General features: G+C 30.5%; 5 protein-coding genes and 2 long non-coding RNA genes across 41 annotated transcripts; 5 read left to right on the top strand and 2 right to left on the bottom strand.

The window, feature by feature from the left end:
* The first annotated feature begins 6,577 nt into the window (after window positions 1–6,577).
* Window positions 6,578–105,931, top strand: LOC123205163. Of its 27 annotated transcripts, XM_044622060.1 has the most exons (27): window positions 6,587–7,765; window positions 7,851–8,175; window positions 10,046–11,379; window positions 11,734–12,189; window positions 12,992–13,186; window positions 14,066–14,530; window positions 15,364–15,558; window positions 16,320–16,952; window positions 17,774–17,968; window positions 18,727–19,197; window positions 20,033–20,584; window positions 20,950–21,739; window positions 22,082–22,150; window positions 22,420–22,464; window positions 22,560–22,703; window positions 22,897–23,211; window positions 23,518–24,155; window positions 24,297–24,370; window positions 71,822–71,972; window positions 72,077–72,242; window positions 72,405–72,475; window positions 73,029–73,181; window positions 74,796–74,964; window positions 75,121–75,204; window positions 75,814–75,897; window positions 76,378–76,696; window positions 76,927–77,446. In XM_044622060.1, exons 1-15 carry the CDS (start codon window positions 6,968–6,970, stop codon window positions 22,637–22,639), a joined length of 6,603 nt encoding a protein of 2,200 aa, XP_044477995.1. In that variant the 5' UTR covers window positions 6,587–6,967; the 3' UTR covers window positions 22,640–22,703; window positions 22,897–23,211; window positions 23,518–24,155; window positions 24,297–24,370; window positions 71,822–71,972; window positions 72,077–72,242; window positions 72,405–72,475; window positions 73,029–73,181; window positions 74,796–74,964; window positions 75,121–75,204; window positions 75,814–75,897; window positions 76,378–76,696; window positions 76,927–77,446. The 27 variants fall into 27 exon arrangements, with proteins under 27 accessions (XP_044478000.1, XP_044478001.1, XP_044477995.1 ...); XM_044622053.1 differs by lacking the exons at window positions 71,822–71,972; window positions 72,077–72,242; window positions 72,405–72,475; ... (4 more) ...; window positions 76,378–76,696; window positions 76,927–77,446 and adding exons at window positions 24,502–24,679; window positions 24,940–25,091; window positions 25,196–25,338; window positions 25,629–25,765; window positions 25,854–26,248 and having other exon boundaries at window positions 23,518–23,618; window positions 23,718–23,826; window positions 24,069–24,155; XM_044622054.1 differs by lacking the exons at window positions 71,822–71,972; window positions 72,077–72,242; window positions 72,405–72,475; ... (4 more) ...; window positions 76,378–76,696; window positions 76,927–77,446 and adding exons at window positions 24,502–24,679; window positions 24,940–25,091; window positions 25,196–25,338; window positions 25,629–25,765; window positions 25,854–26,248 and having other exon boundaries at window positions 23,518–23,618; window positions 23,718–23,826; window positions 24,024–24,155.
* Window positions 26,546–28,381, bottom strand: LOC123205169. The gene is made up of 2 exons (XR_006499807.1): window positions 28,150–28,381; window positions 26,546–26,844 (listed from the first exon to the last, which is right to left on the bottom strand). It is a non-coding gene; the product is annotated as an uncharacterized LOC123205169 (long non-coding RNA).
* Window positions 36,044–47,546, top strand: LOC123205165. Of its 8 annotated transcripts, none has more exons than XM_044622070.1 (12): window positions 36,044–37,138; window positions 37,739–38,063; window positions 38,452–39,806; window positions 40,060–40,521; window positions 40,952–41,677; window positions 41,818–42,282; window positions 42,762–43,445; window positions 43,697–44,483; window positions 44,918–44,979; window positions 45,162–45,630; window positions 46,605–47,388; window positions 47,471–47,546. In XM_044622070.1, the coding sequence occupies exons 1-9, from the start codon at window positions 36,488–36,490 to the stop codon at window positions 44,947–44,949; spliced, it is 5,487 nt and encodes a 1,828-aa protein (XP_044478005.1). In that variant the 5' UTR covers window positions 36,044–36,487; the 3' UTR covers window positions 44,950–44,979; window positions 45,162–45,630; window positions 46,605–47,388; window positions 47,471–47,546. The 8 variants fall into 8 exon arrangements, with proteins under 8 accessions (XP_044478005.1, XP_044478004.1, XP_044478007.1 ...); XM_044622069.1 differs by having other exon boundaries at window positions 45,162–45,216; window positions 45,522–45,630; window positions 46,605–47,528; XM_044622072.1 differs by having other exon boundaries at window positions 46,605–46,728; window positions 46,882–47,528.
* Window positions 61,478–79,575, top strand: LOC123205241. Its single transcript, XM_044622161.1, has 19 exons — window positions 61,478–62,423; window positions 62,503–62,827; window positions 64,233–65,587; window positions 65,973–66,437; window positions 66,858–67,499; window positions 67,833–68,622; window positions 68,914–68,997; window positions 69,707–69,792; window positions 69,900–70,037; window positions 70,477–70,516; window positions 70,607–70,713; window positions 71,665–71,759; window positions 71,822–71,972; window positions 72,077–72,242; window positions 72,405–72,475; window positions 73,044–73,181; window positions 75,814–75,897; window positions 78,974–79,045; window positions 79,372–79,575. The coding sequence occupies exons 1-19, from the start codon at window positions 61,773–61,775 to the stop codon at window positions 79,573–79,575; spliced, it is 5,664 nt and encodes a 1,887-aa protein (XP_044478096.1). The 5' UTR covers window positions 61,478–61,772.
* LOC123205167 (probable disease resistance protein At4g27220) lies at window positions 81,522–97,429 on the top strand. Of its 2 annotated transcripts, XM_044622076.1 has the most exons (3): window positions 81,522–82,933; window positions 83,035–83,359; window positions 96,406–97,429. In XM_044622076.1, the coding sequence occupies exons 2-3, from the start codon at window positions 83,116–83,118 to the stop codon at window positions 97,341–97,343; spliced, it is 1,182 nt and encodes a 393-aa protein (XP_044478011.1). In that variant the 5' UTR covers window positions 81,522–82,933; window positions 83,035–83,115; the 3' UTR covers window positions 97,344–97,429. The 2 variants fall into 2 exon arrangements, with proteins under 2 accessions (XP_044478011.1, XP_044478012.1); XM_044622077.1 differs by lacking the exon at window positions 96,406–97,429 and having other exon boundaries at window positions 81,746–82,933; window positions 83,035–83,176.
* Window positions 98,479–100,263, top strand: LOC123205168. The gene is made up of 2 exons (XM_044622078.1): window positions 98,479–98,620; window positions 99,448–100,263. The coding sequence occupies exons 1-2, from the start codon at window positions 98,498–98,500 to the stop codon at window positions 100,099–100,101; spliced, it is 777 nt and encodes a 258-aa protein (XP_044478013.1). The 5' UTR covers window positions 98,479–98,497; the 3' UTR covers window positions 100,102–100,263.
* Window positions 105,932–109,714: 3,783 nt separating the features above from the next.
* LOC123205216 lies at window positions 109,715–111,758 on the bottom strand. The gene is made up of 3 exons (XR_006499827.1): window positions 111,604–111,758; window positions 109,878–110,351; window positions 109,715–109,770 (listed from the first exon to the last, which is right to left on the bottom strand). It is a non-coding gene; the product is annotated as an uncharacterized LOC123205216 (long non-coding RNA).
* Between the last annotated feature and the right edge of the window lie 13,305 nt (window positions 111,759–125,063).

Genomic DNA, 125,063 nt, shown 5'->3' with positions numbered 1-125,063 from the left:
TTTTACACGATGAATATATAAAATACATATTTTATACGATTTAAATTCTTCGAAATGATTGAATATATTTAAAACAGTTAAATATATTTAATACATAAATTTATTGATTAAGGGCGGTTCGATTTTAGTTTTTTATGCATATATTCATAATTTATTTTTTATTTTTTTATTTAATTTATCAATAATAAAAAATTACAGTAATTTTTTATTATCAATATTGATGTGATAGATAATATAGATGATAATCTGATTATCACATTTACTTTAAATATTTAAATATTACCAAGATAATATTGATTTTATTATAATTATATTATTATTTATTAATTTTTTGAATCAAAAATAAATTTATTTTTAATTAATATGATAAATAATATAAAAAAATTTAAAAATAATTATATTCAATAGCATTTAAGTAAAATAATTTACTAGTAAACTTTAATTATCTTTAACTAAATATAATAATTATTTATATTTATCAAATTTTATCAAACATAGTAATAATTTATATCCGATAATCTTTTAAGTACTCTATCTTCAAAGTAATCTATCTATTTTGATAATAAAATATTAACCAAATCAAATACCCTTTAAAAATTATACAAAGGATACTCTCACTAAAAAATTAACAAATTAATTTTGATTTTATTATTATTATACTTTTATTTATAAGTTTTTAAAAATAAAAATATTTATATTTTTAATTAATATATTAAATATCATAAAAATATTTTTAAATAATTGTGACAAGATAGTAGCGTGGACCACTTTTCTCTTGGCTGCACATTTTTCTAAAGTGAGAGTAATAATTGAGTTTCTATAATTGTTTAAAAGGGTAATTAATTGTCAAAAAGTTTGCCAGCCCAGTGCTTTGGCAAGAGCACTTAATAAAGTTTAGCTAATGTTGACTTTATCTACTTCATATCTCATTTTCCACCACAATAAATGAGGCCTTACCATACAACCCTCTCATTCTTATTTTGAAATAATTATTAGAATAAATAATAATATCAATAAAATAAATAATATTAATAATTTATAAATAATATTATTCATAAAATTAATAAATTATTATATAAAAATTTAAATTAAACTCAAATTAAGTTATATTAAATAAAAAATTCATTTTAAATCAATTTAATATTTAGTTAATTTGAACTAGTTTAAGTTTATAATTCGAATATAAGATTTTTTATATTGTTTTAAGTAATAATATAGAAAATGATGTTTATTTAACAATTATTTGAAATAATTTTCTAACTAGGTCGTGTTATATTCCAAGTTTGTGAGCTAGATTGATTTGATTTTTCTTTAATTTAAATTATAAGTATAATTTTATATATAAATAATGATATATAACTATATAATTAAATAATTTTAAATTAAATATAAAATAATATTTAATTATATAATAAAATATCATTATTTATATATAAAATTATATTTATTATTTAAGTTGATAGTTCGTTACTCTAATTTGAAAAGTAAAATCACTATAATGTAGCGGCTTTTTGAAAGATGCAGGTGAGTTTAAGAAATATGAAATAAGTAAAAATAGAAAGGGAGATTATAGTGAGGGAGAAGGACTATTTCCCACCTAACTTTTGATGCGTTTTTAAAATGTCACCCACGACGGATAAAAATTCATTTTTCCCACTCATGACCAAACTGTCGTCTAATTTTCCGGTTAGAGATAGGGGCAAAATCGTTATTTACTATTTAAAACCTTAAAATTTTAAAATTTTACCGTTTCCCCCCTTCAAGTTTTAAAAACTAATAACTAACTCATCTTCAAAGTTTGAAAAATTTAGATTTCACCCCTAGGGTTTGTTTTCTTCTCCGATCACCACCGACGACCGACATAATCAATCGATCTTTCATCTCCGATTATAAAGGACGATGAAAGAACACCCTTCGTCGCCCAAATTTGAAAGAGCGATGAAGGACGGTGAAGAGTAGTCCTTCGTCGTCTGGGTGGAGTGCCGAAGAGATCTTTGTCTCTTTGTCGCATCGTGCGACGAAGAGATCTTCGTCTTTTCGTCACACCGTAAGACGAGGAGATGAAGATCTCTTCATCGCACCACCGTTGTCGCACCAGGAGAAGGAAGAGGCCGGTGATGACGTTGGGAGATGAAGTTGAAAAATGGGGGTGAAACTGCTAGTTTTGAAAGTTATGAGGGGCGGCTGTATTTTGAACTTCAGCACCTTGGTCCTAGATGGATTCGTCATCTTTGGCTTCTACCCTTGGTCTAGACACAACGTCATCATCTAGATGAAGGATTTCATCTGAATTCTTCAAATCTTGACGAAATCTAGCCGGAGAGAGAACCATCACTGGGAGGGAGAGAACGACCGTCGTTTGCCAGGAAATTTGAAAGAGGGAAAAATGTCACTTTTGAAAACTTAATCTTAGGGGAGAAATGTTAGTTTTTCAAACTAAGAGAGAAAAATGTTATAAATTTTCAAGGTTTTAGGGTTTAGAAGAAAAATAACTATTTTATCCTTCTCTCTAACATAAAATTTTAATAAAATTAATCTATAGGTAGGTGTTTGGGTTTTTTAACTATTATGGGTGTGTGTTTGAAATTAGATTAAAACTTAGGTGGGAAATTTTGTTTGGCCAAGAAGAAAATATGGACATTGAAACGGTTGTTGAAATGTAAAGAGTGCTATTAATTTTAACAATACAGTCATTGTCATATGCAAATAACTTTATGAAGTATGAAATAAGAAAAAACAGAGAAGAGACATAATAATATATTTTATTCAAAGTGATATCATTTTATATATTATGAAATGATATTATTTTATTTTTAATAAAAAATAAAAAATAATAATATATAATATATGTTTAGTACAATAAATATATAAAATACACATTTTTATACAATTTAAGCTCCAAAAAAAAAAGATTGAATATATTAAAAACAGTTGAATATGATAAACATGTTTAATACGCAAATTTATTAATTATTATATTCAACTTAGATATTAAAATATTAATAAATTAATTTTAATTTTGTGATCAATATATTCTTATTTATAAATTTTGTTAAATAAAAATATTTTTATTTTTAATTAATATATTAAATATAAAAAATATTTTAAAATAATTGTAACAAGATACTCTGCATAGACCACTTTTCTCTTGACCGCATATTTGTCTACAGCAATAATTCTTGTAATATAGTGAGAGTAACGATTGAGTTTCTATAATTGTTAAAAAGAGAAATTAATTGTTAAAAAATTTACCAGCCCAGGTGCTTTTGCAAAAGCACTTAATAAAGTTTAGTTAATGTTAGCTTTTTTTTAATGGTGCATAATTTAAATTTATTTTTTATTTTTATTCTTTATATATTTATTTACATCGGTTTTACTGGAAGGGGACCCCAAAATGCCTGACCTAGATTGGCCAGCCATTCAATTTGAAGAAAGTGAATGGGTCGACGGCAGGACAGTGGCATAGGCCAGTTTTCATTTGATTGGACATTTTTGTCTGCAGCAATAATTCTTGTAATACAGTAGGAGTAATAATTGATCTCTTTTATAGTGGAAACCAGCTCATACAGGGCTGACCTAGATTGGTCACAGTCATACTGATCTCTTTTATGATAATTGCGTGTACATCAGCAGTAGGCCTGAAAACCAGCTCAGTTGCTTTTGTAAGAGCACTTTATTTTCATTTTCCACCACAACAAATGAAGTCAGCCGTCAATTCTACTATATGATTCTCTTTTTCTTTACTTTAATAAATAATTATTACTCCATTCACGTAAGGTTGGGAATCCAACTTTGATAAATTATTCCCCAATAAATTCATTCTTGTTTACTGTAACCTACAGTTTTCTCATTAGGGATATCGATATTGAAAGATAAAAAATCGTAATTCACCATTATTTGGATTGAAAATAATCGTAATTTATCATTACTGTAATTATGAAATTGTAATTTAGTGTAGATGAGATATAAAAGTAAAAAAAAACAAGAAAAAAATGAATTAATCTGATGGTAATTTGAAGAGTAGAGTCAGTGTAATGCAAATGAGCTGATGAGACATGAAATCAGAAAAAGTAGAAAAAAAATTATACTAAAAGCCCACCATGTAAAGATGAAATGAAGATCAAAATGGGTGAGATTCAAAATTTCTCTCCAAAATTTAATTTAATTTAAAATTTTTAAACCTATAAGATATATTGAATTAAATTTTGTTAATATAAATATAATTTCCCTCAAATAATTCTAATAATTGATAACTTTTCTGACAATAATTCTATTCACTGAATTACTACTCATTACAACAATTTGACAATAAATTATTAATAGTAATGGAAACCAGCTCATTACACAATAGTTGTCCTCTAATCAGAAACTGACTCTGTTATCTTAATTTTATATCGGTTGGTTAATGTGTATTTAATGACTTTCAACTGTTGAAAGACACTGTTTTACCCGTCTAAATTTTAATTGAAGTTAATCTATAGACAAGTGTTTAAGTTTTTTAACTGTTATGAGTATGTTTTTGAAATTAGATTAAAACTTAGGTGGGAAATTTTGTTTGGCCAAGAAGAAAATATGGACATTGAAATGGTTGTTGAAATGTAAATAGTGCTATTAATTTTAAAAATACAGCCGTTGTCATATGCAAATGACTTTATGAAGTATGAAATAAGAAAAAGCAAAGAAGAGACATTGTTGTTAGACCCATAACGTGAAGAAGATGAATGAGAGTAGAATTTGCTCTCATCTGAATGAAAAAAAATGCAAAATTCTTCTACATGATGAAATTTCCTACTTGACTTGAGATATTTGAAGAGTTGAGTCTTTGTCATGTGACTACTTCCTGGAAGATGCCTTTATTTTTGTCAGGTTAATTATCTACCTACTGCTTCTTGACTCTTCATTTTCCATGGCAAATTAATGAGGTGAGTGGTAATTTTCAATGTCATATCAATTGAATTATACATATTTTAGAATATATTAAAATTTGATATGATACAATACATGTATCATATGATGTGATATATATTGATTTGGAATAATAAAATTAGCAATATAAACTAATACATTTTTTAAACTAAATTAGATCTGTAATTATGAGTAGATCTAAACCGAATCGAGTTCAAATATCCTTTGACTTAAGTTTAACTCAAATATAACATAATTTGACTCGATTTCAATTAATAATTTAAATTCAATTTGAATTAATGGTTTGAATAAATAATTCAAATTTGATTCATTTTGAATTAATGATTCAAACTTGATCTATTAATTTGATACGATATAATAATTATAGTGTGATAGAAATGAGTTAATGAGATATGAAATCAGATAAAATAGAGAGAAAGATTACAGTGAAGACCCACTATGTAAAGAGGAAGATGGGTGAGACTCAAAATTTCTCTCCAAAATTTAATTTAATTTATATTTTGTTAATATAAATATAATTTTGATAGTGATTTCTCACCAATGGTCTTAATAGTTGATAACTTTATCGACAATAGAATAATTTCATTAACTAAACTACTACTCATTACAACAATTTGATAATAAATTATTAATGATAATTTATAAAATAATTTTTCAACCGATTGAATTATAAAATAATTAATTAATGAAGTCGGTGGTCTTCTTCAAATGATGAGTTTCCACAATCAATTAATCAATTTGGTGAAATTTTCTTTCATTATTCATATTAAAGTTATAAGCAATTAATTATTTTCTATTGTAATCTCTTTTTAACATCTTCAATTTTCTTCTCTCTCTATCATTCAGAAATACTTTCACTTACAATTAAACTTTTATATATATGTTTTATATTTTTTTCGTATACAAATTTTAGAGACATTTTTTTAAAAAAAGTATTTTTATTATTTATCGTATTATATTTATATAATTTACAAATTTTTTTTTTCGTTTTTGTATTTATCAACTAGACTCTTGATTGAACATATGTCGTATGAAAAGAGGCATCTCTCAAGTGGGATCAAAATTTTCTGGAATTTTTTAAACTGCTTAAGTCTTTCTTTATTCAATAATGTTTTAGTACATATAATGTCTTGTAAGTGTTATTGAAATAAAAAGTTATCGAGAGAAGGACCATCTCCCTCGTTGGCGGGGTTCTGTGCAATTCACAGATCTCTTTGTGCATGGATTCATTCAATATTTTTTAATTATTATTATATTGTATTTGTTAATAAAATATTCAAAAACACATCTCCATGTCCTTTTTGTATGATGGCCAACAGACAGACTGAAATAAAGTCAAAATTTTTGCTTGCTCGATGCACCTCATGGCCTCCATATATTATTATGAATGCCAATAGCCTTAATTAATTTGATAATAGCATTTAGTGTGATTTGATTGAGATATTATTATATAATTATATATTATATTTAATTTAAAATTATTTAATTAAATAATAATATATTATTTAAATAAATAATTAAATACTTAACTGATATAAATAATTATATTTTTTAAGTTGCAGGAGATAGTGTTTAGACTTGAGCATGTGCCATGTGAAAAAGAAGCATCGAAGTGGGATTAAAATTTTCTCGTATTTTTTATTGAAAAATATTTGAGTTTATAATATATAAACTCTTCCATCCTAACTATGCAAAGTCATATGACAGTGTTGTTGTTGTTGATTCTCTCCAGCCCTCTCCTCTCTGCCTTCACTTGAGCCTCTCCCAGATCACTTTATTTTTCACTCCTTTCCCACTTCCTGATTCCTCTCTAAAGAAAAGAAAAAAATTCCCCTCTTTTTCCTTATTTCAGACAAAAGAAAAAAAAAATCTGGTTCTTTTCTTTTTTTGAAAAACAAAAAAATCTGTTTCAATATTTCTTATTTGTTGTTAAAACAATTGTTAATTTCGGCAATTATTTTGTGATTATCTCTGTTTGAATTATTTCCAATTGCTTTTCTTCTCTTCTGTGTTTTTCAAACTTTAAAAAGAGTTTAAAAAAATGGCTTGTTGTTGTTGCCTTCAAATTGCCGCGAATGTTGGGAGTGTTTTGAGTCCTGTCCTTGAAGTTGCCAAGTTGTTGGCTGTTCCGATTAGGGATGAGTTTAAGTACTTGCTCAACTACAAGACCAACTTTGTTAATCTCCAAGAACAAGTTGATAAGCTGAAGAGTACAAGGGACCAAGTTCAGCGTAAGGTTACTGCAGCTGAAAAAAATGTGGAAGAGATCAAACAAAATGTTAAGGATTGGCAGAAGAAGGTGAATGAGACCATTACTGAAGCAGATCAGTTGATTCAAGAGATGTCCGAGGGATGTGCAAGACACCATAACCGTACGGTCACTGAAGCTGAAAGAAATGTGCAAGAGAACGAACAAGAACTTAGGGATTTGCATTTGGATCAGACCGAAACTGAAGGACAGCCGTTGATTCCAGAGAGAGCAAACAACCGGAGATGTTTCAAGGGATTTTGCCCCAACTTCATCTTTCACTACAAGCAAAGCAAGAAAGCTGTCAAATTAACGCAGGATGCTATTGATCTCCAGGAAGAAAAGGAGTTGGATCCAGTTTCCAAACCTAGTAATCCACCACGGGAGATCTGGCTTAGAACTAGTGAAGATTACTTGACTTTTGAATCAAGAAACTCCACTATGAAGAATGTATGGGATGCTTTAAAAGATGAGGGTGTCTTCATGATTGGTGTTTACGGGATGGGTGGTCTTGGTAAGACCACTCTTGTGCAAGAAATTGGTAGGAAAGCCGAGAAGGAAAATCTCTTTAAGGAGATTGTTTTTGTGGAGGTAAAAAGCATTCTATACAATATTGTTGATCTGTATATAAAGATCCGGTTTGCTTTATTTATTTATTTATTTATTGGTCTTGTAGGTTTCAGAATCTCCTGATATAAAGAAGATTCAAACAACAATTGCAGCCAAATTGAAGCTGAATTTCGAAAATGAAAGTGAAATGGCAAATAAGTTATATTCAAGAATGATGGGCAAGAATATTCTTCTAATTCTAGATAATATTTGGGAGGATCTAAATTTGAAAACAACTTTTGGAATTCCTGATGGAGCTGATCGTGGAAGAAATAAACTTCTGTTTACAACAAGAAATGTAGATGTGTTGAAGAGCATGGGGTCTACAAAAAAATTTGAGATGGACTTTCTAAATGAGGATGAAGCTTGGATCTTATTCGCCAAAATGGCAGGTAACTTTGTTATAAAATTTTCACTTGTATGTTTTTAAGGTCAACACATTTTATTTATTTTTAATTATTTATTGTGCAGTGATGTGAATATTAAAAAATTAAAATAATTCTTACATGAAAAAAATTGATTTCAAATTTTAATTTCACTTGTGTGCCTGATAGAAAAGTTTACAATTTTAGTTCAAGGGTAAGATTTGTGTCTAAGATCACATTTTATTATATTCATGTTTCAGAGTAACTCAACTTAAAGTTAGTTTGTTTATTTAGTTGATGATACTGTTTATTTAACTAATAACACTATCAACCACTCTAGCAATATTATTCACATCGTTAGTGACTCTTCAATGACATTGTTTATCAGTTCGAATGTGATTGAACTTGAACTTGAGTCTAGACTTATGCCTTCAAACCAAGCTCGAGTCAACCTCAGATTTGGCTCAGATTGAATCCACCCCAACTCTAGATATCAAATTTTTATATTTGATTTTATTGTATTTGTTTTCGTAAGAGTAAATAACATTTTCCCACCCAAGGTTTTGTTTAAAAATACTTTTCCACACATTGCATAAGGGTATAATAGTAATTTTATAATCAATATACCGAAAATTTGTATATGACTCAAATGTTTTGAACATGACAATTTTACCTTTAAAAGGTTTAAAATATCACAAATTATTCTTTATAATCTTTTCAAACCCTCATATAATTTAGAACTATTGTATAGTCCCAATGTTTGTGACATAACATTTATACAGATAATTTGTTGTATTCTATTTAATTTTATGGGGATGTAACTATCATTTTTAGAACTATAACTGGGCAAACTAATATTTCAAAATTTTTCAAAAAGACCCCTAAACTTTTTTGAATTTCTAATGACCCCTATAAATTTCAAAAAGATTCTCAATATTTTCAAAATTATGTTTACCCCTCATATATGATTACACGACAAAGATACTCTTATATATAGGAAAAGAGAAAAAAGGGTAAAAATGAAATGAAAGGAAAATAAAAGGCTTATATAATTTGAATATTTAAAAGTTATTTTTAATTTTTGTTAAATTAGGGTTATGTGCTAATTTTGATAAATGAAATAGTAAGAATAAAATGGTAATTTTATTTGCTAATACGTTGTTTCATCAACATTATTAAATTTTGGATGGGAAAATGTTATTTATGCTTTATTTTGGGTGGAAAAGTGGTATTTATACTAAGGGATGAAAAATGTTTTAAGGCCAAACCTTGGGTGGGAGCATGTAATTCACCATTTTTCTAAAAGTAAATACTTTTATATTTTTATTAACATAGTTTGATTTTGGGTGGAAAATGTTAATTATACCAATTAGGGGTAGAAAAGTGTTCTAAGATCAAACATTGGGTGGGAAATGATTTACTCTATGCAATATGTTGATTTGCATATAAAAGTTTAATCATACTTGTTATAATGTGAAGGCATTAAACTTTTTCAAAGTTTGACTTTGAGATCGTGTACAGTATGATAGATTTAAAACATGAATAAATATAAAATTTCCACCAGATCTGGGTACTAATAAATAATTTTAAGAAGCTTTTTTTTAAAAGTTTTTTAAATAAAACTATTTTGCATTTAAAATGTTTACTGTATCTTTTTCTAACATTTAGAGAGAGAGATTATATTGCGCTTATTAAGTTACCAGTTTTCAATTATTTTTTTGCAATTAAAATTTCAAGAGGACTAATATTTGATATTATAAAGTGGAATTCATTCAGACAAAAAGTTTGATGAATTTACTTGGAAAAGATTGAAAGTCAACATTTAGAGTGTTTTTTAAATCCAAAGTATGCATGTAAATAAAAAATGTAATTTGTATAATTCTATATTTCTTTGCAGGTAATGTTATTCAAACACCTGGATTGAATGATTTACCAAATGATATATGCAAAGAATGTGGAGGTTTGCCGATTGTCATTTGTACAATAGCAAAAGCATTAAGGGATATGGGAGAAAAATATCAATGGGTAGAAGCCTTGGAAGTACTACGGGCGCCTTCCATTGCAGAGTTCAATGAACGCGTGACAAAGGAATATACAAAGATTAAGTTGAGTTATGATTATTTAAAAAAGAAAGAGCTCAAGATAACTTTTATAATTTGTAGTTTAATGGAAAATGATGCTTCCATTTTAGACTTATTGAAAAATATCATGAGCATGAGGATACTTCCAGCTAAGGTAACCATAGACAAAGCACTAGATATACTAGCGGCTTGGGTGGATAATTTGAAACACCGTTGTTTACTACTCGATGGGCGAAGTAAAGGAAGATTTTCTATGCATGATGTTATTCGTGTCATTGCTCTAACATGTGCATATATAGATTACCATGTTTATACAGAGAGAAATGATGTGGAAAAGGATAAAGATAAGCTTGGACAATGCACAATAATCTCATCAGTTGGTACTGATATTATTACTCAACTTTGGTCTGAAGAATTAAATTGTTCAAAACTTAAATTTTTTCAAGCAAGTCAGATGAGTTCTTCCTTAGAAATCCCTGAGGGCTTTTTCATCAAGATGCCCGAGCTCAGAGCATTAAATTTATTTGAAATGCAACAGTCATTGTTGTCATTGTCAATTGATCGTTTGATTAATCTTCAAACATTGCGTTTAGATGGTAGCAAAATTGAAGATGTTACTGTTATCGGAACACTTAAAAAGTTAAAGGTCCTTAGCTTGCAAAATACTTTGATTAAGGAGTTTCATACAAATATGGGTCAATTGACAAATTTAGAGTTATTAGATTTGAGCTATTGTCGAAAGTTGAAAGTTATTGCTTCAAATGTGATATCTCAGTTATCCAAATTGGAAGCATTTTATATAAAGTCATGTTCTATTGAGTGGAACTGTGGATTACTTGAGGAAGTGAAGTTCTTGTCCAAGCTCACCATTTTAGAATTGGATGTCGAAGATATCAATGTTCTCCCTGAAGGCTTTTTTTCCAAAGAGCTTAAAAGGTACAACATGTCAATTGGCCAACTGTTCTCGCTTCATTTTGGAAATTATCAACTTGATTGTTGGAGGATATTACAATTTGAATTTAATTCTACCATATGCTTAGAAAAATTACATGGAATCAAGAATGTTCAAGTTTTGCAGTTGGAGGAATCTTCAGTTGAAGAGAATGATATTTTGCAATCCAATAAAACGAGACCACTTTTTAACAAAAAGGTTTGATTGACTATAACTTATTGTATTTCTTTATTTTTATATTCTCGTTTTCTTATATGTGTATTCTCATTTGTTAACATATATTTGTGATGTTGTATAATTTATTCTATTTTGAGTATATCATTTCATTAAGTACTTCTCTTCAATTCCTATGTTATATAATCTTTATCAAATTGATTTTATCATTTCATGCTTGATTTTGTAGTTGATACTATTAGAGATTAAAAAAATAAAACACATTGTTAATATTTATGGCATGTCATCTATAAATCCATGAAAAGTAAGTATTATTTTCTATTTAATTTTTTCTCATGAGTTTGTAAATATTGAAACAACAATTAACTTTGACTGCAGGTTATTCTCACTGATCTGATGACTTTGGAATTGCTTAAAATTAGTTTTGAAATGATTTGGGAGAGACAACTTTCAACTTCTTCATGTGAAAATTTGACACAGTTGTTTTTGCACAGATGCAATAAAATAAAATATGTGTTTCCATTTTCTGTGGCCAAAAGTCTCAAGCAACTTCGATTCCTCACGATAAAGGATTGTACAATTTTGGAGAAGATTATTAAAGAAGAAGGAGCAGAAGTTGTTGATTCTATCTTTCCACAATTAACTAAGTTGAGGTTTAGAGATTTACCAAAACTTAGAGTTTTCTATCAAGGAGTACATGCTTTGGAATTGCCTATATTGAAAAGGTTGAAAGTACGAAATTGTCCAAACTTCACCGGAAGATATCAATACTTTCAAAAAAATAATGAGGAAGAAGTAGTTTTAGAGTCAAAATCCATTTGCTTGGAGCATAAGGTATTAATCTTACGTTTATTTTTTTTTTGAAAAGAGTAAAAAGAACACACACACACTTAAGTATATTATTTTTAATGTTTCTTGTTACTTGAACCAAAATTTAGAAAAAATAAAATAAAATGATGGTCAATTTAATTTGGATAGATTGTTACAGGAATCTTGTCAAGTAAATATACTACAGTACAGGGTTTAAAAATTCTAATGTTGCTTTAGTTTTGAATTAAAAAAATTGTGAAGTAATAATAAATTTAAAATTTTGTATTGTTGAGAACTCGAGTTAACATTGATATTTGTGAGTTCTAGGAAATTAATAAATTAAAATAATGAAAAGATTGTGTTTTTAAGATCATGTGGTGGATCATCATACATTTGTGGGCTGATATTATCTTTTGGGCATAGTTTAGACTAGTTTATATCTCAAATTGAGTCACCCTAAAGGGGTGTAAATTTTGGTTTAACGCATATTTAATAAGAAATCAGGACATGATGGCCTATTAAGCCCAAATTTATAAGTAAAATCTTCGTGCATTTTCTTGTGAATAATTTCTTACTCGATGGTTAATAATTTCATATTTAAACTACTTATTTTCTTATTTAAATTTACCTTATTTCATACATATCTGATCGTATATTTGACAATTCTATCTTTGACACTCTCCACAATTAAAAAGTATTGATTAATTATTAATTAACTGTATTACCATATTTCATGAATTTAATTATGTGCAAAAAATGACAACAATTAAAGTTTTGTTTTAAGTTTATGATAAACTAATTGGATTTTCTTTGGATGTAATTGCAGATCAATTCTGATTTGGAGGTCATGAATTTGAGGAATGATTTGAAAGATGACTATAAATGGATTAAATGGTGTGGTAAAGATAAAACTCTTAATATCTACGATGCAAATATTTCAGTTGAACTTCTTCAAGGATTTTCCAATGTTAAAGATCTAGATGTAGTCCTTTCGTCACTTGAGCCCAATTGGATGAGTAAAGTAAAGCCCTCCTACATTTTTTATGATTAATTCTTTACTCTATAGTTAATAATTTCATATTTAAATTATTCACATTCCTATTTTGAATTTAGAATATCCACTATTATATTTAATTACAAATTTAATTTATTTTCATAGTTTCATGTTACAAATTTGATTGACTCAATAGTTAATAAGTTCATACTTATTGAACTTCTTTATTTTATATTCTTAATTTCTTTTATGTTTATTTTCATTTGTTAATATATAGTTGTGGTATTTTTATTTGTGTGCACATATATATATTTCCCGTTTTTTTTTCAATTGCATTTTCAAGTGCTTCTCTTTAATCTCTGCATCATATACAGTTGTGGAATTAAGAATGTTGAAGTTTTGTAGTTGGTCGAACTTTCAGTTGAAGAGAATGATACCGAGGCTTCAAAAGTTATTTTGCAATCCACTGAAACCAGAACACTTTTTAACAAAAATGTTTGATTGACTATAATTTATTGTACTACTTTATTTTTATATTCTTATTTTCTTTTTGTGTTTATTCTTATTTTCTTTTTGTGTTTATTCTTATTTGCTAACATATAATTGAGGTGTTGTATAATTCATTCTATTTTGGGTTTTCCTTTTTTGCTGGTGATTTAAATTTTCATTTCAATTTCACTATTAAGTACTTATCTTCAATCTCTGTGTTACATAATCTCTATCAAATTGATTTCATCATTTCATGCTTGATTCTATAGTCGATACTATTAGAGACAAAAAATCAAACCACATTGTTAATATTTATAGCATGTCATCTATAAATCCATGAACGGTAAGTATTGTTTTCTTTTTAAACTTTTCTCATGAGTTTTTAAATATTAAAAGAATAATTAACTTTGACTGCAGGTTACTCTCACTGATCTGAAGACTTTGGATTTGTTCAATATTAGTTCTGAAATGATTTGGGGGAGTCAACTTTCAACTCCTTCTTCTGAAAATTTGACAAAGTTTATTTTGGCCGGATGCGATAACATGAAATATGTGTTTCCATTTTTTGTGGCCAAAAGCCTCAATCAACTCCAATTCCTTGAGATTAGGATTTGTGATGTTTTGGAGCAGATTATTAAAGAAGAAGAAGGAGCAGAAGTTGTTTATTCTATCTTTCCACAATTAACTCGGTTGAAGTTATACGGTTTAGCAAAACTTAGAGTTTTCTATCAAGGAGTACATGCTTTGAAATTGCCTAAATTGAAAAGGTTGGAAGTACAAAATTGTCCAAACTTCACCAGAAGATATCAATACTTTCAAGACAATAATGAGGATGGTGAAGTTGAAGTTTTAGAGTCAAAATCCTTTTGCTTGGAGCATAAGGTATTAATCTTACGTTTATTTTTTTATTGAAAAGGGTAAAATGAAAAGCCCTTAGATTTGCGTGCACACACACAGAGACAAACTTAAGTATATGATTTTTAATGTTTCTTGTTACTTGAACCAAAGTTTTGAAAAAATAAAATAAAATGGCAATGAATTGAATTTGGATAGATTGTTATAAGAATCTTATCAAGTAAATATATTATAGTACAGGATTTAAAAATTTCAATGTTTAGTTTTGAATTAAAAAAAACTGTGAAGAATAATAAATTTAAAATTTTGTATTTTTAAAAACTTGAGTTAACATTAATATTTGTGAATTCTAGGAAATTAATAAATTAAAATAATGAAAGTATTGTTTTTTAAGATCATGTGGTGGATCATCTTACTTTTGTGGGCTGATATTATCTTTTAGGGTTAATCTAGACTAGTTTATATCTCAAATTGAGTTACCCTAAAGGGGTATGAGCTTTGGTTCAACGCACATATTTAATAAGAAAGCAGGGCATGATGGCTTATTAAGCTCAAAATTACAAGTAAAACCCTCTTGCATTTTCTTGTGATTAATTCCTTACCCGGTGGTTAATAATTTCATATTTAAACTACGTATATTCTTATTTTCTTATTTAAATTTACCTTATTTCTTATATATCTGATCATATATTTGACAATTCTTTCTTTGACACTCTCCACAATTAAAAAGTATTGATTAATTATTAATTAATTGCATTATCATATTTCATGAATTTAATTATGCGCAAAAAATTGTAATATTTAAAGTTTTGTTTTAAGATTATAATGAACTAACTGGATTTTGTTGGATGTAATTGCAGATCAATTCTGATTTGGAGGTCATTACAATGTGGGATGATTGGAAAGGGGAAATGGGAAGGATTGATTGGTCGGGTGAAGATAAAACTCTTGCTATCTCCCATGCAAATATTTCAGTTGGACTTCTTAAAGGATTTTGCAATCTTAAAGTTCTACGTGTAACCAATTCGTCACTTGAGCCCAAATTGATGAGTAAAGTAAAGCCCTCCTACATTTTTTATGATTAATTCCTTACTTTGTAGTTAATAATTTTATATTTAAATTTTTCACATTCCTATTTTGAATTTAGAATATCCACTATTATATTTATATTATAAATTTGATTTATTTTCATATTTTCATATTACAAATTTGATTGACTCAGTAGGTAATAATTTTAAACTTATTGAACTTCTTTATTTTTATATTCTTATTTTCTTTTATGTTTATTTTCATTTGTTAATATATAGTTGTGGTATTTTGTGTGTGTGTGTTTGTGTATATGTATATGTTTGCCCTTTTTTTTTTTCAATTGCATTTTTAAGTACTTCTCTTTAATCCACTGAAACTAGATTACTTTTTAACAAAAATGTCTGATTGACTATAATTTGTTGTACTTCTTTATTTTTGTATTCTTATTTTCTTTTTATGTTTATTCTCATTTGCTAACATATAATTGTGGTGTTGTATCACTCATTCTATTTTGGTTTTTCTTTTTTTGCTGGTGATTTAAATTTTCAATTCAATTTCACTATTATGTACTTCTCTTCAATCTCTGTGTTACGTAATCTCTATCAAATTGATCTCATCATTTCATGCTTGATTCTATAGTCGATATTATTAGAGACAAAAAACCAAAACACATTGTTAATATTTATGGCATGTCATCTAAAAATCAATGAAAGGTAAGCGTTATTTTCTTTTTAAAATTTTCTCATGAGTTTGTAAATATTGAAACAATAATTATCTTTGACTGCAGGTGGTTCTCAGAGATCTGATGACTTTGGAATTGGACAACGTTAGTTTTGAAATGATTTGGGAGAGCCAACTTTCAACTTCTTTTTATGAAAATTTGACAAAGTTGATTTTTGACAAATGCAATAACATAAAATATGTGTTTTCATTTTTTGTGGCCAAAAGTCTCAAGCAACTCCGATTCCTCGAGATAAAGTATTGTAAGGTTTTGGAGAATATTATTAAAGAAGAAGGAGCAGAAGTTGGTTATTCTATCTTTCCACAATTAACTAACTTGATTTTGGACGGATGCGATAACATGAAATATGTGTTTCCATTTTTTGTGGCCAAAAGTCTCAAGCAACTCCAATTCCTCGAGATAGAGGATTGTAAAATTTTGGAGAAGATTATTAAAGAAGAAGAAGGAGCAGAAGTTGTTTATTCTATCTTTCCACAATTAACTAAGTTGAAGTTAAGAGGTTTACTAGAACTTAGAGTTTTCTATCAAGGAGTACATGCTTTGAAATTGCCTATATTGAAAAGGTTGGAAGTACAAAATTGTCCAAACTTTGCCAGAAGATATCAATACTTTCAAGACAATAATGAGGATGGTGAAGTTGAAGTTTTAGAGTCAAAATCCTTTTGCTTGGAGCATAAGGTATTAATCTTACGTTTATTTTTTTTATTGAAAAGAGTAAAAAGAAAAGCCCTTAGATGCACACACGCACACACGCACACACGCACACTTAAGTATATGATTTTTAATGGTTCTTGTTACTTGAACCAAAATTTGGAAAAAATAAAATAAAATGACAGTGAATTGAATTTGGATAGATTGTTATAAGAATCTTGTCAAGTAAATATATTATAGTACAGGGTTTAAAAATTCCAATGTTTAGTTTTGAATTAAAAAAAACTGTGAAGTAAAAATAAATTTAAAATTTTGTATTTTTAAAAACTCGAGTTAACATTAATATTTGTGAATTCTAGGAAATTAATAAATTAAAATAATGAAAATATTGTTTTTTAAGATTATGTGGTGGATCATCTTACTTTTGTGGGCTGATATTATCTTTTAGGCTTAGTCTAGACTAGTTTATATCTTAAATTGAGTCACCCTAAAGGGGTATGAGCTTTGGTTCAACACACATATTTAATAAGCAAGTAGGGCATGATGGCTTATTAAGCCCAAATTTATAAGTAAAACCCTCTTGCATTTTCTTGTGAATAATTCCTTACTCGGTGGTTAATAATTTCATATTTAAACTAATATTCTTATTTTCTTATTTAAATTTACCTTATTTCTTACATATTTGATCATATATTTGACACTCTCCATAATTAAAAAGTATTGATTAATTATTAATTAACTGCATTACCATATTTCATGAATTTAATTATGTGTAAGAAATTGCAATAATTAAAGTTCTGTTTTAAGATTACAATGAATTAACTGGATTTTGTTGGGTGTAATTGTAGATCAATTCTGATTTGGAGGTCATTACATTGGAGGATGATTGGGAAGGGGAAACAAGAGGGATTGATTGGTCGGGTGAAGATAAAACTCTTGCTATCTCCCATGCAAATATTTCAGTTGGACTTCTTAAAGGATTTTACAATCTTAAAGTTCTACGTGTAACCAATTCGTCACTTGAGCCCAAATTGATGAGTAAAGTAAAGCCCTCCTACATTTTTTATGATTAATTCCTTACTTTGTAGTTAATAATTTTATATTTAAATTATTCACATTCCTATTTTGAATTTAGGATATCCACTATTATATTTATATTACAAATTTGATTTATTTTCATATTTTCATATTACAAATTTGATTGACTCAGTAGTTAATAATTTTAAACTTATTGAACTTCTTTATTTTTATATTCTTATTTTCTTTTATGTTTATTTTCATTTGTTAATATATAGTTGTGGTATTTTTTGTGTGTGTATGTGTATATGTATATGTTTGCCCTTTTTTTTTTCAATTGCATTTTTAAGTACTTCTCTTTAATCCACTGAAACTAGATTACTTTTTAACAAAAATGTTTGATTGACTATAATTTGTTGTACTTCTTTATTTTTGCATTCTTATTTTCTTTTTATGTTTATTCTCATTTGCTAACATATAATTGTGGTGTTGTATAACTCATTCTATTTTGGGTTTTCCTTTTTTGCTGGTGATTTAAATTTTCAATTCAATTTCACTATTAAGTACTTCTCTTCAATCTCTGTGTTACATAATCTCTATCAAATTGATTTCATCATTTCATGCTTGATTCTATAGTCGATACTATTAGAGACAAAAAAACAAAACACATTGTTAATATTTATGGCATGTCATCTAAAAATCCATGAAAGGTAAGCGTTATTTTCTTTTTAAATTTTTCTCATGGGTTTGTAAATATTGAAACAATAATTATCTTTGACTGCAGGTGGTTCTCAGAGATCTGATGACTTTGGAATTGGACAACATTAGTTTTGAAATGATTTGGGAGAGCCAACTTTCAACTTCTTTTTATGAAAATTTGACAAAGTTGATTTTGCACCGACACAATAAAATAAAGTATGCGTTACCATTTTTTGTGGCAAAAAGTCTCAAGCAACTCCAATGCCTTCAGATAAGGGATTGTAAGGCTTTGGAGAAGATTGTTGAAAAAGAAGAAGAAGAAAGAATAGAAGTTGTTAATTCTATATTTCCACGTACAACTGAACTGGTGCTTCAAGATTTACCCAAACTTACTGTTTTCTATCAAGGAGCACATGCTTTGGATTTACCATTGCTAAAAGAGTTGAAGATAGAAAATTGTCCAAACTTCACTTCAAGATGTGAAGGCTTCCAAGATAATAATGAGAAGGGTGAAGTTCAAGTTTCGAAGTCAAAATCTATTTGTTTGGAACATAAGGTATTATTCTCATGTTTATTTCTTTATTAAAAGTGTAAAAAGAAAAATCCTTAGATACACATGTACACACTCACTTGAGGACATGATTTTTAAAGTTTTTTGTTACTTGAACCAAAATTTAGAAAAAATTTAAAATAAAATGACTGATCAATTGGATTTGGATAGATTATTAAAAAATCTTGTCAATTAAATATATTATAATGCAAAGTTTAAAAATTCCAATGTTGTTTTAGTTTTGACTTAGGAAAAAAAAATTGAGAGGTAATCGTAAATTTAAGATTTTGTATTGTTTACAACTCGAGTTAGCATTAGTATTAGTGAATTCTAGGGAATTAATAAATTAAAATAATTAAAAGATTGTTTTTTAAGGTCATGTGGTGGATCATCTTACTTTTGTGAGCCGATATTATCTCTTGGGCTTGCTCTAGACTAGTTTATATCTCAAATTGGGTCTCCCTAAAGGGGTATGAATTTTGGTTCAACACACATATTTGATAAGAAAGCTAAACATGATGGCCTATTAAGCCCAAATTTATAAGTTAAACCCTCATGCATTTTTTTGTGAATAATTCCTTACTTAGTGGTTAATAATTTCATATTTAAACCACTTATATTCTTATTTTCTTATTTAAATTTACCTTATTTCTTATATATCTGATCATATATTTGACAATTCTTTCTTTGACACTCTCCACAATTAAAAAGTATTGATTAATTATTAATTAACTGCATTACCATATTTCATGAATTTAATTATGTGCAAAAAATTGCAATATTTAAAGTTTTGTTTTAAGATTATAATGAACTAACTGGATTTTGTTGGATGTAATTGCAGATCAATTCTAATTTGGAGGTCATTACATTGAGGGATGATTGGAAAGGGGAAATGAGAAGGATTGATTGGTGCGGTGAAGTTGAAACTCTTGATATCTCCCATGTAAATATTTCAGTTGGACTTCTTCAAAGATTTCACAATCTTAAAGTTCTGAAAATAATTAATTGCTTGGGATTAATAAGGAGATTAATAACACCTTCAATGGCTAAAAGTTTGGTGCAGCTGAGAGAAATGACAATAGAAGGTTGTAAACTGCTTACTGAAATAGTAGAAAATGAGGGAGATGAAACGACAACCGAAATTGTTTTTAACAATTTGAAGAAGTTGTCACTTTTACATTTGGATTATCTCACATGCTTTTATTCTGGGAATTACTCTTTCAATTTTCCTTCTTTGAAAAAGTTAATTATAGAAGATTGTCCAAGTATGAAAACTTTCTCTGTAGGAAGCTTAAGCGCACCAAAGTTACGCAATGTCTTTTATGAGAAGTGGCTGGTAACAATTGAGGAGAATGATTTGAATACAATTATACAAAAAGCAAGCCAAAAAAGGGTACGTATTTAATTAATTAGTTTAATAATATTTCTAATGTTTTAAGAATATATATTTTCTACTCTAATTATAATAAATTGTATTTTAAACCATATTGACCTTGATACTGCATTAAAATGAATTAGTTTTTGTATATGCTAAACACTATTGTTGAACTAGTGGCCACTACACAAGTATTTTTATAAGCACTGTTTTACATTTCTAATAATTATCATTTCATCATTTTTTTCTCCTTATATATATGTGTATATGTTTATATATGTATATGTATATATATATATATGTATATTTATATGTATATGTATATTATTATCTATTTTCAAGAGCAATTTTAATTTTAATTTGATTGACATTTTTTTCTTTAGGTTAACTCTGATTTGAAGAAATTGACATTAAGTGGAAGAGATATCATGTCAATTTGGCAAGGAAAGTTTGAAAAGAACTTTGACAAAGTAGGAACTCTTGAATTGATTAAGGATGAACATACATATATTCCAATTCATATCTTCACAAAATTTATTAGTCTTGAACAACTGGAATTGACAATGAGTTCATATGAAGAGATATTTTCATGTGAAGAAAGTGAAGAACATGTTGGAGCACTTGCACAATTAAATGTTTTACAATTGTGTGGGCTTTTTAATTTAAAGTGCATTTGGAAACAAGACTCTCAATTCAAATCTATTCTTCAAAATCTCCATGAATTAAGTGTGATGTTTTGTCATAATTTGATGACTCTACTGTCGTGTTCATCATCATTCAAAAATCTAACTACTTTGAAGGTGTTTTACTGCAACGGATTGCAAAACTTAAGTGCATCCTCAACAGTCAAAAGTCTAGTATGTTTAGAAAACTTGCAAATAGAGGACTGTGAAATGATGAAAGAAGTACTAGCAAATGATGGAGATATAGAGGAAGATGAAATTGTTTGTGAGAAACTTAAGGAGTTGACCTTGGTAAAATTAAAAAGTCTCAAATGCTTCTATTCTGGGAATTGTGCCTTAAATTTCCCATTCTTGGAATCATTAAATGTCTCTAAATGCTTCAAGATGAAAACTTTCTCTGGAGAAGGCTTAAACATGCCAATGTTATGGAAGGTGAATAAAAAGTTTTGTATGGATGACCTCAATTCAATCATACAACAATTACAAAATGGTATGTATTCATTTATTTAACAATTTTTTTTTTTTTAGATTTTTTTCCTCACTCATTGAATTAATAATAATCAATCCTCAATGATCTTTATTATCAATTTTTTCATTAATTAAAATCTTCTAAGTACATACACCGAAGCTACTATATTACATTGTACGTATCATTAAAGTTAAAATAAATTGAGTATGTGTGCTTTTTAAGAATTGTGGTGATTGTTGAGGAAATTCTTTATCTTTTTGTCTTATTGATATATTATACTGATTTTAGACATTGAAAGAAACCTTAATTCTCTATAGTTTTTGTTTTACAAATAAATTAATGTGTTATTTTTTGTGATTACAGATTGTTCAGGGTTCTGTGATAAAATGACAAAAGAATATCAATTAGAAAAAGAACGGAGAAGAATCCATGGTTTGTCATATTTCTTCTTAAACTCATTTCAAAAGTATATATACATCGCATTCATAAATTCAACTGATTTGGAAAGTAAGAATAACTATTTCCCGCCAAAACTTTGCTGAATTGACAATTTTCCTTCTATATAAGTTTGAAAATTTAATTTTCCCCCTTGTATGCCATTTTTTATAGAAAATTAATAATTAAAAACAATTTCTCAAATGGATAGCGCTTCCTTCAATTGCAACAACTCCTGAAGCTTTCTTTTGATTCCACCAACACAGGTTCCCCCCACTTTGGTCTCTCCCATTCTCGAACTCACTATTATGGTAATTTCCTTTCGTTTACTAATTTCACATTTGTTTAATTTCTACATTGTTTCCACACTAACAGATGTTTAATGTCACTGTTGAGGATTCTTCAGACTGGGAATCATCATCAGAAGAAGAGGACTGGAGCCAGACGGCGAGGATGGAAGATGAAGAAAAAAGCAGCAATGTTTGAAGGGTTTTCAAACGATCAATTGATGACGGCAACAACAGTCGAAGTTTGTCAAAGAAAGTTTCAGGCAAAACCATACATTAAATCCCGTCATAACTTCACTCTTTCTCCGTTTTTTCTTTCCATATTTAACTCATAACACCATCTCTTTAAATAAATGTTCTAATTTCCGAATTTACTCATTTTTGCTTCTGTTATCTTCACCTATTTTACGTCTCTATTTGCGTGCTATCTAAGTGTTGCCTCTGTTTTCTTCACAGGTAACAAAGAAAAAGTTTCCTACAATGGTTACCGGTTGGATGAGTTTGTTCCACAGAAAAGGTCAACTTATGTAAGCCAAGAAGATCTGCATATTTCTAAGATGGCTTAAGGAAACACTTGAATTTGCTGCTCAATGTCTTGGTGCCGAAAACCGAGGAAGTAGGCTTCCTTAAATTTACTTAAATGAAGTTTAATCTTAGCCGCCTTATCAATTCTCTTGAGCAGTTGATAGGCTCAGAGCTATGATGATAGAAGTCAGTAAAAGAGAAGAGGCACGAATTGTTCCGGATCCAGATGTAGATACTTGTATGAAGGTATCTTCAGCATATTTTTCTTGTTTGTATCGAATGTTTTGTTCTATATGCTGTTGCTACATGTATGAAATATTCATGAAAATGGTTGTTATAATAAGCAATTTCTGCCAAAGGACAATAAAACAACCCTTCAAACAGATCATGTTTTAAAGCTGTTTCTCTTTGTTGAAGCTGTAACCACATTTTTTCGTAGTTGATTTTTATCGAGTAAATGTTTTAAGTTATAATCTTAACTTTGTTAGGTCCCAAGTATTAGATGCCTTCTATTATAAACCTTAAAGGATTAATTTACATTGAAATATGCAGGAGAGGTGGTTGCTCCCACAAAAGCCTTATTTCTGGATGAAATATCAAATGGTTTAGACAGTTCAACTGCATATCAGATTGTTGTTTGGCCATAGCAGCAGGTGCATATCACTGATGCTACTGTATTGATTTTTACTTCTTCACCCAGTTCCAGAAACCTTTGAACTCTTTGATGACTTCATTTTGATGCGGAAGGAAAGGTTGTGTATCAAGGACAATGCAATAAAGTTGTAGAATTTTTCAAGGACTGTGAATTCAGGTGAATTCAGGTGTCCTCAAAGACAAGGTGTAACTGACTTTCTTCAGAAGGTCAGTGAATTACAACTTACAATCATTTGTTTTTCCATGCTTAAATGTTAGTACTTCAGGTTTTATTTTTAATTCATTTATTCGGCTGGCGATATCTCAAAAAGATCAAGTGCAATACTGCCACTGCACTGATTCTAATTGGCACTAAGAGAAGTTGTTCCTTCAATGTGTATTTCTTCAATTTTCTGCTATGGCAGCTGTTTGAGTTCAATGCTACTGAAGTTTGTTCAATGTTCACCCAGTTGAATTCAAATGCTGCCTCCTGATCATCTTGTGCGATGATTTTGCAAGAAAAGCCGGCCAATAGTCAAGTCAAGATTCCAATGATGGTAAACTTGATTCTCCTTCGAATGGTGAATTTGATTTCTTGCAGTTCAGATTTTAATCCATTTTTGTTCCAGTTGCATTTGTTTCACTTTAATGTTTTACATTATTATGATTTTTTTTTTCTGTCTTATCTTATTTGACAGGAGGGATGGTCCTACCTTTTAAACCCTAATCAGTAGCAATTCAGAATATGAACTATTATGTTGACTTCCCTACGGTACTCCTTATTAGCCATTCTGCATTCACAATCGGTTATTTTCATTGCATGATATTTAAAGGCATCAAATCTAATACCTTCATTTTTACATGTTTAGTCATTAATTTACCTTCTACTTCCCTTGGTTTTAGGAGAAGAGGAAACTCCTAACTGCTCTCTGATATATCTATTGGATTAAGGCCTACTGTGCTTATGACATCGATGGGTGTTAGTGAAGCTGGAAAGTCCACTCTTCTAGGCCTTGGCGAAACGATGTTGTGTCAATGACAAAACTCATGGTTCTTGCTTTAATCACTTATGAATCAATGAGTAAGAGTTTGTTAGTACTAAAAGCTCTAGGTTCATTCCCTTGGAAAACTGAACTGAGGTCATCCAATTGTCATGAATTGACTAATCTATGTTCGTTTCTCAGTTAAGCATTCAATTAATTGATGCTTCTTTATCTGTTGTGCTAGCATGTCCTTCTCGTAATCTCTTTCTGGAAAATGTTTTCATCATTGTCTTCTGGTACTAGCTGTAGGACTGTCGTAAGTTGTAACTTGGTTTCTTTATCTGTTCTTGTAATTTAGGTTGCTTAAAGGTTGCAGTATTCCCAGGTAAAATATTATTGACCAGAAGGGCAGTTCCTAAAGAGGACCCAAGCATACATTCCCCAAGTTTTGGACGTAGCTTTTCTTAGAATGATGCTTGGACAAGTAATAACATGCATGATTCCATAGAGGTATTATCAATGATAGTATTCATTCTTTTCAATTTCATAATTTTGAGTCTCATTTGAAGTTTAAATATTAAAGGATTTGATTTGCTGTTTTACTTATTATGCAGGTGGAAGATCAAGATACAACCGAGCCAAACAATGGAAGTGCTTAGTCCACCATGGATGCTAGAGCTACAGATTCTGCAAGGGTTATGAAATTTACCAAGGAGCTCTCTGCTTCCATGGTCATATTGGGAATCATATTGAGTAGGTATGCCTTTTAGTTTAATGAGGGTCGAGGTATCAACTACAGACTATAGTTCTGCAGTTGTTTCCTTATGTTTCATTATGTTCTGTTTGCCTTTTTGAGTTTGTAGTAGTCAATTCTTGTTGTTCAAAAGTTGAAATGAACCATTTTAGGAGCATGCATTCGAGTGATTCTCCATTTGAGTTCTGGGATTTGAGTTCTGGGATTTACATAATCTGGCCTCTTAAGTACAATATACTTATTATTGAATATATTTTTTTCCCTGATGAAGTTTATGTATGAACTGATAACAGGGATATGCACTACCTAATTCAGATGCAAGGGAGGGAGTCCTAAAAAGGAAGCGTAGTGAGTATCTTGACTGTCTCTCAGTTTAAAGGTATTCCAGATACTGAATGTTCAGATGACGAAAATTAACATGCTTTGCCAGGTATTTTGACTGAAACAAATGAAAACTCTGAACATATCATAGCACAAGTAAAATTAAGTAATACATTAATGAAATGGTAATGCGCTAGGCCTCCAATACAAAAGGAAAAGCGAAGGAATTAAACATAGGAAGCTGAAACCAGGGCAGATAATGGAGCTGAAATCAAGGCTTGCCCTGATCAGCAGCTCGATTCAAGGCCAAAGAACAAGAGCAAGATCGATAGAACAAAGCCAAAACAGACTATAAAAAGAGAAGATAGGATGAAGAAGAGGCAAGCAAGAATTCAATAATTCTTTAGGGGGGATTTGCAGCCAAATGAGGGAGGGGGCTGGCATCTCTACTTTCAGCATATTTCTTATAGTTCTTGTTACTATTTTCTGTAAGAGAATTAACACTTGTAGTGTGAAGTTCATAGATAAAATTCTTTGTGCTTATGTATTTACACTCTATAGTTCTCTATTTGATTACAAATTCTGTTCTCTATTTGATTACAAATTCTGTAATTTTCTATCAAAGCGATATCGGAGCCACACTGAGAGTTGGGTTATGGGGAACACCCAAATGAATCTAAGCTAGATCAAGCGGAAAAAGATTTGTTAACATATGAAATTCATTTGTTAAAAGAGTGATTTAGTGACATGAAAGACCACCGGTCTATCAAATTGCTCTTAGCGTTGTTGCCCGAAGAGCAATTTTTGTAGAGCCCAACAATCGAGCCCAACAATCTTTGTAGAAGTTGTAGAAGAGAAACTAAAGAGTGAAAAGAAATGGACAGATGTATGCAGCGGGCCCAATAATCTTTTTGAATAAAACCTACTTTTTTCCCTCAAATCTTGATACTGTAACCCAAAAATAACCCAAATATATTGCCTATAGGCTTGAAAAACACTAAAACAAGACAAAACAATGTGAACATGACAAAAATAAATTCAAATTATGCAAGCTTAAACTAACAGCACCTTACATAATACACTCATTCTCGGTAGGCAACATTGTTATACAATAAAGACGAAGGTTAAAATTTCTCTTTGCACCAATAGTGCTACACTCTAGGGATCTAGAAAATATACCATTGTGATCTGGTGAAAATTATTTGCAACTCAATGTCAGACAAAAAAGGAACATTCCATTCAAATTATGTAACGTGAAAAACACAATGTGAACTGAAAAAATTGTTAATAACAAAATAGCATATGACAATATGAATTGCAAAACAAATTAATGATTATCCAAACAGAAAACGTTGAAACAATGTGAACACAACAAAAAATCCATTCATGTCATGTTATGCAAGCTTAAGGCAGAAAGAAATAGTGCAGATACAAAGATTTAAAATGAAATAAAAGAATCAGTCTTTTAACAAAACATGAACAATAGCTGCAACAGCAACAAAAAAGATATATGATAAGCCCTAATACAAACCAGAGATATGATAAGCCCTACGAAAAGCATAAAAAATCAGACGTGCATATGCATAAATAGAGGTTAGCCCTGTATTCCTCCAAGATCTATCTCTAGCCAATTTGTAATCAAAAAGGTCAGTTTCCTTATCATTGTCTAAACTGGAATGATTCTGACTTTGTGATAATCACTGGTTCAGGCCCATATCTTTATACTTTGAAGCACAAATTGGATGTGAGCCCAAGCCAGGTTCATCACTTGACTCTGCTGTATTGTTGTTATTCTGGAGCTTCTAAAATTTAGTCTTCTAAATTTTATTCCTTTTGATTATATATAAAAATCTTCGGAACTTCAGGAAAAAATATTCAATTATAATTGTACAGTTTATTTCTGAACCTAAATTTACAAATTCAAATAAAGACACCATTATAAATAAAAACAATTTATATATACGAATTAATGATTATCCAAAAAAAACACCACAAATGACAAAACATGTGACCAAGACAAACAATTATGGTCCAAATATCAAGATAAGAATTTCAACTTTGGCGCAGAATTTGGTAACATATGATGTAGTAATATTTCACGAAAGGCAAGACTTCAATTTTAAAAGTGAGAACACAGAACATGAACAAAACAATACTTTTGTATAATGCAAGCTTAAGGCAGAAACAGTTAGGGCATAAAAAAATTTAAATAGAAGAATCAATCTTTGATCGAAACATGAATAAAACATCCATCAACAACCAAAAAAACAAATGATAAGCCCTAAAACAGACCAGAGATATAGGACAGGACAATACGAACTGATACAGAAACCGAACACTTTACAATATTATAAAAACGAATTAATGATTATCCAAACACAAATCAAACATTTTACATCATTATAAAAACGAATTAATGATTATCCAAACAGAAGACAGTATGTTAGAAAGACAGTGCAGAGAAAGTAGTGAAGAAAGCTAAAAGATTCTTACCGATTTTTGAGAGATTACCAGACCGATGGTTGAAAGCATTATGATTTTTGAGTCAGTCTCAGTGACAACCTGTATGTGCGAATGAAATTGAAGTTTCCACCGAATACCTACAAAAGAGGAAGAGAACTTGTGGATGGATGACCGTTTTTGCAGAAGAGAAACTAAAGGGTGAAAAGAGAATTGACAGAATTTGGGAGGATAAAGAAATGAACAGATGTATGCATCAGGCCCAATGAATTTTTCCCTCTCAAACTTGTAATCATGGCCCAACAATAGCCCAAATATAGTCCATCTGCACAACAAATACAAAATCATATGGTAAGTGTGGCATTATATGAGGTTACATTTCTTCTTAAACATATTTGAATATATATATATATATATATAAAAGTTGCCTTTAGAATTTCAGTTTATTAATAAATTATAAGGTTATATATTATATTAATCAAAATTTAAATGATATAATCATATGAATGACTTTAGTGATATTATCCAATCTTAAAAATTTATTGTAGAGTTAGGTGTCATTGATGGCAAATTGCATTGACTCTGTTCTTACAGATGAATCCACTTTAGTATCTGGTTTTGTGTTTTAGTTTACAATCATTTCAAACAACCCATAATGACCACGTCATCCCCTCCCTTTTACTATTTGTAACCATTTCAGAATTGACAATAATCTCGTTTGCTTAATTACCATAAATTCAAATCATTTTTGTCATCTCAAATATATAGGATTAAAACTAATCGAACGTGCATGTTAATATTTGTTAATGTTTTTTACTTCACAAATGAGATTGCCAAGTTGTTCTTGTATCTATTTGACATGGCAGCAAAGTTGGTAACAAATGACTTTCAATACACTGGGAGCAAATCAAAAGTTGAAATTCATATCGTTTTTGTGATTTCAGAAACTTTCATTAAGGATTTATGTAATGACGTTATAGTTTTAAAACATGATATACTTCAAATATTGTTTGAAAATATGATTTTCGTGTTTTATTGGTAGATTGTTGCAAGATTGTGAGAAAGGTTGTATTCAATTTAGGAAAGGTCTATCAAGGATCATAAAGTACAAATATATTGAATTGAATGGCTCCTGAATATATTTTTCTGGTTATAAATTTGGTACGAATGATATTGTACTTCAAATTGAGCAATTATATTTTGATAGTGTATTGGCATGGAAATAAGATGTCAATTGGCCCCCAAATTGCAGGAAGACCACACTTTTAAAGGCTCTCTCAGAAACTCCTGACAAATCTCAAAAATGTTTCAGAATTTCTTTTTAACTCACCATCATTTTGAATACATTTGGAATGTTACCAACTTGAGTATCAGTCATATAAATGAATCTATAACTAAATATCTAACTTGCATAAACAAGATAGAATCATAAAAGAAAAGCTCAAAGCATCATAAGTACACATCTTTGATAGGTTTCCTAATTTTGTAGTATTTGATTATACCTCTCCTATTACTGTTCTGTTGTATTCAGCTGTACAAACCAAAGGTTTCTCTCCTCTAAATTACAGAGAGAATTTAGTTTAATTTTTTAGATTACCTTGCAACTTTCCAGAAGGATCAAGTCTATTTGTCGTCATATGTTTATTTGCTTTTAGCTTGATGCAAGATATAACATTTTATGTTAGTTTTATTTCCTAATTTACTCTGTTTTGCTTCTGTTTTCTTCAGCTAACTTGCTTCTCTATGGTGTGCTATCATAGTCTAATTACATAACGTACTCAGTTTTGCTTTTGTTTTCTTCAAAGGTAACAGGGGAAAAGTTTTCTTCAATGGTTACCGGTTGGATGAGTTTGTTCATAGAAAACGTCATCTTATATATGCCAAGAAGATCTGCATTTTTTGTTTTTGCCTGTGAAGATATGATGAGATGTAGTCGTAGATACTTACATGAAGGTATCTTCAGCATATTTGATGTCTTACATGTGAAATATCCATGGCAATTTCTACCTTCAAATAGATCATGTTTTAAAGGTATTTCTCTTGTAAAAGCATGAGAGCTGCGATTTGAGATTGATCTTAATCCATTGAGGGTACTCAATGGCTGCATACTACGAGCTGTTTCTTTGGTGAAACTTTCAAATATAGTTGAATTACCATGTAAATATAGTTTTCTTGTATGTTTCCTTCTCAACAATAGGTGTTGATAAGTACCCAAACATAAGTTGTTCTTGTTTGAATAGGTTAGTTCAACAATCAAATTGTTTTGAGAGAGCCTCTAATGCAAAGATCTTTCAATGAAAATGTTCTTTTTGAATTATTCTTTCAAATAAATCTGGTTATCTTGGTTAGTATCATAGATTAAATGCCAGTATTGTGCTCTTACCTATTAGCTAGAGTTTTTGATATGACTTCTAGATCACAATGCTATTGAACACAATATTGTGCCAAGTGATCCAAGCGTTTTGAGTTTAAATCCCTTTTCTGTAGTGTTAAATCATAATAAGTTGTGAGGGAGGAAAAGAAGCATAAGATATATCGGTTTTACAAGTGAAAGCAGGAAAGGTAAGTATTCCATATCCAGGAAAGCTAGTCACTTACCTCACTGAAAAGAATAGTCAGTCATACAAATGAAGAATGACTCTAATTTACAAGTTTCAAAGTGGCTTCCCCCAGTTACTTCTAAATGCTATCGAATTTCAGTCAAAGTCCCAAAAATTAAGTTGAAGCTTTCTCTTTATTGCTATCTCTGGGTTTTTGAGTTCCTTAACATGATAAGATTATTTATTTATATTCAGTTAATTTGATGCAACTATGTTTGTGGAGCATTGATAAATGGGAGAAGCTGAAATCAAGATTCATACAAGCACCAGCTGTCTATCAATCCCCTTTGATCAGAGACACATCTATTGGCAATTCATGATAGCCAAATTTCTATTTATCGCAACAAGCTTGAATGTTCAAATTCAGTAAGTTTTACTTCCATCTCATCTAGTTGTAATGTGTCATCAGTTCACTCACTCTCTTTTAGTAAACTTACCATATGATAATTAATTTGTCCATGATCTCAATTTGATTAAAGTGTGTGTAAACGTAGCATCACAATAATGTAGGCTAATGAGAACCCGAATTACATGTTCTTGTTTGCATAAAAGATTAAGTTATGTAGCTTATTATCATCATTGTACTTATTCCACCGTGACCAACTAGAGTAAAACTTACTAGAATGCATTTCTATGGATAGTATGCTAGAAACCTTGTCCTAGTCCATGGCTTATTGCACTTTGATGGAAGTTTTATTGCTGGTACTGCAACATGTCTGGCAAATTTTACTGTGCTCTTATGCTACGATTTTATAACTTGTGGTGGCCTTCAAAAGATAACACTCCCTGCTCCCATTTCAAGTGTAATATATTCATATGATGGTTTACTGGTGTATGCTGGTTTTTGTGAAGGTGCTGTTGGAGTTTTTGATGCGGACATTTTAAGGCTCCGATGTAGAATAGCACCTTCTGCCTACATACCTTCCTTCACTGGGTAAGTGCATTATTCTATGTAAAAACCAGTTCAAAGGTTTCAAAAAATTTTCATTAATTTCCTCCTATCAAAATCTTGAAGCAGTAGAATTCGTCCAGACAATATATATTCTGCAGTAATAAAACCATATATATACACTTTTAGTATTTAAATGAATACATACATGAATATGTTATTATATGATTAGGTGATTTTGAATCAATGATAAAGTAACACCTAATTATATGATAACACATCTATGGGTACTTATTTGTGTACTAAAAGTGTGTATGCATAGCATTGCTCTTTCTGCAGCAGCAACAGCAGCAACACTACCACCTATCCTTTTGTTATAGCGGCTCATCCATCTGAGACTAATCAAATTGCTCTTGGCATGAGTGATGGAGCAGTCCATGTAGTTGAGCCTTCTGATACCGATTTGAAGTGGGGTGGCACACCCTCACTGGATCCCTCCCCTCTAATTTGTCAAATCCCTCTTCGACTGGTCAACTGTCAGAGCTCCCTCCCAGGTAACTGCCGCAGCATACAAGATGAGAAAGGTTCGACCACAAGGAGTATGGACACATTGAGCTGCACATTTTTTTGTTTTTGGGCTCTTAGCGTTGAACATCACTCTTTTCACTCTTTAACTTCCTCCAAATCACGGCCTGCTATATCTGTTGTAAATCGTTTTTCTCGTTGATTGTTTTGCTACACAAAATTCTAGGGAGAAATATTTTTTCAGAAACTGAGAACACAGCTCCAACAAGCTGATTGGTGACACTCTAGAAGGTTTTCCTTGTATGATGAAGTATACATTAATGGTTTTTGGAATGAAATTGGTCATTGTTGCCATGCCCGTGTGTTTATGTACTCAAAGCACCCTTTTCTTCTATTTCTTTTGGGCTGTTCCAGTATAAAGATGCTTACTTGCATTTCTCTTCCCAATAGGCTTCATGACTTTGTACAGTAGAAATTATATTCAAGACTGTTCATATTTTTCTATGGAGCATGAATTTTAATTTAGTTCTTATTCCTCAGAAAAATAGTTTTATTTGATTTATTTTACTCCATGGTTAGTTAAATTCTGGATGCATAAAATGGCTTTTTCTTGGAAATAGAACTGATAATCCTTCGTGATAAAAAGTGAAAATCTTGTTCATTTTCTAGTGGAAGCTTCAATGATGAATGATAGCAGCTTCGAGCCTTGACAAGTGTTCATTATGTAAAATTGCACTTCTCTTTCCAGCAGGCTGTTAGAGCTAAGGTTTATGTACGAAAGAGAAACAAAGCCGAGGCAACCAATTCAGCAACGGTAGGAATTACAAGTGTCAGGGGTCCAAGAGTAACAGCCGTAAAGCCACAAAAGGAGGAGCAAGCAACAGTGAACCACCTTCCAACTGTAGAAGCAGTAGGTCTCCAACTTTCAGAGGAATGGAGAAGGCACTGTGAGAAGAGAGTTGATATATCAGCCATAGGAAAGAAGGAAAAAGGTAAGCAGATATTGGCAGCATAGGAAGGAAGGGAGAGAACCAGCCTCTCTGATTGCTGGAGGAAGAATTGAATTGTGGAAGCTGATGTAATCGCCAAACTGCTGTATTTTTGTTAATTGTGTTGTTGTGATTGAATGTAGAAGTATCAGAAAGTTGCTGAGACATTTTGTAACCGTTTCATACATGAAATCAATACAAAGACTACTGTTCATTACACACAATTTGATTCAGTTATTTGCTTACAAACAAATTCCAAATACAACTACATCACTGCCATTGCCTCTGTATTCTGATCTGGGCTCTGTAGTCTGGGAGAGGATCTCCAGAAGGAAAGCTGCTGCTGCTGGCTCCAGGTGAGGCAACTTCAGGTTCCTATCATAGGCTTCTTGTTTTTGCAGGGTAGAATTTCTATTCTAGTCCCTTAGATTAATTTGATTTAGACAAAGGGTTAACTTAATCATATGTAGCAATGAATTTGATCCAAATCAAGCTCAAATAAGGGTTTGCTTGAGATAATGAGTTGAATTTTAATTCAAACTTGGTTTGATTTGTAAAATCGAGACTTCAACTCAGTTTGAACTTGGTATTAAACTGAATCCATATCAAATATCCCCAACCCCTAGGTCCTAGTTCCAGAATTAAAGATAGTTTGAATTCGGTTCGAATAAATTTGATTCAATTAAATTTATATCTTAATTTGTCACTTATTGATAAAATGATGTCGTTTTGAATTTTGTTTGATTTGTTGTTCCAAATTTTATATCTATGATTATGTTATTCAAATCTTATTATTAAGATTTTAGCAATATAGTACAAGAAAACATGTGTCTAATCTCTGAAGACTAATTGAGGTCTTTTATCTCTGCCGAATCCTTTATATTTGTAAAATTAAGTAACAAGGTTTCAACTATGTATACAATTGAGATACAAACAGTTTGTAGAGATTTACTTTTATTATAAGTCTTTAATAGGGTAAGATAATTATATTAAAGAGATAATCTCATTTTGATAGAAATGATTATTTTTTGATATAGCCATGAGATGTAAAAAGAAAGTACCTTCACATATTTAGCTATTATGTCATGCTTTTGCCATTGGTTCTAAACGACGTGACTCTTTTCGAAGACTTTGAGATGATCTGTGATAAATGACATGTTTAGTTATTGTTGACTTGATGATGTGTAGCGGACAGTCTTCTTTTGTCTAAGTTTTGTTAAGAAATTTTCCATGTAATATTTATAAATATTTACTAAATTCAAAATGGATAAATCTAAATATTTTCCCTTTAGAGAATGACTACAATCCTACCAATTGTGAAATAAAAAAAAATTTCTAATTGCAATAAACAACAATTTATATCAATAAATGTTGCATTATTAATATATAGAGATGTATTTTTGTTGCTTTAGAAATCTCATAGGGCTTTTATCATTCATTGAATTTGGCACTATGACAAGCACTTTTTATTGCTTTTCTTTATAATAGAGGGGACAATGGGCCGAGCTGTGCCGGATAAAAAATGATGAGGCTCAATGTGTCACAAGTTGTATTGTGCTATGCTAAAACCTAAACACCCACAACTTAGCCACGTCACAACAGGTTGTGCCTTTGTGGCGTTTTTGTGGGTAGATCTACAAAAAAATAAATTTTAGAACTTTTGTATATTGCATCGTGTTGACTCATAGGTCTTCTCATGAGACCACAACATGGTTTGTAAATTTGCGGATTGTGCCTAAAATTTGTAGGTCTTGCTACTTTTCAAAAGTAATTAAAATTAGATTTGATTCGAACCAAAATTGAACATGGGTTGATTCAAGTTTGATGCAAATCTATAATGGTCAACTTGAAAATGAATTCGTTTGAGTTAATGAAATATATCATTATAGATTAAAAGCTAGATAAATAAAATTATCAACGAGATAAATAAATTTGACAAATAGATGAATAATAATACTAATATGATGAGCAATATTAGATAAAGATTTCAATTAAACTCAAACTAAACACCTAATAAAATTTAGTTAGCTTGATCTAAATCTAACCATAAAAGCTATACAAAGCTTTGAGTTAAGATAAAACTTTTTGGTTTATGATATTTTTGTGATGTATCATTTTATATCGATCTGCTTTAGTAACAATCGATGGAATAGACTTAAAAAAGATTGTCAAAAAGCATAAAACTAAACTAATAATAATTTGAAAAACAAAGGGACAAAATTATAATATTTGAAATAGTTGGACTAACATGTAATAATCTGAAACCACAAGGAAGAAAAATTATATCTTAGTCTTTCTCCCGTTGAAAGTCCTTGAGGAGTGTCTTGTTAAAGTCTATTGTGGTTGAAAACGTATATCATCATAACTTACTTTTTAGTTGGAAGCCACACTTGATGCCCGAATATCTCTTTTAGAATTTAAATTTATCTCATCGATTTTCATGTAAATTAGAAGTGGAATTATTTAATATATAATATCATATCATTTTAATAATTATTTAAAATAACGTTAAACTAAGTGAAATTGTCCACAGTCCTGAGTCCACTCTTCAAATGACAAAGACCTTAATATCAACCCTATTCATGTTGTGAGTTTCCAGTGCAATGTCTCTTCATCTTCTTACAAAAGTAGGGAAGAGAGATGAAGATAAATGGGAATAAAATTTACTCTCCAAAATTAAAAAAAAAAGGTTAAAGAATTAATTCAAAATCCTTCTACACGACAAAATTTGTTATTTTACTTGAGATATTTTCATATTTTCAGTGGAGATATTTGAAGAGTAAAGTCTCTATTGTGGCTGGTTCCTAGAAGGTGCCTTTGTCTTTGTCAGATTAATTATCTATCTACTTCTCTTTTTCCACCACAAATTAATTAATGAGGTCAGCGATAATTTCCAGCATCAAATCAATTGAATTTGATAGAGCTTTCATTTCATGTTATTAAAGAATTGAGATGATAATCCATCATTTACAGTAACCTTAAAAGCAACTGATTCTTGTTCACTGCAATCTCTCTTTATCATCTTCAGAATTCTTCTCTTTCAATCATTCTGAAATACTTTCACTCACAAACCTCTCTGAAACAGCATCCATTGATTTCTTCTGTTTGCACCTTACTTGCCTTGTTACTTTCTCTCTTTCACTTTCTTTATTTCAGCTTTTTTTCCCCCTAATTTCTGTTTTCTTTTTTCTTGAAAAATTTTTCTGATTTCTTCCAAAAAAAAAACTTTTCGCGTTCGGTTATTTCTCAATTACCAGAAAAAAAAAATCCGTTTCTCTTGTTTATTTTTAATTTCGGCAGTTGTGCTTTAATTATTTTTATTTTCTTTACTTCTCTTCTGCTTTTGAAACCTGAAAAAAGTTTTAAAAATGGTTGATGTTGCTGGGAGTATTGGGAGGGTGGTGAGTCCTGTCCTCGAAGTTGGCAAACGGTTGGCTGCTCCGATTTGGCATCAATTTAAGTACTTGTACAACTACACTACCAATTTCAAAATTCTGGAAAAGGAAGTTGATAAGTTGAAGAACACAAGAGACGAAATTCAACGTAAGGTTACTGCAGCTGAAAGAAATGTGGAAGAGATCAAACATGATGTTAATGTGTGGCAGAAAGATGTGGAGAAGACGATTACTGTAGCAGGGCAGTTGATTCAAGAAAAAGCAAACAATCCACGATGTTTCAAAGGATTGTGCCCCAACTTCATCATTCACTACAAACAAAGCAAGAAAGCATTCAAATTAAAGTGGGATGATATCGATCCACTCTTCCAACAAGAAAAGGAATTCGATCGTGTTTCCTTTCCTGTTAATCCACCGGAGATATGGCTTACATCTAATGATGATTATTTGGCTTTTGAATCAAGAAACTCCATTGTGAAGAGTGTATGGGAAGCTCTAAATGATGAGAATGTGTACATGGTTGGCGTTTATGGGATGGGTGGTACTGGGAAGACCACTCTTGTGCAGGAAATCGGTAGGAAAGCTGAGAAGGATAAGCTCTTTGAAGAGATTGTTTTTGTAGAGGTAATTATTATATATGATTAATTTATTTGATGATATTAATTAGATGATAAATAAAATAAAATATTATTTTATTTAAATACAAATAATGGTATGTCATTATATAATTAGATAATTTTAAATTATAATTAAAAATTAAAAAAATATTCAATCAGATAGTAAATAATACATCATTATTTATATTTAAATTTATATAATTATTTATGTATATAATACTATTGGTAATTTATTATCTTATAAATTAAATAATATAAATTATTAAAATAATATTTAATTATTCCAACGCAAGCGCTTTGTACCAATTATAATTTGAAAGAAAAATGTATACATTTTTTCGTCTAGCACTAAAAAATGTGATTAGTCAATCATACATACATTTAAAAAAAAAGAAGACACGTGTATACAACAAAGACCATTGAAACTTGGATAATTTAGATAAATTTTTGGTTAGTAAATTATCAAAATTCAGAAAAGAGTAAGTCTTATTTACTCTCAATTTATTTGATGATATTAAGGAGGCATTCAATACAATATCGTTTATCTGTTAAGGTTTGCTTTTCTTTCTGGTTCTTATTGGGCGTATATTTCTTTTCTGTCCTGCAGGTAACAGAATCTCCTGATACAAAAAAGATTCAAATAGTGATTGCAGACAACTTGGGTCTAAAATTCGAAAACGAAAGTGAAATGACAAAGAAGATATATTTAAGAATGAAGGACAAGAATATTCTTCTAATTCTAGATAATATTTGGGAACCTTTAGAATTTGGCAAGACTATAGGAATTCCTTTCATAGCTGATCGTGGAAAAAATAAACTTCTGTTCACAACAAGAAACTTAGATGTGTTGGAGAAAATGGATTGCTCAAAAAATTTCAAGATGGGCATTTTAAATGAAGAAGAATCTTGGACCCTATTCACCAAAACAGCAGGTAATAAAGTTATAGAATTTCCACTTTTCCTTACATTGTTATAACTCATTAAAAACATAAAACTTGTATTATGGTTTGATGTGAATAAATAAAAAGTTCAAATAGTAACGGCAAAATCTGTATAATCATTCACGTAGAAAATACAGAGTAATTTAACAATCTGATAAATAGTATAATACACATGTTTTATTCTTTTCATTCAAAGAAACACTTCTTACAGTGCTTTGATGGTGCTACGGTAAATGCCGTTATTTTCAGTTTGGTTTCCAATTTCCCTGTTTTCTATGATAAGATAATAGCTTGCTAGGGTGAAAATAACAACAATTAGAACTGTCATGTTTTTGAATCAAAAGCATGTAAATACAAAATGCAATTAGTATAATTCTAGCTTCTTGTGCAGGTAATGCTTTTCAAAGATGTGAATTGAGTTCTTTACCAAATGATATTTGCAAGGAATGTGGTGGATTGCCTATTGTAATTTGTACAGTCGCAAAAGCATTAAAAAATAGGAGTCATCCATCTGATTGGAAAGTTGCCTTACAAGAATTGAGAGAGCCACCAAAAAAGTTCATAGGATTGCTAGAAAAGGAACACATGAAGATCGCGTTAAGTTATTATTATTTAAGAGATGATGAACTTAAGAAGACTTTTTTAATTTGTAGTCTAATGGAAAACAATGCTTCCATTTTAGACTTATTCAAACATGTTGTGTGTTTGGATATACTTGAAGGTGTTAACTTAACAATGGAAGATGCAAGGAATAGACTAGATAAATTGATTCGCGATCTCAAAGACACATCTTTGTTACTAGACGGGTTCAAAAGTGGACATTTTGCTATGCATGAGGTTGTTCGTGTTGTTGCTATAAAAATCGCATATGTGGATCACCATGTATTTACAATGGGAAATGATGTTGAACGAGAATGGAAGGATAGGGAAAAACTCAAGAAATGCACAAAAATCTCTTTACTTGGTAGAAGTAATATTATTAGTCAGCTTTGGCCAAACGATTTGGATTGTCCAAATCTTGAATATTTCTATATGTCAAACTCTTCTTTCGAAATCCCAGAAAACTTCTTCACTACGATGCAAAAGCTCAGAGTGTTGAATTTAGTCAAACTACAACAATCGTCACTGCCGTCATCAATTGATCTTTTGATAAATCTTCAAACATTGTGTTTAGACCATAGCAAAGTTGAAGATATTTCTGTTATTGGAAAGCTAAAGAAACTAAAAGTCCTTAGCTTGAATCATTCATGTATTATGGAGTTTCCTATAGAATTGGGTCAATTAACTCAACTAAGGTTTTTAGATTTAAGCAATTGCTGGAAATTGAAAATAATTGCTCCAAATGTGATATCACAATTCTCCCAATTGGAAGAATTTTATGTAAAGAGATGCCTTATTAAGTGGAACAATGAAGAACTAAAGGAGTTGATGCTCTTATCTAATCTCACCAGTTTGGAATTGGATATTAACGATAACAAGATGTTGCCTAAAGACTTCTTTTCTAGGGAGCTTAAAAGGTTCAACATATCAACAGGTGGTGGGTTTTTCCAATATCCAAAAATGGTCAACAAAGAGGAGCAGTGGTTGAGGATATTTAAATGGTTTTTCAATTCTACTGTCAAGTTAGAAGAATTATATGTGATCAAGAATGTTGAACTCTTAGGCTTAGCCGAATCTTCAGATTATGAGAATTATATTCATGAAATGCCAACAATGCCATTATTTAACAAGAAGGTATTGACTACAACCTCCAGTACTTCTCTAACATATATTCTTGTCTTTTTCTTATGCTTACATATTTTTTGTCAAATTGATACCATTTATTTATGTTTGATTCCATAGTTGATATTATTAGAGATAAAAGACAAAATACATTGTTAATATTAATTGCATGTCATTGATAAATCGATAAGAATCAATTATTTATATTTTGAATTACTTTATATGAGTTCATAAATATTGAAACAACAATTAACTTTTATTGCAGGTTATTTTCACCAATTTGATGGCTTTGGTATTGAACAATGTTAGTTTTGGAACGATTTGGGATAATCAACTTTCAACTTCTTCTTATCAAAATTTGACACAGATGATGTTAGAGGGGTGCAATAAGATAACATATGTGTTTCCATTTTCCATAACCAAAGGTCTCCAACAACTCCAATACCTTCAGATAAAATCTTGTGAGGTTTTAGAGAAGATCATTGGAGAAGAAGGAGAAAAAGTTGTTAATTCCATCTTTCCACAGTTAACTCAATTGAAGCTTATAAATTTACCAAAACTTATAGTTTTCTATCTTGGAATTCATGCTTTGGAATTGCCAACGTTAAAAAATCTCTGCATATACAATTGTCAAAAATTCACTTCGAGATATCCAGGCTTCCAAGATTATAATGAGGAGGGTGAAGTTCATATTTCAGACTTGAGATTCCTTTGCTTGGAGCATAAGGTATCAATCTCTTATCTTATTTATGGCCAAATGACTATTTCCCACTCAAAGTTTGATGAATCGACATATTTTCACCTTTTAAGTTTGACTACTTATATTTCTATCTTGGTAATTGGAATTTTAGAATATCTTTTTAATAGTATGATTTCCACTGTTATATACTTATATTACAAATTTGAGTTATTTTCTTATTATTTGTCTTCAATTTTGAATATTGTAATTTGAGTGAGACTCAAATTTCATCTTTCCTACATGGTCTACATTCCGTTAACTCCACTTTTTTTAACGTAATTTTCATAAATGGCTTTTAAGGTTATTTTAATATTGATTTTAAATTAAAAATAAATCAATAAAGGTAGCCATTAACTAAAATTTTGTGCTAAGAATATAATTAAAAAACTAATTGGATTTTGTTTTGATGGAATTGTAGATCAATCCCAATTTGGAGGTATTGGAATTAAGGAATGGTTTGAGCAATATATCTTGGAAGAGTCAATCTAAAGATCTTGAAATCTCTAAAGATAAGTTAGCAAGTATTCCAGTTGGACTACTTCAAATATTTAAAAGTATAAAAAAGCTCAAACTAGATTCCTGTGCATACAGAAAAATTAAGAGCCTATCTTATGTTCCAAATCTTGAAGTTCTACATGTAGAGTTTTGCCATGAATTGTTGAGTCTACTGCCATCCTCAACTTCTTTTCAGAATCTTAAAGTTCTCACAGTAAGTAATTGCAATGGATTAGTTAACTTAACAACACTTTCAACAATTAAAAGCTTAGTGCAGTTGAGAGAATTGAGCATATCAGACTGTCGAATGTTGATTGAAATAGTAGAAAAAGAGGGAGATGCAACATCAAGTAGTGAAATTGTTTTTAACAATTTGAAGAAGTTGTCATTTAAACGGTTAGAAAGTCTCACATGCTTCTCCTCAGGGAATTACTTTTTCAGTTTCTCATTATTTGAAGAGTTTATCATAGAAGAATGTCCCAACATGAAAACTTTCTCTCAAGGAAGCTTATGCACACCAAAGTTACTCAAAATCAATTATGGTCGAAGGTGGAATCATACTAATAATCAGTGGGAGAAAATGGAAGTAGAGATTGAGGGGAATGATCTTAATAAAGCCATACAAAGATCATACAAAAAGCAAAACCAGGTATTCATTCAATTAATTTAGTCTGCACGTTTTGTTAGTTAAGAAGAAAGACAAATAACTATTATTTGTTACATTTTTCTAGTCCATTAGAAGCAAATGATTATTCTTTATATTATAATAATAATTAACTTTTATTGCAGGACATCTCCCTTGATCTGAAGTTGTTGACATTGAAAGATGATAATTCTATGGAGATTTGCTACAACCAACATCCAACTTCCTTCTATCAAAATTTTACACACTTGATCTTTTGGAAATGTGAGAGCATAAAATATGCGTTTCCATCTTCCATTGCCAAAAGCCTCCACCAACTCCAACAACTCAAGATACAAAACTGTAAGGTTTTAGAGGAGATTGTTGCAAAAGAAGAAGCAAATGCAATTGTCAAGTTTATCTTTCCTAATGTAACCTTATTGAAGCTTGAAGATCTACCAGAACTTGCTGCTTTCTATCCTGAAGTGCATACTTCAGAATGGCCAAAGTTGAAAGAGTTGGTAGTGAGAAATTGTGACAAATTCACTTCAAAATATCTAAGCTTCAGAGAGAATAATGAGGAGAGCGAACTTAATATTTTGGATCCGAAATCTATTTTCTTGGAGTATGAGGTATGGACTTTTTATTTCATTTCATCTTGAAAAAGAAAAATAAGTTTCTACATATTTATTACATTTATTCAAATTTTAATTATTGAAGGTTACAGTGTGTATTTATAGCTGATGCATGATATATGAATTAAGGAAATTGTTATTAAATAATTATAATGTCATATGATATATGATTATGATTTCAGATTTACTCATGGAATTACATATTTGATAACATTTTCTTTCTAAATTTATTTTGATTTTAGTTGTGAACATGTATATCCAGTTGTTGAATTCTACTAAGTTTTGCTTGTTACACTACCAAAAGAATCCCAGCTGCCCAAAAAAGGAACCATCCACCATGGAACAACAAAGTTTATACCAACAAAAATTTAATCACTTGCACAAATGATTTTAAGTATTGATTTATTCGGTATTTATTTGGTATTTGCACAAATGGTTAAGATTTTCATAAATTAACAGTTTGGATGTATTTGTAGATCAATTCTAATTTGGAGGTATTTGAATTGGAGGATGGTGTGAGAAAGATTAGCTGGCAGAGTCAAACTAAAACTCTTAATATCTACTATGATGACTCAACAAATATTCCACTTGGACTCCTCCAAAGATTTTACAATTTGAAAGAGCTCCAACTATCTGATAGTCAATACAAAGAAATTATTAGCATTTCTGATCTTCCAAACCTTGAAGCTCTACATGTAAGTTTCTGTAATAGATTGATGAGTCTATTGTCATCCTCGGCTTCTTTCCAGAATCTTAAAGTTCTCATACTATTTAAGTGTCGAGGGCTGATAATGAAGTTAATAACACCTGCAATGGCAAGGAGCTTGGTGCAGTTGAGAGAAATGGTCATAAAATCTTGTGGAATGCTAACTGAAATAGTAGAAAACGAGGGAGATGCAACAACTGAAATTGTTTTTAACAATTTGAACAAGTTGTTACTTAAACAGTTAGAAAATCTTACATGCTTTTGTTCTGGGAAATACTCTTTCAATTTTCCATCATTGGAAGAGTTAATTATAAAAGGATGCCCCAATATGAAGATTTTCTCTAAAGGGATCTTAAGCACACCGAAGTTACACAAAATTCTTTATGAGATAGAGGAGGTAGAGATTGGGAGGACTGACTTGAATGCAAGTATACAACAAGCACATAAAGAAAAGGTTTGTTTTCAAAATGATTAGTTTAAATATGTAATCCAATTTTTAAGAATATTTTATTTTCAGCATTAATTATAATAAATTGTGTTATAAACAATACTGACCTTGATATCGTATAAAAAAGAATTAGCTTGTGCATATGCTGAGCATTATTGTTGAACTAGTAGCCACCAAACACTTTCACACCTATATTTATAAAATTATTATATGTTAATATAATAATTTTAATTTGATTTGTATTATTTTTTCTTCAGGTTGACTCCTTTTCGAAGGAATTGACGTTATGTGGCAAAGATATCATGTCAATTTCACAAGGAGAGTTACAAGAGAACTTTGGCAAAGTATTAACTCTTCAATTAATTAAGGATGAATATGCATATATTCCAATTCATATTCTTACAAAGTTTACCAGCCTTGAAGAACTCATATTGAAAGTGAATTCATATGAAGAGATATTTTCATGTGGAGAAGGTGAGGAATATGTTGGAGCATTAGCAAAATTAAAAGTTCTAAAATTGCAAGGACTTTTTAATTTGAAATGCATTTGGAAACAAGAATTTCATTTCAAATCAATTCTTCATAATCTTCAATGTTTATGGGTACAATATTGTCACAATTTGATGACTTTACTACCATCATCATCTTTTGAAAATCTAAAGTCTCTAATGGTATGGCACTGCAATGGTATGCAAAACTTAATGACATCCTCAACAGTCAAAAGTCTAGTGTGTTTGGAAAGCTTGTCAATAGAAGAATGTGGAATGATGGTAGAAGTATTAGCAAATAAGGAAGATATGGAGAAAGGTGAAATTGTTTTTGAGAAATTGAAGGAGTTGTCCTTGTTTAATTTAGAAAGTCTCACGTGCTTCTTTTCTGGGAATTACACCTTAAAATTCCAATTCTTGGAATCATTACATGTCAGGAAATGCTCCAAGATGAAAACTTTCTCTAGAGAAGGCTTAAACATGCCAAGGTTAGAGTGGGTGAATTGGGAAAATTGTTCTACTGACCTTAATTTGGTCACACAACAATTACAAGATGGTATGTTTTCATTTATTTATTAATATACATTTTTATATACCTTTTGTTGTCCTTTATTGAATTAATACCAGTCAATCCTCAATGCTTATTATTTATTTCATCTTTAATTAAAATCCTGTAAGTATGTGCAGAGAAGCAATCGTTAAAGTTAAAACTGATTGAGTAAATGTGTTTTTCAAGTATTGAGGTGATTTTTGGGGAAATTCCTCATCTTCTTGTTGAACTAATATATTTTGATCATTTTAAAGACTAAAAGTAGCAATCATTCTCTACAGTTATTTTTTTTTTAAATTATTGAGGTGATTGTTGAGGAAATTCCTCGTCTTCTTGTCGAACTAATATATTTTGATCATTTTAGGGACTAAAAGTAGCATTCATTCTCTACAGTTTTTTTTTTTTCAATTAAGTTTATGTATTGTTCTCTATCATTACAGATTGCTCAAAGTTATGGGAAAGATTCCCATAGTTCCCATGGTAGCAACTGCAAAATCACATGGTAAGTGTGTGGGATTAGTATAAATTTCCTCTTACATTTCCTCAAAATTCAATTGATTAAGAATTAAACATGATGTTAATTAAATCTTAGGGACAATATTTACTTTGTCAGGATAAAATTAAAATGATATAATTATATGAAGAACTATAGTGATATTATCCAATCTTATGAATTTATTGCAGAGTTAGGTGTCTCCAATGGCTAACAGCCATGATTCTGTCCTTAGCACTGACTCCTGTAAGTTTTCTCTAGTATTCAGCTTCCTGGGTCAATTCACAGTCAATTTTGAACTAACCATATACACCATGCGCATTCTGTGGCCTATGTTCTCTGTAATCTTATCAAAATCATTGATGGTCTGTCCACTGGGCTGCCAGAAATCCAGGTCATTATTGTCATTGGCAAAGATTCAATTTCTCTTATAAGTTGATGGAGATCAATTTAAATGTCTAGTAATTTTATGTCCAGTTGGATCTGAGTTTCTGTAGTGCTTCTGTTTTCTTCAACGGTTGAATCTGCTGTGCTTCTGTTTTCATCAACAGTTGACAGGGGAAGTTTTGATTTCATTGCTTAGAATGTACTCTTCTGATTTCTTCATGAGCTACACATCCAATGGGACACAGGAAAAGCTGAAGCTTTACATATTCTCAAGTAAGCTATGTAATAACTCTACCAAGAGAATTTGTGTGCCGGATTTATCAATCATGGAGTTCATTATTTTCTATATCTTTGGACACCTTCTTTCCATTTTTCTCCTTTCTGTTGTTCAACTAATTCATAATATTATTTGTTAAACACAATCTTATTCATAATTTCATATTAACGTATATGAGTTTCTTTCATACAGTCTGTTTTTTTTTTTTTTTTATAAATTTTAGCACTGTTATTTTGTTTTACAAGTACTTTTCAGATATCAAAACAATGCTCATTCTCTACAGATTCTGCTTTTACTTTCATTGTGTTATTCTCTTTGATTACAAATTGGATTCTGTGAAAAATTCCAGTTGGGCTAAGTACACAACCTTCAAAATGAAGCCTCTTTACAGTTTGTCTTTGTTAATGCTCTTGCTGAAAGATTAGTTTTTTATGGTGGTCTATGAAAAGAATGTGCTTAATTGTAGTACTGTTGTTATAGTTGTTCTGGGTTCCAAGCAAGCTTGTAAATTTACTGATTTTGCTTACTGAAAGCTCAGTTCCTTTTTTCATATTGTGATCTCATGAAGTTTGTGCTCACCGTTGAACAAATGTACTTCACTTTTGGAACAAATCTACCTGATTAAATTATTCATAAGCCAATTGAAGTACTTATGTTGTAATTATTTTGGCTTGCAAGAAAGTTTGTAACTTTAATAATATTCTTACCGGAACCTCAGTCTTTGATACATCGAGTCATTGGTTTGCCTTTTGATGTTTAAACTCAGCATTTAGTTGAGCAAATGTACTTTACTTTAATTAGTCTGATTAATTGAAGTACTTATAAGTTAGTATCAATTTTCTTTTTCTTTTTAGTTTTTCTTTAGTTTTCATTGCTAATAAGCAAGATCGATAATGTCATATGTTTTCTGTTTCTAAGTGTGAATAGATTGTTTGCCTCGTGTTTAACTGTTAAAGGTTTATCTTTGTAGAGTTGGTGTGGAATTGCCTACTGTAGAGATAAGATGTAAGAATTTGAGACTGGAAGTTGATTGTGACATTGCTCACAGAATGCCCTTCCCAACTCTATGGTTCATTTTCTGTTAAGCCTGGAAGGTAATATGAAAGATTTATGTTATGATTGTTTGATTCCCTAATTTACTCAGTTTTGCTCCGGTTTTCTTCGGCTAATTTACTTCTCTATGGTGTGCTATCATAGTTTGATTTCCTAATATACTCAGTTTTGCTTCTGTTTTCTTAAGGTAACAGGGGAAAAGTTTTCTTCAATGGTTACCAGTTGGATGAGTTTGTTCCCAGAAAACATCAGCTTATATATGCCAAAAAGATCTGCATTTTGCAGAAATGAATGAGGGAAACATGTGATTTTTCTACCTGATATCTTGGTGTTGGAAACCAAGGAAGTAGGCTTCTTTAAATTTAATTCAATGAAGTTTTAGTCATAGCCACCTTATTAATTCCCGTGAATATTTGATATGTACAGAGCTTTTTTTTTCTGCCTGTGTGGATATGATGATGGAAGTCAGTAAAAGAGAATAGCCAGGGATTGTTCCGGATGTAGACATAGATACTTTTGATTCTGTTTTCTTCAACAGATGATGGGAAGTTTTTCAAATACGCCTACAAGCTAGACGAATTTGCACCCCAGATAAAAATCATCACCTTAAACAAGCCAAGACGTTCTGCATATAGCGGAAAAGGCTACTGAGGGAACACTAGATTTTTCTGCCCGATGTCTTGGTGATGGAGAATGAGGAGGTAGGGAAGTTTTAGTTGTAGCTACTATATCAATTTTCACAAAGTAATTAAGAATTATCTCTGTTTCGATTTTATGATGGAGGTCAGTAAAAGAGAGAAGGCAGGAATTGTTCTGAATCCAGACGTAGATGCTTATCTTTAACATGTTTTCTAGTTTCAATCTGATTTCTTTTTGATGAAGCTGTAACCATACTTTCTTTGGCTGATTTTTATCTGTGCAAATGTTTTAAGTTTACATATCTCAGTTCTGTTTTTGGCTTCCCATGTCCTTGCAGTTGATATCTGCACTGAAACAATGGTGAGAGATGACATAAGAAGAGGCCATCTCTGGTTGTCAACCAAGGAGACGACTACAGTTATTTTTTGGCTCAAGGGTTTAAAGTTTTACCGAAATATGAAATATGCAAGGGCCTGGAATATTTGAAACATGTTAAGCAATTTCTTGTTACAAATTGTTATCGTTGCAACGATCACAATGAAGCAAACTCAGATTGTATACTGATGTTCTTCAGGCAACTTACTCCCTGGGTGCTCTGTTCTTTGGATGGATGAAGCAATTAATTATGTTTTGTGCTAGAGCTGACAATTTTCTACACGTCTCATTAATCTGAAATAACAAAAATATAATCCAATGACACAAACTGTCATGTCTATTTTGTGCCAACACATTGCTTTCTATTATTTGAATAAGGAGTCTACATTCAGTTACAGTCTGCTTGTGTAAAAAACTATAAATTTTTGGAGATGTTAGGAGCCTCAAGGCTAAGCTCCGAGATCCTTTGAGATTCATTAATGTTGAGGGACCACCTTGTCCTTCGAATTAACTAATCAGATTCGTTACCTGTTTCTCTATTGCTTCTGCTTTTACTCTGAATAATCTGTTGTCTTTTATGCTACAGATTGTTCAGAGTCCTGTTCTAGTTTTCAGGGCGCACTTGATCGTGAGAATGTTAAAGGGGACTAATGGCATGCTTCAATATGCTTGAGTTGTGGTTGCCACAAACTATTTTAAGCTTCTTGAATTCTGTTAGTCAGACTTGAATTTTAACTCCTTAGTTGTAATAAGTATTATCCTTTTACTTAAATCTTCTCAATAATTAACACACAAACTAAAATTCAATTCTTTAGTAACTCTATCATATTATCCCACACTAAAATGTTGTATTGCATTTGCATCCATCAATTATCGTTTTATATTTAAATTTTTGTTCTCTGAGAAGAGATGACAACTTGACTCTAAAAATAATCTCCAACTTGTCCCATATGAGGAGAATATTATCCGACATAGACAAGGGATGAGGATAAAAACAATCGTAAAGGGGAGTGGTGTGATAAATATATTTCTTGACCCGCCATGTGTCTAACCTGAAGCTGTTTATAAAGTATAATTTATGAAATATTCATTACAATTTTAATTATTTAAACTAATATCATTACTATGATAGTAGTTAAGCAGAGGGAACTAGAAGGGACTGGGGTGGAGGAAGAATTATTTCCTTTGAATAAGGGATGAGGATTCCCCATAGGAGGGATGAGAATGTGTCCCACCCCATGGGAATGAAGAGCGCCATCCCCACCCCTCCCCTTAGCATTGTCATCTCTAACTCTATCTCATAATGTATCAATAGAAATGAAAATTTTTCAATGTTGTTAAAGTTTGGAATGGGATATATTAGCTAGAAAATATTTTGATTCACCGTCACTATTTATAGCAATATATTTTTCTTATTTATCAAATTGAAGATTTATAACCGAGATCTGTATGTGTATAAGTACAATTATAATTAGTAGGCCAAATGACCAAATACCCACTCTCAGTGTCTTTTGTTCACTTTTTTAACTAAATTATTAATTTACCCTCATAAATTAATATACGTTTAAATTAAAAATCTATACTTTGTTTAATTGACTATACAAAATTTCTTCTCATATTAAAATTGAAATTTAATCAATGTAATTAAGATTAAATTACCAATTTATCAACATAATTAAGTTAATTATGAGGAGCAATTATATCTCCATCAAGTATGCATCTATACACCATCACCTTCATCTTCCTATGAACATATCCTCTATCTAGTATTTATGCGCTTGATTAAATTCATCTACAAGACTTTCGTTAATCCAACAGTTTATATCCCATTCATGGTTTGCTGAAATGTTAGATATTTCTTTCCACTGGAACCATAGAAGAAGCGAAGGAAGCCTCATGCAACAGGGGTCCTATTCCCTCCACATGAGCTACTTTGTGGCTTCACTTCTTCAATCATCCACAAATAAGTGTAGGCTATGCATTTGCCCAGTTTCTGATTGAGTTAGAAGGGAGAGTTTCATAACCTTTGTATTAAAGTTTTCTGTTTTTTTTCAATCTTGATCCGCCCATGTTTGTTGGAGGGTAAACCGGGACCTACAAACACCGCATGACAGAGTTTTGAACCTACATCTTTACTTTGGAAATTTTAATGTCCTAACAATTTTGTTAACCTTAAAGTTCTTTCTGCTTTAGGCCAAAACATTTATTTCTCAGCTACCTGGTCGGTATCAAAAATCAGATTTATTGCCCAGCTACCTTTTTCAGAAAACATTTTTTTTTAATTATAAAATAGTTTAAAAGAGAAAAGGCCTATCCACATGACTATAGTTGCGATCTCTAAGCGGGATTTTCCTTCATAGTACTGTGTTTCTCCTTCATCTTTTTGCAAAAAGCCGCTCTTTGACTAGGTTCGGGTCGCCTGCCTGGGTTGAAGTGCTTCATCCCAAACAAAACCCAAAAAAAAAATAATAATAAATTAAGAAAAAGGAGGCTCAATCCTTAAGCGAAGAGAAGCCTTTGACACAAAGCTCATCATTGGCGGCGACTATATCAAGGATTTGCGGTAGAGCACGGGACCATTCTCGTGCTCAGGTAACACCGTGAGTATTTCGGAACTTTGCATGAGGGATTGGAAACGATTGTGAGTGTTGACGGTGGAGAAGGCGGTCGTTGGTGTAGCAGCGACTGTGTTGGTGCTGGTGGCTTGGAAACGATTATGATCTAAAAAATATCAAGGATTTGCGGTAGAGCACGGGACCATTCTCGTGCTCAGGTAACACCGTGAGTATTTCGGAACTTTGCATGAGGGATTGGAAACGATTGTGAGTGTTGACGGTGGAGAAGGCGGTCGTTGGTGTAGCAGCGACTGTGTTGGTGCTGGTGGCTTGGAAACGATTATGATCTAAAAAATATTGTCTTCTTTTAGCTCATCATCAATGTCCTCAGATACGACTGAGGTAGAGGAGCAGATGCCAAGGAATTGATCGGAGGAGGGAGATCAGTGGTTGTATAGTAATTAAATATACAGATGACATATTATCATATAATTGAATGTTATTTTATCTTTAATTAAAAATCATTCAATCACATTGCAATATTCATTTGTGTACCTAAATTGTATAGTAATAGTGTATATGCATAATTTTATTGATTAATTAATTAAAATGTTATTTTATTATATTTGAAAAGGGTAAATTAGTCATTTATTTTGAAATTTAACATAAGGCACTAACAAAAATAGATGATAGGTGAATATTTGAATTTTTGAAACTTTTGGATGAACATTTGCCAATGCATCAAAACCCTAGGTGGAAAATAGTCTTTTCGCCTATTAATTTTAATCTAACAATTACATTCAAAATTATTTCAACATGATTTGGTTGTAAACAAGAGCAAAAAATAAATATAATTTTGAAACAAATTATCTATAGCCTCAGTCTAATATAATATTATTCATATATATCCATTGTATTCATCTAGTACAACTAGAATTGTTGAAAGTAAAAGTTAATTGAATGATAATAGAAGTATTAGTAAATGAGGAAGACATAGAAAAAGGTAAAATTGCTTTTGAGAAATTGGTGAACTTGTCGTTAAATGATTTAGAAAGTCTCATACTTTTACTTTAGGAAATACACCTTAAAATTCCCACTCTTGGAAAGATTATATGTGAGACATTGCTTGAAGATAAAAATCTCTAGAGGAGGCTTAAGCATGCCAAGGTTAAGAAGGATGAATTGGAAAGATTATTCAAGTGACCTTAATTCTATCACACAATAATTACAAAATGGTATGTATTTATTTTATAATATTTTATATATATATATATATATATATATATATATATATATATATAGAGAGAGAGAGAGAGAGAGAGTGTAGACTTCTTGGTTCTCTTTAATTGAATTACTATCAATCAATCCTCAGTGGTCTTTTGTATTGAATTAAAATCCTCTAAGTGAGTCAATTTTAAACTCTCAAGTATACATATGGAAGCTATAATACTAGGATTTATTTCTCCTTAAAGTTAACCTAAATTGAGTAAATGTTTTTTCAAATTGTGTGGTTAGGAAATTCTTCATCTTCTAGTTTATTTCTGTACAATTTTTGTTATTACTATTAATGTATTGTTCTCTATGGTTACAGATTGTTCAAAGTTATGGAAACAGTACCCATAATAGCAAACTGCAAAGTCATACAGTAAGCGTGTGATATTAGATGAGTTTATGTTCCTTTTTAAACATAATTCATCAGAAATTCAATTGATTAAATAAATTTTGCGTATATTTTTTAAGAAATTAGAAGATTATATATAATACTGATTGATAATTGAAGGACTAATTTGTATTTTGTCAGGACCATATTGAAATGATATAATCATATAAGGGACTATAGTGATATTATCCAATCATTTATACACACATACATATATATATTCATTCATTTGGTGATCTCAGGAATTTTCAGTCAGTATGCATATGAAGCTATGGTTTTAAAATGTGATTTGCTGAAGATGTTGTTTGAAAATGTGATTTTAGTGTCAGGATTATGAGAAAGGTAATATTCAGTTTAGGAGAATTCCAGCAAGGATTATAAGTTCCAAATACATTGAGTCTTGAAAAATGTTCAAATTGTCTAAGTAGAAGTAATGCTCAAATTGTGCGTTAAGGTTACATGATTGGAACTCCAGAGCTGGTGAGACTATTCATTTGATGATTGAATGATTTGGAAGGACTTTGTTTTAAGACTATTCAAATATTTGTGTATATGAAGACTTGCTGACATAATGATAAATACCCTAACTTACAAAAGTATTGTTTTATTTGGTTTTTAGTCAATTATGAGCCAAGCAGAGGAGACATTCAGGCTCGGACTCCATCTATGGTCAAAGCCTGTCCTTATCTTGGAGTCATATTCCTTTTTAAAGCCTTTTTCTTTTCTAGTTGGTCTTCATTCTGGTCAATGCTGCTTTGTAGTACAGAAAGCTAGAAATGACAATGCATGTTAGAGTGTGATCTTATGTATACTTGTACAATGTACAACTGTTTAAAGTTCTTTTCTTGGTTTGGGTTCTTCTTTGTTTGGTGCTTTGGACTGTAGAGGTAGTTAAACCCATTAACCCTTGAATAAAAGTATGTGTATAACTTTATGTATGAATAATAATATATTACTATATAATTAGATATTATTTTATTTCTAATTTAAAACTATCTAATCACATGATGATATATCATTGTTTGTGCACATAGTATTATTCTTAACCCTTAGATGACATTTGGTTGATGTAATGTTTTATTATCAAATATGAAAGATTTCTACAAATATAAATTACTTTGAAGATTACTAAATATAAACTATTATTATATTTGATAAAACTATATAAATAAAAATAATTATTATGTTTGGTTAGAATAAAATTGTAACAAAATCAATATTATCATTATAATTAGATAGATTATCAAGATAATATTCTTTTACCAAAAACAACACGCCCCTTATGGGTATATATCATTAAATTTTAAGGATCTTCGCTAAATTTGGAATTCTCTACTGTATGAATTTATGACTAGGTGAATTTGACCATGACTAGCAAAGCAGAGTTCTTGGTTATTAGAAAACTGCTAGTTTGTGAATTAACTACTGAGTGTGGTGGGGTCGAACATGTTTAAGGGTGGAAATGACATCGTTAGGATTTTGGATTATAGCCGGCAAGATAAAGCCAAGGGTAGTGGCAGAAGCCACTAACTAAACTTCATGAATCATGAAGTTTGCACATTTGCTGGGCTTTGTTTAATTACAAATGAAAAAACTAATGGTGCTTGCTGAGTTTGTGATTAATGTGGGTTTGGTAAATTGATTATGGGAGATATATTTTTAGATTTCAAGGAGACAAAAATAAGCAAACTGGGAATCAATAAAATTGTGGGAAATGATTGGCAAAATAAACTTTCTTGTGAAAGTTTGCAGGAAAAATTTTGGAAATCGAAACTTCAGCGTTTAACATCTGCATCTTTTTTGTCTTTTCTCTCTATCTTCTTTCTCTTCTTTTCTTTTCTTTTTGCTTCAAATTGTTTGATTCAAGCTTTTCTAGAGAAGTCAGCCTCACCACAAGTACCATTCCAACCTTTTGTATTGTGCTAGACTGTAAAAAATTATATATCCTAAATGAGTTGGTACTCCAATTGTTGTGACATGTCTATTCGGTGTCAACATTATCATCATGTCATGTTAGTACAAATTAATTGTGATATCAAATGTGATGTGATGTACAAAATTATTGTTTAGGTTAGCTTACAAGATCTACATGCTTTTAGTTTGATGATAATCGAATAGTATTCTCACAGTCGTTTCAAATTTTTATATATATGCATGTGTTAGCTTATTTTGCCAAAAACATACTACCTTTAAAATTGGCGACCGCTTCATCTATATATAAGGCCTTAACTGACACAAATGGGATTTTAAACCATGAAAAGTTGTTTTAGGATTTTTCTTAGAAATATGAATTTTACTAAGGTTCTTTTAAGAATAAGAGTCCTAATAAGGGTTGTTTTAGAGAAAAAAATATTAGTATATAAACATATTACTCTTTTGTATGAGTGATATGACGATTTATTAACAAATATATTCATTGTAATGAGAGAAGATAAAATATTGAAATAGTATTGACTTTATTAAATGTAATCCTATTTTGGGTGAACTAGGATTGGGCAATCTTTCTCTTCACTGTTTGTGTGTTAGTTTGCTTCACATACTCTAATTCATTCACCACTAGCATAGAATTTACTAAGTTTTAAGTTCTGTAATTTCTTTCTTTAGCCTAGTGCATGTGTTAATTGATGTTAACTCGTGTTTTTGCCTTTTCTCAATTTTTCACCATTTGTTCGTAAATTCATTTTCTCATCTGGACTTACCATACCAATGACGTTTGTTGATCACTTATGCTTGTTTGTCAGGGGACTTCCATTTATCATTGTAGGTGAGTAACTCTCCCGACCGTGTCCTTGGAGAACTATCTTTCAACTTGGCAATTCAATTCCATCTTTGCGGAAGGTATTTTAGAGAAGATCTCCATTTTTTCTTACATTTGTATTATTTCTAGGTTGAGTTCATAAGCAAAGTTTTATTTTATGATGTGTTTGAGTTGGAAATTCGTTGAGCAAGATTTGATGCCCAAATCTTATCAAGATCATGAGTCTCGAACAATCACAAACTACTCATAATATATAAGTAACCCTAGTTGTGTTTCCAATAATGATACTGGAGCAAACGATAGGTTTGAGTATTGTGCATCGTTTGTGAATAAGTTGAGTTTTCAATTTTATGAAGACATGAGAATAGATTTTTAAAGTAAATTTAAAATTTTCTTGATTTAAATAGTGACTCCTATTAACAGCTTCTAAGGATAAGATCACAAGACTAAAACTATAAAAATTTGGAAAAAAAAAAAAGATTTAAAATATAATATTTGAAACAATCAAACTAACATATAATGATCTGAAACTATAAGGATGAAAAAGAAATTATCTCAAGTCTTTCTCTCGTTCCAAGTCTCTTCTTCTTTTGGTCATTAAAATGCAATAATGTGAATGTCTTGTTAAAGTATCTTTTAGTTGAAAAAGGACACCACTCACAGCTCTCTCTAGTTGAAAACACTTAGACAAACTAAAGGAAGTTACACGATCTTCACATGGTAGGTCTCCATTGACATCTTCAATTATTCACACTATAGTTAATAAAATTTTATTATAATCTCTCTTCATCCTCTTTAGTTTTCTTCGCTCGCAATAATTCAAAAACCACCCAAAATTACTTTTTATAAATATTTATCAAATTTGAAATGGGTAAAATCCAAGAATTTTAACTTTAAAAAGTAATTACAATCCTACCTTTAATTGTGATAAACAACAATTTATATAGATAAATATTGGATTACTAATGTATAGAAATATATTTTTGTCATTTTAGAAATCTTAGAAGACTTTTCATTGACACATACCACATAACGTTTTTATTGTTTCTTATAGTGAATGGGGTAATGGGTGGCTGTTTGAGCTACTTTTAAAAAATAATTTGAATTAGATTTGAATTAACTTAAATCTATAATGATGAGCTCAAAATTGAACTCATTCAAATTAATAAAAAATATCATAAAAATTAAAAATAGAATAAATAATATCACAAAGAGAGTAGATAATTTTTGACAAAAGATAGAATAGATTAATAGTATCATTGATACTATGAAAATTATTATCAGATGAAGATTTGAATTAAACTTAAATGAAACTATCAAATTGAAGTTTTATTTTGAATTCAATTCGAATCAAATTAAACATCAAACTTGAATTTAATTAGCTTTGTTTAAATCCAATTGTTAAAGCAATACGAAACTCTAAGTTGAGATGGGACTCTTCGGCCTCTCAGTGATGTACCATTTCATATCATCCATTTTGCTAACAATGGATGGAATCGACTTAAAATAATATAAAAAAAAGAACAAGACTAAAATAATTTGAAAAAATAAAGGTACAAAATTAGGATATTTGAGGTAATTGGACTAAATGGTAATAATCTAAAAGCAGAAAAAGATTATCTCTAAGTCTGTCTCCCGTTATAAGTCTCTAAGCATTTTAGCTGAAATTTGCACTATGACAACACACTTTTAAGTTGGAAACCACACACCCAAACTTTAAGTTGCATTTCAATTTTTCTCATCGATTTTCTCATAAATTTGGAGTGGAATGAAAAGCAATTCGGTGAGTTTATCCTACCAAAATTAAAAATAATTTAAATTTGATTTGAGCAAAGATGAGATAGTTTAAATTTGGTTCAAATTTATAATTTGAATTTGTGTATTAAATTTGTTATTATTAAATTTATAATTTATTGAAGAAAGATCATTATTTTATATGATAATAAACAAAACTAAATTGTTGTAATAATTAGTTATAATTATTCAAATCGGATTAGAAACCATATTTAAACTAGAACAAACCATCAACTTAAGCTATCCAGCTTTCGAACTAGGTTGAACCAAACTTTATAGGTTTAGATGAATTAATTAGATATGAAACAGTGAAACCAAGAAAAACCAGGGAAAATAGATTGTAATAAAAACCCATCATGTGAAGATGGAGATGGATTGAGAGTAAATTTTAATCTCTAAAATGTAAAAAGAAAAAAAGGTTAAAGTATTCATTTATAATCGTTCAATACGAAATTTCTTATTTTATTATTTTTTTCATATTTTCAAATGAGATTCTTGGAGAGTTCAATCTCTATAGTAATAGTAGGAGTGCTCATAGACTATAAAAACGATTAAGATTAAATCCAAATTGAATTAAGTTCAAATATTGATTGACTCAAATTTAGTATGACAACATCTTTCTCTCGCTTTTCGACCTGCTCTCTGGACTGGACTTGTCTACCTATTTCTTGGTAACCCTCATTCTAGAGAATTCTTCTAACCAAAACTGTTGGTCCCCGGAAACGGCGCCGTTTCTCAAGCAGACCTAGTGGGCTTTACATTTTCTGAAATTGGGCTATAAAATTTTTCATTGTGTTCATAGCTAGCCCTTCCTTTGCTCTAATTTCCGAAAAATAAAAAGCTAAATCTAAACGACTAAACCAACCAGAAATAATTATAATTTTCCATCAAAATTATAAATATCATTGCTTTTTATTACAATTATGTCTTTTTTTCTGATAATTAATTATTTATGAAAAAAAATTAAAGATGTTTATCTTTATGCATTTCAAAATAAGCAAACAGATAAAATATTATGTGTCCAATTTTAACTAATAATTTTTTAATTTTAAATTAAAAATAAAATATGTATCATTTACCTATTTATTTCAATATTAAAAAACTGAATGTATAAAACATTGTCTTAGATTAATATCATCATATAGTTTATGTTCTTGAAGCATAAAATTGTATAATAAAATTAAATTTGAATTTAAACTCATATTAAATCAGAGGAATTAACAATCTACAAGAATTTGCAAGACAAAATCATATATGATTAACCTTTAAAAGATAATTTAAATAACAAAAAATGAGATTTTATATATAAAAAAATAAATTTAATTTTTTTAATAATATATTAAAATTAAAATTTTTATTTATCTAATTTAATAATTATTAAATTATAATTCCATCTGATGTGATCAGTTCTTTGATAATATATATAGCTATTGTAAAAACCTAAGAGAGGATAAAGTTTTTCAAATTTTAGATTAAAAAAACTTTGTTAAAAATATAATACATTTTTAATTTTTAAAATATTTTTGTTAAATAATAATTTTATGCTTGATAATAATAATAAAATTTAACAAAAATATAAGTATTTAGATTTTCAATAATTAATAAATAAAAAGTTGAGATTGTGCTAAACTTTGGACAAAAAATAATCATTTAACTTATAATATAAAATGATGGCCAAATGATTTATTTTATAATATAAAGTAGGAAGAAAGATTATAGTGAAAACTTGTTGTGTGAAGATAAAGATATGTATTGCTAATCAAATCAAATTATATTTTGTTAGTATAAATATATTTTTGATAGTGACTTCTCTCCAATAATTCTGATAACTGATAACTTTCCCAACAATAAAATAATTCCATTGCCTGAACTACTGATTACAACAATTTGATAATAAATTATTAATGGTAATGGAAGCCAGCTCAGGTTTGGACAAGTATTATTGTATAAAGCAGGAATTATTGATTAATTAATAATAAAATTTTAGCTTTTGCTAGAGCCCTTAATAAAGCTAATGCTACTTGGGCTATTAAAATAATTAATTAATGAGGCCTCTCTTTTGTTATTTTGATAAAGTATTAATCTGTTAACATGGTGAGTTTTCACAATCAATCAATTAAAGTTAAATGAATTGAATTTGGTGAAACTTTCTTTCATAGAAGAATGAATTGAGTTTACATTGAATCATTCACACTAAAGTTATAAACAATTGATTCTTGTTCACTGTTTGTATTTGATTGTTGTTTATATTTTATGAAGAAAGTAATTGGTAATTTTTTTATAACTGGAGACCTCGTCCATATTTGTTGAATAGGTAAACTGGGGATATAATAATCAGACCCACAATCACTGTATCAGGTAAGTCACGATTTTACAATGTGACAGAGACTTGAACCCAAGTTTTCACTTTAAAAGTTTTAATGTTTTGTTAGTTTTGTTAACCCTTGGGGTCTAAATAGTTGGCATTTTGCTGTCAAAGTTTGTGTTTTTCGTTGGATTCTCTACCTATAGTTGTTGAGATTATGTTAAATATTCAATTACAATGATGAATAACTAATGCACAAAACGAGAATAATTTAATGTGTCTTTGTCGAGTTATAGGGATAGAAACATAAATAATCCCAAACCTTAAGAATTAAACCATTGTTACTATCTGTTTAAATTGAAAGTCATGTTGTCTTCATCTTCATTGCACAGTATATAGTATTCAATATAGCTTAAAATAGAATTATAATCTCATAAAATAGAAAAAATAATTTACAATAAATCATACTCATATTAAATCAAAATTAAATTTAATTTGAATTGGATCAAATAGAAATAGATATACTTTATTTAATACAACTAACAAATAAACAAAACATACTACATTTTATTTATTATAGTTATATTTAATGGATAAATCGAACAATTCGAACAATTAGCATTAAAGCTGCCCACAATTCTAAGGTTATCCAAATTTCATTCTTTTTCTTTTCTTTTTTTTGATTACCCTTTTTTATAATAAAATCTAATCTATCCGTTAAGTACAAGTGTCTTCTTATCCTAACAGTATCACAGATGCTATCGTATTGATTTCATTTCTTCAGGTAGCATGAAAAATCTTTGAACTCTTAGACAACATCATTTGGATGTGGAAGAAAAGGTTGTGTATTAAGGATTACAAGATCTAAATTGTAGAATTTTTCGATGACTGTGGATTCAAAGAAATGGTTTAGTGTGCATAAATTAATCATCCCATTGTTATGATGATTGTTTGTAGAAGACATCTCTTACTGATGAAACTGAGGACACATGATTTGCAGATGACATAATGATACTAATGGAAACCAGCTCAGGTTTGCATTTGTATGTTATAATTAATAATAAAGTTTAGCACTTAAAAAAGCTAATACTAACTTTACCTACTTTAATCTTCATTTTCCACCACAATGAATAATAAAATAATTATTAATGAAGTTAATGGTCTACTCTTACTTTAATCATATTAATTAATTTGGTCACTGCATGAGTTGCCATTATCAATTACTTGAAGTTAATGGTTTTATATCATCAAACTCAAGTTTAATTTGGAGGTGTTTGTTTAATCAAGTTTACAAGCTGAAAAAAATTTGATTTAAATTAATTAAAATAATGTTATTTTAATTAATAATATCAAAACAATATTATTTTAATTAATTTTGGCTCAACTGTAACACAAAACAAAGCTCAATGAGTTCAGTTTAACATTGTAACAAAAAACAACTTTGAAGGAAACTTGTTGAGACAAATTCGAGCCTATATAAAATGGGGTCAATTAGAAACCAACTCAAGTTTGGTTGTGAAGAGCATTTAAATCAAATATATATATATATATATATATATATAGCCTAAGTCTTTCTTTGGTTTTACATTAGATTTATATGTGTATCTTTTGTAAAAGGTCTTGGTGTCTTAATATTATTGGGTGTTGATATATGTGTTAATGGCTATTCATATAAAACAAAAATCATTGAATAGTCGAGCTTAAGACAAGTTTGACTAGCCTGAGTTTAATTAAAAAAGTTTATTTTACTTTCTAATTTTTAAATTATTCTTTTCACTTTATAATTTATGTATTTATCAATTAACCATATATTTAAAATATATATGAAAGTTTAGGGGTGTAAGTTATATTTAAAACTTTTTTGGGTTTATTGATATTTTATTTGAGCTAAACTATGAGTTTATGAGCTCACCAAGTTGGTCATCCTCAAGCTCGAATTTGAATTTGACTCAAAAACTAAACTCAAGTAGCACAATCTTGAGTTTGGTTCAACTTGGCTTACACCTTTGATTCTTGTATATATACATTAGTTTGTATAATATATTTTGTATAAATTCTTTGTAAATAGGGATTGATTTAAGTTAAATTGAGCTTGAGGTTGGGTCAACATGAGCTCAACAACTTAAAAGAGTTGAGCTCGCCTAAAATCAATTTAAAATTAACTTGGCTTGAGGAAGCCGAGCTTGAGTTTAGCTCAAATTCAACAACAATAGTAATTTGAGCTCGCGTTTAGCTCAAAATTGATCAAAATAATATCATTTAAATCAATTTAAATTGAATTTTTTTATTATCACAAGCTTGCAAAGTCGTGAGGTGAACACCATCTAAGCTTAAAGTTAAGCTCGAGTTTGACTATACAAAATCATAAGACTTGAGTTCAAACATTGACTGTTTACCCAACAAAGTGAAAACTCATGTTTTACCTATTAAAAGTCGTTATTCAAAAACTTATTAGTACAACTTAGTTAAAGTGAAAGCTCAAGTTTGCACAATTATTATTATTTTAAAGCATGAATTATTAATTAATAATAAAGTCTAGCTTTTGCAAGTGCACTTAATAAAGCTAATGCTACTTTAATCTTCATTTTCCATCCAATTGAATTATAAAATAATTAATTAATGAGGGTCTTCTACAATCCTCTGTTCACATGGCAAGTTTCCACAATCAATCAATTGAATTTGGTGGAAATTTCTTTCATAGATGAATCATTCACGCTAGTTCCCCTGATTTCTTCAGTTTGCACCTTGGTTGTCCTGTTACTTTCTCTCTTTTACTTTCTTTATTTCAGAATCTTTTGGCCCTATTTCCAGTTCTTTATTCTTTTTTCTGTTTCAGTATTTCTAATTCCTACAACAACAAAAAAAAACCTGTTTGCTTTCGTTTATTTCTCGATTACTAGAAAGAATTATCATTTCTTGTATTTGTTGTTAATTTCGGTGTCTTTTAATTATTTTCATTTGCTTTACTTCTCTTCTGAGTTTTTCAAACTTCAAAAAAAATGGTTGATGTTGCTGGGAGTGTCGGGGGTGTGATGAGTCCTGTCCTTCAAGTTGGTCAGTGGTTGGCTGCTCCGATTTGGCGTCAATTTAAGTACTTGTTCAACTACAGGAGCAACTTTAACAGTCTCCAAGAACAAGTTGATAAGCTGAAGAATACAAGAGACGAAGTTCAACATAAGGTCACTGCAGCTGAAAGAAATGTGGAAGAAATCAAACAAAATGTTAAGAACTGGCAGGAGGTTGTGGAGAAGACGATTACTAAAGCAGAGCAGTTGATTCAACAGAATGCAAACAACCCTCGATGTTTCAAGGGATTGTGTCCCAACTTCATCATTTACTACAAACAAAGTAAGAAAGCATTCAAATTAAAACGGGATGATATTGATCCACTTCTTCAGCAAGAAAGGGAATTGGGACCAGTTTCCAATCCCAGTAATCCACGGGAGATCTGGCTTAGAACTAGTGAAGATTACTTGACTTTTGAATCAAGAAACTCCACTATGAAGAATGTATGGGCTGCTTTAAATGATGAGAGTGTCTTCATGATTGGTGTTTACGGGATGGGTGGTCTTGGTAAGACCACTCTTGTGCAAGAAATTGGTAGGAAAGCCGAGAAGGAAAAGCTCTTTGAGGAGATTGTTTTTGTAGAGGTTAAAAAGCATTCTATACAATATTGTTGATCTGTTAAGGTTTGTGCTTTATTTATTTATTTATTTATTGGTCTTGTAGGTTTCAGAATCTCCTGATATAAAGAAGCTTCAAACAACAATTGCAGACAAATTGAAGCTGAAATTCGAAAATGAAAGTGAAATGGCAAATAAGCTATATTCAAGAATGGAGAAGAAGAATATCCTTTTAATTCTAGATAATATTTGGAAACCTGTAGAACTTGATAAGATGGTAGGAATTCCTTGTGGAGCTGATCGTGGAAGAAATAAGCTTCTGTTCACAACAAGAAATGTAGATGTGTTGGAGAAAATGGGGTCCACAAAAAATTTTGGAATGGGCTTTCTAAAGGATGATGAAGCTTGGACCTTATTTACCGAAATGGCAGGTAACTGTGATAATGTGAATATTAAAAAATTAAAACAATTATTACATGAAAAAAATTTGAATTTCAAAATTTAGTTTCACTTGTGTACTTAATAGAAAACATTACAAATCCGGTTTAATGGTAAGGTTTGCATCTAGGATCACATTCTTAATTATAAATTTAATTTAATCATATTCATGCTCTAGATTAGGGGTGGATCTGATTTAAACTAGTTTAAATTGAATTTGTGATTCGGATCAAATTAATTGATTTTGATATGGAGCTACAGATAACTAGCTCAATTCAAGATCAATATGTTTATCCATTCAACGAATCTGATGACAATATTCACCACTTTGATGACACTGTTTATCAACTCAAATGAGATTGAACTTGAATTTAAGTTGAACCCAAGTTAACCTCAGCTTCGACTTAGACAAATCCACCCCTACTCTAGCCATCAAATTTTTTTATTTGATTTATTGTGTTAATTGTTCTCCTGAAAGTCATTGTTTTTGCATTTTTATTAGCAAGTTTGATTTTGAGTGGAAAAGTTTTATTTATATCAACTAGGGGTAGAAAAGTATTTTAAGTATTGTTTTGAAAACTCGACTGTTCAACCAGGTTAACGAAGAATTGATCTATAATTCAATCTAATTCTCATAAATGGAGGAATTTTTATAAAACTAAATCAAAACCGATGGACCGTTACAAAACCAGTTGAACCTGGTTCGGCTAACTTTTCCTTATTTTTAGCTTTTCCAAGTGACAACTTTTACTTCATCTTCACGTGATTACCCAAATCCAGTCATCTCTCTCTTTCTTGAATCTTGCACTTGTTTTTTAATATTTCCACAATTTTGTTCTTTTGTCAATTTTGTTTTATATATATTAATATATTTATCACTTTTAGCTTTTAACTCATAAATAAGATTATGTGTACAAATTCATATATTAATGATAATTTATTATTACAAGATTAAATAATTTTATAATAAAAAAAATAACACTTAATTATATAATAATATATCATCATTTGTACATAAATTTATGCTAATTGTTTATGCATATAAAGAGTGGTTGGACTTTCTATTAAAATCTCAATTAAATTAATAATTAATTTTATAATTAATTTTTTCTTTATCTATGTAGTCAAGGATAAATCAGTTTATTAACAAACTTGAAATTATTATTTTTTAGTTTTTTTAATTGAAATTTATGTTTCAAAGAAATAAACATACTTGATTGTACTTGATAATTATACAAAGTTGCTTATAATGAACTTAATATGGGTTATGTTTAAAAAATATATTAAATGATTGATATTATTTAAGAAATTTATAATAATTTGAGAATATGTTGAATCCAAATTAAGTATAAATATCGATAGAAAATGTAATTGGTATAATCTTTGATGTTTTTGCAGGTGATGTTATCCAAACACGCGAATTGCATTCTCTAGCAAATAAGGTATGCAAGGAATGCGGAGGATTGCCTATTGTTATTTGTACAATAGCAAAAGCATTAAAAAATAAGAGTCATCCATCTGATTGGAAGGTTGCATTACAAGAACTGAGAGCTCCTACACCAACAAAGTTCACAGGATTCCTAGAAGAGGAATACACGAAGATCGCCTTAAGTTACAAGTATTTAAGAGATGAACTTAAGAAAACTTTTTTAATTTCTAGTCTATTGAAAAATAATACTTCCATTTCAGACATGTTTAGACATGTTGTGTGCCTAGATATACTTGAAGGAGCTAACTTGACAATGGAAGAAGCACGAGATAGACTTGATAAATTGGTTCGTGATCTCAAAGATGCTTGTTTGTTACTTGGCGAGTTAAGAAGCGAACAATTTGCTATGCACGATGTTGTTCGTGCTGTTGCCATAACAATTGCATATGTGGATCACCATGTGTTTACAGTGAGGAATGATTTTGAACGAGAATGGAAGGATAGAGATAAACTCAAGAAATGCACAAAAATCTCCTTGCCTGGCAATAGTCTTATTATTAGTCAGCTTTGGCCTAATTATTTTGATTGTCCAAATCTTGAATATTTCTATATGACTAATATGTGGAAGTCTTCTTTCAAATTCCCAGAGGACATCTTCATAGTGATGCCAAAGCTCAGAGTAATGAATTTAGATGGATTACAACAATCGTCATTGTTGTCATCAATTGATCTTCTAACAAACCTTCAATCTTTGTGTTTAGATAATAGCGAAGTTAAAGATTTTGCTATTATTGGAAAGCTAACGACACTAAAAGTTCTTAGCTTGCAAAACTCAATTATTGAGGAGTTTCCTATAGAATTGGGTCAATTGATTCAATTAAGGTTGTTAGATTTAAGCAAATGTTGGAAATTGAAAGTTGTTGCTCCAAATGTGATATCACAATTATCCCAATTGGAAGAGTTTTATATAAAGGGATGCCCTATTAAGTGGAAGCATGAAGTACTCGAGGAAATGAAAGTCTTGTCTAATCTCACTAGTTTATCATTGGATATTGATTTTAACAATGTGTTGCCTAAAGACTTTTTTTCCAAAGAGCTTAAAAGGTACAAAATATCAATTGGCCAATGGGAGTTTCATTGCCAACTGGAGTGTTTGAGGATATTACAATTTAAATTTAATTCTACCATCTGCTTAGAAAAATTACACGGAATCAAGAATGTTGAAGTTTTGCAGTTGGATGAATCTTCAGATGAAGAGAATGATACTAAGGCTTCAAAAGTTATTTTGCAATCTAATGAAACTAGACCACTTTTTAACAAAAAGGTTTGATTGACTATAACTTATTGTACTTCTTTATTTTTATATTTTTATCTTCTTTTATGTGTATTCTCATTTGCTAACATATAGTTTTGGTATTGTATAATTCATTCTATTTTGGTTTTTTTTTAACTAGTGATTTAAATTTTCAATTCAATTTCACTATTAAGTACTTCTCTTCAATCTCTATATTCTATAATTTTTATCAAATTGACATCATCATTTCATGGTTAATTTTGTTATTGATACTATTAGAGGCTAAAAAACAAGACACATTGTTAATATTTATCGCATGTCATCTATAAATCCATGAAAAACTAATTATTATTTTCTTTTTTAATTTTTCTCATGAGTTTGTAAATATTGAAACAACAATTAACTTTGACTGCAGGTTATTTTCACCGATTTGATGAGTTTGGAATTGATCAATATTAGTTTTGGAAAGATTTGGGAGAGCCAACTTTCAACTTCTTCTTATGAAAATTTGGCACAGTTGTTTTTGAACCGATGCAATAAAATAAAGTATGTGTTTTCGTTTTCCATAGCCAAAAACCTCCAGCAACTCCGATACCTTAAGATAGAGAATTGTAAGGCTTTGGAGAAGATTGTTGAAGGAGAAGAAGGAACAAAAATTGTTAATTCTATATTTCCACAAATAACTCAATTGGTGCTTCAAAATTTACCCAAACTTACTGTTTTCTATCAAGGAACGCATGCTTTGGAATTGTCAATGCTAAAAACATTGCAGATAGACAATTGTCGAAACTTCACTTCAATATGTCAAGACTTTCAAGATAATAATAAGGAGGGTGAAGTTCAAGTTTTAGAGTCAAAATCCATTTGCTTAGAGCATAAGGTATCAATCTCGTGTTTCTTTCTTTGCTAAAAAGAGTAAAAAGAAAAACCATATAGATATTTGATAAGAAAGGTCAACATCATGGCCTATTAAGCCCAAATTTATAAGTAAAGCCCTCCAACATATTTACACTACTTATATTCCTATTTTGAATTTAGAATATCTTATTAGTAGTATAATTTCCACTATTATATTATATTACAAATTTGATTTATTTTCTTATCTAAATTTACGTTATTTTTACACATTTGATCATTTGTTTCACAATTCTTTCTTTGACAATTAAAAAGTATTAATTAATTATTAATTAACTGCATTATGATATTTTATGAATTTAATTATGTGCAAGAAATTGCAACAATTAAATTTTGTTTTAAGATTATAATGAACTAACTAGATTTCGTTTGTATATATTTGCAGATTAATTCTGATTTGGAGGAAATTACATTGGAAGATTATTGGGAAGGGGATGTGAGAGAGATCAATTGGTTGAGTGAATCTAAAACTCTTTGTATCTCCAATGCAAATATTTCAGTTGGACTCCTTCAAAGATTTTATAATCTTGAAGTTCTATTTGTAGATTCCAATGATAGATCGATGAGTCTACTATCATTCTCAGCCTATTTCCAAAATCTTAAAGTTTTGGAAATAAGACATTGCTCCGGATTGATAAAAAGGTTAATAACACCTTCAATGATTAAAAGCTTGGTGCAACTGAGAGAAATGAGTATAGACAATTGTGGATTGCTTACTGAAATAGTAGAAAATGAGGGAGATGAAACAACAACTGAAATTGTTTTTAACAATTTGAACAAGTTATCACTTCAATACTTAAATTGTCTTACATGCTTTTCTTCTGGAAATTATTCTTTCAATTTTCCATCTTTGGAAGAGTTAATTATAGAAGATTGTCCCAATATGAAGACTTTTTCTTCAAGAAGCTTAAGCACACCAAAGTTGTGCAATGTCCATTTTAGGATGTTTTGTGAAGATGAGATGAAGCTATTTGAGATTGGGGAGAATGACTTGAATACAATTATACAAGAAGCAAGCAATAAAAAGGTATGTATTTAATTAATTAGTTTACTAATATTTCTAATGTTTTAAGAATATATATTTTCTTCTCTAACTATAACAAATTATGTTTTAAACGATATTGACCTTGCTATTTGCGACCGCATTAAAAAGAATTAGTTTTTTCATATGCTAAACATTATTGTTGAATTGGTGGCTACCACACACTTATTTCTATAACCACTGTTTTATATTTGTAATAATCATCATTTCATCATTTCTTTCTCCTCGTTCCTTATATATATATATATATATATATATATATTATTTGTTTTCATGAGAAATTTTAATTTTAATTTGATTGACATGTTTTTTCTTTAGGTTAACACTGATCTGAGGAAATTGACATTAAATGGAAGAGATATTATGTCAATTTGGAAAGGAGAGTTTGAAGAGAATTTTGTTAAAGTAGAAACTCTTGAATTGGTTAAGGATGAATATGCATATATTCCAATTCAAATCCTTCTTAAATTTGTCAGTCTTGAAATACTTATATTAGAAGTGAGTTCATATGAAGAGATATTCTCATGTGGAGAAGGTGAAGAATATGTTCGAGCACTTGCAAAATTAAAAGTTTTACTATTGTGTGGACTTTTTAATTTAAAATGCATTTGGAAACGAGACTTTCAGTTCAAATCTATTCTTCAAAATCTTCATTCATTATTGGTAGTATATTGTCACAATTTGATGACTGTGTTGCCACCTTCATCATCTTTTGAAAATCTAACGACTTTGGAGGTATGGTTTTGTAATGGAGTGCAAAACTTAATTGCACCTTCAACAGCCAAAAGTCTAGTATGCTTAGAAAAGTTGAAAATAAGAGAATGTGAAATGATGATAGAAGTATTAGCAAATGAAGAAGATATAAAGGAAGATGAAATTGTTTTTCAGAAACTTAAGAAGTTGACCTTGTTTAAATTAGAAAGTCTCACATGTTTCTATTCTGGGAATTACTCCCTAAATTTCCCATTTTTGGAATCATTAAATGTGTCTAAATGCTTCAAGATGAAGACTTTCTCCAGAGAAAGTTTAAAAATGCCACGGCTACAAAAAGTGAATGGGAAAGTTTATATAAATGACCTTAATTCAGTCATACAACAATTACAAAATGGTACGTATTTATTTATGTATCAATTTTTTTTTTATAGTTTTTTTTCTCTATTGAATTAATAACAGTCAATCCTCAATGATCTTTTTTATTGATTTTTGCTTTAATTAAAATCCTTTAAGTACATACACCAAAGCTACAATATACGGTTTAAGTATCATTAAAGTTAAAATAAATTGAGTATGCGTGCTTTTCAAGAATTGAGGTGGTTGAGGAAATTCTTCATCTTCTTGCTTAATTCTCTATAGCTTTTGTTTTTCAAATAAATTAATGTGTTATTTTTTGTGATTACAGATTGTTCAAAGTTCTGTGATAGAATAACAAAAGAATTAGAAGAAGAACTAGAAGCAGGACTAGAAGAAAAATGGAAGTCATGTGGTAAGTCATATTTCAAAAGTACATATGTTGCCTTCATAAATTCAATTGATTTGGAAAGTAAGAATAACTATTTCCCACTAAAACTTTGCTGAGTTGACATTTCCGTTCTTTTGAAAATTTAATTTTCCCTCCCGTACGTCATTTTTTTATAAAAAATTAACGATTAGAAACAATTTCTCCAATGGATACCTCTTCCTTCAAATGCAACAACTCCTGAAGCTTTCTTTTGATTCCACCAACACAGGCCCCCTCTACAGTCTCTCCCATGCTCTATTTCTCAAACATGGTAATTTCCTTTCATTTACTAATTTCGCATTTGTTTAATTTACAATGTTTCCACACTAACGAAAGTTTAATGTCACTGTAGAGGCGAAGAATAGGAAGTTGACGGCGAGCATGGAAGATGAAGAAGAAAGCAGCAATGTTTAAAGGGTTGCCAAATGATCAATTGATGACGGCAACAACAGTTGAAGTTTGTCAATGAAAGTTTCAGGTAAAACCATACATTAAACCCCGTCATAACTTCACCCTTTCTCTCTTTTTTCTTCATTTCTTTAACTCATAACACCATCTCTTTACAATAAATGTGCTAATTTCCTAATTTACTCAGTTTTGCTTCTGTTATTTTCAGCTATTTTAGGTCTCTATTTGTGTGCTATCTTAGTTTGATTTCCTAGTGTACTCAGTTTTGCCTCTGTTTTCTTCTCAGGTAACAAGGAAAAAGTTTCCTACTGGTTAGATGAGTTTGTTCCCCAGAAAACGTCAACTTATATAAGCCAAGAAGATCTGCATATAGTAGAAATGACTGAGGGAAACATTTGAACTTTGTGCCCAATGTCTTGGTGTTGGAAACCAAGTAAGTAGTCTTACTTAAATTTACTTAAATGAAGTTTTAATCTTAGCCTGATTATCAATTCCCTCGAATGGTTGATAGGTACAGAGCTTTTTTTTCCCCTGTCTGTGTAGATCTGATGATGGAAGTCAGTAAAAGAGAGGAGGCAGGAATTGTTCCGGATCCAGATGTAGCTACTTACATGAAGGTCTCTTCAGCATATTTTTTTTGTTTATATCTGATGTTTTGTTCTATACGCTGTTGCTTCATGTATGAAATATTCATGAAAATGGTTGCTGTAACAAGCAATTTCTGCCAAAGGGCAATAAAACAACCCTTCAAGCAGACCATGTTTTAAAGGTGTTTCTCTTTGTTGAAGCTGTAACCACATTTTTTCCTAGTTGATTTGTATCAAGCAAATGCTTTAAGTTAAAATCTTAACTGTCTTGTGACTTCCCAGGTCCTTGATAATTTTCCATAAATGCATCTGCTCCACTTGGTAGTAATGTTTATGGAATAGACGATTCCAAGTATTAGGTGCCTGCTATTATAAACTTTAGAGGATTAATTTACATTAAATATGCAGGAGAGGTGGTTGGTCCCACAAAAGCCTTATTTATGGATGAAATATCAAATGGTTTAAACAGTTCAACTGCATATCAGATTGTTGTTTGGCCATAGCAGCAGGTGCATATCACAGATGCTACTGTATTGATTTTATTTCTTCACCCAGTTCCAGAAACCTTTGAACTCTTTGATGAATTCATTTTGATGCAGAAGGAAAAGTTGTGTATGAAGAACAACGCAATAAATTTGTAGAATTTTTCGGGGACTGTGGATTCAAGTGTCCTCAAAGAAAATCTGTAATTGACTTTCTTCAGGAGGTAAGTGAATTACAACTTACAATCATTTGTTTTTCCACGCTTAAATGTTAGCACTTCAGCTCTTATTTTTAATTGATTTTTTCGGCTGGTGATATCTAGTAAAGATCGAGCACAATACTGGTACCGCACTGATTCTATGTGGCATTGAGAAAAGTCATTCCTTCAATGTTATGCTATGACAGCTGTTCGAATTCAATGCTACTCAAGTTTGTTCAATGTTCACCCAGTCGAATTCAAATGCTGCCCCCTGATAATCTTGTGTGATGATTTTGCAAGAAAAGTTGGACAATATTCAAGGAAGTCAAGATTCCAATGACGGTAAACTTGTGAAGGAGAAGTCTAAGAATTCACCTTCCAAAGGTAAATTTGATTTCTTGCAATTCAAATTTTTATCAATTTTTATTCCAGTTGTATTTGTTTCACTCTAATGTTTGACATTATTTTCTTTCGTGCCTTATTTGATAGGCGGGATGGTCTTACCTTTTAAACTCTAATCAGTAATAATTCAGGATATGAACTATTATGTTGACTTCCCTGCGGTACTCATTATTAGCCATTATACATTCACAATCGGTTATTTTCATTGCATGATATTTAAAGGCATCAGATCTCATACCTTCATTTTGGCATGTTTTGTCTTTAATTTGCCTTCTACTTCCCTTTGGTTTTAGGAGAAGAAGAAAATCCCAACTGCTCTCTGATATATCTGTTGGATTAATGCTTGGTGTGCTAATGGCATTGACGGGTGTTAGTGAAGCTGGAAAATCCACTCTTCTAGGTTTTGGCCAAACGATGTTGTGTCAATGACAAACTCGTGGTTCTTGCTTTAATCTCTTATGTATTAATAAATAAGGGTTTGCCAGTACTGAAAGCTCTGAGCTCATTCTCCTTGAAAACTGAACTGAGGTCATCCAATTGTCATGAATTGACTAATCTGTGTTTGTTTTTCAGTTGAGCATTCAGTTAATTGATGCTTCTTTATCGGTAGTGTCAGCATGTCCTTCTCTTTGTCTTTTTCTGGAAAATGATTTCATCATTGTCTTCTGGTACTAACTGTAGGACTGTCGTAAGTTTTAATTTGATTTCTTTATCTGTTCTTGTAATTTAGGTTGCTTAAAGGTTGCAGTATTCCAGGTAAAACATTATTGACCAGAAGGGCAGATCCTATTGAGGACCCAAGCTTACATTCCTCAAGTTTTGGACGCAGCCTTTCTCAGAATGATGCTGGGACAAGTGATAATATGCATGATTCCGTAGAGGTGTTATTTATGATAAGTATTCATTCTTTTCAATTTCATAATTTAAGTATCATTTGAAGTATATATATTAAAGGATTTGATTTGCTGTTTTACTTATTATGCAGGTAGAAGATCAAGATACAACCAAGCCAAATAATGGAAGTTCTTATAAGTTAACAATTTCAAATATTGAAACTATGTTAAAAAAATCTCATAGGTCCACCATGGGTGCTAGAGCTACAGATTCTACATATGAAACCAAGGAGCTATCTGGTTCCATGGTCATATTAGGTATCATGCTATATAGCTTGTTGCTTATTTATGTGTATGGAAATTTCCAAACTGAGTTGGTTTTAAATTGAGATTAGGATTCTTTTTTTTTTTTTCCCTCTCTCTTTCTCTCTCTCTTTTATAGCTTCTTTATACTATATTCTTTTTTGCTTAATCATGCAGAGAGAGTACGAGAGTTAGCTTGGAGTGGTGTACCACCATACATGTGCCCTACCATATGGAGGCTTCTTTTGGTAAACTTTTTACTCTATTAGTTGCCATCAATTTTGGAAGTACATTGGCCAGAGATTTTTATATGATCATTCCTTTGAAAATTTTCCAACTGGGAATATTTTTAAGTGATGTTTTTAAGAAAATTTTGGGCTAATAAACTCTTTGATTAATAGATACTTGCACAAGTAGAGAACTATTGTTTGGATTTCTTGTTAATCTATATGCAAAAATCGGTCGCTTTGTACTAACACTGGTGAGGGAGATCAATTCAATGATGTGGAAGCTGGTTCATGATCATTCTATGTACTGTGCATATTCTGAGTAGGTATGCCTTTTAGTTTATTGAGGCTCGAGGTATTGGCTGTAGACTATAGTTCTGCAGTTGTTTCCTTACATTTCATTATGTTTTGTTTGTCTTATTGAGTTTGTAGTTGTCAATTCTTATTGTTCAAAAGTTGAAATAAACCGTTTTAGGAGCATACTTTCCAGTGATAGTGGGATTTACATAATCTGGCCTCTTAAGTACAATATACATATTATTGAATATATTTTTTTCCTTGTTGAAATTTATAGATGAACTGATAACAGCCATATGCACCACCAAATTCAGATGGAAGCAAGGGAGTCCTAAGAAGGAAGCATAGTGACCATCTTGACTGTGTTGCTCAGTTTTATGACATTCCAGATACTAAACATTCAGATGATGAAATTAACATGCTTCGCCAGGTATTTTGACTGAAACTGCCTATCAATCTTTATTTTTTTGTTTAATTTTCTACATGACCAACCTGGACACTCAGAGAATGTATATAAACAAATGAAAACTCTGAACATATCATTACACAAGTAAAATTGAGTCATACATTAATGAGATGGTAATGTGTTACGCCTCCAATAATGCACTTATACAAAAGGAAGGGCAAAGGAAGCTGAAATCAAGGCTTGCCCTAACCAGCAGCTGGATTCAACGGCAAAGAACAAGACCGAGATCGAAACAGACTGTAAAAAGAGAAGATCAGATGAAGACGAGGCAAGCAAGAATTCAATAATTCGTTAAGGGGGATTTACAGCCAAAAGAGGGAGGGGGCTGGCACCTCTACTTTCAATATGTTTTTTATAGTTCTTATTACCATTTTTTTTTTAAGAGAATAAACACTTGTAGTGTGAAGTATCATAGATAAAAATCTTTGTGCTTGTCTATTTACACACTATAGTTCTCTGTCTGATTACAAATTCTATAATTTTCTATTAAAGTGGTGTTAGGGCCACTCTGGGAGCTAGATTATGGTGAACACGCAAATGGATTCTAGGCTAGATCAAGTGGCAAAAGATTTGTCAAGAAGGGGGCATGGTTTGGATGTTGAAATTCATTTGTTAAGAGAGTGATTTAGTGAGATGAAAGACCACCAGTCTATCAAATTACTCTCGGCACTTCTGCCATGCTTGTCTATTTATGTACTAAAACCAGCCTTTTATTTATTTTGAGCTGTTCCACTGTAAAGATGTTTAATTTATACTTGCACTTCTCTTCCCAATAGGCTTCATGTTTTTGTACTATAGAAATTCCATTCAAGTTCATTTATTTTTATGGTGCATGAATTTATATTTATTTCTTATTCCACAGAAAATGAGTTTCTTTTGATTTATTTTACTCTATGGTTAGTCAAATTCTAGATGTATGAAATATTTTTCTTTATTTGAAATTGAGATGATAATTAAATTGAATAAAATGTTAATGGTTTGTGATGAAGAATGAATCTTGTCCCTTTTATCATTCTCATTTAAACAAAACATTTGATTTGTAACGAAAACTCAGTTTGATTAGTAAAATCAAGTTTTGAACTTAGTTTGAAAGCATTTCATTTTTGAACTCCATCAGAAGGAAGTTTAAATTAGAATGTTAGAATTGATTCAACCTTGATTTATTTATGAAACTAAGTCCAATCTTTGGCTCGAGTTTAGATCAAGTTTGATCTATTTATAAGCTAATTGAAGTACCTGTGTTGTAATTATTTTGGTTTGCAAGAAAGTTTGTAATTATTTTGGTTTGCAAGAAAGTTTGTAATTTTATTAATGCTCAGTTTTTGATATATTGAGTCATTGGTCTGCCTTTTGATATTTAAACTCAACATTTAGTCGAGCAAATGTACTTCAATTTAACAAGTCTAATTAATTGAAATACTTATGAGTTAGTATCAATTTGTCTTTTCACATTAGTTTTAATTTATTTTTCAATGTTAAGATGGTTAATGTCATATGTTTTCTGTTTTTAAGTGTAAATAGAGTTGTATGCAGTTGTTGTCTGCCATGTGTTTAACAGTTAATGGTCTATCTTTGTAGAGTTGGTGTGGAGTTGCCTTGTGTTTAACTGTAGAGGTGAGATATAAGAATTTAAGATTGGAAGCTGATTGTGAGATTGTTCACAGAAAGCCCCTCCCATCTCTATGGAATCCTCTTATACATTCGCTTTCGCTCTGTTTCTGCTGAGCCATAAATTGAATCAATATAGGTACTTTTTTTGCTATAAATAATGTTTAAAATTTTACTACAGAGAGCTTTAAGTTTAGCCCTTAGATTTTTACTCTTGAAAGTTCTTTAAGATGCAGCTTACTTGCAGTTTTGAATTATTTTATTGATTAGTTGAAATTGAAACCTCCTTTTATAGGTCCTCTCTGAGCTTATAGGTTCAAAGTCAAATCAAGTTCAGATAACCTTCCAATGATAGCAATGGCATCGTTGAGCCCAGAAGGTAATATGAAAGATTTATTGTTAGTTAAATTAACTCAATTTATGAATTGACATAATTAATTTTCGGTCAATTATACTGATTTTCCATTATTGTAATTGTAGAATTCCAGTGGTTTGTCGTAAATTGTTGTTATCTTTGACTTATAAAGGTTGCACTGACCTCTCTAATTTTATCCTATGCTTCTTAATTTCTGAAGACCTTTTGACAGTGAACTCTTTTGTAAGGATATAATTTATTTTTTAATGAATAATTCATATATTTAAACATGGGTAATCTTCAATTTGTTCTTCTCTTGTCAGAATTAGTATGTTTGGATCACACTGTCATGTGTTTTATCTCTTCTTGGTGGAATCTATATTTAATTTAATGGAAATACCTTACACTTCAGTATCTTAGCAAAAATTTTACATGTGAAATCAGGTATGTGGAGGATTCTCCTCAGCCAATTTGCATGCGATAATTTAACAATTTGTTGTTTTGCTTTGAAATACTCTATTAGAGATTAGACTGAATTCCAATTGGGTTTGGAAAATGATGTGGAAAGCCTCTTTTCTGCTAGAATTTTTCTAAGCGAAAATGAGATACTTAAGTGTGCTTGAATTATTGCAGGATGATTGTTCTGCTTGGCCTCAAAGTTGCAGGAAGATCACACTTCTAAAGGCTCTCTCAGAAACTCCTGACAAATCTCAAAAGGTTTCAGAATTTCTTTGTTAACTCACCATCATTTTGAATACATTTGGAATGTTACTGTCTTGAGTATCATTCATATACATGAATCTATATGATAGAATCACAAAAGAAAAGCTTGAGGCATCACAAGTACACATCTTTGATAGGTTTCACAATTTTGTAGTATTTGATTATACCTCGTCTTTTACCGTTCTGTTGTATTCTGCTGCACAAACAGAGGTTTCTCTCCTTTATATTACAGAGAGAATTTAGTTTTATTTTTTAGATTACCCTGCAACTTTTTCCAGAAGTATCAAGTCTATTTGTAGCCAAGTTTATTTACTTTTAGCTTGATGCAAGATATAACATTTTATGTTATCTTAGTTTTATTTCTTAATTTTCTCAGTTTTGCTTCTGTTTTCTTCAGCTAATTTACTTCTCTATGGTGTGCTATCATAGTTTGATTTCCTACTGTACTCAGTTTTGCTACTGCTTTTTTCGAAGGCAACGAAGGAAAAGTTTTCTTTAGCGGTTGCTGGTTGGATGAGTTTGTTCCCAGAAAACATCAGCTTATATATGCCAAGAAGATCTGTTTTTTGCAGAAATGACCTAGGGAAATACTTGATTTTTCTACTTGATATCTCGGTGTTGGAAACCGAGGAAGTAGGCTTCTTTAAATTTTAATTCAATGAAGTTTTAGTCATAGCCGTCTTATCAATTCCCAAGAGTAGCTGATAGGTACAGAGCATTTTTTTTTTCTGCCTGTGGAGATGATATGATGGAAGTCAGTAAAAGTGATGTGAACATAGATACTTACATGAAGGTATCTTCAACATATTTGACCTTTTTTTTATCTGAAGTTTTGTTCTGTGTGCTGTTGCTACATGTGAAATATCCATGGCATTGGTTGTTATAACAGGCAATTTCTACCTTCAAACAGATCATGTTTTAAAAGTATTTCTCTTTATTGAAGCTGTAGCCACATTCTTTTCTGGTTATTTGTATCATGCAAATGCTTTAAGTCAAAATCTTAACTGTCTTGTGACTTCCCAGGCCCTTGTACTCAATATCTGTGCTGACACAATGGTGGGAGACGAGATGAGATGAGGCAGCTATGGAGGTTAAAAAAGGAGATTGAGTACAAGGAAATTTTCATAAATGCATCTGCTCCATCTCCACTTTGTAGAAAAGTTTATGGAATAGATGACTCAAAAGGATTAGATGCCTCCCCCATCACAAGCCTTAAATGTTTAATTTTTCATTAAAATTTGGAGGAGAGATGATTGTTGCTCGTCTGCAACAGCTGGTGCATATCAGAGATGCTACCTTATTGATTTCACCTCTACCTCCAGCTTCATAAACCTTTGAACTCTTTGATGACATCATTTTGATGTGGAAGGAGTGGTTGTGTATCAAGGACCACACATCAAGTGGTAGAATTTTTCTGCGCCTTGTATTTGTGAGGCTCTAGAATCCCTTTGCGCCTTATCTGTGTTTAATAACTATGGTTCTTTATCACAGTTCCTTATAGACTGATGCATGTTTCTTTTCAATATTACTTCTATTTTAATGGTATATAATCTATCTACCAGTATTCTTTCTTGACTTTTGTTTTAGGAGCAATGTAATTAAGAGTTTGTAAGCATGCCTATAGTTTGTGTAATTTTATCATAGTGGACAATATGATTCAGGTGTTTGAAAAGACAAGATTCGATAACCTGTTAAAACTGCACAATATGATAAAACATTGTGCACTGGTTATCAAGGCATTGGTTGTCTGTTACAATGTAGAAACATCTTGTTTCAGAATAAATGAAAATGCAATGACTCCTTCATTTCAGTTTATTATAGGGAAAGTCCTATTTTTACAATCTTGTTTTAAGGTATTGATGGTTAGTATAATTCCATAAGAACTACTGAAATCACTTCTCTATTGCTATCATCTTTTGAAATGAAAGGTATCATCTTCCCAAACAAGCATATATGCAACAAAAATACAAAAAAGCATACATGAGTCCACTACAATATAAATAACCCTGCTCAAAAACTGTCCAAGCTCAAGTGTAGCTATCAAAATATCTAGTCCATAGTTTTCTTGATTATCTAAAGCTTATTACATGGCATATAACGTTGAACCATAATTAATGCTGAATGTTGTTGGCAGGTCAAAACCAAACTCATGGGTGCCAAAATTGAATTACAAGGCTTGTGTTTTCCTAAACATTAAATGCATTGGTGTTTTTGGGGGCTGATGCATAGGTTAGAGCCCAACTAATATAAATTTCAATATTTTAGTATTTATAGCTATGAGTTGTTCTTTTGTTTATTTGGGATGATATTAGTATTTGTTGAGAGTAAGAAAACTAGCACATTCTAACCATTAAGGGCTTGCTTTATGGACAGTATGCACATTAAAAGTTGTTTCTTAGTTAAAATTTTCAAATATAGTTGAATTACTATGTAAATATGACCTTCTTGTGTGTTTCCTTCTCAACGATAGGTGTCGAGAAGTGCGCAAATATAAGTTGTGGTTGTTTGAATAGGTTAGTTGAATGATCAAATTGTTTTGGGGGAACCTCTAATGCAAAGATCTTTCAATGAAAATGTTTTTTTTTATTTTTTCTTTTACATAAACCTAGTTAACCTGGTTTGTGTCATAGATTAAATTTCAGTATTCTTACCTAACAGTTGGAGTTTTTGATATGACTTCTAGATTATAATGTTATTTAACATAATATTGTACCAAGTGAGCCGAGTGTTTTGAGTTCAAGTCCCTTAGCTATGATGTTGAATTAAAATAAGTTGTGAGGGAGGAAATATGTTAAGTTATATACAGTGAAACCAAGAAAGGAAAATATTCTACCGCAAGCAAAGCTAATCACTTACTACACTAAAAAGAATAGTCAATCATGCAAATGAAGAAAGACTTTAATTTACTACAAGTTTCAGAAGTGGCTTACCCCAGTCACTTCTAAATGCTATTGAATCTCAGTCAAAAGCCCAAAAATTAAGTTGAAGCTTTCTCTTTATTGCGATCTCTGGGATTTTTACTTCTGTAACATAATAAATGATTTATTTATATTCAATTAATTTGATGCAGCTATGTACTTGGAGCATTGGTCACTACCATTTTGCCGTGCAGAAAGCTGGAAATGGCAATGCAAGTCAGATGGTGATCTTATATATTCATGTATAATGAACATAACAGGTTTATGACATTGCCCAATATAGCCGAAAAATGCCTCAGAGATACTTGGCTTAGGGCATCACAAGTGCACATTTCTATTAGGTTGCTTAATTTTGTAGTATATGCCACACTTCTATTCAGTTGTATTCTACTGCACAGACCAAAGGTTCCTTTCCTTGACAGAAGCTAGCCGAGTCTTTTCAGACCTAATTCATTTTCCTACCCATACATTAATTTGCATTTTGCTTGATGCAAAATGAAAATAGTGAACAACGTTTTCATTTTTGTTTTTTCTTCATTGCATTATCTAGTTAGATGTCCTACTTTTGATTCTGTTTTCTTCGATGGATGATGATGGGAAGTTTTCTATAAATGGTTACAGACTAGATGAATCTGCTTCCCAGAAAAAAAAAAAATCAACAGCTTATACAAGCCAAGATGATCTGCATATAGCAGAAATGACTACTGAGGGACCACTTGATTTTTCTGCCCGATGTCCTGGTAAGGGAGACTGAGGAGGCAGGGGAGTTTTAGTTGCAGCTACTGTATCAATTCTCACTAGTAATTAAGAATTCTCTCTATTTGGATATGAGGATGGAGGTTAGTAAAAGACAGGAGGCAGGAATTGTTCTGAATCCAGACATAGTTTATGAGAAAGTATCTTTAACAAGTTTTTCTAGTTTAATATGATGTTTTGCTCCTTGTGATGTTTTAAAGGTCAAATGCATGCTGTGTTCTTGACAATGGTCGTCCTGTCATGAAGCAATTACCTATGTTTTTTAGTTGAAGTTGACAACATTCAACATGTCCTGTTAATTTGACACAACATAACCACAATATGACAGCTTCAATTACTGACAGTTTGTGTAGAAAACTATAAATTTGAATTAAAGATACGAACTGTCATATCTATTTTGTGATAACACACTGCTATTTATTATTTGAATTGAAGAGTGCTACCTTCAATTACTGACAGCTTGTGTAGAAAGCTATAATCGCTCACTATTTCGATTAATTCTTCGAATGATGTGTGTTCTGGAATTTTAATCAATTTCCTACTACCTCCAACATATTTTATAACATTGTCACCATTTTCTATCTAATTTCTCCCATATCTAATTGAAGCATATCCAACCATTTAGATTAATCTTACAATAAAATATATAATCAACATAAATAATACGACTGAAAATACTATTTACATATATTTATTACATAATTATACCTATTCCATAATTCAATTATATATTGTGACTATTTAAATATATCATGGTTTGGTATTACCCTTTAAAAAATAATAATTTAATTTAAAATGGTAGTTTTGGTATTTAAAGGGGATATTTTGGGCATTTTTGTTTAAATACTTTACTATAAGGGTATTTTTACTTAAATCTCAAATAAAATATATAATCAACATAAATAATACGACTGAAAATACTATTTATAGATGTCTATTACATAATGATACCTATTCCATAATTCAATTTGACAGAATAATATTATTAAACATAGCCTACTAATTTTTATTATTTTACTTATTACACACAACTATAATTTATTATATAAAATATCACATATAATTATATTATTAATAAAATAATAACGATTAAAGTAATATCATGTTATCTTATACTACTATAATATTTAAAATATAACCTATCTAATTTTTATTATTTTACATATTACACACAACTATAATTTATTATATAAAATATCACATATAATTGTATTATTAATAAAATAATAATGATTATAGTAATAACAAGGATAAATACCTCGAAATGATGAACTTTTCTCTTTATGCCCGAAATCTTGAACACGAACTTATTTTCTCTCTTCAGAAATCTCTCTCAGATATGTTAAAAATGAAGGAAGATATGTGATTTATATAGAAATACAGGAAGGGTAGTTTTGATATTATTTTGAGATATTTTTGTTTAAATGTTTTAGATTAGGGGTAGTTTTGTTTAAACCCCAATATTAGGGGTAAATTTGTTTATTACCCTTAAATAAAATAGTAATTTATATTAGAATGGTAGTTTTGGTATTTAAGCGGATATTTTAGGTATTTTCGTTTAAATACTTTAATTTAAAAGTATTTTTGCTTTAACCCTAAAATTTAGGATAAATTTTTTATTATCCCAATAAAAATTATATTTATTTTAATTTTTCTTTTTTATGTAAATACGAGATATAATAAGGCGATAATAATAAGTGATAATAACAAAAATAATAATAAGAATTTGAAAAAAGAAGGTACAAAATTTAATATTTGTAAATAGAAATAATTGCACTGACATATGATAGTTAGACATCATAAGGACTAAAAAGAATTTTGAGTAAGTCTTTCCCACTGAGTCTATCTCTGTGTAATGTCTTGTCAAATCAATTTTGGACTGAAAGCGTACGCTGTTCACCGAAAGGCTTCACAACTAGAATTTCCGTTATCGATCTGGTCAACTTGTTCTTTTCTCTCTCTCTCTCTCTGAAACTAAGAAAAAGCAAAGAAGAAAAAGCAAAAATACGACGAAATTTCCTACTTGACTTGAGATTTTAAGAGTTTTCTTTTGTCAGACCACAGCAAATTAATGAGGTCAATGGTAATCTTCAGTGTCAACTTTCATTTCGTGTATAAATGAAATTTGTGTTTATTTTAATGTAAAATTGCAACTGTTTCTGATGTCAAATCAATTGAATTCGGTGGAATTTTGATTTCAAAAGCAATTGATACGTTTTCACTGTAATCTCTCTTTATCATCTTCACATTTCTTCTCTTTCAATCATTCTGAAATACTTTCTCTCACAAACCTCTCTGAAACCACATCCCTTTTCATTTCCTCTGTTTTCTCCTTAATTGCCCTGTTTCTCTTCCTCTCTTACTTTCTTAGAGCCTCTTCTGGTTCACCATCTTCTTCAGTTTACCTCATTTTTACTCGCAAACCAGATCACTTGATTTTTCACTCCTTTCCCACTTCCTGACTACTCTCTAAAGAAAAGAAAAGAAAAAAAAAATTCCCCTCCTTTTCGCTTACTTCAGACCCAAAAAAAATTCTGTTTCCATATTTCTGATTTCTTTAAAAATTAAAAAAAAAATTTCATTTCTCTTATTTGTTGTTAAAAAAATTGTTAATTTCGGCAATTGTCCTGTGATTATCTCTGTTTGAATTATTTCCAATCGCTTTACTTCTCTTCTGTGTTTTTCAAACTTTAAAGAAAAAAAAAAATGGTTGATGTTGCTGGGAGTATCGGGGGTGTGGTGAGTCCACTCCTTCAAATTGGCGAGTGGTTGGCTGCTCCGATTTGGCGTAAATTTAAGTACTTATTCAACTACAGGAGCAACTTTAACAGTCTCCAAGAACAAGTTGATAAGCTGAAGAATACAAGAGACGAAGTTCAACATAAGGTCACTGCAGCTGAAAGAAATGTGGAAAAGATCAAACAAAATGTTAAGAACTGGCAGGAGGTTGTGGAGAACACGATTACTAAAGCAGAGCAGTTGATTCAGCAGAATGCGAACAACCCTCGATGTTTCAAGGGATTGTGTCCCAACTTCATCATTTACTACAAACAAAGTAAGAAAGGATTCAAATTAAAACGGGATGATATTGATCCACTCCTCCAGCAAGAAAGGGAATTGGGTCCAGTTTCCAATCCTAGTAATCCACGGGAGATCTGGCTTAGACCTAGTGAAGATTACTTGACTTTTGAATCAAGAAACTCTACTATGAAGAATGTATGGGATGCTTTAAATGATGAGAATGTCTTCATGATTGGTGTTTACGGGATGGGTGGTCTTGGTAAGACCACTCTTGTGCAAGAAATTGGTAGGAAAGCCGAGAAGAAAAAGCTCTTTGAGGAGTTGTCTTTGTAGAGGTTAAAAAGCATTCTATACAATATTGTTGATCTGTTAAGGTTTGCTTTATTTTCTGGTCATGAATGAACAAATATATATATATATTTTTTTTGTCTTGCAGGTTTCAGAATCTCCTGATATAAAGAAGATTCAAACAACAATCGCTGACAAATTGAAGCTGAAATTCGAAAATGAAAGTGAAATGGCAAATAAGATATATTCAAGAATGGAGAACAAGAATATCCTTTTAATTTTAGATAATATTTGGAAACCTGTAGAACTTGATAAGATGGTAGGAATTCCTTGTGGAGCTGATCGTGGAAGAAAAAAACTTCTGTTCACAACAAGAAATGTAGATGTGTTGGAGAGAATGGGTTCTACAAATAATTTTAGGATGGGCTTTCTAAATGATGATGAAGCTTGGACCTTATTCACCAAAATGACAGGTAACTATGTTACAGAATCACATTCTTAATTATAAATTTAATTTTATCATATTCATGCTCTAGGTTAGGGGTGGATCTGATTTGAACTAGTTTAGATTGAATTTGTAGCTCGGATCGAATTAATCGATTTTGAGATGGAGTTAGCTCAACACAAGATCAATATGTTTATCCATTCAATGAATCTGATGGCAATGTTCACCACTTTAATGAGACTGTTCACACCATCGGTGGCTCTTTGGTGACATTGTTCATCAATTTAAATGAGATCGAACTCGAATTTAAGTTGAGCTTAGGTTAACCTCAAGTTCTGACTTGGACAAATCCACCCCTCCTGTAGCCATCAAATATTTTTATTTGATTTATTGTGTTAATTGTTCTTTTGAAAGTCAATGTTTTTGCATTTTCATTAACAAGTTTTATTGTGAGTGGGAAAGTTTTATTTATGCCAACTAGGGGTAGAAAAATGTTTTAAGCACTCTTTTGAAATCCCAACTTAACTGGTAAACCAGGAACTGGTCTATAGGTTGGCCCAATTCTCATAAATGAAGGAGTTGCTATGAAACTTAATCAAAACCGATGAACTATACCAAACTGGTTGAACAAATTGACCATAAATTTTTAGTGGGGTAATGAACAAATTGACCATAAATTTTGGCATTAAAGCATAAATACCCTTAAATTAAAGCATTTAAACGAAAATGTCTCAAATATCCCCTTAAATATCAAAACTATCCTTCTAATTTAAATTACTATTTTATTTAAGGGTAATAAACAAATTTACCCTTAATATGGGGTTTAAAAAAAATACCCTTACTCTAAAGCATTTAAACAAAAATGCCCTAAAATAATACCCAAAATACCCTTCATCTATTTCTATATAAATCATATATCTTCCTTTATTTTTAATATATCTGAGAGAGATTTCTGAAGAGAGAAAATAAGTTCGTGTTCAAGATTTCGGGCGTGAAGAGAAAAATTCGTCATTACGAGGTATTTATCTTTGTCATTACTTTAATCGTTATTATTTTATTAATAATGCAATTATATGTGATATTTTATATAATAAATTATAGTTGTATGTAATATATAAAATAATAAAAATTAGATAGGTTATGTTTTAAATATTATAGTAATATAAGATAACATGATATTACTTTAATCGTTATTATTTTATTAATAATGTAATTATATGTGATATTTTATATAATAAATTATAGTTGTGTATAATAAGTAAAATAATAAAAATTAGTAGGCTATGTTTAATAATATTATTTTGTCAAATTGAAGTATGGAATAGGTATAATTATGTAATAGACATCTGTAAATACTATTTTTAGTTGTATTATTTATGTTGATTATATATTTGATTTGGGTAATATACAATTTACCCCCAAATTTTAGGAGTTAAGTAAAAATACCCTTATATTAAAGTATTTAAACGAAAATGCCCAAAATATCCTCTTAAATACCAAAACTACCATTTTAAATTAAATTATTATTTTTTAAAGGGTAATACCAAAACATGATATATTTAAGTAGTCACAATATATAATTAAATTATAGAATAGGTATAATTATGTAATAGACATCTGTAAATATTTTCTTCATTATATTTGTCGCTTACGGTAACTATATAAAATGTAAATGCATATAAATGAATCAATATATGGATAAATATATATACAAATGAATAAATAAACATATATATAAATACAAATAACATATACAATAACCGTCAATCAATATCCTGAAAATATAGTTGTGTGCCTAAACGAGTGCGCAAGAGTAACGAGTCCTCCCCCTCAAAGCATAACTAGCGATGAAGTGCTAAACACTCGATGTATCGTAACATGAACACCCCACAATCACCTGATACGGGTGTCTGCTACGGTATATCCACCACCCTATGCAATGTAAATGGATCGTCCCGTGGACTCCGATGCGAAACGGCCCAAAATGATGTTGCAGTTAGCAAATGTGGTATCATCGACATATAACCCAACATCTTTCGCCTAAATAGCTCCGAGTCAACTGTGGAACTCTGTAAGGAGTCGTAAACCGTAATCTTCCACTCCTTCAAATCCAACACCCCTGCTATCCAATGAGCATTTTTAAAGTTTATTGGGATAAAAACCTGCACACATTGATATAATTGTAGTGAGATCTTAATCGATTATTTTTCAAAATGTATTTGAGATTCGATTACTAACCTCATCGATCATACCCTAAGGTTGCAAATGCAACTCAGGTGGGTAATCTGCATCCACCATACGTGTAAAGAGAGGAGGGAACTGGTAGCTATCCGGATCTCTCGTCCAGGCCGCATACTTATGAGGGATGTATCCAACAAAACAACTCAAAATCGTCGCCTAATTCTACCGAACATTCGTAGTATCATCATGTTGGCGACGACGTAATAACCCCAAAAACGAATCAACATGCTGAAAAAATAGAAGATATAACGTCATCAGGCCATACAAGGATTATCTAACCAAAATACGAAATTCATTTGTTAAAGTGAACTCACCTTGTCAGACAACCATCCGGAGATGTTCATAAGTGTATCCCAAAATGCTACTTTGGTCCTCTCACCTATGTCATACACATGACGTTTCTCGAACAAGTTCGGCTCTGCATACCACTTCTTGAATACCTCCTCTTGTTCGGTTCTCGATAACTGCATAGACGGTCTCGTTTGTTGGTCTCGTGGTTTCAGAGGATTCGCGTATGGACTACGAATCAGGGGTCCCTTCTTGAAAATCCTACCACAAACTGTGCGAAAATACTACACCAAAACAAATGATATGTTAGGTCAAATGAATAATAAATAAATAAATTTATTAAAAATCTAAACTTTTTAATACCTTCTGCATCGCTGGAGTCATAGTTGGAAAATCCGTAAGTGAAGCTATATCGAATATATTTTCTTTCGAGACCGGCTGTATTCAAATACATGAATTGACTAAATGGGAGGATAAATTATTTCAATTGTAGTTATTAAATTTTTTAAATATTCAATTACCTGCTTCTGGCCCTCGTGTATAGGGATCTCAACAACATCATCAGTGACCTCATCATCCTGGGAAACAATCTCGATCACCTGTTTTCCTTTGCTTGGAGTGTTGAGATAGACCAAACGGAGATCCTATTGTAACAGGATAGGAAAGTTAAACGACTGTTGAAATTAACAATTAATAGATGAAAATTTTGGCACTTCACCTCAACCTCCTCCCAAAGGGATACTGGAGCATCCGCATGTGGTGATCGATTTACATTGGTAATATCATATTATAATATTAACATTTAATATTAGTAAATCATACTATTCAACAAAAAAATAATAAAATATTCGTTATACAATGTACGTACCTCTAATGTCAAAACAGATGTCATAATGGGATCCGTAATCGGTGCAGCCGTAGAAACGTCAGGCCGCTAGCACAAAGAACAATAAAACAAGTTTAGAGAAAATCAAACTACAAATGTGTAAATGAGATATAATATTGTATATCTATGTTATACTAACCGGAATAATCACAGAAGGTGTCGACGAAGAAGGGCTCATGTGAAGTGATTCATCATCGCCAACATCCTGTATCAATATTAGTAATTAATAATAATTAATCGAAGAGTTATACTTAACGGGATTAATAGATGTACAATCAAAGAATTTAGATATAACATTTATTTCAAAAAGACGTTCTGATTACCTGAACCATCGTGAAGGTGCCATCGAGAAGACCTCATGCGATGATATATAATCGCCAATATTAACAGTCAATATCATATTTTCTCGGGATGGTCTCTCATCAAACAACTGATGCTGTAATAATTTTAACATATTAAAATTTATTTCAGAAATAACATTCTTAAAATACTCGAAGCAGTTAGCACTCACATCGACAATAGGTGGAGACGGGAACATGAAAGCACCTGTCGAGTGTCTGTCACCATCATCCTAAGAAGGCTGTAAGATAATGAACAATTATTATAAAGTTACAAACAATTACGTATATAAATAGATAAAATATCTTGTAAAGTATTAACGTTTTTACCTGTCTGACAGTATCTGGATGGTGATGAGAGTGTCCGGCCTCCATACGAGTCGTCGTATCCTCTATACGACTCAATCTATCCTCCATAAGAGTCATCCTACCATCAATGTGACTAAACCTATCTTCTATCCTAGCCTCTAACCTAGTAAGTCGAGCTAAGATAAGATTTCTTCATTGAGCCAATGCAGCATCGAAGTGATGAATGGAGAAATCTGGTTAGTGGCAGGAGGATCATCTGATATCTGCTCAGTGGTAGGGGGCATAGGCACGGGATCCGATGATATATGCTTGGTGGTAGGGGGCTTAGGCCCTAGACCCAGTGATATAAGCTATTCGATAAAGTCGCTAATCGGGCACATGAGAGGGGGCTAAACACAAGCATCAACAAGAGAAGGAGTAACGATCGGAGAACTAACGTCACGAGGACTCGATGATGCATCTCCTGACACTGAAGAAGATCGACTATCCGACATCCCTGTATATCGGACGATATCCTCATACCACTCTGTATCTCTCTCAACTGAAAATAAATCTAATGGAAAATTAACATCATCCTACAAGACATTTATTTTCAGTATTAATTATTGTTATGTCCAGAGTATATGTTAATAATTAATAAATTAGAACTTACTGGATCTTCAGTGAAGATAGCTGAGAAAGAATCCCATCCCGGAATGTCCTTCGTGTGCCATCTTAACATCCGAGAGGCTCTCACATACAGCGACATATCTACCCATTGAAATAACGAGTCTAACGTCTCATAAATCTAAAACTGCAACATCAATATAAATCAGTTATTGTATATATTTACAATTATATTAAAATCATTTTATTTTAAACATTAAATTTTTGTTTGAATTAATAAATACCAGAATTACCTGAAACGCTAACGGAAATCCTATGATGTCATACCGTTTAAGCTGGTTTTCCTTTTTCTTTTTTGGGTCGGAATCCATAAAAATACGGGAGATGTTATCGCATATAGAGCGATATGTCATCTGCCACACTCGTACACCCCACGGGTATGTATTAAACTCATCTAGATGATTAGCTAATTGTAATATCTTATGGGGAATTGTTTTCTTCAAGTCACTCCCTAACAACCCCATGTGAAGATAAAACAACAATGCTAACTTCACTGCATCAGTGTTATCCTCCTCCCACAGTCTCTGTTGGAAAACACGACTCAGATCAATATATGTAACTGATTTACACCCATAAAAATATATATAGAGGATCCGATCTGTGACCTTCGATGGAATGTAGAGGTTAATATCTACCAGATGATTGAATCGAAGGTCTGTCGTAATAGCAAACTCATATGCACTGAATCTGATATCCACGTCATTAACCCGAAACCATAACGTCTCTCCTGAGGTCACCTTATTTACTGCTCGAAAGATGAAGGAATGTATTAGGACCCCACTAAATCGGCTATCCTTCAAGTCTAGGAAGTGTACGAAACAGGTACGTCGAAACATTTGTAATTGCGTCTCTGTTAATAATTTTTTGATCACGACTCCCACATCTCTATATCCACGTGTAGTAACTTGAGCCTTGAAGTGTTTTTCGAGAGAAAATCGCAGTTCATCTCTGCTTTCATCTCTTTTTCTCTTTTGTACAGCTCCCTGTATGAAAATTAAATTACAATTATATTAAATTTATATAAATTTTAGGGAATAAATTATTCAATTCTATATATAGAGATATTATTCGAAAAAACAGATATCAAATTCGAATTCTACACATCAAAAAACTTTAAGATAGGTAAATTTTAACTTGATCTCATATGAAAAATATCAAAAAAACCCTAAAATTTAATATAATTACATTCTGCCCCCCAGATTCCAACCAGAGGAAATGCATGCTGGATAACTCTGGAAAACCGCAACTAGCCCCACCACGCGAATTCACGTGTCAACCACGCGAATTCGCGCGTCAACAACGCAAATTCGTGAGTCAACCGCACGAATTCGGGGGTTTGATTGTAATTATGCGAGTGCATAAAGTTTTCTAATTTTTACTATGCCCCACCACATGATGAAAACGTGCAGTTTCACCCCCAACCACACGATTACGTGTAGTCCACGAAGTTTGAAAAGTGCAAAACACCTCCTCGTCGACACGAATTCTGACCACATGAATTCGTGTGGTCACTACGCCATTCGCGTGGTGACTGCCGAATTCGTATGGCCACATTTCACCTTCCAAACTTCTTTTTTCAAACTCCATTTCAACAACAATCAACTCTACACCTAATATAACATAAAAGCCGTAACATAATTAATCAAAATCAACAAACAATCAAACATTTTCTTGAAAATTTCAAATCTGAACCCTAACGCTAAACACCCAAATTTCACATCAAATCGCTCAAATCGTCAAATGAAATGCATAAAGAGATGACAAGAGTTGTTTTACTAACCTTTTTGTCCATCGTCGTTGTCGAAAACATCGGAAAAATAGCCGGATGAAATCGGAGTTGCGAGTGCGTGAAACGTGTGCTCAAAATTTTCTGTTTTTGTGTGTTTGTCGGTGGTGCGCGTGGTTATGGACGATTTTGATTGGAGGGGCATTTTCGTCTCTTCGTAATTTTGGGGCATTTTCGTTTAATGTTAAGATTTAGGAGTAATTTTGTTTTACCCCTTAATCTTTGGGGAAATTATTTTAATTTCCGTAGTTTAAAACCTTCACATTATAAAAATTATGATTAAATTTTTGGGAAATTAAAATAATTACCTCAAAGATAAAGGGGCAAAACAAAATTACCCCAAAGATAAAGGGGCAAAACAAAATTACCCCTAAATCTTAACATTAAACGAAAATGCCCCAAAATTACGAAGAGACAAAAATGCCTCTCCAGTCAAAATCGTCCATAACCACGCGCACCACCGACAAACACACGGAAACAGAAAATTTTGAACACACGTTTCGCGCACTCGCAACTCTGATTTCATCCGACTATTTTTCTGACGTTTCCAGCAACGAGGATGGACAAAAAGGTTAGTAAAACAACCCTTATCATCTCTTTATGCATTTCATTTGACAATTTGATGTGAAATTTGGGTGTTTAGCGTTAGGGTTCGGATTTGAAATTTTTGAAGAAAATGCTTGATTGTTTGCCGATTTTGATGAATTATGTTAGGGCTTTTATGTTAGATTAGGTGTAGAGTTGATTGTTGTTGAAAAGGAGTTTGAAAAACGAAGTTTGGAAGGTGAAATAGGGCGAATTCGTGTAGACGGGGAGGTGTTTTACACTTTTCAAACTTCGTAGACTACACGTAATCGTGTGGTTGGGGATGAAACTACACGTTTTCATCGTGTGGTGGGGCATAGTAAAAATTAGAAAACTTTATGGACTCGCATAATTAAGTCAAACTCCTGAATTCGTGCAGTTGACTCACGAATTCGCGTTGTTGACGTGTGAATTCGTGTGGTGGGGCAAGTTGCAGTTTTTCAGAGTTATCCAGCATGCGTTTCCTCTGGTTGGAATCTGGGGGGCATAATGTAATTATATTAAATGTTAGGGTTTTTTTTGATATTTTTATATGGGATCAAATTGAAATTTAACCATCTTAAAGTTTTTTGACGTGTAGAATTCGAATTTGATATCTGTTTTTTCGAATAATACCTCTATGTATAGAATTGAATAATTTATTCCCTAAAATTTATATAAATTTAATATAATTGTAATTTAATTTTCATACAGGGAGCTGTACAAAAGAGACGAAAGCAGAGATAAACTGCGATTTTCTCTCGAAAAACACTTCAAGGCTCAAGTTACTACACGTGGGTATAGAGATATGGGAGCTGTGATCAACAAATTATTAACAGAGACGCAATTACAAATGTTGCAACGTACCTGTTTCGGACACTTCCTAGTCTTGAAGGATAGTCGATTTAGTGGGATCCTAATACATTCTTTCATCCTTCAAGCGGTAAATAAGGTGACCTCAGGAAAGGAGTCGGGTTAATGACGTGGATGTCAGATTCAGTGCATATGAGTTTGCTATTATGACAGACCTTCGATTCAGTCATCTGGTAGATATCGACCTCTATATTCCATCGAAGGCCACAGATCGGATCCTCCATACATATTTTCATGGGTGTAAATCAGTTACATATGTTGATCTGAGTTGTGTTTTCCAGCAGAGACCGTGGGGGGAGGATGACACTGATGCAGTGAAGTTAGCATTGCTGTTTTATCTTCACATGGGGTTGTTAGGGACTGTCTTGAGGAAAACAATTTCCCAAAAGATATTACAATTAGCTGATCATCTGGATGGGTATAATACATACTCGTAGGGAGTACGAGTGTGGCAGATGACATATCGCTCTATATGCGATAACATCTTCCGTATTTCTATGGATTCTGACCTAAAAAAGAAAAAGGAAAACCAGCTTAAGGAGAATGGCATCATGGGATTTCCATTAGCGTTTCAGGTAATTCTGGTATTTATTAATTCAAACAAAAATATAATGTTTAAAATAAAGTTAGTTTAATATAATTGTAAATATATACAATAACTAATTTATATTGATGTTGTAGTTTTGGATTTATGAGACGTTGGACTCGTTATTTCGATGGGTAGATATGTCGCCGTATGTGGGAGTCGCTTGGATGTTAAGATGGCACGCGAAGGACATTCTGGGATGGGATTCTATCTCAGCTATTTTCACTGGAGATCCAGTAAGTACTAATTTATTAATTATTAACATATACTCTGGATATGACAATACTGAATACTGAAAATAAATATCTTGTAGGATGATGTTAATTTTCCATTAGATTTATCTCTGGTTGAGAGAGATACGGAGTGGTATGAGGATATCGTCTGATATACATGGATGTCGGATAGTCGATCTTCTTCGGCGTCAGGAGATGCACCATCGAGTCCTCGTGACGTTAGTTCTCCGATCGTTGCTCCTCCTGTTTATGCTTGTGTTCAACCCCCTCCCACGTGCCCAACTAGGCCCCCTACCACCGAGCATATATCATCGGATCCCGTGCTTATGCCCCCTACCACTGAGCAGATATCAGATGATCTTCCTGCCACTAGACCAGATTTTTCCATTCATCATTTCGATGCTGCATTGGCTCGATGGGAAAATCTTATCTTAGCTCGACTTACTGGGTTAGAGGCTATGATAGAGGATAGGTTTAGTTGCATTGAGGGTAGGATGACTCTTATGGAGGATAGATTAAGTCGTATAGGGGATACGACGACTCGTACAGAGGCCGGACACTCTCATCACCATCCAGATACTGTCGGACAGGTAAAAACGTTAATACTTTACAAGATATTTTATCTATTTATATACATAATTGTTTGTAACTTTATAATAATTGTTCATTATCTTACAGCCTTCTTGAGATGATGGTGATAGACACTCGACAGGTGCTTTCACATTCCCGTCTCTACCTGTTGTCGATGTGAGTGCTAACTGCTTCGAGTATTTTAAGAATGTTATTTCTGAAATAAATTTTAATATGTTAAAATTATTACAGCGTCAGTTGTTTGATGAGAGACCATCCCGAGAAGATATGATATTGACTGTTGATATTGGCGATTATATATCATCGCATGAGATCTTCTCAATGGCACCTTCTACGATGGTTCAGGTAATCAGAACGTCTTTTTGAAATAAATGTTATATCTAAATTCTTTGATTGTACATCTATTAATCCCATTAAATATAACTCTTCGATTAATTATTATTAATTACTGATACAAGATATCGGCGATGATGGATCACTTCACATGAGCCCTTCTCCGTCGACACCTTCTGTGATTATTCCGGTTAGTATAATATAGATATATAATATTATATCTCATTTACACATTTGTAGTTTGATTTTCTCTAAACTTGTTATTATCGTTCTTTGTGTTAGCGCCCTGACGTTTCTACGGCTGTACCGATTACGGATCCCATTATGACATCTGTTTCGACATTAGAGGTACATACATTGTATAATGAATACTTTTTTATTTTTTTTTGTTGAATAGTATGATTTATTAATATTAAATGTTAATATTGTCATAGGATATTACCAATGTAGATCGATCACCACATGCGGATGCTCCAGTATCCCTTTGGGAGGAGGTTCAGGTGAAGTGCCAAAATTTTCATATATTAATTGTTAATTTCAACAGTCGTTTAACCTTCCTATCCTGTTACAATAGGATCTCCGTTTAGTCTATCTCAACACTCCAAGCAAAGAAAAACAGGTGATCGAGATTGTTTCCCAGGATAATGAGGTCACTGATGATGTTGTTGAGATTCCTGTACACGAGGGCCAGGAGCAGGTAATTGAATATTTAAGAAATTTAATAACTACAATTGAAATAATTTATCCTCCCATTTAGTCAATTCATGTATTTGAATACAGCCGGTCTCAAAAGAAAATATATTCGATATAGCTTCACTTGCGGATTTTCCAGCTATGACTCCAGCGATGTAGAAGGTATTAAAAAGTTTAGACTTTGAATAAATTTATTTATTTATTATTCATTTGACCTAACATATCATTTGTTTTGGTGTAGTATTTTCACACAGTTCGTAGTAGGATTATCAAGAAGGGACCCCTGATTCGTAGTCTATACACGAATCCTCTGAAACCACGAGACTGTCTGTGCAATTATCGAGAATCGAATAGGAGGAGGTATTCAAGAAGTGGTATGTAGAGTCGAACTTGTTCAAAAAATATCATGTGTATGACATAGGTGAGAGGACCAAAGTAGCATTTTGGGGTACACTCATGAACACCTTCGGATGGTTGTCTGACGAGGTGAGTTCACTTTAACAAATGAATTTCGTATTTTGGTTAGATAATCTTTGTATGGCCTGATGACGTTATATCTTCTATTTTTTCAGTATGTTGATTCGTTTTTGCGGTTATTACGTCGTCACCAGCATGATGATACTACGAATGTTCGACAGAATTGGACGATGGTTTTGAGTTGTTTTGTTGGATACATCCCTCATGAGTATGCGGCCTGGACGAGAGATCTGGATAGCTACCAGTTCCCTTCTCTCTTTACACGTATGGTGGATGCAGGTTACCCACCTGAGTTGCATTTGCAACCTTGGGATATGATCGATGAGGTTAGTAATCGAATCTCAAATACATTTTGAAGAATAATCGATTAAGATTTAACTACAATTATATCAACGTGTACAAGTTTTTATCCCAATAAACTTTGAAAATGCTCATTAGGTAGCAGGGGTATTGGATTTGAAGGAGTGAAAGATTACGGTTTACGACTCCTTACAGAGTTTCACAGTTGACCTGGAGCTATTTAGGCGAAAGATGTTGGATATATGTGGATGATACCACATTTGCTAGCTGCGACATCATTTTGGGCCTTTTCGCATCGGAGTCCACGGGACGATCCATTTGCATTGCATAGGATGGTGGATATACCGCAGCAGACGCCCCTATCAGGTGATTGTGGGGTGTTCATGTTACGATACATCGAGTGTTTAGCACTTCACCGCTCGTTATGCTTTGAGGGGGAGGACTCATTACGCACTCGTTTAGGCACGCAACTATATTTTCAGGATATTAATTGACGGTTATTGTATATGTTATTTGTATTTGTATATATGTTTATTTATTCATTTGTATATATATTTATTCATATATTGATTCATTTATATACATTTACATTTTATATAGTTATCGTAAACGACAAATATAATGGAAAAAATATTTACAGATGTCTATTACATAATTATACCTATTCTATAATTCAGTTATATATTGTGACTACTTAAATATATCATGTTTTGGTATTACCTTTTAAAAAATAATAATTTAATTTAAAAGGGTAGTTTTGGTATTTAAGGGGATATTTGGGGTATTTTCGTTTAATACTTTAATATAAGGGTATTTTTACTTAACTCCTAAAATTTGGGGGTAAATTGTATATTGCCCACATCAAATATATAATCAACATAAATTATACGACTAAAAATAGTATTTACAGATGTCTATTATACAATTATACCTATTCCATACTTCAATTTGACAAAATAATATTATTAAACATAGCGTACTAATTTTTATTATCTTACTTATTACACACAACTATAATTTATTATATAAAATATCACATATAATTACATTATTAATAAAATAATAACGATTAAAGTAATGACAAGGATAAATACCTCGTAATGACGAACTTTTCTCTTCACGCCCGAAATCTTGAACACGAACTTATTTTCTCTCTTCAGAAATCTCTCTCAGATATGTTAAAAATGAAGGAAGATATGTGGTTTATATAGAAATAGAGGAAGGGTAGTTTGGGTATTATTTTGGGGTATTTTTGTTTAAATGCTTTAGATTAAAGGTATTTTTGTTTAAACCCCAATATTAGGGGTAAATTTGTTTATTACCCTTAAATAAAATAGTAATTTAAATTAGAAGGGTAGTTTTGGTATATAAGGGGATATTTGGGGCATTTTCGTTTAAATACTTTAATTTAAGGGTATTTATGCTTTAACCCCGAAATTTATGGTCAATTTGTTCATTACCCCACTAAAAAGGGCATTTATTTTAATTTCCCTTTAAACTATTATGAGGCATGACTATGAGAAAATGTATAGTTTAGTAGATTTTGAACATGAATAAACATAAATTTTGTGTACTAATAAATAATTTTATGATCTTCTTTTTCTCGAGTTTCTTAAATAAAACTATTTTGCATTTAACATGTTGGTTCGAATCTTTTTCAAACACTTTGAGAGAGACATTATTTGCCACTTACTATGTTACTGGCATCCAATTATAGATTTTTACAAATAAAAATTTAAGAGGAATAATATTTGATATTTTAAAGTGGAATTCATTTAAATAAAAAAATTGATGGATTTATTTGGAAAACGATTGAAACTCAACATTTAGAACTTTTCTTGTTTTTAATCCAAATTAAGTATAAATATAAGTAGAAAATGTTATTTGTATAATCCTTGATCTCTTTGCAGGTGATGTTATTCAAACACGTGAATTGTATTCTCTATCGAATGAGGTATGCAAGGAATGCGGGGGATTGCCTATTGTCATTTGTACAATAGCAAAAGCACTAAAAAATAAGAGTCATCCATCTGATTGGAAGGTTGCATTACAAGAATTGAGAGCTCCTACACCAACTAAGTTCACAGGATTCCTAGAAGAGGAATACACGAAGATTGCCTTAAGTTACAAGTATTTAAGAGATGAACTTAAGAAACTTTTTTTATTTTCTAGTCTATTGGAAAATAATACTTCAATTTCAGACTTGTTTAAACATGTTGTGTGTTTAGATATACTTGAAGGAGCTAACTTGACAATGGAAGAAGCACGAGATAGACTTGATAAATTGGTTCGTGACCTCAAAGATGCTAGTTTGTTACTTGGTGAGTTAAAAAGCAAACAATTTGCTATGCATGATGTTGTTCGTGTTGTTGCCATAACAATTGCATATGTGGATTATCATGTGTTTACAACAAGGAATGACGTTGAACGAGAATGGAAGGATAGAGATAAACTCAAGAAATGCACAAAAATCTCTTTGCTTGGTAACAGTCCTATTATTAGTCAGCTTTGGCCTAACTATTTTAGTTTTCCAAATCTTGAATATTTCTATATAACTAATATGAGGAAGTCTTCTTTCAAATTCCCGAAGGACATCTTCAAAGTGATGCCAAAGCTTAGAGTAATGAATTTAGTTGGACTACAACAACCGTCATTGTTGTCATCGGTTGTTCTTCTAACAAGCCTTCAATCTTTGTGTTTAGATTATAGTGAAGTTAAAAATTTTGCTATTATTAGAAAGCTAAAGACACTAAAAGTTCTTAGCTTGCAAAACTCAATTATTAAGGAGTTTCCTATAGAATTGGGTCAATTGATTCAACTAAGGTTGTTAGATTTAAGTGAATGTTGAAAATTGAAAGTTGTTGCTCCAAATGTGATATCACAATTGTCCCAATTGGAAGAGTTTTATATAAAGGGATGTCCTATTAAGTGGAAGCATGAAGTACTTAAGGAAGTGAAGCTCTTGTCCAACCTCACCAATTTAGAATTGGATATTAAAGATAACAATGTGTTGCCTAAAGACTTTTTTTCCAAAGAGCTTAAAAGGTACAAAATATCAATTGGTCCATTATGGTTTCATTTTGGAAATAGCCAACTTAAGTGGTTGAGGATATTACAATTTAAATTTAATTCTACCATCTGATTAGAAAAATTACGTGGAATCAAGAATGTTGAAGTTTTGCAGTTGGACGAATCTTCAGTGGAAGAGAATGATACTAAGGCTTTACAAGTTATTTTGCAATCCAATGAAACCAGACCCCTTTTTAACAAAAAGGTTTGATTGACTATAACTTATTATACTTCTTTATTGTTATACTCTTATTTTCTTTTATATGTATTCTCATTTGCTAACATATATTTGTGGTGTTGTATAATTCATTCTATCTTGAGTTTTCTTTTTTCTAGTGATTTAAATTTTTAGTTCAATTTCACTATTAAGTACTTTTCAATCTCTACATTATATAATCTTTATCAAATTGATTTCATCATTTCATGCTTGATTTTGTAGTTGATACTATTAGAGACAAAAAAAACAAAACACATTGTTAATATTTATGGCATGTCATCTATAAATCCATGAAAACTAATTATTATTTTCTTTTTTAATTTTTCTGATGAGTTTGTAAATATTAAAACAACAATTAACTTTGATTGCAGGTTATTTTCACCGATTTAATGAGATTGAAATTGATCCATATTAGTTTTGGAAAGATTTGGGAGAGCCAACTTTCAACTTCTTTTTATGAAAATTTGACAAAGTTGATTTTGGACCGATGCAATAAAATAAAATATGTGCTTCCATTTTTCATAGCCAAAAGCCTCCAGCAATTGCGATCCCTTAAGATAACGAATTGTGAGGTTTTTGAGAAGATTGTTGAAGAAGAAGAAGAAGAAGGAGCAGAAGTTGTTTATTCTATCTTTCCACAATTAACTAAGTTGAAGTTTAGAAATTTACCAAAACTTAGAGTTTTCTAACAAGGAGCACACGCTTTGAAATTGTCAATGCTAAAAAAGATGGTCATAAAATTTTGTCCAAATTTTACTTCAAGATATCAAAGCTTCGAAGATAATGAGGAGGGTGAAATTCAAGTTTTAGAGTCAAAATCCATTTGCTTGGAGCATAAGGTATTAATCTCATGTTTATTTCTTTATTGAAAAGAGTAAATAGAAAAACCTTTAGATACACACACTTAAGTATATGATTTTTAATGTTTTTTGTTAAAAAATAAAATAAAATGACTAATCAATTGAATTTGGATAAATTCTTATAAAAATCTTGTCAATTAAATATATTATAGTGCAAAGTTTAAAAAAGCCAATGTTGTTTTAATTTTGAATTAGAAAAAAAAAATTGAGAAGCAATCATGAATTTAAAATCTTGTATTGTTTAAAACTTGAGATAACATTAATATTTGTGAAATTAAATTAAATGTTAATGATTTATTATAAAAATAAATTAAAATAATTAAATGATTGTTTTTTAAGTCCTTGTGGTGGATCATCTTATTGTTACACCCTAATATTTAATAATTAAATGTTAATAATTAAATGAATTTTGGTTCAACACACATATTTAATAAGAAAGTTCAACATGATGGCCTATTAAGCCCAAATTCCTGCATTTTTCATGGATAATTCCTTACTTGGTAGTTAACAATTTCTTATTTAAACCACATATATTCCAATTTTGAATTTAGAATATCTTAATAGTAATATAATTTCCATTATTATATTTATATTACAAATTTGCTTTATTTTCTTATTTAAATTTACCTTATTTGTCGCACATCTGATCAGATGTTTCATAGTTCTTTTTTTTACCATTAAAAAGTATTGATTAATTATTAATTAACTGCTTTACAATATTTCAGGAATTTAATTATGTGCAACAATTAAAGTTTTGTTTTAAGATTATAAAGAACTAACTGAATTTCGTTTGTATATATTTGCAGATCAATTTTGATTCGGAGGCAATTCAATTGAAGGATGATTGGGGAGAGAATGAGAGAGAGATTAATTGGTGGAGTGAATCTAAAACTCTTGAAATCTCCTATGCAAATATTTCAATTGGACTCCTTCAAAGATTTTACAATGTTGAAGTTCTACTTGTATATTATGATGATAAATTGATGAGTCTACTATCATTCTCAGCGTATTTTCAAAATCTTAAAGTTCTAAAAATAAGTGATTGCTACGGGTTGATGAAGAGGTTAATAATGTCTTCAATGACTAAAAGCTTGGTGCAACTAAGAGAAATGAGTATAGACGGTTGTGGATTGCTTACTGAAATAGTTGACAATGAGGGAAACGAAACAACAACTGAAATTGTTTTTAACAATTTGAACAAGTTGTCACTTGAAGACTTAGATTGTCTCACATGTTTTTGTTCGGGAAATTACTCTTTTAATTTTCTATCTTTGGAAGAGTTAATTATAGATAGATGCCCCAATATGAAGACTTTCTCTCTAGGAAGCTTAAACATACCAAAGTTACGCAATGTCCATTATAGGATATCTTGGGAAGATAAGATGAAGCTGTTTGAGATTGGGGAGAATGACTTAAATACAACTATACAGCAAGCCAGCAAAAAAAGGGTATGTATTTAATTAATTAGTTTAATAATATTTCTAATGTGTTAAGAATATATATTTTCTTCTCGAAATATAATAAATTGTGTTTAAACAATATTGACCTTAATACCATATTAAAAAGAATTAGTTTTGTATATGCTAAAAATTATTGTTGAACTAGTGGCCACAACACACTTATTTCTGTAAGCACTGTTTTATATTTCTAATAATCATCATTTCATCATTTTTTTTCTCCTTGTTCCTTTTAAATATATATATATATATATATATATATATATATATATATAATTATTATTTGTTTTCAAGAGCAATATTAATTTTAGTTCGATTGATATGTTTTTGATTTTTTATGTTAACTCTGATTCGAAGAAATTGACATTAAGTGGAAGAGATATCATGCCAATTTGGCGAGGAGAGTTTGAAGAGAACTTTGGTAAAGTAAAAACTCTTGAATTGATTAAGGATGAACGTGCATATATTCCAATTCATATCCTTCTAAAATTTATCAATCTTAAAATACTCAAATTAAAAGTGAGTTCATACAAAGAGATATTCTCATATGAAGAAGGTGAGGAACATGTTGGAGCACTTACACAATTAAAATTTCTAAAATTGCAGGGACTTTTTAATTTAAAGTGCATTTGGAAACAAGACTTTCAATTCAAATCAATTCTTCAAAATCTTCATGATTTAACTGTAGCATATTGTCACAATTTGAAGACTTTGTTGCCGCCTTCATCATCTTTTGAAAATCTAACAACTTTGAAGGTATCTTATTGTAACGGAATGCAAAACTTACTTGTATCCTCAATAGCCAAAAGTCTAGTGTGCTTAGAAAACTTGGAATTAAGAGGATGTGAAATGATGATAGAAGTATTAGCAAATGAAGAAGATATAAAGGAAGATGAAATTGTATTTGAGAAACTAAAGGAATTGACCTTGGCTAAATTAAAAAGTCTCACATGCTTCTATCATGGGAAGTACGCCTTAAATTTCCCATTCCTGGAATCATTAAATGTGTATGGATGTTTTAAGAAGAAGACTTTCTCTGGAGAAGGCTTAGACATGCCAAGATTACAAAAGGTGAACATGAAAGTTTGCACAAATGACCTTAGTTCAGTCATACAACAATTACAAAATGGTACGTATTCATTTGTTTAGCAATGTTTTTTTTTAAGATTTTTTTCTTCTTCATTGAATTAATAACAATCAATCCTCAATGATCTTTATTATTGATTTTTTCATTAATTAAAATCCTCTAAGTACATGCAGCGAACCTACAATATTATAGTTTAAGTATCCTTAAAGTTAAAATACATTGAATATATGTGCTTTTCAAGAATTGAGATGATTGTTGAGGAAATTTTTTATCCTTAAAGTTAATCATTTTAGGCATTGAAAGGAATATTAATTCTCTATAGTTTTTGTTTTACAAATAAATTAATGAGTTATTTTTTGTAATTACAGATTGTTCAGAGTTCTGTGATAGAATGAGAAAAGAATTTTTTGAAGAATGGAAGTTAAATGGTTAGTCATATTTCTTCTTAAGCTTATTTCAAAAGAACATATACATTGCCTTCATAAATTCAATTGATTTAGAAAGTAAGAATGATTATTTCCAACCAAAACGTTCTTGAATTGATAATTTTCCATTTTTTAAGTTTGAAAATTTAATTTCTCAAATGGATACCTCTTCCTTCAAATGCAACAGCTCCTGAAGCTTTCTTTTGATCCCACCAACACAGGACCCTACTTCAGTGTCTCCCATGTTCGAATTCTCAAATATGGCAGCTTCCTTTCATTTACAAATTTTGCACTTGTTTAATTTACATTGTTTCCACACTAACAGAAGTTTCATGTGACTGTGGAGGATTCTTTAGACTGGGATATAGACCACCTATCGTCAGCATAAGAACAGGACTGAAGCTCGACGACGAGCATGGAAGATGAAGAGGAAAGCAGTAATGTTTGAAGGGTTGTCAAATGATCAATTGATGATGGCAACAACAGTTGAAGTTTGTCAAAGAAAGTTTCAGGCAAAACCATACATTAAACCCCGTCATAACTTCACCCTTTCTCTCTTTTTTCTTTCTTTATTTAACTCATAACACCATCTCTTTACAATAAATGTTCTGCCTTTAACGTCTTGATTTCCTAATTTTCTCAGTTTTGCTTCTGTTATCTTCAGCTAATTTACGTCTCTATTTGTGTGCTATCTCAGTTTGATTTCCTAATGTACTCAGTTTTGCCTCTGTTAACTTCACAGGTAACAGGGAAAGAGTTTCCTACAATGGCTACTGGTTGGATGAGTTTGTTCCCCAGAAAACGTCAGCTCATATAAGCCAAGAAGATCTACATATTACTAAAATGACTGAGGGAAACACTTGAATTTGCTGCTCGATATCTTGGTGTTGGAAACCGAGGAAGTAGGCTTCCTTAAATTTACTTAAATGAAGTTTAATCTTAGCCTCCTTATTTATCAATTCCCTCGAGCAGTTGATAGGTACAGACCTATTTGTTTTTTTTTTTTCTGCCTGTGTAGATATGATGATGGAAGTCAGTAAAAGAGAGGAGGCAAGAATTGTTCCAGATCCAGATGTAGATACTTACATAAAGGTATCTTCAAGATATCTTTCTTGTTTACATCTGATGTTTTGTTCTTTTTGCTGTTGCTACATGTATGAAATATTCATGAAAATGGTTGTTATAACAAGCAATTTCTGCCAAAGGACAATGAAACAACCCTTCAAACAGGTCATGTTTTAAAGGTGTTTCTCTTTGTTGAAGCTGTAACCACATTTTTTTTCTGGTTGATTTGCATCAAGCAAATGCTTTAAGTCAAAATCTTAACTGTCTTGTGACTTTCCAGCTCCCTGGACTCAATATCTGTGCTTACACAATCGTGGAAGTTGAGATGAGAGGAGGCATCTGTGGAGATAAAAAAAGGAGACTGAATACGGGTAATTTTTCATAAATGTATCTGCTCCACTTGGTAGTAATGTTTATGGAATAGATGATTCCAAGTATTAGATGCCTGCTATAATAAACCTTAAAGGATTAATTCTTCATTAAAATATGCAGGAGAGGTTGTTGGTCCCACAAAAACCTTATTTATGGATGAAATATCAAATGGTTTAGACAGTTCAACTGCATATCAGATTGTTGTTTGGCCGTAGCCGCAGGTGCATATCACAATCTTTGATGACATCATTTTGATGCGGAAAGAAAGATTGTGTATCAAGGACAATGCAATAAAGTTGTAGAAATTTTGGAGGACTATGGATTCAGGTGTCCTAAAAGAAAATGTGTAACTGACTTTCTCCAAGAGGTAAGTGAATATTGGTACCGCACTGATTCTAGGTGGCACTGAGAAAAGTTGTTCCTTCAATGTGTATTTCTTCAATTTTCTGCTATGACAGCTGTTCCAAGTCAATGCTACTGAAGTTTGTTCAATGTTCACCCGGTTGAATTCAAATGCTGCCCCTTGATCATCTTGTGTGATGATTTTGCAAGAAAAGTTGGTCAATATTGGAGAAAGTCAAGATTCCAATAATGGTAATCTGGAGGAAGTGAAGTCTAAAAATTCTCCTTCGAAAGGTTAATTTGATTTCTTGCAATTCATATTTTAATCCATTTTTGTTCTAATTGTATTTGTGTTACTCTAATATTTGATATTAATTTCTTTTGTGTCTTATCTTATTTGACAGGACTATTATATTGACTTTCCTGCGGTACTCCTTAGCCATTTTGCATTCACGATCAGTTATTTTCATTGCATAATATTTAAAGGCATCAGATCTCATACCTTCGTTTTGGCATGTTTTGTTTTTAATTTTTCCTCTACTTCCCTTTGGTTTTAGGAGAAGAAGAAACTCCCTACTGCTTTCTGATATATTTGTTGGATTAAGGCTTTGGGCGCTTATGGTATCGATGGTGTTAGAGAAGCTGGAAAATCCACTCTTCTAGATTTTGGCCAAACGATGTTGTGTCAATGGCAAACTCGTAGTACTTAAAGCTCTGAGCTCATTCTCCTTGAAAACTGAACTGAGGTCATCCAATTGTCATGAATTGACTAATCTGTTTTTGTTTTTCAGTTAAGCATTCAAATAATTGATGCTTCTTTATCTGTTGTGCCGGCATGTCCTCTTAATCTTTTTCTGGAAAATGTTTTCATCATTGTCTTCTGGTACTCCCTATAGGACTGTTGTAAGTTGTATCTGGGTTTCTTTATCTTTTCTTGTAATTTAGGTTGCTTAAAGGTTGCAGTATTCCAGGTAAAATATTATTGACCAGAAGGGCAGATCCTATAGAGGACCCAAGCTTACATTCCCCAAGTTTTGGACGCTGTCTTTCTCAGAATGAAGCTGGGACAAGTGATAACATGGATTAGAGGTATTATTTATGATAAGCATTCATTCTTTTCAATTTCATAATTTAAGTATCACTTGAAGTTTAAATATTAAAGGATTTGATTTGCTGTTTCACTTATTATGCAGGTAGAAGATCAAGATACAACAAAGCCAAATAATGGAAGTGCTTATAAATTAACAATTTCAAATATTGAAACTGTGTTCAAAGAATCTCGTAAGTCCACCATGGGTGCTGGTGAGGGAGATCAATTCAATGATGTGGAAGCTGGTTCATGCTCATTCTATGAACTGTACATATTTTGAGTGGGTATGCCTTTTAGTTTATTGAGGCTGGAGGTATCGGCTATAGACTATAGTTCTGCAGTTGTTTCCTTACATTTCATTATGTTCTGTTTGTCTTTTTGAGTTTGTAGTTGTCAATTCTTGTTGTTCAAAAGTTCAAATGAACCATTTTAGGAGCATGCATTCGAGTGATTGTGTCCATCTGAGTTCTGGGATTTACATAATCTGGCCTCTTTAAGTACAATATACATATTATTGAATATATTTTTTTCCCTGTTGAAATTTATATATGAACTGATAACAGAGATATGCACCACCTAATTCAAATACAAGGGAGGGAGTCCTAAGAAGGAAGCGTAGCGAGTATCTGGACTGTGTCACTCAGTTCAAAGACATTCCAGATACTGAATGTTCAGATGACGAAAATTAACATGCTTCGCCAGGTATTTTGACTGAAACAAATGAAAAATCTGAACATATCATAGCACAAGTAAAATTAAGTAATACATTAATGAGATGGTAATGTGTTAGGCCTCCAATAATGCACAAATACAAAAGGAAAAGCAAAGGAATTAAACATAGGAAGCTGAAATCAGGGCAGATTATGGAGCTGAAATCAAGGCTTGCCCTAATCAGTAGCCGGATTCAAAGCCAGAAAACAAGACGAAGATCGGTAGAACAAAGCCAAAACAGACTATAAAAAGAGAAGATAGGATGAAGAAGAGGCAAGCAAGAATACAGTAATTCTTTAAGTGGGATTTGCAGCCAAGAGGGAGGGGGGTGGCATCTGTACTTTCAGCATATTTCTTATAGTTCTTGTTACTATTTTCTGTAAGAGAATAAACACTTGTAGTGTGAAGTTCATAGATAAAATTCTTTGTGCTTATGTATTTACACTCTATAGTTCTCTATTTGGTTACAAATTCTGTAATTTTCTATCAAAGTGATATCTGAGCCACACTAAGAGTTGGGTTATGGTGAATGCCCAAATGAATCTAGGTTAGATCAAATGACAAAAGATTTATTAACAAATGAAATTCATTTGTTAAGAGAGTGATTTAGTGCGATGAAAGACCACTGGTCTTTCAAATTGCTCCAATATTGTCGCCATGCCTATCTGTATATGTACTAAAGCTAGCCTTCTATTTATTTTGGGCTGTTCCACTGTATAAGATGTTTAATTTATTCTTGCACTTCTCTTCCCAATGGGCTTTTGTATTTGTTCCTTAGAAATTCTATTCAATTTCTTTTTTTTTAATGGTGCATGAATTTAAATTTATTCCTTCTTTCTCATAAAATTAGTTTATTTGATTTATTTAACTCTTTGGTTAGTCAGATTCGAGATGTATAAAATATATTTCTTTATTTGACATAGAGATGATAATAAAATTGAACAAAATGTTAATGGTTTGTGACGAAGAGTGAATCTTGTCCCTTTGATCATTCTCATCTGGATAAAGGGTTAATTTAATCAAAATTAAAGTAGGGTTAAATTAGATCAAATTAAGTTTGAATAAGGGTTAACCTAACATTGAAATATTTTAACACAAACTCGATTTGAATTGTAAAAGCATTTTAATTTTAAACTCAATTCAAATAGAGTCTAAAGTTAAATGTTTAAATCGATTTGAATTTGACTTATCTATGAAACTAAATCCAATCTTTGGCTTAAGCTTCGATCAAGTTTGATATATTTTTGTTTGAATTTGATTTGTTTAATCTAAATTATTGACTTTGCTTGTTACAATGTTATCCAGTTTTGTAATATAATAATTGTTAAATTTGATCTAACTGTAATAAATTTTCATTACTGTGTTTGTAATATAGTGAAATATTTGAAGCCATAATTTTTTTTTTTAACTAGTTTGATTTATTGTTCTAAGGTTTGTATCCATGATTATATTATTCACATCTTACTAATATTATTCAGATTTTATTAGAGATATTCTGGTAAAGTAATATAGTATAAAAGAGTGTGTCTAATCGTTGGATATTTATAGGATCAAAATGTAATGTTACAATTATATATACAATTGAGATATAATTAGATTATAGAAATTAACTACTACTATAAAGCTCTATAAGATATGACAATTATATTAAAGAGATGATCTCGATTTGATAGAAAGTAATTATTTTCATATGTAGATATGAGATATAATAAGAAAACATCTTCACATATTTGAAGAGTTGAACAATCATGTCAAGACTTTGCCTTTGGTTCTAAATAATGGGAATTTTATTTATGTCTTTGAGATGACTTATAAATAGATGATATGTTTTGTTGTTGATTGTCTTGATGATGCCTTGTTTGGAAGGAATTTTCCACATAATAATTATAAATATTTATTAAATATGAAATGGGTAAAATCCAAAAATTTTAACTGTAAAAAATGGCTACAATCCTACCACATTTGTTAAATAACAAAAATTTTGTAATTGTGCTAAACAACAATTTATATCTACATATGTTGGATTATTAATATATAGAAATGTATAGAAATGTATTTTTATCTATAAGATTAATACATAGAAATGTATTTTTGTCTATTCAGAAATCTTAAAGGACATTTTATTAGTACATACCACATGACATCATTATTGTTGCTCCTAGTAGTAGAGGGCTTGTGGGCTGAGCTATTTCTGAGAAAAAATTGACAAGATTTGATGTGACATAGGTTACTCGCAAACAAGTTATAATAGCTCACAAAACCTCAAGACTCATAACATGGCCTATTGTCATGGCATATTGTGCCTTTATAACCTTTAAAATTTTTCTATATTGCATGCTGCTTACCCGTAGGTCTTCTCATGAGACCTTGATGCGATTTGCAAATTTACGGAGTATGCTCAAATTTTGTAGATCTTACTATTTTTCAAGAGCAACTAGAGTTAGATTTGAATCAAACTAAACTCAAATATACTTTAACTCAAGTTTGAATTGAATCTATAATGATTAGTTCAAGATTAAGCTTGTTTGAATTAATCAAAAATATCATTAAATATTAAAAGCGGGATAAATAATATCATCAATATGATAAATAGTTTCAACAATAAATTGACAGTATCATTAATATGATGAAAATTATTATCAAATAAAGATTTTAGCTAAATTCAAACTTAATTATCAAGCTGAAACTTTAATTTGAATTCAATTCGATCAAACTAAATATTAAACTTAAGTTAAGTTAGCTTAGTCTGAATCTAATTGTAAAAGCTATACGAAACCTTGAGTTGAGATGGAACCTTTAGGTTTATGATATTTTTATTATATATTATTTCATACCGTCCATTTTACTAAGAATTGATGAAACTGATTTAAAAGGATCAATAAAAGAATAAGACCAAATATAATAATTTGAAAAGTGAAGATACAAAATTATAGTATTTGAGAGAATTGGACTAAAATGTAATAATCTTAAACGACAAGAATGAGAAGGAATTGTCTTTAAATCTTTCTTTCACTATAAATCTTGTCAATCTATATTAGTTGAAAGTATACGTTATCACAACTCACTTTTTAACTAATAACCACACACCCAAACTTCACATTAGAATCTCTCTTAGATTTTCTTTAATTTAAAATTATCTATTCACATGATAAAACATTATTTGTGTATTCAAATTGTGTATAAAAATATATATGTATAACTTTATTGTTATTTTACTTGATAATAAATAAAATAAAAATTTTGAAATTATTGGTTTAAATTATTCAAATAAAATTAGAAGCTCAATATGACCTGAATTGAATCATTTATCCAATTTTCAAGCTAGATTGAATCGAATTCTATGGATGCAAATGTGTTGATCAGACATGAAATAGTGAAACTATCAAAAAGTAGGGAAAAAAGATTACAAAATGAAGGACCCCGGTGAAGATGAAAATGGATGAGTAAAATTTAGTCATGAAAATCTAAAAAGAATCATTCCACTATTGATTTATGTGAAAATCGATGAGAGTCTAATTTCCATTTAAAAAGTGAATTGTGATAAACTTATTTTCAACCAAAAGATACTTTAACAAGACATTGTTAAGAGAATTTTAATAGAAAAAAGATTTAGAGATCATTCCTGTCCTTGTAGTTTTTTATTATATCATTTTAGTACAACTGTTACAAATATATAATTTTATATATTCTTTTTCATATTGTTATTATTTTAATTTCTTTTTTTTTTGGTCAATTTTTTCTATGTCATTTCCATTATTGTTAGTAAAGCTATCAGTATGACATGATACTTCACAAAAATATCATACTCAAAAACTCTCATATCAATTAAAAGCTTCTACTTTAAGATTCAAATTAAGCTAACTCAATTTTATTTAATACTTAATTTGATAGATTAATTTGAGTTTAATTCAACTGCTTTTATCAAATCACTTCATTTAAGTGTAACAATAGTAAAATCATTCTTTTTCTTTTTCGTTTATTCTCTTCTCTTTTCCGTGCCCTTATGATTGCTCTAATATTTTTGTGGTTGACTTGTGTTTCTTCTTTTTGGTTTTGTTGATGGGTGGAACTCACTATTATCCCCTGGAATTTTCCATATCATTTGTTACAGTCTTCAAATGGAGCCTTTTTCGGGAATGAAGGCTTCTAGTCCAAACAGGTACTCTTTTTTGGGTTAGGAAGTAAAGACAACTAAGCTCAAATAAAGCCTTGTTAGGAATGAAGCTCATTGGTCCTCATTTTTTGTTAGGGAGTAAAGACAACTGGCTGAAATTTTATAGTACATATATATATATATAAAGTGAAAAAAAGCTACTTGTAAGTCTTTAGAATATGCAATCATTTTTTTAATATATAATTAGATACATATTTATATATCATAAAATTAAATATTAATTTTATGCAATCATTTTTTAACATATAATCTACATATTCAATTGTGTATAAAAATCTATATACTCATAATTTTAATTATAAACTATGCATTAGTAAAGTTGAAATTGATTTCGAACGATCTTTTATACTTAAGTTTTGCCGAATGAACTTCTTTGATTCAGCGCTTCTTCTACATCCAGTTGGATCTTTCAATAGCATACTAAACATTATCAGGGTTCTTGTTTGTATGTTTAAACCCCAAGTTTAAAAGTGCATGCAAAGAAAGTAGTGAAGAAAGCTAAGAGATTCTTACCGATTTTTAAGAAATAAAAGGTCAATGGTTGGTAGCGTTATGATTTTTTAGAAAATCTTAGTGACAACTCTTACGTGCGAATTGCCTGCAGAAGATTAATAAAAGAGGAAGAGAACCTGAAGATTGATAACAGTTTCTGCAGAAGAGAAACTAAAGAGTGAAAAGAAATGGACAGATTTATGCATCGAGCCCAACAATCTTTTTGAATAAAACTTAACTTTTTTCCCCCGATACCTTGAAACCACAGCCCAAAAATAACCCAAATATGTTGCCCACAGGCTCGAAAAAACACTAAAACAAAACAAAACAATGTGAACATGACACAGAATAAATTCAAATTATGAAAGCTTAAACTAACAGCATCTTACATAGTACATTCATTCAACGTTCTTATACCATAGAGACGAAGGTTAAAATTTTCCTTCGCGCCACTAATGCTACACTCTAGGGATCCAGAAAATATACCATTGTGCTCTGGTGAAAATTATTTGCAACTAAATGTCAGACAAAAAAGGAACATTTCATTCAAATTATGTAATGTGAAAAACACAATGTGAACTGAAAAAATTTTAATAACAAAATGGCAGATGACAATATGAATTGCAAAACAAACTGAACATTTTACCACGTTATAAAAAACAAATTAATGATTATCCAAACAGAAAACGTTGAAACAATGTGAGCACAACAAAAAATGCATTCATGCCATGTTATGCAAGCTTAAGGCAGAATGAATTAGTGCAGATACAAAAAATTTAGAGTGCAATAAAAGAATTAACCTTTTAACAAAACATGAACAATAGCAGCAACAGCAACAAAAAAGTCATATGATAAGCCCTACGAAAAGCATAAAAAATTAGACATGCATATGATACCTAGAGGGTAGCCTTGTATTCCTCTTAGATCCATCTCTAGCCAATTGGTAATCAAAAAGGTCAGTTTCCCTATCAGTGTCTAAACTGGAATGATTCTGGACTTTGTGATAAACACTGGTTCAGGCCCATATCATCATGCTTTGGAGCACAAATTGGATGTGAGCCCAAGCCAGGTTCTTCACTTGACTCTGTTGTACTGTTGTTATTCCGGAGCTTCTAAAATTTAGTCTTCTAAATTTTATTCCTTTTGATTTTACATAAAAATCTTCGGAGCTTCAGGAAAAGTATTCAGTTATACTTGTACAGTTTATAAATACGAATTAATACGAATAAAAACAATTTATAAATACGAATTAATGATTATCCAAACAGAGCATGTGAACAAGACAAACAATTATAGTCCAAATATCAAGATAAGAATTTCAACTTTGGCACATAATTTGGTAACATATGATGTGATAATATTTCATGAATGGCAAGACGTCAATTTTTAACATGAGAACACGGAACATGAACAAAACAATAGTTTGTATTATGCAATTAGGGCACAAAAATAGTTAAATAGAAGAATCAATCTTTCAACAAAACATGCATCAAAAGGAAAAAAGCATATGATAAGCCCTAAAACAAACCAGAGATATATGACAGGACAATACGGACTGATACACAAACCAAACATTTTACAACATTATAAAACGAATTAATGATTACCCAAACACAAATCAAACATTTTACATCATTATAAAAACAAATTAATGATTATCTAAACAGAAGACAGTATGTTAGAGAGATCATGCAGAGAAAAGTAGTGAAGAAAGCTAAAAGATTCTTATCGATTTTTGAGAGATTACAAGGCCGATGGTTGAAAGCGTAATGATTTTTGAGTCAGTCTCAGTGACAACCTGTATGTGCGAATGCAATTGAAGTTTCCACAGAGTATTTACAAAAGAGGAAGAGAACTTGTGGATTGATGACAGTTTTTGCACAAGAGAAACTAAAGGGTGAAAAGAAAACAAAGAGAATTTGGGAGGAAAAAGAAATGAACCGATGTATGCATTAGGCCCAATAAATTTTTAAATAAGGGCTAATTTTTTCCCTCCCAACCTTGAAATCATAGCCCAACAATAGCCCAAGTATAGTCTACCCGCACAACAATTACAAAAACACGACAAACAACACATTAAAATTATGCAAGCTTAAACTACACTATATCTTACATAATAAATTCATTCTCGTCACGTGGCGTTATTATGCTAGAGAGACTAAGGTTAAAACCTTTTTTCCCACTAGTAGTACTAGGCTTAAACTATTTGAATGAGTATGCTAATAATTGTTAATGATTTAAACTGAACAAATGAGATTGGCAATTGTTCCCGAATCTATTCCTCATGTTGGCAAAGTTAGTGCCAAATGACTTTTAATACATTAGGAACAGATCACAAGTTAAAATTGATGGTTGTTTTTGTTAGATTCTTTTTGCCAGGCTTACTCAATGTGATTTCAAAAACTTTCAATGAGGATCTATATAATGATGTTATAGTTTTAAAACATGATTTGCTTGAAATATTGTTTGAAAATGCGATTTTCATGTTTTGTTGCTAGATTATTACCGAATTGTGAGAAAGATTGTATTCGATTTAGGAAAGGACCATCAAGGATCATAAAGTGCAAGCAAATATATTGAATGACTTCTAAATATATTTATGTGGTTAGAAATTTGGTGCGTATTGGATTGTAGTTGAACTTGAGCAAGTATAATTTGATAGTGTATTGATACGGGTAAGCTGTTTATGTTTTTAGTAATTTGCTTTTGAAATTGATAATTATACCCATAATTAAAAAATATAGATGGTGGTTTTATTGAAATTATAAAGGTAGAATTTTAAGCATGTGTACTAAGATTTGGCCAAGTAATGCTCAACTTGCATGTTAAGGTTACATGATGAAACTCGAGAGCTGGTGAAACTATTCATTTGATGATTGGATCATTTTGGATTTACTTTTTTTAAGACTATATACATACATACATACATACATACATACATACATAACATACATATGCGAAGACTGACCTATATAATGATGAATACCCTAACATAATAAAGTCTTGTTTTTGTTTGGTTTTTTAGTCAGTTATGAGCTAAGCAGAGAAGAGGCGTTCCAGCAAGGACTCAATGTATGTTTGAAACCTATCTTTCTCTTGTTGTCTTGTTCCTTTTTAAAGCCTTTTGTTTTCGGTTGTTTTTCATTTTGGTCACCAGCGCTTTGTGTTGTGCAGAAAGCTATAAATGGCAATGCATGTCAGATAGTGATCTTATATATCCATGTATAATGAACAAATGTTTAAAGTTTTTTGTTGGTTTTGGTTCCACATGTTTTAGGATATGTAAAATTAAGCTCCCGTATCATTGAAGTTTACAGACCTTCATTAACTATTGGAATTGACTACTGCATGAATTTATGACTGGGTGAGGCTGATCATGACTAGTGTAAGTTTTTTAACTTTAGCACCTAGTCCCTCCATGGAATCTGTAGAACAAACCGTTTTTAGTGAATGCTCAGCTTTGACATATGTGGTCATAGGTGTTTGAAGCACAAACTTTAGCAATTAATATATTGATTTGTTGTTTTAGATTGGCACTTGATATTGAAAAATGCAGCGACTTGAACTTGGAAGAGAAAACCGAACTGGTTTATGGCATTGCCCAATATAGCCCAGAACATCAGAAGTGCACATGTTTAATATGTTGCTTAATTTTGTAGTATTAGATTATACTACACTCTTATAAAGTTGTATTTTACTGCACAGACCAAAGGTTCCTGGGCTATATATCTAAGACGGAACCTAGCCTAGTCTTTTCAGACCCAGTTTATAGTCCCACCTATTCATTCATTTGCTTGTACTTGATGCAAGATGAAAATAAGTGAATGATGTTTTCATTTGCTTTTGGCTTGATGCATTTGTTATCATTTTCTTATTTGCTAACTTTTCTTCTGTTTTATTCAACGGATAACAGGAAGTTTTTTGAAAACAGTTACAAGCTAAACAAATTTCCTTCCCAGAAACAATCTTCAGTTTATACAAGCCAAGACGATCTGCATATAGGAGGAATGACTGATAGAACACTTGATTTTCTGCCCAATGTCTGGGTGTTGTGGTTTCCTTGAGTTTGATTCAATGAAGCTTTAGTAGTAGCTGCTATATCATTTCTCACAAGTAATTGACTAGTATGCAAGTATATATTTGTTATTCTCTCTGCTTGGATGTGATGATGGGGGTCAGTAAAAGAGAGGAGGCAGGAATTGCTGTGGATCCAGACGTAGAAGCTTACAAGAAAATACTTTTAACATATAATCGAGTTTCAATCTGATGTCTTGTTCCTCAGATGTTGGTAAGGTGATATGCATGCATTGTTCTTAACAATGGTTGCTTAACAGGCAATATTAATGATATTTCTCTTTAATGGACCTTTAATCATACTTTCTTTAGCTGATATGTATCCTAAAATCTTATTCTAATTCAAACTTATTAAATTATTTGATTCTTTCTGACTAATTTAATCATAATATTATTATAATCGTTAATTTTGATTTCAATTCTATTATATCTTGATCCTGTCATAATCATTTCATAATCATAATCGTATCATAATCTTTAATTATTAATTTAGGTGATATTATCTGCCTATAGTTGTTGATATTGGGGTAAAATATTTAAATTACAATTATAGATACCTAATCATCTTTTGTACATTTCTGACTTTTAAGAATAATTTAATGCAAATAGCAGTTTATGTCTTGATCAATGGGGGACCCATGCTCCAATTTTTTTTTTTTAAAATATATATAGAGGGTTGTAGTTTCGTTGAATATTTTCCAGATGTTAACAGGAAAGAGTCGATTTGAAGAATAACTACTGATAACTCAGCTATTTTAATTTGTTGCATAAACATCAGAAGTGATTGGAGAAATTTAATAGTTCATAAAATGAATTCTAATGGGAGAAAAACATATCGTAACACTTTGATACTTGTGTGCTTCGCTGAAACTCTGAAACTTAACTCAACTCTTTTCTTCTTCAGAAGCTCAATGTCATGTTACTAAATTTATTTAACTTCTTAGTAATTAATTATTGATTGATTATGGATGGCAAATAGAATGACTGGCTTTTTATAGCAACGCTCCTGACTAACTGAATTAAATTAGTTTTACAAATGACATGTCTTATATAAATCAATTACAAACAACTTTGTAGGCTTATTTGGATTCTTAATTATAATTTTATCTTTTTATCTTTACAACAGATCACATAAAAAAATAATAAACAAACAATTAATATTAATTTGAAATAGGATAATTTTGTTTTGACAAAACGATGTTTAATGTCAAAATGTTCTTTTGTGTTTTTTTTTTTTTTTTACAAATCACGTTATTTTTTAACATTTAACAAAGTGTGTTATTTTATAACAAATCATGTTGTTACATATAATGTTTTAAAACTACTTTACCTATTATATAGTTTGAGTTGATTCATGTCAGATTAGGTCAACCCAAAAATATTTCGATTCGGTTTAGGGTTGTGAAATTTTAACATGATTCTATTACGAGTTGGGTTAGGTTTTAAAGTTTTTGATAGGAAATTTAAATTGACAAGACACGAATATGATTAGATGACACGAATTGTTAGATCTAAATATAATGCAAGTAGCATTTTTTGTCTTGATCAATGGCGAGCCAATGTTCCGATTATATATATATATATATATATATATATATATATATATATATATATATATATATATATATATATAGAGCTTTGTAGTTTTGTTTTGTCTAATATTTTGCAGATGTTAATTGAAAAAGAATCCATATGGAGGATAAGTATAGATAACTTAGCTATTTCTTTTTTTTTTTTGGTTAATCGGGGAACTTCGTCCGAATTGATTGGATGGGTAAACCCCGAGGCATAATGACCAAACATATAACTCTGCTACTTCAATTTCTGTTTAGAGAAAAACACATAACACTTTGATACTTGTATACTTAGCTGAAACTCTGAAAATTACTCAACTCTTTTCTTCTTTAGAAGCTCAATATTATGTTATTAAATTCATTAATTAAACTTTGTAGTTATTAATTACTGATTGATTATGGATGACATATTGAATTAGTTTACAAATGATATGTCGTTTAAAGACTTGTTAAAAAACATCTTGTCCAGATGCAATAGTAATTACAGTATAATTCTGTTTACATGGTAAGTTTCACTGCCAAACAATTAAAGTTAAATCAATTGAATTTGGTGGAACTTTCATAGATAAATGAATTGAGTTTGCAATGAATCATTTACAATAAAGTTATAAGCAATTGATTCTTTTTCATTGTTTATATTTGATTATTGTTTATATTTTATGACAAAAATAGTTAGTATGTTGCTATCAAAGTTTGTATTTTTCGTTGGATTCTCTACCTATAGCTGTTGAGATTACATTAAATATTCAATTACAATGATGGATACCTAATGCACAAAATGAGAATAATTTAATGCGTTTTTGCCAAATTATAGGGATAGATGCCAATAATCCCAAACTTGAGGGCCATTTGGTTGAGAGAGATTAAAAATTATTCTTATAATCTATCTTTTATTACTTACATTATTTTATTTGATTTATAAGTAATAAAAGATTTCAATAATCTTCTATTACCAATGATAATGTGATAGACAATATGAGAGATAATCTGATTACTAGGTAATTTTGATTTTGTTATAATTATAACCTTATTTATTAATTTTTTTAGGGTAAAAATAATTTCATTTTCAATTATATTATTTTGTTTGGTTTATAGGTAATAAAAGATTAACCTTATTTATTAATTTTTTTAGGGCAAAAATAATTTTATTTTCAATTACATTACATTGTTTGGTTTATAAGTAATAAAAGATTTCAATAATCTTTTATTACCGATGGTAATGTGACAGACAATATAAAAAGTAATTTGATTATCAGGTTATCTTGATTTTATTATCACTATAACTTTATTTATTAATTTTTTAGAACAAAAATAATTTTATTTTTAATTAATATAACAAATAACATAAAAAATATTTTAGAATAATTATACCTAAGAGTATTTAAGTAAAATAATATACTAGTATTCTTTTATTACCTCTAACCAAACATAATAATTATTTATACTTATCTATTTTTTTTAAATTTTATCAAACATAGTAATAATTTATATCTAGTAATTATCAAAGTAATCTTACAATTTTAGTAATAAAATATTTTACAAACCAAACGTCTCTTAGAGTTATACCATTATTGCTATCTATTTAAATTAAAAGCAATGTTGTATTCACCCTAAACTATACCATATATAATATTATAATGTAATCTAAAATAAAATCTTTATTCTATTAAATAAAAATAAAAATATATAATAAATCAAAATCAAATGAAATATAATATATATATATATATATTTAAAAAGCTAAGTCATGAAAGATGGGTAAGGATTATTATATTATAACTTGACTCGCAAAATCAGGTAGATTGGCTAATTGTCACTTATTTATTTGATTCTTAATATTTATATAGAGAAAGTTGTTGATTTTTAAAATTTTCTTTTAAAATTGTCTGAATACACATTTCTTTGTTTTATTACTTTCGTATAAGGTTTACTTAATCTTTATTATTATTTATTTGTGTTTGATTATTAATTATTTTTAGGAGGAAAGTGGTTGGTTTGTTGCTCTCAAGGTTTTGCATTTTTTGTTGGATTCCCTATCTATAGTGGTTGATACCTAATCATCTTTTGTACATATCTGACTTCTAAGAATAATTTAATACAAGTAGCATTTTATGTCTTGATCAATGGGAGACCTATGCTCCATTTTTTTTAAAGTATATAGAGGATTGTAGATTCTTAGTCGATTTGGTTGTAGTAAAGTGATAAACTTCATTCAATAATTATTTCTCACCTATGATTTCCTTTGAATTTAATCATCAGATTCATTACCTGTTTCTCTATTACTCCGAATAATGTGTTGTGTTTTAAGTTACAGATTCATTCTTGATTGTGAGAATGTTGAAAGGGGACCAATGGCATTCTTCAATATGCTGGAGTTGTGGTTGCGACTATTTTATGCTTCTTGCATTCTGTTAGTCAAAACTTGAACTTCAGCAGCTATGTCCTAATATAAGTATACAAGTTTCAGCTCGATATCACGTTATTCATTAATTAAACTTTGTAGTTATTAATCACTGATTGATTATGGATGACACATTGAATGACTGACTTTTTGTACAAATGACACGTCGTTTAGAGACTTTTTAAAAACAACTTGTCCAAATGCAATAGCAATTAAAGTATAATTCTGTTCACACGGTGAGTTTCCACTATCAAACAATTAAAGTTAAATCATTTATAGTAAAATTATAAGTAATTGATTTCTTGTTTACTATTTGTATTTGATTATTGTTTATATTTTATGAAGAAAGTAGTTGGTTTGTTGCTCTCAAAGTTTATGTTTTTCGTTGGATTCTCTACCTATAGTTGTTGAGATTAGGTTAAATATTCAATTACAACGATGGATACCAAATGCACAAAATGAGAATAATTTAATGCGTTTTTGTCGAGTTATCAGGATAGAAACAGAAATAGTCTCAAACCTTAAGAGTTATACCATTGTAGTTATCTATTTAAATTAAATACAATGCTATCCTGACCCTAAAGCTTTGGCGCCACGTTTCTTATGTCCATATATAATGCTAGAAATCGGTTTTGTCAACCTTTGGAAATGACAAGAACAGTTTGTATTAATTTTGATACTTGTGTGCTTAGGTGAAGCTCTGAAACTTACTCAACTCTTTTCTTTTTCAGAAGCTCAATATTATGTTATTAAATTCATTGATTAAACTTTGTAGTTATTAATTACTGATTGATTATGGATGACATATTGAATTAGTTTACAAATGACATGTCGTTTACAGACTTGTTGAAAAACATCTTGTCCAGATGCAATAGCAATTACAGTAGAAAGCAATAAAAGTTAAATCAATTGAATTTGGTGGAACTTTCTTTCATAGATGAATAAATTGAGTTTGTAATGAATCATTTACAGTAAAGGTATAAGTGATTGATTCTTTTTCATTGTTTGTATTTGATTATTGTTTATATTTTATGACGAAAGTAGTTGGTATGTTGCTCTCAAAGTTTGTATTTCTCGTTGGATTCTTTACCTATAGTTGTTGGGATTATGTTAAATATTCAATTACAATGATGGATATCTAATGCACAAAATGAGAATAATTTAATGTGTTTTTGTTGAGTCATAGGGATAAATACATCAACAATCCCAACCTTGTTTAGAGGAGATTAAAAAAATTTATCTTTTATTATTTATATTATTTTGTTTAGTTTATAAATAATAGAATATTTCATTAATTTTATATTATCAACAGTGATGTAATAGACAATATAAGAGACAATCTGATTACTAGATAATTTTGATTTTATTATAACTAAAAACTTATTTATTAATTTTTTAAGGGAAAAAATAATTTCATTTTCAATTAATATAGCAAATAATATAAAAAATATTTTAGAATAATTATACCCAAAGATATTTAAGTAAAATAATATATTAATATTTTTTTATTAACTTTAATCAAACACAATAATTATTTATACTTATCTATTTTTATCAAAATTTATTAAACATAGTAATAATTATACTTAATAATCATAAAGTAATTTATCTTCAATGTAATTTTACAACTTTACTAATAAAATATTATACAAACCAAACGTTTCTTAGAGTTATACCATTATTGCTATCTATTTAAATTAAAAGTAAATGTTGTCTTCACCCTACCTAGGTTGTAAAATTGTTTCTTGTGCTATCCTTTCGTTAGAACATTGACAACTTGATTAATAGTTTGCATATATGGCACACAAATCACCTCACCATCAATCTTTTTTAAACAAAATTTGGTCAATTTCAATGTGTTTTGTTCTCTCATAAAGAATCATGTTGGTAGTAATTGCAATTACAACCTTATTATTACAGTAGACTTTGATTGATGATAGATTAGGAACCTTTAATTCTTCTAATAGGTTTTTTATCCTAATAAATTCACAAATTTCATAATCAACTGATTGAAATTCAGCTTAACAAAGAAGATTTCCTCCTACAAAGGTGCAATAATTTCACCTTGATCAGTCTTTGTCAGAGGTAACAGTAATTATTATTAATATATATATATATATATATATATATATATATATATATATATATATATATATATATATATTTAAAAAGCTTAGTCATGAAAGATGGGTAAGGATTATTATATTATAACTTGACTTGCAAAATCAGGTAGATTGGCTAATTTTCACTTATTTATTTGATTCTTAATATTTATATAGAGAGTTGTCGATTTTTAAAATTGTCTGATTACACATTTCTTTGTTTTATTACTTTTGTACAAAGTTTACTTAATCTTTATTATTATTTATTTGTGTTTGATTATTAATTGTTTTTAGGAGGAAAGTAGTTGGTTTGTTGCTCTCAAGGTTTTGCATTTTTGGTTGGATTTTCTACCTAGAGTGGTTGATACCTAATCATCTTTTGTACATATCTGACTTAATCTTTTGTACATATCTGCATTTTATGTCTTGATCAATGGGAGACCTGTGCTCCATTTTTTTGAAAGTATATAGAGGACTGTAGATTCTTAGTCGGTTTGGTTGTAGCAAAGTGATAGACTTCATTCAATAATTATTTGTTCACTGATCATTTCCTTTGAATTTAATCATCAGATTCATTACCTGTTTCTCTATTACTCCGAATAATGTGTTGTGTTTTAAGTTACAGATTCATTCTTGATTGTGAGAATGTTGAAAGGGGACCAATGGCATTCTTCAATGTGCTGGAGTTGCGGTTGCGACTATTTTATGCTCCTTGCATTCTGTTAGTCAAAACTTGAACTTTAGTAGCTTTGTCCTAATATAAGTATACAAGTTCAGGCTCAGATGGTGGCCGACAAAGACGAATTCCCGTTACTGCTGTGACCGACAATTATACATTAATGGCAATGATGGCAAGCTGGTCGTTTGTAAGGCATTACAAACTTTTTGTTTAAATTGTGAAGTTTGTTTGAAGTTCAAACTTTATTCAAACTTCAAAGCATACTTATCCTGGCACAGTTTTTTTTTAATTTTTTTTTTTTTTTGATAATTTGGTCAAATGGTGCACAAGAAGTCAATATTGTGTTATTTTAAATTTTAACTTAATAGGTTTTGGCTTTTGACGCTTGTCAATTTATTTTATGGCTTTTGGTGCTTGTCAAGTCAAAACTAGAATTATGGTTGACTAAGTCGATCCAACCGTTCTGATCGAAACTAATACCCAAAACTATTTTTATACCAATCTTGTTCTGAAAACTTTGAATAGGTGACGATATTTCCAATGTATTACATCCATTTATGGTCATTATAATATCAGTGTTTTGATGCTTGACTCATTTTGTGGAATCTTTTATTTCAATTTTCAACTAATTACTATGATAGAATACGCTATACTTAATTGTCTGAAACCAAAAATGTGATCCTATCCGGGCAGAAGGCCACCTGATGTTATCAAAGTAGTAACACTCTGTTAAGATCGCATCACTGATGGTTTGTGATAAAGAGTGAAAGTCTAGTCCCTTATATCATTCTCATTTAGACAAAGGGTTAACTTAATTATATATTGGGGTAAATTTCATCCAAATCAAGTTCGAATAATGGTTAGCTTAAGATAATGAGATAGAATTTTAACTCAAATTTTGTTTGATTTGTAAAATTGAGAATTAAACTTGGTTTGAACTTGGTATTAAACTAAATCCATATCAAGTACCCCTAGCCCCCAGGTCCCAGTTCCAGAATTAAACGTAATTTGAATTCAATTCAAACAAATTTAATTTAGTTTAAATTTGATTTGAGTTTATAACTTAGATTTGTAGTTTAAATTTATGTTTTAAATTTATGACTAATTGATAAAACGATGTTGTTTTAAATTTTGTTTGATTTATTGTTCTGAATTTTATATCAACGGTTATGTTATTTACAACTTATTATTAAGATTTTAGTAACATGATACAAGAGAATGTACGCTAGTCTCTAGTAGAGTGATGTAGTACAATAGAATGTGTGTCTAATATCTGAAGACTGTATAGGGTCTTCTATCTCTATTGAATCTTTTATATTCGTAAGATTAAGTGGTAAGGTTTCAACTCTATATACAATTGAGATACAAACAGTTTGTAGAGATTTATTCTTATTATAACTCTTTAATAAAATAAAATAATTATATTAATGAGATAATCTCAACTGATAAAAGTGATTATTTTCCTATATAGCTATGAGACGTAAAAGGAAAGTATGGCAAAAAGACTTGTTCTCACCCAAGGTTTGTTGAAATGACAAACCTATTAAGTATAACAAATTTAAATATTCATTCTTTTGTTAAAATTTATTGGTTGAGTTAAGAGTAAAAATATTGTTTTGCTAAAAATATTAAAGAAACTAAAAACTTATCACATTTTTTCTTAGTTTACAAACTAACAATTTTTCTCCCATTCAGAGTTTGAAAAATGGTTATTTCTTCCTAGGGTTTCGAAATTGTCACTAGAGATGACAAATTTCATCATCTTCGTCCTTGGTCTCTCTCCTTTCTTCTCCAACGAACATATCAGTCTCTCTCTCTCTCCCTCTCAAATCATTTTCGCCTTAGACAAGAAAATAAATTGTTTTTGTCTGAGAGACAAAGATAGCTAATGATGGAGGGAGAGAAAATGCAATCGGAGATGGCAACGATGACAACTGCCATCTCCAATAACTGTTTCAAAACTCTAAAAGAAAAATTGTCAATTTTTAAACTTTAAATAAAAAAAATTATTAAATTTTTAAACTAAAAAGAGAAATGTGATAATTTTTTAGTTTATTTAAATTTTTCAACTGAATGATGTCTTTACTTTTAACCTTAACAGTAAATTTTAATATAAAAATTGATATTTGAGTTTTTTTAAACTTAGCAAATTCAACTTTATCATTTTAATGCACCTTGGGTGGGAATAATTCTTTGGGCCAAGAAAGTGTCTTCACATATTGAACTATTAAGTCATGCTTTCGCCAGTGTTTCTCTACATTGATGGGCTTCTTAGATGTGACTTTGAGATGATCTACAATAAATGACCTGCTTAATTATTGTTGACTTGATGATGTCTGGCGGATAATCTTCTTTTGTCTCAGTTTTGTAAAGCAATTTTCCACGTAACATTATTTACTAAATTCAAAATAAATAAATCCAAATATTTTACCTTTAAAGAATGACCATAATCCCACCACGTGTGAAATAACAAAAATTTTCTAATCGTAATGAACAACAATTTATATTAATAAATGTTATATTATTAATATATAAAAATATATTTTTGGTGCTTTAGAAATCTTATAAAACTTTTGTCATTTATTGAATTTGATTTATGGTTTATTCTAAGTTTGATGATTAATTTGAAATTAAACTTATTTGAGTTAATTTAAAATACCGTTATACATTAAAAGTTAAATAAATAATATTATCAATAAAATAAATAATTTTTATAATAAATAAATAATATTCTCAATATAATGAATAATATTATGAGATAAACTTTTTGGTTTATAATATTTTTGTGATGTAACATTTCATATTTGTCTTTTTTACTCACAATCGATGCAATTGACTTAGAAAAGATTGTTAAAAAGCAAAAGACTAAATAATAATAATTTGAAAAAAAAAAAGGGTACCAAATTTAATATTTGAAACAATTGGACTAAACGTAATAATTTGAAACCGCAAGGACAAAAAATATGTCTTAGTCTTTCTCCTGCTGAATTTAAAACTCATGAACAAAATCTTTCGGGCCGACAGGTGCGAGCGCAGCAAGGGTCGTTGCAGTGTCATGGGGACGGTCAACCTGTGACAAAAAACGCTTAATTCTATTAGAGGCCTTCTGAATTCTCAACAAAAACACTAAAACCTGAACAAGAACTTTCCTAAAGAAAATTTTAGAAATTTTATTAATTAAAAGTTTGAATAACCCGAAATATGACAAGCTTTTAATATAATAATCCCAAACAAAGAAGAAAATCAAATAAATAAAAAAGAAAGAAAATAAAATCATAATAGTTAAACAATCAATCCTACTATAAATAATCGATTATACAAAAGATAAAATCTCTCAAGCTGAATGGCAAGTCTTTTAGGTTAAATACTAGTAGGCATAATTTGTTTTGAAGCCCAAAAAACAAACAACAATAAAGCACAAATACTTGACATACTATGTAGAAAACCTAGCACAAAAAAATTCAAATGCATAAGACGGAGAAAAATTTAGGCTGAGGGACTTTTTCCTACCCAAGGTTTAGCCCATCCTTAAAAATCCACTCATGGAGTTTTAAAAACCTAAACATCTACTCATGAGTCAACTTCTGTTAGAATTTTCTATTAGGACGAAGGGTAAAATTATTATTTTACTATCCACATTAAAACATATATAATTTTATCTTATTTTTTCTTAAGTTTTAAAAACTGATATTTCACCTCAGCCTCAATTTTGAAAATTTGTAGGGTTTGTCTTCTCTCTCTAGCAACAACGACGGTGGTCTATCAAGGAAGGAGACGGTCGGAGCCTTGAAAAAGGTGGAGATGGTGAAAGTCACCATCACCATCATTGGAAAAAGGAAGAAAAACCTACGGATTTTGGGGTGGGGGGGAGGGGAGTCACTTTTAAAAGTTAAAGTTGAAGTGAAATGTCAGCTTTCAAAACCTTAGGTGGAGGGGAGAATGAAATGAAATTATATATTTTAATATGGATGGTAAAATGATAGTTTTACCTTTCACTCTAATAAAAAATTCAAATAAAAGTTGACCAATGGGTGGATGTTTGGCTTTTTGAAACTTGACAAGTGGATTTTTGGGAAAGGGCTAAACTAGGGTTGGATATGAGCCAAGTCGAGCTCGAACAATGCCCAACTCATTTTCAGTGAGCCCAAGCTCGGACTCGGGCTCGATGAGCTCGCTAAACATATGTTCATGTTTGACTCGTTTCATAATTTTAGTGTTTGGGCTTAGCTAGCACTTAGCTTGGGTTTGTATATTTGGACTCGGGTTCGCTTTAGGCTCGCATTTTAGGTTTGGTAGCTCAGTTTCAAGCTCGTATTTCAAAGAACAAATTGTGTCGTTTGTTCCAAGTTAAATGTTTTTTCATTTGAGTGAGCAGCT

The sequence above is a fragment of the Mangifera indica genome, unplaced genomic scaffold (genome assembly GCF_011075055.1).
Source record: "Mangifera indica cultivar Alphonso unplaced genomic scaffold, CATAS_Mindica_2.1 Un_0002, whole genome shotgun sequence".
Lineage (NCBI taxonomy): Eukaryota > Viridiplantae > Streptophyta > Magnoliopsida > Sapindales > Anacardiaceae > Mangifera > Mangifera indica.
The sequence above is the reverse complement of the archived record's forward strand: the minus strand, read 5'-3'. Positions and strand labels throughout refer to the sequence as shown.

Coding starts and splice junctions, on each gene's coding strand:
- LOC123205163 (XM_044622061.1), top strand. CDS start 6,968: ATGGCTTGTTGTTGTTGCCTTCAAATTGCCGCGAATGTTGGGAGTGTT. Junction 11,380..11,733: donor GACCACTTTTTAACAAAAAG/GTTTGATTGACT, acceptor CTTTGACTGCAG/GTTATTCTCACTGATCTGAT. Junction 19,198..20,032: donor CTATTTGTTTGGAACATAAG/GTATTATTCTCA, acceptor ATGTAATTGCAG/ATCAATTCTAATTTGGAGGT.
- LOC123205165 (XM_044622070.1), top strand. CDS start 36,488: ATGGTTGATGTTGCTGGGAGTATTGGGAGGGTGGTGAGTCCTGTCCTC. Junction 37,139..37,738: donor AAGAGATTGTTTTTGTAGAG/GTAATTATTATA, acceptor TCTGTCCTGCAG/GTAACAGAATCTCCTGATAC. Junction 41,678..41,817: donor CATACAAAAAGCAAAACCAG/GTATTCATTCAA, acceptor CTTTTATTGCAG/GACATCTCCCTTGATCTGAA.
- LOC123205241 (XM_044622161.1), top strand. CDS start 61,773: ATGGTTGATGTTGCTGGGAGTGTCGGGGGTGTGATGAGTCCTGTCCTT. Junction 68,998..69,706: donor AGAAAAATGGAAGTCATGTG/GTAAGTCATATT, acceptor TTTTCTTCTCAG/GTAACAAGGAAAAAGTTTCC. Junction 69,793..69,899: donor GCCAAGAAGATCTGCATATA/GTAGAAATGACT, acceptor TTTTAATCTTAG/CCTGATTATCAATTCCCTCG.
- LOC123205167 (XM_044622076.1), top strand. CDS start 83,116: ATGGCAAATAAGATATATTCAAGAATGGAGAACAAGAATATCCTTTTA. Junction 83,360..96,405: donor CTTATTCACCAAAATGACAG/GTAACTATGTTA, acceptor ATCTCTTTGCAG/GTGATGTTATTCAAACACGT.
- LOC123205168 (XM_044622078.1), top strand. CDS start 98,498: ATGCTAAAAAAGATGGTCATAAAATTTTGTCCAAATTTTACTTCAAGA. Junction 98,621..99,447: donor CCATTTGCTTGGAGCATAAG/GTATTAATCTCA, acceptor ATATATTTGCAG/ATCAATTTTGATTCGGAGGC.